This window comes from Micromesistius poutassou (assembly GCF_964030765.1).
Source record: "Micromesistius poutassou genome assembly, chromosome: 5".
NCBI lineage: Eukaryota > Metazoa > Chordata > Actinopteri > Gadiformes > Gadidae > Micromesistius > Micromesistius poutassou.
Window position 1 is genome coordinate 13,847,716 of NC_140275.1, and position 142,670 is coordinate 13,990,385.

The 142,670-nt window shown below is 43.7% G+C and overlaps 13 protein-coding genes across 16 annotated transcripts in view; 9 read left to right on the forward strand and 4 right to left on the reverse strand.

The window, feature by feature from the left end:
• LOC311343299 (cell division cycle protein 20 homolog B-like) overlaps positions 1–1,799 on the forward strand; it is a gene marked incomplete at both ends in the record, with an annotated part of 4,027 nt that extends 2,228 nt beyond the window's left edge. The window contains 4 exons of the mRNA XM_084468173.1: positions 405–642; positions 899–1,024; positions 1,406–1,532; positions 1,699–1,799. Of these exons, the coding sequence (XP_084324299.1) occupies positions 405–642; positions 899–1,024; positions 1,406–1,532; positions 1,699–1,799 (592 nt within the window). The remainder of the gene's footprint in view (positions 1–404; positions 643–898; positions 1,025–1,405; positions 1,533–1,698) is intronic.
• Positions 1,800–7,785: 5,986 nt separating this feature from the next.
• Positions 7,786–9,412, forward strand: LOC311343161 (granzyme K-like). Its single transcript, XM_084468021.1, has 5 exons — positions 7,786–7,849; positions 8,100–8,253; positions 8,570–8,720; positions 8,836–9,117; positions 9,233–9,412. The coding sequence occupies exons 1-5, from the start codon at positions 7,789–7,791 to the stop codon at positions 9,377–9,379; spliced, it is 795 nt and encodes a 264-aa protein (XP_084324147.1). The 5' UTR covers positions 7,786–7,788; the 3' UTR covers positions 9,380–9,412.
• A 2,640-nt stretch (positions 9,413–12,052) lies between these two features.
• LOC311343485 (granzyme K-like) lies at positions 12,053–14,100 on the forward strand (the record flags this gene model as incomplete). Its single annotated transcript, XM_084468347.1, has 5 exons — positions 12,053–12,113; positions 12,321–12,474; positions 12,997–13,138; positions 13,254–13,523; positions 13,835–14,100. The coding sequence occupies 5 exons, from the start codon at positions 12,053–12,055 to the stop codon at positions 13,982–13,984; spliced, it is 777 nt and encodes a 258-aa protein (XP_084324473.1). The 3' UTR covers positions 13,985–14,100.
• A 599-nt stretch (positions 14,101–14,699) lies between these two features.
• LOC311343484 (granzyme A-like) lies at positions 14,700–18,001 on the forward strand. Its single transcript, XM_084468346.1, has 5 exons — positions 14,700–14,809; positions 15,060–15,213; positions 15,781–15,922; positions 16,043–16,309; positions 16,771–18,001. Exons 1-5 carry the CDS (start codon positions 14,749–14,751, stop codon positions 16,927–16,929), a joined length of 783 nt encoding a protein of 260 aa, XP_084324472.1. The 5' UTR covers positions 14,700–14,748; the 3' UTR covers positions 16,930–18,001.
• Positions 18,002–20,419: 2,418 nt separating this feature from the next.
• Positions 20,420–22,537, forward strand: LOC311343483 (granzyme A-like). The gene is made up of 5 exons (XM_084468345.1): positions 20,420–20,602; positions 20,856–21,009; positions 21,577–21,718; positions 21,834–22,115; positions 22,229–22,537. The coding sequence occupies exons 1-5, from the start codon at positions 20,542–20,544 to the stop codon at positions 22,379–22,381; spliced, it is 792 nt and encodes a 263-aa protein (XP_084324471.1). The 5' UTR covers positions 20,420–20,541; the 3' UTR covers positions 22,382–22,537.
• A 601-nt stretch (positions 22,538–23,138) lies between these two features.
• On the forward strand, positions 23,139–25,456 carry LOC311342988 (granzyme K-like). 2 transcript variants are annotated; one of them, XM_084467838.1, is made up of 5 exons: positions 23,139–23,256; positions 23,511–23,664; positions 24,102–24,243; positions 24,374–24,661; positions 25,135–25,456. In XM_084467838.1, the coding sequence occupies exons 1-5, from the start codon at positions 23,196–23,198 to the stop codon at positions 25,294–25,296; spliced, it is 807 nt and encodes a 268-aa protein (XP_084323964.1). In that variant the 5' UTR covers positions 23,139–23,195; the 3' UTR covers positions 25,297–25,456. The 2 variants fall into 2 exon arrangements, with proteins under 2 accessions (XP_084323964.1, XP_084323965.1); XM_084467839.1 differs by having other exon boundaries at positions 24,374–24,604.
• Positions 25,457–29,346: 3,890 nt separating this feature from the next.
• areg (amphiregulin) lies at positions 29,347–33,977 on the reverse strand (the record flags this gene model as incomplete). Its single annotated transcript, XM_084467986.1, has 5 exons — positions 29,347–29,461; positions 30,859–31,023; positions 31,327–31,582; positions 32,886–33,068; positions 33,941–33,977. The coding sequence occupies 5 exons, from the start codon at positions 33,975–33,977 to the stop codon at positions 29,368–29,370; spliced, it is 735 nt and encodes a 244-aa protein (XP_084324112.1). The 3' UTR covers positions 29,347–29,367.
• A 3,404-nt stretch (positions 33,978–37,381) lies between these two features.
• epgn (epithelial mitogen homolog (mouse)) lies at positions 37,382–39,571 on the reverse strand (the record flags this gene model as incomplete). Its single annotated transcript, XM_084467987.1, is given in 6 exon segments — positions 37,382–37,448; positions 37,570–37,716; positions 37,973–38,121; positions 38,125–38,147; positions 38,447–38,527; positions 39,535–39,571. Coding segments are annotated over 6 exon segments (504 nt in total).
• Positions 39,572–43,413: 3,842 nt separating this feature from the next.
• Positions 43,414–53,270, reverse strand: mthfd2l (methylenetetrahydrofolate dehydrogenase (NADP+ dependent) 2 like; the record flags this gene model as incomplete). The annotated part of the gene is made up of 8 exons (XM_084468027.1): positions 43,414–43,529; positions 44,069–44,194; positions 44,940–45,032; positions 47,924–48,031; positions 50,032–50,184; positions 51,322–51,444; positions 51,907–52,091; positions 53,116–53,270. 8 exons carry the CDS (start codon positions 53,268–53,270, stop codon positions 43,414–43,416), a joined length of 1,059 nt encoding a protein of 352 aa, XP_084324153.1.
• A 2,997-nt stretch (positions 53,271–56,267) lies between these two features.
• Positions 56,268–92,779, forward strand: slc20a2 (solute carrier family 20 member 2). 3 transcript variants are annotated; one of them, XM_084468457.1, is made up of 11 exons: positions 56,268–56,560; positions 74,694–75,278; positions 76,321–76,461; positions 76,745–76,830; positions 77,486–77,582; positions 77,945–78,064; positions 79,386–79,616; positions 80,475–81,141; positions 81,471–81,656; positions 84,561–84,645; positions 87,888–92,779. In XM_084468457.1, exons 2-11 carry the CDS (start codon positions 74,990–74,992, stop codon positions 88,050–88,052), a joined length of 2,067 nt encoding a protein of 688 aa, XP_084324583.1. In that variant the 5' UTR covers positions 56,268–56,560; positions 74,694–74,989; the 3' UTR covers positions 88,053–92,779. The 3 variants fall into 3 exon arrangements, with proteins under 3 accessions (XP_084324583.1, XP_084324584.1, XP_084324585.1); XM_084468458.1 differs by lacking the exon at positions 84,561–84,645 and adding an exon at positions 85,350–85,434; XM_084468459.1 differs by lacking the exon at positions 56,268–56,560 and adding an exon at positions 70,871–70,929.
• A 2,568-nt stretch (positions 92,780–95,347) lies between these two features.
• LOC311343010 (E3 ubiquitin-protein ligase KCMF1-like) lies at positions 95,348–101,989 on the reverse strand. Its single transcript, XM_084467861.1, has 7 exons — positions 101,850–101,989; positions 100,446–100,613; positions 99,862–100,001; positions 99,210–99,311; positions 98,063–98,243; positions 96,633–96,948; positions 95,348–95,759 (listed from the first exon to the last, which is right to left on the reverse strand). The coding sequence occupies exons 1-7, from the start codon at positions 101,863–101,865 to the stop codon at positions 95,393–95,395; spliced, it is 1,290 nt and encodes a 429-aa protein (XP_084323987.1). The 5' UTR covers positions 101,866–101,989; the 3' UTR covers positions 95,348–95,392.
• A 6,301-nt stretch (positions 101,990–108,290) lies between these two features.
• Positions 108,291–113,438, forward strand: lipg (lipase, endothelial). The gene is made up of 10 exons (XM_084467857.1): positions 108,291–108,527; positions 109,403–109,593; positions 109,781–109,960; positions 110,731–110,842; positions 110,947–111,165; positions 111,411–111,653; positions 111,771–111,891; positions 112,003–112,218; positions 112,720–112,818; positions 112,948–113,438. The coding sequence occupies exons 1-10, from the start codon at positions 108,452–108,454 to the stop codon at positions 112,958–112,960; spliced, it is 1,470 nt and encodes a 489-aa protein (XP_084323983.1). The 5' UTR covers positions 108,291–108,451; the 3' UTR covers positions 112,961–113,438.
• A 22,731-nt stretch (positions 113,439–136,169) lies between these two features.
• Positions 136,170–141,267, forward strand: LOC311343494 (uncharacterized protein). The gene is made up of 9 exons (XM_084468356.1): positions 136,170–136,513; positions 136,716–136,750; positions 136,845–136,994; positions 137,247–137,367; positions 137,583–137,798; positions 138,471–138,554; positions 139,162–139,303; positions 139,930–140,092; positions 140,500–141,267. Coding segments are annotated over exons 2-9 (1,113 nt in total). The 5' UTR covers positions 136,170–136,513; positions 136,716–136,748; the 3' UTR covers positions 140,735–141,267.
• The last annotated feature ends 1,403 nt before the right edge of the window (positions 141,268–142,670 follow it).

The following is a 142,670-nucleotide window of genomic DNA, read 5'->3' on the forward strand; positions in this document are numbered from 1 at the left end:
TTGAGTATTTGTGTGTATGTGTGTGTGCGTGTGTGTGAGTGTGCGTGTGCGTGTGTGCATGTGTGTGTCTGTGTGCGCGTGTGTGTGTGTGTGTGTGTGTGTGTGTGTGTGTGTCTATGAGCATGAGCGTGTGACCGATTTTCTGTATTGTGTTTTCTTTTAGTCTTTTTTATTTCAACCATATTCCGTCACAGGTATGATACGCCAAATGTTTCAGCTTCAAATTTGATCTGAAACACATTCTGGCACATAGATGCTACACTACAATAGTCATTTTAAGAGACTTCTTTTGCTTATTGTTATTTTTTACACAGTTCCTGACTATGTCACATGGTGAGGTTTCACAATAATGACATCATCACCATTCTCCCCCCCCCCCCCCCCCCCCCCCGACATGGATGAAGTGGCTCCGTTCTGGGACGCATCCACCACCACGACCTTCGGGCTCCCAAAGCCCTGGTCGGCGCAGCGGCTCAGCAGGGCAGCGTGTGCAGCCTGCAGTGGTCCCCCGGAGGGGACCGGCTGGCCAGTGGCTCCAAGGACGGCCATCTCTCCGTCTGGGACGGGGACATAGCCGCAGGCAAGCTGGCGAGGCTTCTGCGACCTCCACTGGTGACAATGAAACAGCCCAGTGCAGTCAAGGTGAGCTCCTGAAGGACAGCCAGTGTGTGGATGTGGATGTGTGTGGCCCAGATCGATGACACATTCTGCAATCATTGATTTGCCAAGCCTTCAAAGGCTTGGCATTTGGGCTTGGGTGGATATTCCTTATCTATGCCCAAGAGTGGATTAGTGTAATGAGCTAGCAGTTGCTAATGATAAATAAAGTATGGAACAAAGATAAATACACCACTTTTTGTTGGGATGTGTGCATCCACTCATCTTTATGTGTGTACAGGCGATGGGATGGTGTCCGTGGCAACGCCATGTGATTGCTACAGGAGGAGGCTGGCGGGACGGAGAGCTGAGAATCTGGGACACCCAATCAGCTTCATGCGTCACCTCTTATGCAACAAACTCCCAGGTAGACACATGAGTCATATGAGGACGATATACTGTAGAACAGAGTTTGTGGATGTTTCTGAGCATTCTCTTGGCACATACATTGGTGTGTATTGGTGTATACAGTATGTATATGGAGATGGGTGAAGAGTTCCAAGAAATACTTTGATTAACTTACTCCTATCCTGAGTATGTATACAACCCAGAGTTGTATACACAACTCTGGGTTGTGTATACTTTCTGCATATTTTTTGTAGTTTTACTGTTCTTAATAATTGTCATTTTGTACTTTTTTATTGTTATTGTCATTTTACTACTTTTTGCACCAGCATTTGCTACGTGGGATCAAAAAAGTAGCATCTTCATCTGATCAACATTCAAATTAATGAGCGCTTCTCTTCAGATCTGTTCCCTGCTGTGGGCGGAGGAGCAGAGGGCTCTGGTGTGTGGTCACGGCCTTCCCCACAACAACATCAGCTGCTGGGCTGCTGACCATCCAACCTCCCTGGGCAGGAGCCATCAGCTGAAAGGTAGGGAGAACCGGGTCCATGTTCAGATCGACAGCCCAGACCCACAAATGGCTTGTCTCAGGGTCCTAGTTGGACATTTGGTGCATGAGACATCCTCTGCGGTAAGATATTCAAGACTCAGTGAGGAATAAAAAAACAACACACTTTTATTTGTTTGTTCTTCCAGGTCACACAGACCGAGTCCTGCACTTGGCCCTGAGTCCAGGCTCTGTTTCCAGGCTTTTCTCTGCCGGAGCAGACCACTGTGTTTACGTCTGGAGCCTGTAGACCTCCACTTGACACACAGCTCTTCCCCTGAGTGGAGGGCTCATTATCGAGGAGGCAGACCTCAAACTGCATGGCACTACTAGGCCTTCTGTGGACGCAGGTACTTCATTATTGGGGCTGACTTAACGACGGCATACCTCCAAGCATTGACTGCAACACTTGAAAGTATATCACATGGATACAAACTAATTTGCGAAGTGCATGCACAAAGTGAAGTGTATGAAGATAAGTGCCCCCCTGCTTTGGAACGCAAGCAGGAGTGCTAAGCTAAGCTAAGCTGTATCATGCTGTGGGAGATGTGGAACCACATGAACCAGATGGGAACATGCAAACTTGGACCAGAAAGAACCTCTCTCGGTGTGGTGTGGGCCTTGCAGAGCTCTTTTATAGTGGAAGGGTTCTGATGCTTGCAGCCACATGTCCTGACAAATGGATGCTGACATGATATTTATTATATGTGCATAAACACAAACACATACATGCAATGTATGTGTTCAAACACACGTGTGCATTAGTGATTAAGCTATTTTGTATTTTTTGTATTTTTTGTATTATTCTGTTAGTCTGTCAAAGTAAACTCTGTACTCTCATACTCTGAATGAAATGTGTGTTTGAAGGGTGCTATACAAATCAACCTGCCTTGCTACAGCTTTGCCTTGTCTTACATAGACCAGGAAATGCCTTTTAGAAAAAACAATACATACGTACATTATGCTGTTGGTGTGAAAACAAAGGTGTGTGTGTGTGTGTGTGTGTGTGTGTGTGTGTGTGTGTGTGTGTGTGTGTGTGTGTGTGTGTGTGTGTTGGTGCACATGTGTGTGTGTGTGTGTGTCTGTCCTAAAGAGCCAGTGAGCCCACTGTTTCTGGTGTGATTCGAGTTTTAGAAACGAGGGGGGCGTGTTATCCCCATGGTAACGACCCATGCCAACTTAATAATAAGCAATGTTGTGTAACACATGCCTGTCAGTTGGCTTTTCAATGCAACTGGGACGCAAAACGTAGAAAAATGTAAGCCCTAGCCCTTGCTCCGGACCTCTAAATTGGGGACTTATTTCAGTAACTGTAACTATTTCAGTAAATGGCATAGAATATTATGTTGACGATATATAAAAGAAATTACCATGTCTAAAACAAAATAGATGTGGTTTTGGGGTCACTGGCTTTTTAACAAACTCTGTTCCAAAGTGCTGCTGTGTTGCATTTACCTGTTGTCCAGGAAAGCGATAAAGCCATGAAGCAATACTTTTTTTTGGTGTAGTGTGTTTTAGATTTTTGTCTGTCAATGTTAAGCACTCTGAATTTAATTTGTGTTCGAAGGGTGCTATATAAATAAACCTGCCTCGCTACAGCTTTGCCTTGCCTTATATCATTGCACATCTTTGTTGGCTTTTCCTGTATGACCAGGAAATGCCTTTTAGAAAGAAACAAACATCAAGCTGTTGGTGTGATATCAAGGGATGTGTTGCTAAATGATACTTGGATAATATCAGGTTATCGTGGTGTCATAACTCTTACTGTGTTGCATGTCGAGTGCAAAATTATACTGAACCTACGTGAGTCGATACACCACATCCCCCCAGCCCCCACCAAGACCAGATCACCCCTGCATATAACTGTGCATGTGGTTAGTTGAGGACATGCAACAGCTGCATTATCTCTCTTATCTCTGGTTTTAGACTCACAGATTTTGGTTGCTTTTCACACTCAACATTTGCCAGGAAATGCTTTGTTAGTTCTCATGCAACTCGGCCCGTCCAGTGAATAAAGGCGTAATTCTTACAATTCTTAATTTGATGCTCAATATTGATGTTGTTGCTATGTTTGCACTCCAAGCTCAACGATTGTTAAAACAAATTATCTGAACAATTCCACCAGTGCATTACAGAAGAGAAGAGAGAACATAACAACTAGAGACTAATGCCGCTTTTCCACCAACAGTACCAGCTCGACTCAACTCGCCCCGCCTTTTTTTGCATTTCCATTGGCAAAAAAAGTACCCGGTACCTAGTACCGGGTACTTTTTTTTAGTACTACCTCTGTCGAGGTTCCAAGCGAGCGGAGTAGGTACTTTTGCGTGACGTAAACAGGCTGCTGGCAACTGATTGGCCAAGATAAGTGCCCCCCTGCTTTGGAACGCAAGCAGGAGTGCTAAAATAAGCTAAGCTGTATCATGCTGTGGTAAGGTGACCAGATTTCTGAGACAAAATCCGGGGACATTTTGGGTTCTGCGGTCCAATACATGTCCAATACATTTTTGCGGGAGCCAATCACCAAGCTGGCTTTTCCCCCTGGTGCGCTGTTGGCTAGTTCAACACAATGATGTCAGGGAAGCGCCGGCAAGCAGCCCATTGAGTACAGAGTCATTTTACGCCTGTTGATCACACCCAGCACCGTCGTATAGGGGGGAAAGGTTATGACAATTATAAGGGCCCACAGCCCGCTAGGGCCCACACACAGCCCCCAGTAGCCTCTATGACAAAATGATTATGCATACACTGAACTAATATATATTCATATGAATGAATCCAAATTAAAACAAGCCACAAATCATACAATATTCTAATTTTAATAATTTCAATAATCCCCTTGGCCCCTTCTTAAAAAATGGTTTGGTCCACACCGCGCAAAAAGGGCAGGGGCTCAAGCACCCCTAGGGCCCTATGTGTGCACGTGCCTGGTTCTTCCCATGGTTCTTCCTCATCGGAAGTGAGTGAGCGATGAGACTTACAGTGAACAAACAAGCCAATTTAAACTTTAATTGAGATTAGATGAGGCTTGTTGTTGTTTTTGATATTTGTTTTACAACAACGTATTCCATGTGCTCTTTGTTTCACTTGCACATTTAAGTTAAATGCTACATATTTACCTGTGTACTATTTTGAGCCAGGACACTTTGTTTTTTGCATATCAGTAACTTGATTGTTAAATACAATAAAATACCCACACCTATTTGTTGAGTGGTTAATTGAAAATGTATTTGCAATCAGAGGTGTAATAACGTGTTGCAAATCAGGGAAATGAGAATAAGACAATTAATAATACATAATTTACATAATAATACTCTGACTTGTTAAGTTGTTAAATGTAAAAAAAGGAAACAAATTGGGTGTATTACACCAGGCACCGTCAAGAACACTGAAAAACAAGAACATTTAAGGTGGCAATGAATGGGGGAGAGGGGCCCACACCGATATTCTTTCAGGGGGCCCATAATTCCTAGCAACTGCCCTGATCACGCCTCTTGTGCTGAAGACAGCAGCCTCCCCAGACCAACGTGCAATCTACGATTGAGCTTGGTCTGGCAATAGCCAGGCTAGTGGCATGGCTCCTTATATCATTTTGTTCTGTTTTGCTGAACGGTCTGTGATATTGGAGCATCACAATTACCTGGTCAAGAGGACACTTTGGTGTTTTGTCAGACACATTATACAGACTTGGTGGTTCTAAGCACCGAAAAACACTACCTTAGACTCCAAGATGCTATCGGTAAGCAGAAAGACACTTTCTGGATAGGTTTGAAATGCTAGACCGTTCGGTACCGTGTAAATTGAAAAGGCCAATGTGGGAGTGGTGAGGTGTTTGTGAGAAAGGACTGGAAGCTACTAGCCTGTTACCACCTGAAGACTCACAACAATGTATGCAATCTCAATTTATAATACTAGTGGGCCTTGCTCACCTATAGCAGACCACTTGATTCAAAATGCTAGCTGGGTGGGGAAAAGGAATATGGCCACTAGGGGAATAAGGCCAAATGTTTGCTTTTAACAACAAATATATGTTTGGATTACATTTGATCACTCTTTCACAGTATATTCAACTTGAGATGAACATATGTCATATTTATGATCATCATTTTAACTTAAATTGTTTTTTGAAAATGTGCCGCTGCTGACATGCCCACCTGTGATGTCAGAAGCGGCACATTTTCGAAACGGCTTGTAACGGCTAATCACACTCACATCTGGTGGTATAATATGTCCCCTTTAAAAACATGCCGTTTCTAGTTGAATTGTATTTTGATAAGGGCCAGGGTAGGCTACTTTGTCATTTGTGTTCTATTGTGTTGAAATATCGACCAAACAATTGTTCTACAGAGAGGAGAGCTTCTGCCGGCCGGTATTCAACACTCACACACAGGACTCATACCAGGGATCACGTCTTTTGTACCCTACACCAAAGACCAGGTTGTTTGGTGCATCACACAACAAATCACACAACAAAAAAACAACACCCTTTTTAACATCTGCGGAGGTACCCGGGCATACACTGGTAGCTGTTATTATGCTGTGTATATTTTTGCACGTTACTCAGGAAGAAGATAAGGTTCTGGTTTCTTTCATGTCTTTCAGTGGGAGGGCAGGATTCTCAAGTAGACTAAGAAGACCTATTTATGAATGTAAACCACGTACAATTCTCTTTGTGATTATTATTATTAGTAGTAGTCTATGAGCCAAACCCACGTTTGGTAGGCTTGCATTCATTATTATTATTCAACTTTATGCTTTTAATTTTGCCCTACAGTGTAGACTAAGGGCTGACACTAAGATTGAAGCCATTAATGCCTGAAGAGTAAGACAGGAAGAATTGTGAAATGATTATAACTTTTGGAAATATTTAGAACAAAAGTAACAGAAATGGGCAATATATATTTACATTCATTTTTTATCACCAATGATGTTTTAATGTTCCCTGACTGTTGCAACTCTATCTTGCTTGGATTGAATAAACTTCAAGCAAGATTAAGAGATTACTCCTTATTTTGGTTAGGTTTGCTGTTTTACTAAAGCACAGTAATGGTATTATTTGTGTGTGTGTGTGTGTGTGTGTGTGTGTGTGTGTGTGTTTGATATTGCCAATATCAAACATACATTCAATATCGCAGGTGCATGCATGTCTACATCCAAGTGTGAGGATTTTTTCAGTTGTCACCACATCCTTTGAAATCGCCGTAAAAGAAACGCATGCAACTTCTGGTGGGTTTCAGTAGGCCTAGCGCCTTTATTCTAGCATCAGAAACGAGCTATGGCGTGTTCATTATTTCATTTATATTAAAGAGGGTTTTAAAATATACTGAGAGGCCGTAGTACTACAGGAAGTGACCTTCTGCCCCATACTTGAAAAACTGTGTTGACATGCCTTTAGGCCCAAATTACCATCTCCATCCCACAGAAAACGGGTAACTAGAAACACCCGCTGTTTTCTATTTCATCTAGTCATGCCCCAATCATTCTAGACTCAAATCATTCTAGGCTCAAGATAATGGTGTTTTTTTACATCTTCGTGTGACCTCTCAGGGAGAGATTACATCACTTCCAGTTGGGCTGGATCTACCAAATTGATAATCTTGTATGCCCTTTAGGCCTTCTTCCATAAGAAAAAAAAACTTGTCTTTAGCTCATTCCCAACTGCACCAGAACCCTAGATCACCCACCAAATATGTCACTTCTGGTTGGGCTATAGCCTCCAAACATTTCATTTTAGTAGAGTTGAATGCCATCAGTCATATAAAAGTGGTAGGGAGTACCCTAGTGAGTGAGTCTGGATGGTGGCTGGTTTAAGCAGCCTCACCTGGCCCGAGCCTTATGGACTCTGGCACTGTGTGAGGCTGCACATGTTTGCATTGAGTAATCAATGTGCACATGTTAGACTAAAATGTGCACATCTCCTCTACAGAGATCTCCTGCATGGCAACATGGAGCACCAGCGCCATGTATCATTATCTGCAAATTATCCAATGAACTGTCTTACAACCCCACAACCTTGTGTTTGAAAGAGCCCAGTAAAAGTCACCTAGGTGGAGTGTAGCATTGACATAGTTATTGTGATTCTGTGTAAAATGATACTTGCAGGCGCATGCATGGGAACATCCAAGTGTGAGTATTTGTTATCTCTTTGTGGTTGACTCACATCCTTCGAACTGGCCATATATGCAACTCATTCTGCATCTTGTGTTTCAGTACCGCCTTTATTCTAGCATCAGAAACAAGCTATGGTGCGTTCATTACTAGCTCTTGCTAAAACCTTGTGTTTGGTCCTCCATATCCAGTCATGTAAGTAGAAAACAACATCTTCTGTATTATATTTTTTGTGTATTACTTTTGGAATGATAAACGATTTACTATTTAGTCACTGAGTTGGAGCATCTTGCTCAAGGATGGCAACAGGCCGGGGTTCAAACCCAAAACCTTTCAGTCGGGTGCTAAGCGTCCCTGTTAAGAAATACAAAACAATCACGGACAAACTTGTATTGTTTTTGTATGGATAAAGGATATCTTTCAGTGGTGCTGTGTTTAACCACAGGTGCTTGCGGCGAGGCTGAGATCATTGGAGGGAAGAAGGTGAAGGCTCATTCTCTGCCCTACATGGTTCTCCTGTATAACAGCACAGGGCAGCCCGTCTGCGGAGGAACCCTCCTCTCTTCCAGATGGGTGCTGACCGCGGCCCACTGTTCTGAGTAGGAATTTCCTCACATCATTCATCCAATAATACACTTCTGCTCATAATCACATGAACAATGTTTGTTGTTGGTTGTAGCTGTAGGAAAGAAGCTGTAGGCTTGTAGGTACGATTTACGAGTTATCATTTGGGTGTATTATGTGAGAATTCCCATAGCCATCCTTCTGCTGTTGATGAGTGAAACACAGAGTATATTTGCTGGTTGACAGGGGGCCTTCCTCAGTATGACACTATTCAGATATTAGGCCGCTCCTGGCTCATTTATGCTCATCAAAATCTTGCCCTCTTCTGCTATTTTCTGCTCTCTTTACAAGTCTCAAATCTCAAAACAGAATAGCTACGGTGCGTCTTGGGGTAGACACCATTAAAAACAGCAAGCCGGATATGTCTGTTCAGGTCCAGGAGCAATACAACCATCCTGACTTTAACAATGACTTTAAACTCCATGATCTCCTGCTTCTTAAGGTCAGATAATCACTGTGTGATTAATAATCATATCACATCCAACACAAGGAATGTGTTTACCATGTGTTGTTGCACTATTGATGGTAAAAGTTACTATGTACTTTCTTTGGTTCAGCTCAGCCAAGAGGTGAAAGAGACCACGAACGTGAAGTATTTGCCATTGGACAAGGAAATCCCAGACCCCCAGGAAGGTACCAAATGCATGGTGGCTGGTTGGGGGTCTGTCAACGTTTTTAACCAAAAAATGTCAGATGATCTGATGTCCGCCAATGTCACTGTTATCAAAAGAGAAACGTGCAACTTGATCAAATATAATAATTCCAAGTATAACATCACTCCTGACATGGTATGTGCCGGAACTGTAGATGAGCATCAGGAAGTTCAGGATACTTGTCGGGTAACTGCTTTGTGATTTTAATGAATCTATCATTTCTATCAATATCTTATATCAGATTCAGTAGGCTAAAAGAGGTTTTGAATACATTCCTGTATTTTCATCTATTTCTCTATAGGGAGACTCTGGAGGACCTCTGATGTGCAACGGTGTGCAAGTAGGAATCACTTCCTTTGGCATCCGTTGTGCCGATAGGACCAAACCAGGAGTGTACACCTTCCTTTCCAAACAACACATTGACTGGATAAAGTCAAACTTCATATAAATGTTTTGATATATGAGATAATGTTGTTTCTTGGATGAAATATGTGCTACACTCATCCCTATTTTGTGTCAAAGCACCACCAGGCTGATCTCATTCAACGTTCCTATGATATCTCTGGGAAGAATGTATTTTGATGTACTTAAATAAATAAAAACAATTGGGTAGTAAAAGTTATGCCATAGCAATATCTATGTATGTAAGTCATAATATTCACGGGTGATTATTAATTTTTACTATGCTGTAAGGTTAACATAGATCGATAAGGAGTGACAGCCAGGCCCCGATATGGTTGCAAATTACAGGGTGGGCTCAGTTGTACTCCTGTTGACCACTTTTATATGAATGATGGCATTCAACTCTACAAATTGAAATGTTTGGAGGCTATAGCCCAACCAGAAGTGACGTATTTGGTGGGTGATCTAGAGTTCTGGTGACCTGACTCTCTCCAGATGAATTTCGTTCCGCCTGGTTCCACTCATCCATCTGGGATCGCTCCCGTTGGGAGGTATTTGGGGACTACCAGAAAATGGTAGAGCCAATCAGGACCGCCGGGCGGGATTTTTATAGATGTGACGTAGCGGAGAAGCGACTGTTTTGATTCAGACAACAATGGCGGCTCGCATCGAGGAAGCAAGCGTCACGGGGTTGGTTTCGATGTGAGTGGTTGAAGTAGCACGTCAATAAAGATGACGGACAAGTGGTTTATCCAATCATATGCAAGGATTTTTGATAAGGCCCAGCCTTCTAAAGCACCTCTCCAATGGAGTGATCCCAGATGGATGAGTGGAGCTAGGCAAAACGGAATTCATCTGGCGAGAGTCTCAGGTTAGGGTTCTGGTGCAGTTGGGAATGAGCAAAAGACATGGGGTATTTTTTCATATGTAAGAAGGCCTAAAGGACATACAAGATTATCAATTTGGTAGTTCCAGCCCAACCGGAAGTGATGTAACCCCTCCCGGAGAGGTCACACGAAGATGTAAAAAAAACACCATTATTTTAAGCCTAGAATGATTTGAGCCTAGAATGATTGGTGCATGACCTCCAACTGTAGATGAAATGGTCCTATAACAGCGGTGTTTCTAGTTACCCGTTTTCCCCTTTTCTATGCTTGTTGGATGGGTAGGGTGTAGGTCTGGGAACAACTTCAGCTCACAATCTTGCAAGCATCACTGGGTGAGGCGCCTCGTGATGGAGCATTTGCTGAGGCGTTGTGAGTCACTTCTTGGAGGGCTGGAGCCCCCAAATTGAGAATTGTTTTTGTCCTTGTTTTTGTCACCTACTCATTGCATCACTTCCTGTAGCACTACGTCCTCTATATCAGTGGTTCTCAACCTTTTTGAGTTGCAACCAATTTAACATGCACTGCTGTCCGCGACCCCCCCCCCCCGCCCCCCCACACACACACACACACATACTAGGGCTGTCAAAATTGCAAAAAAATGACGTTTGAATATTCCCTCAAAAAAAACAAACAGATATTCGAATACTATTCGAATATCTATAGGATATAGGACATATATAGGACAAACTAATACAACGAGACATAACTACTTGTATAGGTAATTTATTTAAGTTTAAACATATTTGACAACATATTACCTACACAAAAACATGTAAATGAACTAATGGCCAAGACCGCAGACCTCGCTCTCGCTCACTCACTCGCTCTCTTTTTCTCTCGCTCCCCCTCACTCTCTCTGCGCATACTGGTTTAAATAAAGAACAACGATGCTGAGTGCTGATCAAGAGTTTTGTGCAAGCAATTTAAGGTCCCGACTCTTGTCGCTTGACTTGTCACTTGACTCTTGTCTCTTGTCTTGTAGTGTTCTGGTCGCCCATTCGCAAAGCAGACAGCCGCACCGCGGCTGCAGCGGGTGTGTGTTTTTCCACATTTGAATATTAATTTTCACCTTTGAATGTCTGTTTTAAAAAACTATTTGAATATATATTCAAATTTAGAATATTCGTTGACAGCCCTAGTGTCTGTAGGCCTATGTGTGAATGAGAAGGGCAGACATGAGACTAGTGGACAAGTTCGTTGTTGTTGTTCTGGTGTAGTTACGGCCGACAGTACCTGGTTTTGAGTAATAAAATGCCTGTTTGAGCCCAACCGCTCATCGTCCGGTTGGATGCTACATTCATTTTGATAAAAATTAAATAAATAAATACTAAATAAATACATTTATATTTTTCCAAAATGATTTGGCGACCCCAATTGTGGTCGGGACCCCAAGGTTGAGAATGGCTGCTCTATATTAATCATTGTAATATTTTTAAGGCCCTCTTTCATATGAATGACACCGCCACCATTGGCGTGTGGCAACAATTCTGGCGCTTTGTGAGACTGCACACCTGTTGCATTGAGTAATCAATGTGCCCAGGTTAGACCAGCCTTCTCCACACACACTCAGGCAGAGATCTCCTGCATGACAACATGGAGCGCCAGAGCCATGTATCATTATCTGCAAACCGTACGATAAACCGTCTTTCAACACCACCACCCTGTGTCCTTGTGTTTGGAGGAGCCCAGTAAAAGTCACCTAAGTGGAGTGTGTTACGTAGCATTGACATTGTTCCATTGTGGTTTGACCACATCCTTTGAACTGGCCATATAAGAAACTCATGCTGCATCTCTTTTCAATTTCGCCTTCATTTGAGCTTCAGATACAAGCTATGGCGCGTTCATTGCTAGCCCTTGTTGAAACATTGTGTTTGGTCCTCCATATCCAGTCATGTAAGTAGAACACTACATGTTCTGTATTTAATTTCTTGCGTAATTATTTTGGATTAGTTTTTTATTCGTAATTATTAAGGATGGCAACAGGCCAGGTTCAAACCCAGAACCTTTCCTGTTAAGATATGGTTAAACAATCATGGACAACCTTGTATTGTTTTTGTATGGATAAAGGATATCTTTCAGCGGTGCTGTGTTTAACCACAGGTGCTTGTGGCGAGGCTGAGATCATTGGAGGGAAGAAGGTGAAGGCTCATTCTCTGCCCTACATGGTTCTCCTGTATAACAGCGCAGGGCAGCCCGTCTGTGGAGGAACCCTCCTCTCTTCCAGATGGGTGCTGACCGCGGCCCACTGTTCTGAGTAGGGATTTCATCACATCATTCATCCTATAATACACTTCTGCTTATTAACAGAAGAACAATGTTTGTTGTTGGTTGTAGCTGTAGGCTAAGGTGCTGTAGGTATGATTTAAGAGCTATCATTTGAGTGGGATTTGTTAGAAATGCCATAGCCATCCCTCAGCTGTAAGGGAAACACGGTTGACTGGGGGCCTTTCTCAGTATGAGACTATTTTGATATTAGACCGCTAACGGCTTATTTCTGACCAATCTGGGCTTCTCTTCCCTGATTGGTTTGAGGAGTTCACCTGCGTGTCCATCATAGGTACATGAATGTGAACGCATCATTCTGAAGGGTGGAAATGTAAGGAGGGGGCAGCATATATATATTTTTATCCTACCCTCTTATTCTGCTCTCTAATCTTAAGTCTCAAATCTTACCATACACTACCATACCACTATCTTTGCTGTGGTCGAGCTTGGCTTTGTCATATTGCATGCTGCTGGTATTTATTAGTAAACCTTTTTTTGTAATATTTTACAGCATAAACATGGTGCAGCTTGGGGTGAACTCTATTAAGAAGAGCCAGAAGAATAAGTCTGTTCAGGTCCAGAAGGTTTTGAAGCCTTACCGCCATCCCAATTATTACTCGCACAAGATGATCAATGATCTCAAGCTTCTAAAGGTCAGCTAATCACTGTGTGATTAATACTCATATCAAATCTAACACAAGGAGTGTATTTTCCATGTGTTGTTGCACCATTGATGGTAAAGGTTATTTTGCGCTTTCTTTGGTTCAGCTCCGCGGGGCAAAGGAGACCAATACTGTGAAGTATTTGCCATTGGCCGATGAAATCCCAGACCCCAAGGACGGTACCAAATGTGTGGTGGCTGGTTGGGGGGCCGTCAGCGTTCAGAACCCAAGCATGTCGGATGTCCTGAGGTCCGCCGATGTCACTGTTATCAAAAGAGAAACGTGCAACTCGCCAAAGTATTACAATTCCCCTGTCGTTACTCCTGACATGGTATGTGCTGGAACACTAGGAAAGAAAAAAGAGGATACCTGGAAGGTAGGCTTAACTATTGTTCTTCATTATCTATATCGTAAACCACACCACCCAGGGTAGTTCAGACTGAGCCACCTGCTCATCTTCCAATATCCACGTCTTCCAAGAGAAATGCCTCACCATTATGAATATTATTGCGCCATTGATTCAACCAAAGAGACTTGAAAGAGTCTTCTTTGCACAGTCGTTGCAAATCTATATGTTGCCTATATAAAATACTGATATTGCTTAAATATATTGCATAGGATTCGGAGGGGCCTAGCCTACTTGCTGATGATTTTCAATATATTCATGTCGTAATTCTTTCTCTATAGGGAGACTCTGGAGGACCTCTGATGTGCAACGGTGTGCAAGTAGGAATCACTTCTTTTGGCACCTACACCAAACCAGGAGTGTATACCTTTCTTTCTAAAAAACACATTGCCTGGATAAAGAATACAATGCGGAAATCTGAGTTCTTCTGAAACATCTGCAACTCAGTGATGTCAAATTGAGCCTCATTTAATGTTTTATTTGGGATAATGATGAGATTTGGATGACGTGTGCTACTCAATATTTTTTGTTGTCTATTAAAACCAAATAAGTGCCACCACTGCAACAACAAAAAAAGATACAAGTTGCTCAGTTCCTAAATTCTTCTGCAAACTTTTAAATGTGTGATAGATCGAACCCCAATTGTATTTTGTGCCTTTTTGAGATAACACTTAGAGTTACTGGTATTGGCAAAAGGCTACTGTGGTTCAACATGAAATCACTTTTGGTCCAACATCTTTTTCGGGAATGGGGACCCATTTGGAGCAACCCAGTACTTCAAATGCACTCCTGTTGCATTGAGTAATCAATGTGCCCAGGTTAGACCAGCCTTCTCCACACACACACTCTCCTGCCTGGCAACATGGAGCGCCAATGTATCATTATCTGCAAACTGTACAATAAACCGTCTTTCAGCACCACCACCCTGTGTCCTTGTGTTTGGAGGAGCACAGTAAAAGTCACCCATAGGTGGAGTGTGTCAGCCACTATAGGCGACATGTAGCATGGACATTGTTACAGTGTGGTTCTTTGTGAAACAATACATGCAGACAGGTGCATTTGAACCTTGAATTTTGAAGTGTGAGTATGTTTGTTCCATTGTGGTTGGACCACATCCTTTGAACTGGCCATATAAGCAACTCACACTGCATCTTGAGTTTCAGTATCGTCTTTAGTCCAGCATCAGATACAAGCTATGGCTCGTTCATGGCTAGCTCTTGTTAAAACATTGTGTTTGGTCCTCCATATCCAGTCATGTAAGTAGAAAACAACATCTTCTGTATTATATTTTTTGTGTATTACTTTTGGAATGATAAACGATTTACTATTTAGTCATTGAGTTGGAGCATCTTGCTCAAGGATGGCAACAGGCCGGGGTTCAAACCCAAAACCTTTCAGTCCGGTGCTAAGCGTCCCTGTTAAGAAATACAAAACAATCACGGACAAACTTGTATTGTTTTTGTATGGATAAAGGATATCTTTCAGCTGTGCTGTGTTTAACCACAGGTGCTTGCGGCGAGGCTGAGATCATTGGAGGGAAGAAGGTGAAGGCTCATTCTCTGCCCTACATGGTTCTCCTGTATAACAGCGCAGGGCAGCCTGTCTGTGGAGGAACCCTCCTCTCTTCCAGATGGGTGCTGACCGCGGCCCACTGTTTAAAGTAGGAATTTCCTCACATCATTCATCCAATAATACACTTCTGATTATAATCACATGAACAATGTTTGTTGTTGGTTGTAGCTGTAGGAAAGAAGCTGTAGGCTAAGGTGCTGTAGGTACGATTTAAGAGATATCATTTGGGTGTGATTTGTGAGATATGCCATAGCCATCCTTGAGCTGTTAGTGAGTGAAACACTGAGAATATATTTTCTGGTTGACTGGGGGCCTTCCTCAGTATGAGGCTTTTTATTTTAGACCGCTCCCGGCTCCTTTCTGACCAATCGGGGCTTCTCTTTCCTGATTGGTTTGACAAAATTATCTTGGCTGTCTATCACAGGTACATGAATGTAAACGCGACATTCTCAATGGCGGAAATGTATGGCGTGAGCAGCATTATCGGGGGGTTATTTTTTCAAAATCTTGCCCTCTTCTGCTCTTTTCTGTTATCTCTCTTTACAAGTCTCAAATCTATACTTTACATTAAGTATGTATGTGGTTGAGCTTTGTGTACTAGTACATGCTGTTGTTTGGTATTCATAAGTAAACCCTATTTTGGATTCTTTAACAGAATAGCTACGGTGCGTCTTGGTGTGGACACCATTAAAAACAGCGAGACGGATAAATCTGTTCAGGTCCGGAAGGTAGCAAAGCCTTACCCCCATCCTACTTATGAACATTTTACGAAAGGCCATGATCTCCAGCTACTAAAGGTGAGCTAATTACTGTGTGATTAATACTCATATCACACCCAACAACAGAATTGTGTGTGTAAACCCATTGTTGTTGCAGCAACGATTGTAAAAGTTACTTTTGTACTTTGTTTGGTTCAGCTCGTCCAAGAGGGGAATGCGACCAAGACCGTAAAGTATTTGCCATTGGCGAATGTAATCCCAGACCCCAAGAAAGGTACCAAATGCATGGTGGCTGGTTGGGGGACCGTCAGTGTTAAGAAGGTCAAAATGTCGGATGTCCTGATGTCCGCCGATGTCACTGTTATCAAAAGAGAAACGTGCAACTCGCCCAAATATTACAATTCCAAACCTGTCATCACTCCTGACATGGTATGTGCTGGAAAGAAAAACAAGGACACCTGTCGGGTAGGCACAACTATTATTCTTCATTATCTATATTGTAAATGATACAACCCAGGGTAGTTCAGACCGAGCAACCTGCTCAACTTCAAATGAGAAATGCCTCACCATCATGAATGTTTTCTCTATTGATTCGACCACAGGGACTTGAAAGAGTATTCTTTGCTCGGTCGTTGCAAAGGCTCCCTATTGGCTCGAGTAGTAAATCACAGTTTATGTTAGGATAGGATAGTAGTGTGTGGACATGAGTCATTTCTGGGTCCGATCCTACGTAATTTGTAGGTCTATCTGATTCCTTCGGAATCAAATCACAAAGGTATTTTGACAGCAAAGTGCCCCACACTATGACTCCATTTGAATCAGACCTTTTAATTTTATTTTGATGGTATTATTATTGCAATATTGCATATAAAAAAATACTGATATTGATTTTCAATATATTCATGTCGTCGTCTATTTCTCTATAGGGAGACTCTGGAGGACCTCTGATGTGCAACGGTGTGCAAGTAGGAATCACTTCTTTTGGCACCTGCGGTGTTAAGACCAAACCAGGAGTGTACACCTTCCTTTCCAAACAACACATTGCCTGGATAAAGAATACAATGCAGAAATCTGAGTTATTCTGAAACATTTGCAACTCAATTATGTCAAATTGAGCCTAATTGTATTGTTTTATTTGGAATAATGATGAGATTTGGATGACATGTGTGCTACACTCAATAGGTTTGTTGTCTATTAAAACCAAATAAGTGCCACCACTGCAAAAAAAAAAAAAAAAAAAAAAAAAATATATATATATATATATATATACAAGTTGCTCAGTTTGGACAGTCCTAAATTATTTGGCAAACTTTTAAATGTGTGATAGATCCAACCCCAACTGTATTGTGTGCCTTTTTGAGATAACACTTACGGAAGTTACCGGTATTGGCAAAAGAGGAATAAAAAACCAACAGTTCTCAAGGTTTTTAATGAGAAAATAACTGACTAAAATAAGATCAAACCTAGTCACTGCCCTTAGGCTTCACACATCTAACTATGACACACACACACACACACACAATGTTCACAATGTTTGGATATATATATATACACACATATATATCTGTGTTGACTTCATTAACTTTATTTTATATTTTAAAACCAGTATTTTGAAGAAATTAAACATTGTAGATGATGGAACGCCAGATCTGAAAGAAAAAAAAATCGTAACTGGGAGTATATTATCTTAGCAGCCTGTTAATATAAGTAGGATAAGCTATTTGATACATCGAGAAGGAGCGTGCATATTTGGTTTGTACTTAAAGGGATGTTGAAGCATTGGCAGTAGGAAAAAAACTGACCAAATGCGATCATTGTTTTTTTTACAATTGACGTGACAAAGGACATTACTAACAAAAGTTAGTCTAAAATGTTATAGTTGTGAGCCCTGCCGGGACAGCAAGGAGACATCATCCAAGACTGAGATGTTTCACTTAGTTGGTACCCTAATTACGGCACAATGCTTTTATTCAATAGACCTCATGACCCCAGGATAGATCAAGGTCAGTTTTGCCGTTTTACGGATGACGGCTGTCGACAGCATTGCTATTTATCTTTAGCCATCTTTACCTTCAGTTCATAATCAATCATGTTTATTGTTTGTGACTATTCTGTATGTAACCCTGCCTTGCTGGGATTTTAATAAACATCAGACATTATTAAGAAAGTAATTTCATTTTTATTTTATATATATATATATATATATATATGTATATATAGATCAATATAAAACACTAATATATATATATATATATATATATATATATATATATATACTGTATATATTAGTGTTTCCTATGGCCTATTCCTCCCTTTATCGTTGACTAACCACACAAGGCTTTAAGTGTGTGTGGATGATGCCTGGTTTAAGCAGCCTCACCTGGCCGAGTCTTATCGGACTCTGGCTCTGTGTGAAGCTGCACTCCACTCCTGTTGCATTGAGTAATCAATGTGCCCAGGTTAGACCAGCCTTCTCCACACACACACTCAGGCTGAGATCTCCTGCCTGGCAACATGGAGCGCCAACGTATCATCTGCAAACTGTACAATAAACCGTCTTTCAGCACCACCACCCTGTGTCCTTGTGTTTGAAGGAGCACAGTAAAAGTCACCCATAGGTGGAGTGTGTCAGCCACTATAGGCAACATGTAGCATGGACATTGTTACAGTGTGGTTCTTTGTGAAACAACACATGCAGATGCATGCATTTGAATTAATGAATCAATGAAAACTTTATTGAACAACAATTAACAAAAAGTCTTCAAAAGGATTAAAAAAAAAAACAATAAAGCCCAAAGGCTTGTTTCCATTGTGGTCCTTTAGATGGAAGGGGAGAAACAACACATGGACTAAAGCATGGAGGACAAACACACAGCACAATGGACTAAAACATTGAGGAAAAAAGGGGAATAAAATAAATAAAACAAGGGATAAGTTCCCAGACACACAAACAGACAGTACAATATTCCTAGTACTTCATGAATCTTTTGATTTGGTTTATGAGTTGGATAACCATTTTTTTTATTGAAGATTTAAAATGAAAGTAGGAGGAGCTCAACAGTTTAAGGTTTAAAGGTAAGCCATTCCACAAGATTGTGTGTGTCACTAATTTTGGAGAAGTGATTTCTTAGGTACTTGGGTGCCAGGTTATTTCTTATTTTGTAGACTAAACACAGTTTAAGTTGGGAAACTCTCTCCTCCACTCTGAGCCACCTAAGACTAGAGAAGTGGTCAGGAAGAAGATGTGTTCTGGGATGGAGTTTGAGTACCACTCTGATCAGTTTATTTTGACAGATCTGTAGCTTGTCTTTTAGGCCTTTAGTAGTGTCAGTGTACCGAGATGTACAGGCATAGTCAAGATGGCATTGAACTTGGGCATTGGCCAGGGTTTTCAAGGTGTTACTATCTAAGAGGCTGGATATTCTTGCCAGGAACTTTGTCTTTTGGCTCACCTTTGAGATGACTCTTTGGGGCATAAATTCCCCTGATAGTTTGTTGTCTAATATACAGCCTAAGTAAGTGACAACTTCCTTGGCTGTAACCTCAACATCAGCTACTACTACCCTAAACCCCAAAGTCTTTCTTAGTTTGTCTCTGGACCCAAAAAGAATCGACTCTGTTTTGCCAAGGTGGAGAGACAGTTTGTCGTCAGCCAAGAACTGAGGTTAAGGGGTTCTACACTGAGCAGCCTTTCTACCTCTGATTTCTCTTTATGAGAGACTAGAATGGCAGAGTCGTCTGCAAATAAAAACTGATTGCAGTCTATGGCTGACGGCATATCATTCACATATAACAAAAAGAAGAGAGGACCTAAATTACTCCCCTGGGGAACTCCACATGTTAATTTAAGTGGTGAGGACAAGGTCCCTTCCACATCCACCACCTGTTCTCTTCCAACCAGGTATGACCTCACCCACTGGAGAGATGTACCAGAAAAACCCAGGACTTTAAGTTTGTTCAAGAGTATATCAGACTGAACTGTGTCAAATGCCTTTTGAAGGTCTATTAACACCATGCCACAAAAGTTCCCCTTGTCCACCTCTTTCCTGATGAAGTCTGTAAGATAAAGCAGACAGGTATCAGTGGAATGGGCTTTTCTAAATCCTGATTGGAAGTCAAATAAGATGTTCTGCTCTGCTAAATAACTGTCTATTTGCTCATAAATTATTCTTTCAATAATTTCTGAAATTGTACACAGGATAGATATGGGGCAGACATTTCCAGGATCAGATTTGAGCCCCTTTTTATATAAAGGTATAACTCTTGCCACCTTACATTTATTGGGGGAAATGGCTATTTTTAATGGATAAATTTATAAGATGGGTTATGACAGGAGTGATTTTTTCAGCAGCATCCCTGAGAAATTTAGCTGGGATGTTGTCAAAACCGGAAGCCTTGGAAGGATTCAGGCCTTTGAGTTTTGTGCACTTTCTGGACTCCCTTTTCTTCATAAAACTTGTGCACCGTCTGTGGATCACTAAAAACACCAGAAGTAGAGGGAAGCTTCTGCACCAGGTTACTTGCAATTGTTGTGAAGAAGCTATTAAAGGTATTTGCCACAATTTTTTTTTAACCTTGAAGTGTGAGAATGTTTGTTCCATTGGGGTTGGACCACATCCTTTGAACTGGCCATATAAGCAACTCACACTGCATCTTGAGTTTCAGTATCGTCTTTATTCTAGCATCAGAAACAAGCTATGGCACATTCATGGCTAGCTCTTGTTAAAACATTGTGTTTGGTCCTCCATATCCAGTCATGTAAGTAGAAAACAACATCTTCTGTATTATATTTTTTGTGTATTTCTTTTGGAATGATAAACGATTTACTATTTAGTCATTGTGTTAGAGCACCTTGCTCAAGGATGGCAACAGGCCGGGGTTCAAACCCAAAACCTTTCAGTCCGGTGCTAAGCGTCCCTGTTAAGAAATACAAAACATCATGGACAAACTTGTATTGTTTTTGTATGGATAAAGGATATCTTTCAGTGGTGCTGTGTTTGTTTAACCACAGGTGCTTGCGGCGAGGCTGAGATCATTGGAGGGAAGAAGGTGAAGGCTCATTCTCTGTGCTACATGGTTCTCCTGTATAACAGCGCAGGGCAGCCCGTCTGCGGAGGAACCCTCCTCTCTTCCAGATGGGTGCTGACCGCGGCCCACTGTTTAAAGTAGGAATTTCCTCACATCATTCATCCAATAATAAACTTCTGCTTATAATCACATGAACAATGTTTGTTGTTGGTTGTAGCTGTAGGAAAGAAGCTGTAGGCTAAGGTGCTGTATGTACTATTTAAGAGCTATCATTTGGGTGTGATTTGTGAGATATGCCATAGCCATCCTTGAGCTGTTAGTGAGTGAAACACTGAGAATATATTTTCTGGTTGACTGGGGGCCTTCCTCAGTATGAGGCTTTTTATTTTAGACCGCTCCCGGCTCCTTTCTGACCAATCAGGGCTTCTCTTTCCTGATTGGTTTGACGAAATTATCTTGGCTGTCTATCACAGGTACATGAATGTAAACGTGACATTCTCAATGGCGGAAATGTATGGAGTGAGCAGCATTATCGGGGGGTTATTTTTTCAAAATCTTGCCCTCTTCTGCTCTTTTCTGTTATCTCTCTTTACAAGTCTCAAATCTATACTTTACCTTAAGTATGTATGTGGTTGAGCTTTGTGTACTAGTACATGCTGTTGTTTGGTATTCATAAGTAAACCCTATTTTGGATTCTTTAACAGAATAGCTACGGTGCGTCTTGGTGTGGACACCATTAAAAACAGCGAGACGGATAAATCTGTTAAGGTCCGGAAGGTTGCAAAGCCTTACCCCCATCCTACTTATGAACATTTTACGAAAGGCCATGATCTCCAGCTACTAAAGGTGAGCTAATTACTGTGTGATTAATACTCATATCACATCCAACATAGGGATTGTGTTTACCATGTGATGTTGCACTATTGATGATACAAATTACTTTGTAATTTCTTTGATGCAGCTCTTCAAAAAGGTGAAGATAACTAAGGCCATAAAGTATGTGCCATTGGCCAAGGTAATCGCAGACCCCCAGGAAGGTACCAAATGCGTGGTGGCTGGTTGGGGGACCGTCAACGCTTCGATCAAAATAATGTCAGATGATCTGATGTCCGCTGATGTCACTGTTATCAAAAGAGAAACATGCAACTCGCCCAAATATTACAATTCCAAACCTGTGATCACTCCTGACATGGTATGTGCCGGAACTGTAGAAGAGAGTCAGAAGGATAAGGATACTTGTCAGGTAACTGCTTTGTGATTTTAATTAATCTATAATTTCTATCAATATCTTGAATCGGATTCGGTAGGTTAAAAGAGGATTTGAATACATTCCTGTTTTCATCTATTTCTCTATAGGGAGACTCTGGAGGACCTCTGATGTGCAACGGTGTGCAAGTAGGAATCACTTCCTTTGGCAGGCGCTGCGGCGATCGGACCAAACCAGGAGTGTATACCTTTCTTTCCAAACAACACATTGATTGGATAAAGAAGACAATGCAGAATCCGTAAAACGTTTGCCGTTTTACGGATGATGGCTGTCAACAGCATTGCTATTTATCTTTAGCCATCTTTACCTTCAGTTCATAATCAATCATGTTTATTGTTTGTGACTATTCTGTATGTAACCCTGCCTTGCTGGGATTTGAATAAACATCAGACATGATTAAGAAAGTAATTTAATTTTTATTTTATATTTATATATATATATATATAGATCAATATAAAACACTAATATATATATATATATATATACTGTATATATTAGTGTTTCCTATGGCCTATTCCTCCCTTTATCGTTGACTAACCACACAAGGCTTTAAGTGTGTGTGGATGATGCCTGGTTTAAGCAACCTCACCTGGCCGAGTCTTATCGGACTCTGGCTCTGTGTGAAGCTGCACTCCACTCCTGTTGCATTGAGTAATCAATGTGCCCAGGTTAGACCAGCCTTCTCCACACACACACTCAGGCGGAGATCTCCTGCCTGGCAACATGGAGCGCTAAAGTATCATTATCTGCAAACCGTACAATAAACCGTCTTTCAGCACCACCACCCTGTGTCCTTGTGTTTGAAGGAGCACAGTAAAAGTCACCCATAGGTGGAGTGTGTCAGCCACTATAGGCGACATGTAGCATGGACATTGTTGCAGTGTGGTTCTTTGTGAAACAATACATGCAGACACGTGCATTTGAACCTTGCATTTTGAAGTGTGAGCACGTTTGTTCCATTGTGGTTGGACCACATCCTTTGAACTGGCCATATAAGCAACTTACGCTGCATCTTGAGTTTCAGTATCGTCTTTAGTCCAGCATCAGAAACAAGCTATGGCGCGTTCATGGCTAGCTCTTGTTAAAACATTGTGTTTGGTCCTCCATATCCAGTCATGTAAGTAGAAAACAACATCTTCTGTATTATATTTTTTGTGTATTACTTTTGGAATGATAAACGATTTACTATTTAGTCACTGAGTTGGAGCATCTTGCTCAAGGATGGCAACAGGCCGGGGTTCAAACCCAAAACCTTTCAGTCGGGTGCTAAGCGTCCCTGTTAAGAAATACAAAACAATCACAGACAAACTTGTATTGTTTTTGTATGGATAAAGGATATCTTTCAGTGGTGCTGTGTTTGTTTAACTACAGGTGCTTGCGGCGAGGCTGAGATCATTGGAGGGAAGAAGGTGAAGGCTCATTCTCTGCCCTACATGGTTCTCCTGTATAACAGCACAGGGGAGCCCATCTGCGGAGGAACCCTCCTCTCTTCCAGATGGGTGCTGACCGCGGCCCACTGTTCTGAGTAGGGATTTTGTCACATCATTCATCCAATAATACACTTCTGCTCATAATCACATGAACAATGTTTGTTGTTGGTTATAGCTGTAGGTAAGGAGCAGTAGGCTGAGGGGCAGTAGGTACTATTTAAAATCATTTGGTAATAATTTGTGAGAAATGCCATAGCCAGCCTTCAGCTGTTAGTGAAACACAGTTGACTGGGGGCCTTTCTCAGTATGAGACGATTAAGATATGTGACCGCACCCGGCTCATTTCTGACCACTCTGGGCTTCTCTTCCCTTAATTGTTTGAGGAAATCATCCTGCCCGTCTATCACAAATTCTGCTCTCTTTACAAATCTCAAATCTTACTACTTACACTACCTCAAATATTGCTGTGTTGGCTTTGTCATATTGCACGCTGTTTGGTATTTATTAGTAAACCTTGTTTTGCATTTTACAGCATAACCATGGTGCAGCTTGGGGTGGACTCTATAAAGAAGAGCCAGAAGGATAAGTCTGTTCAGGTCCAGAAGGTTTTAAAGTCTTATCCCCATCCCAAATTGAACTGGGAAAAAAAGGTCAATGATCTCCAGCTACTAAAGGTGAGCTAATTACTGTGATTGAGTGTGAGTGTGATTAATACTAATATCACATCCAACAACAGAATTGTGTGTGTAAACTCATTGTTGTTGCAGCAACGATTGTAAAAGTTACTTTTGTAATTTGGTTCAGCTCGACCAAGAGGGGAAGCCGACCAAGACCGTAAAGTATTTGCCATTGGCGAATGTAATCCCAGACCCCAAGGAAGGTACCAAATGCATGGTGGCTGGTTGGGGGACCGTCAGCGTTAAGAAGGTCAAAATGTCGGATGTCCTGATGTCCGCCGATGTCACTGTTATCAAAAGAGAAACGTGCAACTCGCCCACATATTACAACTCCGAACCTGTCATCAATCCTGACATGGTATGTGCTGGAACACTAGGAAAGAATTTGTTTAAGAAAAACAAGGACACCTGTGTGGTAGGTACAACTATTATTCTTCATTATCTATATTGTAAATGATACAACCCAGGGTAGTGCAGACCGAGCAACCTGCTCAACTTCAAATGAGAAATGCGTCACCATTATGAATATGTTAGCTATATTGTTTCGACCACAGGGACTTGAAAGAGTCTTCTTTGTTCGGTCGTTGCAAAGGCTCCCCCTATTGGCTCGAGTAGTAAATCACCGTTTATGTTAGGATAGGATAGTAGGCCTAGTGTGCGGACATTTCTGGGTCCGATCCCACGTAATTTGTAGGTCTATCTGATTCCTTCGGAATCAAATCACAAAGGTATTTTGACAGCAAAGTGCCGCACACTATGACTCCATTTTAATCAGACATTTTAATTTTATTTTGGTGGTATTAGGTATTATTGCAATATTTCATTTAGGCCTATAAAAAATACAGATTGATTTTCAATATATTCATGTCGTCGTCTATTTCTCTATAGGGAGACTCTGGAGGACCTCTGATGTGCAACGGTGTGCAAGTAGGAATCACTTCTTTTGGCGAAAGCTGCGGTGTTAAGACCAAACCAGGAGTGTACACCTTCCTTTCCAAACAACACATGACCTGGATAAAGAATACAATGCGGAAATCGGAGTTATTCTAGAACATTTGCAACTCAATGATGTCAAATTGAGCTTAATTGTATTGTTTTATTTGGGATAATGATGCGATTTGGATGACATGTGTGCTACACTCAACAGTTTTGTTGTCTATTAAAACCAAATAAGTGCCACCACTGCAAACAAAATAAAAGATACAAGTTGCTCAGTTTGGACAGTCCTAAATTCTTCTGCAAACTTTTAAATGCGTGAAAGATCCAGCCCCCACTGTAAGTGTCTTTTTGAGATAACAGTAGAGAATGGAATGGGTACCCATTTGGAGTAATCCAGTAATGAGGGAATACACACACACACGCACGCACGCACACACACGCGCACACACACACACACACACACACACACACACACACACACACACACACACACACACACACACACACACAGGCGCACGCGCGCACGCACGTGACGAGTATGCAAGTACTTATCGGGACCACTAGATGGTGCTCTCTGTACGATTGTACTGTCATTTCACATTCTGAACGGCAAAAGCCAACTATCTTTTCGCCATCGTTTCTCACCATAAATTTAACTCATCCAGGAATGAAAAAGAGACTAAACTATATTTGATTAAGTAATCCTTAATCTTATGTTTTATTGTCGAGGGTTTCATAATACACTCAACTCAATACCTTTCCTGAAGCTAAAAATGCTCAGATAAAACAAAAAATTTTTTGCCAAAGAATACCCTACAGGACAAAAACAGGCTACCTTACCCCGACACACCCTTTCCCTGAAATGCCCACACGTGGCCTCTGTTTGAAGAGAAAATAAAACTGACCAACCTGCCACTATGTTGACAGTGTTCCTATGGTGACACAGTGATACACCACCAATAGTTCACGTGTGCCCACTTCAGTAACCTGGATACCGAGGCGCCACACCCAAATTAAGTTTCCACATGAAACTATACATCCAGTCAAGGTTATGTGTGTGTGTGTGTGTGTGTGTGTGTGTGTGTGTGTGTGTGTGTGTGTGTGTGTGTGTGTGTGTGTGTGTGTGTGTGTGTGTGCTTTTCAAGTCAGAAAATGGAGGCTTTTGTAGCGACCATCACCAGATATATGATTCTACATGTCTGTAGACTTTGCCTGTCTAAGATGTTCAGGGAGGCAGTGCTACCTGAACCATGAATCTGATATGAGAAGCTATGGTTTTATCTCACATTCTTTCCTATCTTCCTTTGTGTGCTGTAGTTTATCTCCAGATAGTCTGACTCTTGAGTCTATTACGGTCCATGGGAAAGAACTCCTTTAAAACCTGTGTGTGTGTGTGTGTGTGTGTGTGTGTGTGTGTGTGTGTGTGTGTGTGTGTGCAACGTTGTCCTCCAACGTTACTCGGTTCTCCGAAAAGTCGTTGCCATAGCAACAGAGATTGTCTTAAAATTGGACATGGATTACGTCCCATATACATCATTGCACATCACCGTTATTTGGATGGATAATTCATAATCCTTGGATCATTGTCTGTCATTTAGATTTCTGTATGGGCCCTTTAAATAGGTAAAACACAGGTGTAGCTCATGCCATTCATGGGTCTATTCGGTTTAGGTATGGCTGCTCAGCATAGACACAACCAGCCAAGTATATATACATTGACCATTCTGCCGCGGCTATTGACCTGTGAAAAGGGTCCATTGGCATCCTGACATTTAGGCATGACCTATCGAACATTTTCCGATCCAAATATTCACTTAGTTTTAGAATTTGGGACAATTTATGTAATTGGATATTGATTAATTGATTTTTAAGAACCAATTCCTCAACAAACAATCCCTTATTTGGTATTTTAACGTTAGTATTTTTTTACACATATTTTTACACATTAATATCTCTCAACCTTTCCAGCTCTCTTTTATATTCATATGGTGATATGTTAATGGCCTTTGAACGAAATGAACTGATTGATGATGTGAGGATTCAGGGTCTTCTTGTTCCAAACCAAAGTGCTCCAGCCGTCATCATTCAGTGACTTCCATGATGGTGATGTCACCGCTCCTGCTCCGAGCCGCTGTAGGCCTATACGGGGCTCCGTGTCTGTGTTTGTGTGAGCCGACTGCACAGCTATGTGAGGCGTTCATTGAAGGGAATGTAAACACATCACCCAAACATGGACACACTGTGTGTGTGTGTGTGTGTGTGTGTGTGTGTGTGTGTGTGTGTGTGTGTGTGTGTGTGTGTGTGTGTGTCTGTGTGTCTGTGTGTTATTATGGTTTATGATGAGCAGCTCAGCGTGGTCTCAGTCTTGAGGCAGGCTGTGGCTTTGATGAAGGTCTAGAAGGCCTTCCTTACCAAAGCTGTTAAATATGAACACTATCCTAACTAATGCTCAATTTGTCACTCCATCTCGAGGAGGTCCTGCTATCTGTCCCTGTGATACGTGTTTGTTTGTGTGTTACATACTGCTGAAAAATATTTTCAATTTGTTAGTTATTTGTTGTTATATTTATGTCCTGTTTCATCTTTTGTATGTATGTGGACATAAATACAATAATTAAAAGTGTTTGTGTGTGTGTGGGGGGGGGGGGGGGGGGGTGGGTGTGTCCACATGTGTATTACACAATCAGGCTTTAACTTAACACTTTATTGGAGATCAAATATGTGGAACAAGTATTTGACCTATACAGCAGTGCAATAAATAACACCCAAACTAATACAAAACAGTACGATGAATTCGCAAGACGCGCAGCATCCAGTGGACCATCCATTCACTTTAACATGACAAACTCAAACTTTGAAACAAATATTTTACCAATAAATAGTCAAACGGAAATAAATTACTTTCTACTGAAGGGGTTCGGGGCAGTGTTGGGGTTTTGTAGCGTGTTGGTGGCTAGCACGTTGAGTAGTCCTCCAGCTGTCTTCTCCTCTGATTCCTGAAGGAAGACAAGCCCTCATCAATATGTGCGACCGCCTCATCTTAGAATCAGAAACAATCGATTCACCAGCGGACTCGCCTCAACGCGCTGAGTGTTGTTCAAGTCATGACTCACTTGTGCATTCCTCTCCTTTATCTGGCCAGCGTGTTAAACGCACTAGTGCAAAGGTCTGCGTTCAAGAGCAAACGTTGTTTCTAATATTGTTCTTCACCAAATTTCAAAACGGAATGAGTCACCTATTTCGGAATCGAAAACGGACCGGATATTTGCATAAGGGATTTGTTTAACCTTTATAAAGAGCCTAATCGGTTTATATATTGGTGCTCAGTATGAATATAGCAGTAGTAAACTGATAGAGAGAACCGGAAGCACCTAAGGACACAGAGTGAGCTCCAGGTAGGCGTACAGAATGCTCCCCGCCCACATTGTCTCGCTGAAGGTTAACATTTCTGTGTGAGGGACTGGAAAAAAAACGTGTGTGTGTGTGTGTTGAAAATCTTCAAAATATGTGTCTGCACGCACGCACGTGTGCTGTGCGTAACCACAGCTACCACATGCACTACCCCATGCAAGTGGATGAGCAGGGGGTGTGTGCGCGCGTGAGGCCGCGTGCGCGTGTCAGGTGTTTGCATTGTACAGCCCTGGAGACGGTTCACACCAACATGTGTTATTATGTGTCAGTCTGACCCTAATCCCTCCCTAATCAGCGTCCAACGGAGTTCCGCTCGATGTCACACAACCCGTTCCTTTCCTTAACAAAACAACGCTGACCACAACAGGCTCACGCTGTCCTCTCCCCCCGCTGGGTTCCATTGTGTCACCAGGTGCATGTGAGATCCACGCGGCAAAACAACCTCCTGCCGCAGCCCTTTGCCTGAGGGACCTCGGCACTGAAGAGCTCAAAGCACAAACAAGCACTATGGACACTTGTGTTGTGTAAATCCTGCTTCCATTCAGTTTTCTACTCAAATTGAATGAAGTCGAACTCAACCACAGAGACTGTGAGGCTTACGCTAAATGTTCACTATTGACATACTAAGTATACACTATATGACATCCCCTGTCCGCAGGAACCAATTTGACAGCCTGTGTGTTCTAGATTGACAACATTATCTCAGCATGATAAACCACATATGTTATGAGGAAGCTGAGTGAGTGTCTACCTGGTGGCCACTGATGTTGCTCACACCATAACGTTAGCGATAGGCTTCTGAAGTTTCTCCGCCTCTGCCCCAGATCCAAGGTAGGCAGCCATGAAGTTTCTGTGGGTCCGGTAGCTACAAAAGATGAAAACAACATATTTAAGTTTATGGCATGAGTCATGACTGTAGGCTATTGAACATGATCTGTCTATGCATTCATGCGTTCATCTTTAGTTTAGGCAATAACAAGGGGCTGGTTACTGATAGATGTATGCATATACTTGAACACAGTAATAAATAACAAAAATGGCCACCTCAAAGAGGCCTTTTCCTAAATCCCCAAACCAAATTAGCTAGGGCCCAAAAGCTGGAATCCTATTGTTGCTTTATGTGACCTGCAAGTATGTTGTTCTTGGACTATTAATGTTAATGTAAGGTTAGAATGAAGGCTATATTCAACTACCCTTTAACCAGGATCCAGGAAGTTGATTGAGAACATATTGACATTTGACATGCAATTATAAGGAAGAACATTATGGTTGCTAAAAATAGGAATAGGAATCCCTGGTATGTGCAAGGAATTCCGGTGTAGTTAGATATGAATAAACCACAGTCCTACACATAAAGGGTTCTGGATTAGTGATCACAATTAAAAAGCTTGTTCTCTCTAATTCAATATAAAAAAAGAATTGATAAGCTCCCATACTCCTTGGATGTCAAGTGGATGCCAGACTTTTTCATTATGTTTTCCTTCTTCTAAATGGCATGAGCAACAGGGGTGTGTTTGGGTGTGTTGTTTGCTTTGTGATGTGTAAATGTGTCTGGATGCCAACAGCTTTTAGTTTGAAGGTCTCACGTGTTTAATGTCGTGGTTCCCAGTGGTATAATCTTAGGATTTGTCGGGGCGGGGATGGAAGTCCTGTTGCGATAGCGCAATACAATGTATGCCCTCAAAGTATGTCAACGATTATTTGGGCCTCAGCGATGAGACATGCAACAGCAAAGCCTGCAAGACCTGCTATGCTGCACCGCAGAGTGTGTGAATGAAGTGATGTCACTGAACTAGGAGGAATTCAGGGCGGTTCATTGGTCGGTGCCGCTGAATCACTGGTTAGCCATAACTACCTGAGAACATCCAGAAGGTTATGGCGCTAAATGGCATGTGGGGGCACCACTCAAATGGTTCAATAAGGCACAGAATCAAAGGCACATTTACAGAGATGCACATTTACAGAGGCATGCTTGCAGTCAGGCTGAACAGCTATTCTCACAGAGCATTTCACTCACTAATATCTGACCGATGGCTATGCCATTTCTGTGTGTGTGTGTGCGTGTGTCTGTGTATTTGTGTTTGATTGTGTGTGTGTGTGTGTGTGTGTGTGTGTGTGTGTGTGTGTGTGTGTATGTGTGTGAACGTGTGTGTGTGTGCGCGCGCGTGTGTGTGTGTGTGTGTGTGTGTGTGTGTGTGTGTGTGTGTGTGTGTGTGTGTGTGTGTGTGTGAACATGTGTGCGTGAGTGTGCTCCAGACTCACTGGGCGCAGGTCATTAGCAAGATGGCGGTGCAGCTGATAACGGACAGCACAACGGCGATGATGACCAACACCATCTGCACCACCTCCGTCTCACTCTTGTCCCCGCCCCTTCCTGTCTCCAGTGTCTGGATCCCACAGCGCAGGCCATCGAAGCCCCTCATGCACCTGCAGTGGGGGCAAGCAGGGAACCAATCAGCAAGGAGCTTGTAGTTTCATCAACAAATCAACAATCGGTGTGCCCATGACTGATACTAACATACAGTACATGTGTTGGTAAACACTGTACATTAAAGACACAGAGATTCTTGGCAACTGTGTCAAAAATTGCAATCGAAAAACATTGCATTAGAAAAACTATGGCATCCCTCTATTTAAACTATTTGGTTTTGTTTTCGACCGGTGGACCAACCACAGCCCATTTTTTGATCCTGGATCAGAACTTCAAGAGATTGTGCCGGATGTACTCACACACACACAGGCTCTCTCAGGTCCTCCATGTACTTGCAGTAGCCATGGATGCAGAAGCCCAGGTGGGTGGAGGTGCAGGGGTCCACCGTGGTGGTCAGGCTGTGGGCGGAGGTGTAGCTGCTGGTGTAGGGGCCGCTGGTGTAGGTGCTGTTCCCCGGTCTCAAGGTGGTGGTGGTTCTCTTGCCCTTGTGCTTGTTCTTCCTCCTGTTCCCCTTCTTCTTCCTACTACTCTCCCCGGCTGGCCGCTCTGTAAAGGCTGGGAGGGAGAAGGGGGCGGGAGAGAAGAGTGTCAGTGAAAGGTGAGGGAGAAGCGTGAGAGAGAGAAGGATGAGAGAGAACAAGGAATGGGCGAGAAAGAGGGAGGGAGGAGGGGTGAGAGAAGAGTGTCAGTGAAAGGTGAGGGAGAAGAGTGAGAGAGAAGGGAGGGAGAAATTGGTGAGAGGATGAGAGAGAGGGTAGTCAGAGAAAGAGGGTAGGAGAGAGAGGGTAAGGAAGAGAATGGCAAGAGAGAGATATGGAGTGGTGAGAGAGGAGGGATGAGAGAGAGGAAGGTGAGGGAGAGGAGCCGGTGAGTTTTGCGGCTCGGGAGAATCCGAGGTGAATTCATCGCCGTAGCATAGTCTAATTCCCAGGGTTTAAAAGAGGTCTTGTGGCAGGAGAGACAGGTGGGAACGCACCTGCTCTATGAATCAATCTGACCGCTGGCAAAGATTGCTGAATCTTTGACTTTCACCCCTTTGTCTTATTGAAAGTAAAACTGAAGAAAGGAGGTCATTATGGTTCAAGAGGTTAATATGAGAGATGAAATGTTGTTCTGCAACTACGTTGCCACACATTCCCCGAGATCAGCTAAAAACGGTTTTATCGATAAGATAAAAACTTTTACTGTGCTTCAAACCATAAAAAAACGATGTCTTATCTCGTACATAGCAACCGAGATATTTGGCTATTTTCTTGGTAAAGGCAGGCGCATCAATGTTTTTGGCCCATTCTAACCCTTACTTCCAGTCTCTTATATTTGCATGTCTCAGAATGAACGCATACATCCAGTATGTTTTGTATGTCTGTCCATTGGCTGTCTATTTAATGATTTTATTCAGACTTTTTTTTATGCCACACAGAAAAGTTATGACGCTTGTCATCATAGATATGCTAACGACTCCAAGGTCCGTTTACAAGAGTAGCACGCAGCCACAGCCCGAAACCAGGCGCTGAGGGCAGTGTTTGGCCTAGGAAACGCCAACCATAAATTCCAGACAAACCCATTCAAAGTTGTAGAGTTGAGAGTGATTATGAAATGTCACACACATTATTACAAGGATATGTTTGCAGCACAGACAGACTGTCAAGAAGTGTCACACGCATTGTGTAGAATGATTTATCTACAACACAGCATCAATCACTAGTTTTTTTTGCATATTATTGCCTTACTGCTAGCTGCCTTAGCTAGTTTTCAGACCTCCGTAGCCTCTGTGTATGTAGAGCTAAAGCTCTGTGCGGCGTATGGCATTGAGCACTGATCAGATGTTGGTAGAAGTGTGAGTTGAGGGCAAGCATACCATGCAGCAGCACGTGACCCATAGAGTCTTCACCTCCGGACAGCTCATCGCTGAGCTCCTCTAAGGTGTCATCGTCGTCCACTGGAGCCCCCAGCAGACCCCCCCCGGAGGCGAGGGTCCCTGTCGCCTGCAATCCTGGGGAGAAGGTCACCTCAGATCCCAGGGCCCCTACAACACTGCAGACTACACACACACACACACGCGCGCGTGCGCACACACACACACACACACACACACACACACACACACATGTGCACACACACACACACACACACACACACATGTGCACACACACACACACACACACACACACACCCACGCCAAGAACAACAGAAACACATTAAAATAGATTCGGGTTGATGTCAATTCAATAGACATGTTTGAGGAAATGTTGTCGATAATGAATCTGAGCTTATTACTCAATGAGTCACCTGAGCTTACTGGAGGCTAAACGGACATGTCTGAACGGTAATCTAATATATCTGTGGGAGGGCAGACAACGTAACGACAGTGACATGGCAATAAGCACGACTTTCATGAAGGAAGCATCAACGTAGCGTTGATGTTTTCGATGACTAATTAAAAAAACCAAAAAACATTTGGACCACCTCCAATGATCAACATTAAATCAAACTTACGCAATGCATTAAAAATCTGTATTGTGTTTTTTATTTTGCTAAAAATTGGCGTGGGGATGGAGGAGGTGGTGGGAGGACCGCAGCCCGCCTGCTGCAGGCTGAAGCTACACGACATTCAGCTCTGAGTGACCTGACCTGAACGTCAGAGCGCTCGCACAGGTCCGTCTTGTCTCGCTATCATTTAACCATCTTTCTCCAGCATATTTATTTGTTTAGAACCCCCGCCCCTACACACACACACACACACACACACACACACACACACAAACATCCAAACACACACACTCACTCACACCCAAACACACACACATTCAATCACACACTCCCATTCAAATTCACACACACTCACACCCAAAAGAACATACTCACATCCAAACACATACACTCATGTAAAAAAAAAAAAGTCCAAAGACTTACCAAGATACAGGAGGAAGGCAAGGATGAGAGAGTTCATATCCCAGGAGTGCAAAGTGTTCGTGAGTGTGTGTGTGTGTGTGTGTGTGTGTTTGGGAGTGGTGTGCTGATCACTGCACTTGAGTCCAGTGCTGAGGCTGTGGTGTCTACCTTGGTTTATGTGCTGCTTTTATAGACACAGCTTGAGCCTGCCCTGCCTGCCTTCCGGGAGGGTGTGTATGCATAAGTGTGCGATTGTGTGTGTGTGTGTGTGTGTGTGTGTGTGTGTGTGTGTGTGTGTGTGTGTGTGTGTGTGTGTGTGTGTGATGTTGTTGCCTTAGGCAATGCCTTGGCATCTCATGTTCTGTAGGTAATAGGTAATTGGTCAGAAACACATTTAAACCCCCAAAAACCCACAGATTTATTCCAATTGGTGCCTCATCCCGAAATAACACAGTACACTGATTTTACTGTTATTGCTTCCGGATGTACTATGATGACAGAACTACAGTTCCGTTGGCATGATGCAATGCCAGAGTAGATTTTAGTAAATCAATGATTAACATATAGGTCAATAAATGAATATGTTTGAAACATAAAACTTAAAATCTGTAACCCTCACTCAATGCCCAAATCTTAAGACCCTGTCTCTATTGATCATTATGAAATAATATAAAAGTAGAACCCAAAGAATATATTATTGTGTTGTGAATGTAATTAATTAAAGTAAAGTAAAGATGAGATATTATATTATTTCTTCACCATTTTTCCAGAGTTATGCCATTCATTTTCCACTAGACATAGCCTTCAGGAATTCAATAAAATATCATGAGCCTCATGAGGTAATTTCTTCTAAATAGCAAATGACCCTGTGAATGCTTTGTGTTTGTGTATTTCTCGGAAATTATCTCAAATCAGTACGCATGAGAGAAGCTCAAGGCGGTGATATTGAGCCGGTGTGAGTCCATGTCTGCGTGTCGGCACACCTACACGTGTAGAGAAGGTAGACCCTATAGAGAAGGCATGTGGCGTGAGGCTACTATTTTGTTTTGTCTACGAGTTTAAGGTTAAGGGAATTGAAACCCTGATGGTAAAACCTGCTAGGAATGCCACAAATGTCCTCAGAGTCCCTGAGCACACCGGTCGGACATGTGTTGTTTATAAAGAGGCAGAGATTAAATGTTTACGCAGGGTAAGGCATGGCTGATATGTCCATGGATGCCCTGACTGGAAACTTTGACATGAGTGGGGAAGACTGTGTCTTCTTCCAATGGAATAACACACCAGACCCACCAGTCTGCACATCAGCTAATAGCAGAGCTGTGCGGGGCTTGGTGCTTGTGTGTGTGGGTGTTTGTGTGTGTGTGTGTGTGTGTGTGTGTGTGTGTGTGTGTGTGTGTGGGGGGGGGCACATGTGTTCATGCACATACTGTATGTTATCAAGTCCACTTGATATGTTTGTACACATCTGGGACTGGGTTCAAAAAAGCATTTTAACACAAAACTCTGTAACTGCTGTATTTTGTGAAGATTGAAATTATAGTTGAAGTTTAGAGAAATTGCTCTTCACTAAAAGATATCCTAAGATCGGTCTTATGTTGGTCTTTAATGGTTGCTTATGGGTTATATTAAATGGAATTCTTGAAAACGAAGAACTTACATTTACTCTTGATTTTTACAACCTTGTCCTAAGTTGTTAGACAAGTTATCAGGTTCAGGTTCAGGTTACTTTATTTGTACCCGTAGGTAAACTTGTTTTGCAGTTTAAAAGTTTGCTTCCGTTACTCAGTTTCAGACATCACATACACACAAACACAAATGGGACACATATAGGTAAAACAATTTAAGTGCTCCTAATCCCAATTAGGACACTTAAAACTGACCATCATAATTGATATATGTTATATATATAGGTTATCTCTTGCTTTTAATTGGTAATATTGTTTGTATCTTTGAATTGCTTCTATTCCGAATGTGTTCACATTTTAAGGTTAGCTACTCACTCAGTGATTCAAATTAAGTATATTGTTATAATAATCTAGAAAAAAAATAGGTCTAGTACTAAACACTAAGCTTACTATACAATCACTTCTCAGTATTTTACTTATTAAGATTGCAAGGGATTGGTACATAGTAGCCTTTTAAAAAGTTGAATAATGAAATAAAACAACTTCTAAATACATAAATGTATGAAGTCATTAAGAAAATTTAAGGTTTTCAGGAAAATATTGAGCAATTGCAAACATTCTTAGAAACTATCATTTCCTGTAAGGAAACTTCTCAAAATAAGTATCTTTATTTTTGTGAATCTGTTGAAACCTGTTGAAACTGGAAACTGGAATATGTTGATCATCGGAGAGAGAACAGGAGAAGTCTTAACACACTCAGCATCACTAACGAGGTCACACACACTGAGCAGGGTGCTACTGATTAACCTGTGCGAGGTCCTTGTGACTAACTGTCCATTTAATCGCCACGTTCCTCCTGTATGCCATGAATGGATCAGTGACTCACATCCACCGCGGACCCAGTCTTTTTTTTTCTTACCCAAACAGAACACCATCCACCTCTAACACACACAGAAGCATTCATTTCCTGTAACAATAGAAGCTGGCAGGACGCTAAAATAATATTTTTCCATTCAAACATTTAGACGCTGCAACCTACCCGGTTCCATTGTTGACCCTAGCAACAGTGATGCGGATGATGTGATGGAATTACATAGAAGAATGAAGCCTTGAGATGCCTTTATTTGATAATAATTTGAGAATCGGGGTCTGTGTGTGTGTGTGTGCGCATTTAAAAGTATGCCTGGCTACATTGCTGACATGTTGGCATTGTTGCACCCGATTCATCAAGGACGGAGAGGAATATGGTCGTTGGAGAATATTCTTTCTAATGCGGGTGATGTAAATGGTTGAAGATGTAAACAGTGAAGTTACTGTAAACAATAAGTCACAATGGCTGTGGAGTTCTTCATGGGTCCTTCAGAACGTGATACATTAGAGCGTTGAGTAATAAGGACAGGAAACCATGCTGAGCGCAAAGTATTTATTTAGTGTTATTGTAGTTTATATGTATCATTATTAGCATGAATAATCTAGTATAAAATTCCAAAAGAAAATAAATGCAACATTTTTGAAATCGTAGGAATATAGATAGAAACACTTGAATGCATAAGGACTATCAATCATAAATACAAGTTTATATTACATGTTTATTAAAAAGCTATTGAATACTGTGTAAAACATTTGATATCAAAAATAGAAAAAAACATGTAATATATATTAAAAATACCTGAAAATGAAATGCAAATATATTTTGAGAAGAATTTCAAAATGCTGAAATAAATGATACAAATGTGCAGATAATAAGATTGTTTTGTTCAATACATTCAACATTCAAGCATATGTCACACACACACACACACACACACACACACACACACACACACACACACACACACTAGGCCCTTTCCATTCCCATGCATCCCTGTCTCTTCTTTGGCAGTGGGCATTTGTTTCTCCTGTACCTGTGAATAAAAAATGAAAAAGGAGTCAACTTTATGTATAATATTACATACAACATGAACACAAGTGAAATCCTGATATCAATTGGTGCTTGAATAGTGGGAATCACAGGCATATACTGACCATTTGTAGAAAAAGTAAAACGCTCCACTCAGCCCTATGAGCAGCATCACCACACACACAGCGACAAGCAGCAACTGCTCCTCTCTCATTGGCTGGAAGACCAGTTCCATATGAGCACACCTGGGGCCATAGTAGCCTCTCTCACACCTAGGAGACGCACATGCTCACACACACACACACACACACAGACGCACAGGTTTCCACACACACACACACACACACACACACACACACACCCAGTCGCACACGCACACACACACACACACACACACACGCAGACACATTTTTAATACATGTTTTGAGATTGTGATTTGATGCCGGATGGTCACCAAGTTCATACACACTCACTCTCTCTCTCTCACACACACACACACACACACACACACACACACTGTCCTCTTACTTGCAATGTTGTTGATTCAGGTCCACCAGCAGCATACACTTGCCGTTAAAGCAGTAGTTCTGCTGGTCAGAGCCGCAGCTCTCGATTGGCGACCTCTCCACCCGAGGGCGCTGTTGCCCCAGCTCTGAATGGTAAAACAGTTGGAAATATTAGTAATTTTCCGCATTTCCTTTCGGTGAAATTTGACATGGGATTAATTGTATGTCAAAGATTTCTGTAATGTCGAACTTCTCTCTGCTTCGCAAATTCTTTGAGCAGACCATTTTGTTTTAATGTAGACCGGCCTAGTTATACATGCTGTATGCAGTAGGCCTAGGCATTAGGCCAACAAAATATAAATGGTTTTCAGTTGCATGGAAAGTAACTTTGTCGAATAGTCCTACTCAGTAAAACACAAATAGTGTAGAAGCCTATACTACTTATATTTTTAGCAGAATAAAATGAAAACCAAACCTCCCAGGCACATAGCCCTACCGTTATACGCGGAGACACCGCCCGCCGCGTGTTCTCTGGCTCCAGTGTCAGAGAGAGCCGAGGGCCAGACCAGCATCAGCCCTGATCCACAGCAAAAAAAAAAACATTTCCACAAAATATCAGCCTTGGATTTACTTTAATCAAGTTTGCACCTTTTTTGTCAGCCTGGGGTGGTCGGCATATTTAAGTATGGGGCCATGTATAGGCCTTAGTGTGTAGATCAAAAAAGAAAAAATACAGACGCAGTCAGTGCCAGGCTCTTACATAAACAGCTTGGCGGTGTGGATGTGGAGCGGTTCCCGTTCCCTGGTTCGCGTGTCTGTACCAGTCTGAATGAATGTGTGGCGTGTACAGACAGAACGCCATCACCTCAATGCATGAACCTTGCTTTGCCAATACAATACGCAGACACCAAAATATATAATAGTGTGCCGAGGCAACAATGTCCCAATAACTTGATTTCTTCTCTCTCTCATTTTCTTTCTCTAACTTTAGGTTCGATTTTTTTTAAATGACACAAACTCCCTCGTTGCTGGGTGTTTCTGTCCAGGTTGCTGGGTGTCATCGTCTCAGGATATGAAAAATCTGACTAAGCATGTAGCCTAGCCGCTGTTGCTCAATTCGTCAAATCATTGTTTTATTCGCCATTTATAATGACTGACTCACTTTAATATCCCTGGCCAGCCTACAACAAAAATAAATATTGTCTTGATAGGCGTCTTATCTACAACTCCGTCAGTGGACAGCGATTGCGATCACAGCACTATTTGACCGACCTCTCGAAGGTAGGGCTATAGGTTAATAAAACAAACCTCACACGTGGTGTAAAAAGGTTAGGCGATTAGAAAAAAACGAAAGCAGGCCTACAATGCTACAGAAACCAATCGTAAAGCTAGGCTATACTCACTTGCCTGTTAATCGATGAAAGTGCTAACGTCAGGCCTTCAAAAGCCAACCATTAAAATAAAAACGGTATACATAGAACGGAGGATTAGGCCTACTTCAAAATGAATCACAATTTTACAATAAAAACAAAGTGCGCCAGACAAGCACTTTTACGAGCTTAAGTATCTACATTAAACACTTACCTGAAAGAGAGAGGAGAATGGGGGTTATCGCGTACATGGTTGGAGCGGGACAACGGGGGTGAGTTAGGTGAGTAAGATGAGAGCGGTCTGAGGACGAGGGCTGAGACTGACACGCAGGGTGGAACTTGTGGATTTCAGGAAAGCCCACGAAAGCAAAAAATAAACAAATAGCTAATTTAAAGGAATGGGTGTGGTGGTAGGCCTATGTCTGCTGTCACTTTTTGTAAGAAAGAAAAGTGGTGTTGGCACCCGTAAGTGGTTCTCTCTTAATAAGATCCTTTAAAAGATTATAAAATGGCATTGGCATTGAAGAATGCTAACATTTTGCCTACTCATATTACTTTTTAAAAATAAATAACAAAAAACATTTTATAAACTAACTATTTGGGACTTCAGAATGTATTTTCTATGTGAAATTGTTTTGTTGAACGTCTGTCAAACATTAGGTTACATATACAGGTTTTTTTTAAATTAATCTGCAATTCTGCATTCATATTTGAGTATTGTTCCCAATTATTTATCTTTCAGCTGATCTAGGCGCCCTCAGAAATCACAGAACATAATATTTCCATTCTTATTTTTTTATTAACATACAAAAGGTTAAATTAAAGTTGTAATAAATTAATGTACACATCGTCATAAATATCTGCTAAAATATACACCTTCTCCCTCCCTCCCCCTTCCCTCCCATCCTTCCCATCCCCCCCCCCCCCCCCCTCTCTCTCTCTCTCTCTGTGATGCTGTACTACCCTTATTAATGAGGCACACAATTTGTCACAAATGTCTTGCATGCATTCAGAAATTCATTTTCATTCATCGTTCATTCTGATATGCCCCCAATGTTGGAGATGATGATGGAGCAATGAGTATTACAGTGTATTGACTTATAATGATTGCAAAGATGATGGGGAGGTTGATAATGATGATGATGATGATGTCGAAGATGATCACGAAGGTGATGAAACGAAACCAACGCATCACACAGCAGTCTCAGGTCCACCATATTTTTGGGGGGATTTTTTGATGCATCTGAAAATAAAAATATGTATTTAAGGATATATGAATTCATGAGTGAACATAGCATTCTGTCATTGCAGTAACAAATGGGACCTGAGGCCCTGAGTGGAATCACTCAGAGGCCCACTGATGTGCACTACAACAAACCCACCTCTTATGAATCCACCAAAGGGCCATGATGAGGAAGAGGATGAAGAAGAACACAGCTGCACAGATGCCGACCACCGTCTCGTAATCTGTCACTCTGTAGGCCTTGGTCATGAGGCTCAAGCATCGCGGACCGCCGTAGGAAGCCTTGCAACTGCACACGCCATTACAACGAAAAAGCGGGAATGAAATTAATCAAATCACACTGAGATAATTAATATCAATGTTTCAATTAACATACATGTGTGTGTGTGTGTGTGTGTGTGTGTGCATGTGTGGGTGTCTGCGTGTGTATGTGTGTGTGTGTGTGTGTGTGTTTGTGTGCGTGCAATCTCCTGTGTGTTTATGCTTGCAGATGCGCTGGTGTGTGTATGTGATGAAAGATGAATGTGTATCTTACATGCAACTGGGGTTTTCCATGTCTTGTGGGTACATGCATCTGCCCTCGTTAAAACAGAAGTTTGCATGCTCCTCCCTGCATGGTGCATGCTGCATGCGGAGAACAGAGGGCTCCCCCGTACTGTCTGCTCAGAGAGAGAGAGAGAAAGAGAGCGAGACAAAGACACTTTATTAACTTATTGCAATAACAAATAAATTCAACATTTTGTCCAGGGCTGTTTGCGTGAAAAATTCTTCAAAATAGTAAACATCAACCAAAACCCACTATATATATATAGAAAGGGGAATAAGACCCATTGCACCTTCTTACCGTTTGCGGCTTGCGTGATTAGCATGAGGTCTGATGGAGAGGGGCTGAGGGTGGTGTGTTTGAGGCCATCCGCTAGTCTGATGTTCTGGCCTGCAGTGGCCAGGAAGATCAGCATTCCCACCGTGGATAACATGGCTGGGGATCACACAGAGGCAAAGGCCACTTAGAGGCATGGAAAAGAACCATGATGTTATTCAGCCAATGAGAGACCATCCATCAATCAATCAGGATGACGCGATGGTGGGACCAGTAGATCAACAGGTTATTTCTGCAGGGGAAAGAATGCTACCTGAAGCTCTGGTTTAAGTCTTAAGTTTTAAGACTTTTCTTTTATATATCTACAGACATGACCGCACAGAGTGCGGAGATCAGATTAGAGCTAAATCTAGTCATAATATATACCAGGAATTGAAAAACAGTACAGGTTTGGAATGCATTTGACTACATTCAGATAATCTTTTTTTTAATTAAAACTTTAAATTTGACTTTAAAAGTCAAAATCACCAGAATCTCACCATTTTCTGTGGAGGCTTGTCCTGATGTCCCCATGCTGTTTTCCAGTGTGTGTGTGATGTGGTTGTCGTTGTACAGTAGTCAACCGCCTCCCTAAGGTACTCTCTACTACACTTGGTATGTGGAGTTCAGAATTGTTGAAGGCAGGTCCACGCTTTATATACTGAATGTGAAACTTCGTGACGATAAAAACAGCCAATCATGTTTTGATTATTCCAAAAAAGGTAACGCTTGTCGCTTCCTCCTTTTCATGGAATTTGCATCGGATTCTAAATGGTTCTCCTCCATGCGCGGCGTGCAGCGACACAGTTTGAAGAGTGGAAGTGTGTGGGTGGGGGCAGATGTTTTGGAGCAAAACCTGAACCTTTCCTTTTATTCTGTGTCTGACCTAACCTGCACGGAAGCATTCCTACATTTCACTGGTGCGCGTTGCCCCTGGCACAAAGCATGTTTTGCTGTAGGTTGTGAAATAGGTTTACACAAGATGGTCCTGTGCACTTGACACTAGAACGTTTGGGTGGGGGCAGATGTTTTGGAGCAAAACCTGAACCTTTCCTTTTATTCTGTGTCTGACCTAACCTGCACGGAAGCATTCCTACATTTCACTGGTGCACGTTGCCCCTGGCACAAAGCATGTTTTGCTGTAGGTTGTGAAATAGGTTTACACAAGATGGTCCTGTGCACTTGACACTAGAACGTTATTGATTTGAGAGGGGTACTACACTAGGGGACCTGCACTCTATTGAAGGTTACTATTGAAGACCCATTGTGACGCGTGTACGCACACACACACACAGACACACATACACACACACACACACACCCACACACACACACGTCCCTCACATGTCCCTCCAGGTATCCCTATAAAAGTTCACGTGATTAAAGAACCCTTCAAAGAAACAGAGACTGCCCCATGTTAAATAAATCTGTTTAATCGAAACATCTGAACACGGCCAGTCAATCTGGAATAGTCCAGAAATAGTCACCGGTTTGGTAGAAAAACAATTGAAAACCTCAAAAAGTGATCTTCGTAATAAATAAATAAATAAATAACTCAATAACTAAAGCAATAAATGAATAAAAGAATAAATTATCAATAGAAACAAAGCACATATCAAAGGAGGTAAGAAGGTATTCCCAGGAGGTATGGAGTTGTGGGCTCTTGGGTGTCTTTAAATAAACGTGTGTATTGTGTACTAGCGTGTCCATGCTTTTTTGCGGTTATGTATGCACTTTGTGTGGGTGTGTGTGGGTCTGTGTGTCTGTATAAGTATGTATGCACTGTTTATTCATATGCATCTTCGTAGCTATTCATGCATTTATCTATGTATGTATACATGTGTATATTTATCTACCAGTCTATGCATATATCTGTATATGTAGCTATCTACTGTATGTATGAATACATCTACTATGTCTGTACATATCTATGTGTGTGTGTGTGTGTGTGTGTGTGTGTGGGTGTGTGTGTGTGTTGGCGTGCATGTGCATCAATGTGTGAGTGCGTTGCGTGCCGCCATCACAGTGTTCTTCATCAGCATGGCAACCGTCATGGGCCCCACTCCTCCCGGCACCGGGGTGATGAACGCCGCCTTCTCCTTCACAGCTATCGCCACGGAAACACAGAGTGATTAGTGGCCGAGCGAGCCAAAGGGTCTGTTCCCTGTGCACAGCTGACAACATGTTGTGCTGGAATTTCAGGATCCAGAGAGCAGTTACAGGGAAAAGTAATAGTTATCTAGTAAAATGACATGGTGGCTACGTGCTTATCGTGTATTCCCAACACACTGGTGGGGGTGGAACGACTCAGCCGCCATAGATGAGTGGGACCTAAAATGACTCTTGGTGAGCAGTTTTCAGACAGCCCCGGTGTTAAAACTCGATAGAAATGGTGATGATGAAACATTTCAACATGTTAATTTCTCTCTAGTGATTCTGGAATCAAGTCTAAAAGGAGACTTGATTCTATTGTCTCTGGTGATGCTGGTTTTTCTAGTCATTCAAGGGGTTCTAATGAGTTGAATCATTATATTGATGTCTGTGATTGGTGCGTTTCTAGCGATTCTAATGATTGGAATAATTCTGGTGATTCTAGTGATACTATGGATTTTGGTCAGTGCATCGAAGGATTCTATGATCATTTACCCTCAAAGTCCACGTCGCCAATGAGTCTCATCTTGCCCGTCTTCGGGTCTCGGACGCGGTTTATGCCGACATCGATGACCGTGGCGCCGTCTTTGACCATATCTGCCGTGATGAGGCCAGGGATGCCTAGCGGGAGGAACCATGGGGTACGGGAAGGGAGGGGGTCTTTTTAATCTTATTTGGGAACAACATTTTGTAAGAAGAGCAAAAAATCGAATTGATCTTTCAATGAGTTCTTCAAAATAATCCAGGCAAGGAACGAGTGACTAAAAACATCATAGATATTGCCAAATAACATAGTACATTTGAGCACATGAAGTGCAAATACTAAACTAGGAATTATCCCAGAAAGAAAGCAAGTCTGAACAAAATTCAGACTTCACTTTGATTTAATAGCAATGGATGAATTTACTGACATCCACCTACAACCCAAAGCTGCACCCTATCCATTCAATCAACATCTTATCCTCATCCTAAATACACACACACACACACACACACACACACAAAAATTAGAAACATGTGAGGTGAAGTGATGTCAAACAGCCATGGAATCCCGGAGTGGAACTGGAAAGACCAGGATTCAACTGGGATTAAATCTTAATATAGTGCCTAAATACCACCTAAACACACATAGTTCTATTTTATCAGTAGTTATTATTACATTTAATTTACTGTGAAATATCTGTTCAATTACAAATGTGTATTTTGCCTTTTTACATTTGACATCGATTTGTTTTTTTTAAACAAGCCTGAGGCGAACGCACACGTCAGCGGCGCCTCCACGCTTCCAACACTTCCAACGCTTTGGTTGGCAGGTTTGTGCCGGTTTGTGCCTGTTTGGTTGCTCAGCGTCCTCAGAGTGAATTACCCGCGGCTGCTATGACGATGTCGGCCAAGCCAGTCAGTTCCTTCAGCCGCTCCCTGGGCGTACACCTGTGGGCAATGGTAACCGTGGCGTCACCTGTGTGTGTGTGTGTGGGGGGGGGGGGCATGGTTACTCTGATGTGGATGACTGAAATTACAAAGAAATGAATAACATACGCAACACCCTACTGTTATTTGAATGATACCATCATGGCGACTACCTGCCCAGTGCACTAGTTAGTTGGCACTAGTACCTGTTTTACTTCAGCTTGAATTTCCTTTGTTTATTTGATTGCTTCTTCTTGTATTTAGATTACAATTTTGTGCATAAGTTCTCCACATTTCCGAATTCTCCACATTTCCTTGTACTGCTCTCATACTCAACAAAGACATTGAATTGACTCGACTGTTACGGAGACCAAGAGACAATACGTCACCACCACACCACTGGCACCAGGAAGAGCAAGCCATGATGGGATGAAGAAAAAGAATAAGAGGAAGAAGAAGGAGAAGAAGGGATGAAGAAGAAGAAGAAGAAGAAGAAGAAGAAGAAGAAGAAGAAGAAGAAGAAGAAGGAGAAGAAGAAGAAGAAAAGGAAGGAGAAGAAGAGGGCTGTGTGCAAGGAGAGCAAGTCTCAGCATATGACCTCTCCACATCCCACATTCCTAAAGCCATGAGTATACCTGTGTGTGTGTGTGTGTGTGTGTGTGTGTGTGTGTGTGTGTGTGTGTGTGTGTGTGTGTGTGTGTGTGTGTGTGTCTGTCTGAGAGGGAGAGTGAGAGTGAGAGAGAGAGAGAGAGAGAGAGAGAGAGAGAGAGAGAGAGAGAGAGACATTAAAGGTCATAGGCCCCTATAAGGCCTTCCTGTAGTTCCCGTTGATCTGGGGGCGCCAGAGGATGTGGGCGGTGACGGCATCCTAATGTTTAAGTGAGTCAGATTTCCGGGGTAACCCCTATCTCCATCAACATCGAAGGCCCTGCTACCTGTCCGGCATGTTGTCACTTGTCTGGTTTCTGTTGACCCAGGTCTGAATAGAGGAAGAACCACTCCAACTTGTCACAACGGAAAGGGCAGGGTGATGGTTTCCAGATACTCAAATTGCCATTTGGTACGCAGTGAAGTGAATTTGGATCAAAGATGGAATAATCTTAGTCTATATCATGCTCAGACACCTTTAGCAGGTTCAGGTTTAGAGCTGTCCATTTGGTTTGCACTGAGGCTCCGTGCTTCATAAACACATTCATTATTGTTCAAACGTTCAAGCAGTCTAAACACGCTGACAGAACTAGCCCATTAACACAGGCATGAGGATTCTGTCCTGTGGAAACAAGACAATTTATTTAAGTACCTTCCAATGTGGATGGGAGCTAGTGCACACTTGCTGTGGAATTTGTTTTATACCACATTCTACAGTCTACATTCTACATTCTACTACCTTTGCAATGATAACTGTGGTCACAACTGATGCGCAAAGGTTTCTGTTTTGATTATATTTTACTATATAATCAACTATAGAAAATGCATGGCCCTTAATGTTATTTAATGGGCATATTCAGACATGGTATTCTCGCAGCAGCATAATTGATAAATTGCATTAATTAACAGAAATATAGGTTGTACATAAGTGTATTGCATTCATTTGAGAAACATGTGCCCCTTTTCTCCTCATTAAGGGATACTTATCAACTAATTAAAAACTTTTTACTATTTACCTTTGTATTGGAATTTTTGATAAATGCATACAAACATGCATCCATGAAATACTAACAGATGCTCACCTAAATATAACCATTTTCAACATTATAGCCATAATCAAGCTTGTTTAGATAAGGGGTTAAACGGTCAAAGGAAAATCTCAAAAAATGATGAAACATTGTTTCATCACTTTCTGTTGAAGGGTTTGGTTCAGGAACGCTGGGACGTTTCATGTTATCCTCTTCCTTCCCACTCAACGGATGCTGGGGGACAGCTCTGACGAGGAAACACTGCCATATTCCCCACAATGGTGATACTCACTACACTTTCTTGCATAATCCTTGGTGCGATAAAGAAGAAGAAAGCGGGGAAGAGAATGAGATCCGGTGTGAGTCCTAGCACGCCCCTGAACTAAGGAGGCGTGAAATTTGGCAAAGGTCAGCTGCTTGTTCATTGATTCTGGTTGACTTGCATCTGATTGCAAACAAACCCTCCACACACACACACACACACACACACACACACACACACACACACACACACACACACATAGAACACACACAACACACAAACACGTACACACACACATACACACACACCTTTCTACTCCCTCCAAGGGAAATTCCTGAAACACCTTTCCTAAACCGCTCCCTCTTCCTACAACTAGGCGTGCTGCCATCTAGGATGGTGGTGGTGGTGGTGGTTAGGGATTATAACTCTTCCTACGCACTTCCTATTTCTCACCATCCATAACCCAATCTAGAAGGGCAAACATTGGCCTTCGTCCGCCAAAGAGACATATCGTATCATTTATTTTAGTGTCACTCATTAGCTCAGGAGGTAGAGCAGGTTGGCTGGTAACCGCAAGGTTGCTGGTTAGATCCCCGGCTCCTCCTAGCTGAGTGTCGTGGAGTCCCTGAGAAAGACGCCTCACCCTAATTGCTCCTGATGAGCTGGCTGTCGCCCTGCGTGGTTGACTCCGCCGTCGGTGTGTGAATGTGTGCATGAATGGGTGAATGTCAGTCAACACTGTAAATCGCTTTGGATAAAAGCGCTATATAAATGAGGACCATTTAACATCCTGGTTCAGGTGATTGTCGCCGTGATGGGGCAACATCAAAGCACACACACACACACACACACCCCTGGTGTGGTAACCGGAACATCCATTCAGAGCAAATGACTGGATTTCCTTCATCTTAACTGGAACCATATACCTGTGTCAGGATGCAACACACATACACACCAACACACACTCATGTCCGCAACATATACATACAGATACACTCCTACCTCCTGGACGTTCATGGTTTCGGTCGGTGTGCAGCAACATGGCGATGGGCATGCCGACATTTTTGGAACGCCCGGCAACGACAACATTCTTTCCCGCCGTTTCTATACCTGTTGCGGGCAAAAAGTGTCGTCAAACATTATGATGTGAAAAATGAAGCACAATAACACAATAAAGGCATTTGTAATGCTTTTAATGTAATGTTGTAATGTGTCATTAGAATATAAGTTATTGGAGTAATGTGAAAACTTTTGAAAACTGTGATTTTATCACTGAAATAAGATGGTGTAAAATCCTATGTTTTTCGCCAATTGCGGTGAAACAGTTTGTGAACGTTCCACTCTGCTCCTTACGCAGTTGCCATTATTTCCGTGAAGTGAAATTGCTCTTTAGTGTACTCGTCGATGTCCCGACGAAGGGACATCAGGGGAAAGGAGTGTTGATGTTTGCTTCCAAGATAGGGTTAGGCTTCCTGTACACGCATAGTATAAACCCACGATGTGTGTGGATACCTTGCACTTTGAAAATAAGGGTACGTTAATTAGGTATTCATTGAAAATAGTTAAGACATTAATTAAGCAATAAACAACAGTTAATTAACAATTTCCTAAGGGTATAGTAATCATTTACTAACGGGGTTCATGTTTACTAATGGAGTTCATGTTAACTAAGGTATTCATTTAAACATTATATAATAGGGTCTAGGTTAACCCTAACCCCTATGCTAATGCTATATAATAATGTTGATTATGGTTAATTAAGTACTCTTATAGTGTTACCGATATTTGTTTCTGTTTTTCAAAAAGAAGACCTTGATTGACAGGGGGTTGAATGTCATTCAGTAGCAGAATGAAGGTGGATGGGTACTGCCGTCTTAGTCACAAAGAGCATGGACTGAGTTATGTCTTAATTCGAGGCATGTCAAATTAGGGTTTTTAGACTATGACCTGCAGCAAAGTGCGGCACCACAATGTCTCGCCCCTCCTAATTACTCTCTTCACTGTCGGCTGGATGAAGAGAATTTATGCTCTCTTGATGGGGTGGATTTCTCCAACACTCGTAAATATTAATTGTGAAAGCGTTTTTGGAATTGCTACAATTGAGTGAACGATGAGCAACATGATTCTACATGAATGTAAGACTTGACAATACAGTTTGAATTAAATAAAAGAGTGGCATGTGGGACTCCTTCACTAAAGCCCTACTTCATCCCCTCTCCAGAGAGTCGCCACCTTGTCGTGGTGGAGAGGCTTGTGTGTACCTAAGATCCCAAGAGCAATGCCGTCTGGAGCTGAGCTCCTGGTAGGGTCACCCTTGGCGGTAAGGTCGAGGGGGAGATGCCAGACAAAGCGCGACTCAAGAAAAGACCTCAACAGCAAAGCAGGCGGAGGATGGTGTCTGAGTGGATCACTACAACGGCTGCAAAGGTGGAAGAAGGCTGCAGCAGAGATGCGAGGGATCTCCAGCCGTCATGGAGTCCATGCCGTTGGTTATAGGCCTGCCTCTGTCAAGGATCGTGTCGTGGCTGTCAGTGCACCAGTCTCCCCACGTTAAAAGAATTCACGCACAGGCGTCCTCCTGTAAGGGTTTACTTCATCTAGAGCAGAGCTAGTGAGTGCTGAAAGGTTTATGGTTGAGCCCCATCTAGTGGAAGAGCAATGGTAGGACAGGACATGGTGTCCATTACTGAGCAGTAGAGTCAGTGTCTCCAAGTTTAGGGAGTCAGAAAACTCAGAACCGATTTACCAAATCTTGTGAATATTACAGGATGATGAGAAATTGTCATCTTGCACGTGTGAGCCAACATAACGGGAATTTGATCTCCATATTTCCAGAGGGTAAAGTGCATCAACGAAGGAAAAGGACTAGCTATATTTCGGACCAAAACACTTGTACGTAAACTACATGTGCAATCATACTCTTGCACATAGCTAGAATGAAGCAAAGGTAGCCATGGGCAATGTTGGCACACAAATATGACCACTTATTCATGATAAAAAAATAAGGAAGAAAATGTTGTTTACGATGTGATCAATCACAACGTCAATTGTTGCATGCATGTGTATTGCATGCATGAAAATAACCCATTCGGCCATGTGTGAGCGTTTACCTGCCCTTTTGATGATCTCCCAGACGGCTGCCGGGGTGGCGGGGATCATGGACCGCTGGTCCAGGCACAGCTTGCCGATGTTGACGATGTGGAAGCCGTCCACATCCTTCTCTGGGGCGATGGCGTTGCACACCGCCCGCTCGTTTATGTGGGCTACAGCCAAAGGAAGTGAGGGGGGGGAGGAGGGGGGGCAGGAGACAAAAGGTTAGTGCTGAATCCGATATTTGTCTGTGGTAGATGCTGTATGTGGTCATGTGGTGAACACACTCCACACAGTCACCCAGCCACCCCATGTCAGCTAAATCAGGATCACGGATGTTTACTGTGCTCCAAAAAGTAGTGCACTCCCACCTCCCATAATCTGTTGTATCTAGAAGTCCAGTGGGGAATGGGCACAGAGCTACTCACTTATTGAGGGGAAGAACCAGAAAGCCTGGGTTCTATCTGACACACCTTCACCACAACCACCACCACCACCACCACCGACAGCCCCACCGTGCTTCTCCCAACTGCCCCCTCTGGTTGCCACAACAAACACTACCACTAGAGGGCATCTCCGGAAGGCTACCTTTCCCTCTCCCTCTCCCACTGCCTCCATTCTGAAACTACACCATTTATTCGTTGTTTCTATGAACTACTTGAAATTGGCTGGAGAAAGAGTGACTACATTGTAGTGTGTGTTGTGTTGTCACTAATCTTTGATCCTTACTATAAATAGTAACGTCACGTTCACCCAGATTTGACTGTCTGCTCTCAGACTGCTTATGTCCAACTCTCTGCATTGCCGTACCTTTTTAACTTTGCTTGCAACCTAAAAAGCTTAAACGATAACTTTGTTTACTCGTCTTTGACTCATCCAGGCACAACTTAAAGAAATGTTGATTGTTTAATCGCCAACTAAAAGGCTCCCCGCCCCTGACAGCAGTAGCTCAGGAGGTAGAGCGGGTTGGCTGGTAACCGCAAGGTTGCTAGTTTGATCCCCGGCTAGTCCTAGCTGAGTCTGGAGGTGTGTCCCTGAGCAAGGTGCCTCACCCTAACTGCTCCAGACGAGCTGGCTGTCTGCCTTGCATTGCCGACTCCGCCGTCGGTGTGCGAATGTGTGCATGAATGGGTGAACGTCAGGCAATATTGTGAAGCGCTTTGGATAAAAGCGCTGTATATAAACGCAGTCCATTTACCATTTACTATTCATGGCAGAACAGCTATAGGAAGGTCAGATGAATGTGATGTCATTGTGTGTCTGTCCTGTCATGTGACCCAGCAGGTGAGGCGGTGGGCGGGTGTGTTTACCTGGGAGGGGCAGCTGCACCAGCAGCCCGCTCACCCTCCAGTCGCGGTTCATCTGGTCGATGAGGCCCAGCAGCTCCTTCTGCGACACGTTGCCCGGCCGCACCACCGTGTCACTGGAGATACCTGCAGTACACACACACACACACACACACACACACACACACACACACACGGACGGACGCGCACACAAGCCCACACATACATACGCAGACACACGCATACACACACCGAGGAGGTAGGTGTGTATGTGTGTGCGCGCTCACACACACACAAACACACACGGTCAAGCATGTCACCGTGGGAGCTGAGTTTGTGTTTTTGTGTATGTGTTCGTTCATGTGTGAGGTTTTGAAACGGCTGAAACTGTTTTTTTTTAATCTTTGTGCGAAATCTTGTGCGAAATGGTTCTAAAGGCCAGCTGGGTGGGGGGAACTGAGTGTGGATGTTATATATATATATATATTATTATTTTATATATATATATATATATATATTTCACATTCAGGTCCTCCTAAACAGCGAGCGATTAAAACCAAGATGGCCACTAGGGGAATAATAGGTGCAGTTGTTGCGTTTAACACTGACCCAGTATACTGGCGGCCCGGGTCTTGTTCTTCACATAGGTTCGACTGGCAGGGTCATCCCCCACCAGGATGACCCCCAGGTGGGGCCTCATGTTGCCCTGGGTGACCAGCTCCTCCACGTCGCGCTGGATCTCCCTGTGAAGTTGGCGAGCCATCTCCGTCCCTGAAATCACCACAGCCGCATGTCTGCATGGAGAAACACACACACACACACACACACACACACACACACACACACACACACACACACACACAGGATTGTTACTAAACAAACCATTATCAAAATACACATTTGAATAAACACATTTTTGTAATTTGGGTTAAAATGTGAACATGTTTATTTCACGTTTAGTACTTAATGTAATTATTGTTTATGTGTTTGGTATGAACAGACAATTGAAACAATGACCAATTAACACACGTGTAACGTTTAAAGCAAAAACCTAACACACAGCGGTGTCCGTGACGTTAGGCTACACATCGAGGACATGCCTGTCATCCTCCACCCCTTCACCTTGACAGATTCACACGCTGTCCTCAGCAAATGCTGTATATGGTCTTCACATATATGATTTTTCCACAGCCTCGACAACGTGTATGTATAGTACATTGAACCTGCAGTTGGTTACGCAATGTGAAGAGCTTTGTTGACACAACTGTCAAATGTGTGATCGGGCTGAGAAGCGAAGCTTATCTTTCTGCTGAACCTGCGCCTGCTCGGGGATGTGGTGCAACTATCTGTCACTAACCTGGTTCCCAGGCTTTTCATCTCAACACGGCATCCTGGAACGGGATGCTCCAAATGAGCGTTATTTGGAAGAGAGAGGGCGGGACTATCAGTTGCATCAGTGGCGAGGGGGATGTACTTTTAATAGAGGGGATATCCGATGCATATTTCAGATATGGCTTTATCAAACTAGTTGTTAAAACTTCATAATTATTCTCCGTGTTATGTTGTTGTTGTTGTTCTTCTTCTTCTTATATTAACATTATTGTCATGTTCTTTTTTTTCTTCGTTACCTGCCGTATAGGAAGTAAGAGACCGGACATTGCGACGCGGTTGCCCGGGATAACGCTAGAAATCAGTATCCTCTCTCAGCCTAATCTGTCACTTCCATCCCTTCTAACACGTGACGCTGGCTCGTACACCGGCACAAAATCGCATCTCGTCAAGCGAAAAATCTATCGGGAATCATTTATTATATCCTACCTTGTAACGGTTTGGTGTAAATGCCTTCTCTGATTTTCGTATTTTCTGTGAACCCGTAGTTTGCCTCGGCAGCAGTGATGGTGTAACACGAAACCGTTACAAATCCTGAAGGAGGAGCGTAGCGGTGAAACAGAGGCCGCCATGTTTGTGTGCATCGTACAGTATATAGCGTCGCTGTGCCAGTGAGTATGCACGCGGCGTGCGTGTGTGTGCGCGTGTGTGTTTGGGCCACACACAAGAGAGTGGCTCCTATTGAAACACTAAAGCATTATTTAGGCTACTATAAGCCTACATTTTATATATATTTTAATATATCTATTTGTTGATCATAACAATAAACCATCATCTGACCCATGTGTAGGCCTACTGCAGGGCAACCTTTCTAAAAATAAAACATTGCCCAAATAAGTTTATTTTAATTTCTGAGCCGCACCAATATAGGGGTTCTATCTCAAATGAGTGATTGTTTTACGAATTTAGTCATGGACTGAGTCCATGCTGAAAATCTGAAGGGAATTCTCACTCCCCACCCTATACATCCTCCCTCAAAAAAATTGTTTTGTTGTTAAAGCTTCCCTTGCATGTGCAAAAAGCCGTTCAAATAGAGTCCAGCATGTTGTATGCATATGTATATGTATGTAATACGAGATGGAGAATGAATGGACTCAAAGATGATTGTTAGTGCTGGGTTTTCACATTTTAACGCACTCCTGTTTGACAGGTAATATGTTTTCCAAACCTCAACCTCATCTCACAATCTTGACAAATATACTCAACAAAGGTGGGTGGAAAAAGCTAAACTAAACCATGGCACTTTACAAGTCTCATCATACGTTTGAATATCTATTCACATGATAGAAACTTGATCAAATTCAGCTTCCTTTCAGCACAAAGTTCCTTAGGTCCCACTGGAGAAGATTTTTTTTACGGTGGTTGAACAGATACATTTTGCATAATCGACAAGGTAACTGTTATGAAACTATACATTATTATTATAATTATGCAGAGTTTGTGTGTGTGTGTGTGCGTTTGCAAGCTTATAGGTTGCTCTACACTACAGTCTGGTCGGAAATGACATCAGCATAAAAGACGAGCAGTTCTTTGACATGGTGAGGGACACACACACACACACACACACACACACACACACACACACACACACACACACACACACACACACATCATGTGATGTACTGAGGCAGATAAGGAAACCTGCTTCACCACAGAGCTGAGGCTGCCTCGTTGACATCATTCCATCCCATAATAATCAGAATATCATTACATGTAACTGTGCAGTCAACTAGTAAGCAACTAGTTGTGATGACTGAATGTGAATGACAATCTAAATAATTCCCTTGCTGAAGAGATACCAACAATAAACACATAACCATATCAAGCCAACATAACACATAACAAAATACATTTATTAAATAAACAAAATAAATAGGCCTACATAGTCTGTCCGGCTGCTTCTGACTCTTATAACCTAAGTAGCCATCACAAATGATCAGTTATTTTATTGGGAAATTATCATCTTCATTTCATTAAAATTGGGTTACCATACTAAGATCAAAGAGAGACAAGCATTGCTTCTAGATTGTTATTAAGTTATTTAGGCACGTGACAAATTCGAGGGATCATTTTGCCATTCTGAAACCAAGAATTTGGATAACTTATGTTTCAACAGAGATGTCGCTATCCCTTTGATATTTTTATTTGTAAGTCACATTTCTCGACAACTTTATTAGGCAAGTCCCTCCCCCTGCCAACAGGGGGGGGTCATACCATAATCAAGGACAGTAGACTACATTCACTATAAAGCAAAAATATCACTACAATAATACAACAACAATGCAACACTAAGTGGCATTGTAAATTGATGTGAGAGGCTGCTGATACAGCCCATTCCAAATCACATTCAAGCTGTACTAAAACTCTTCATATGTTCTCTTATATGATCTATATCAATGCCAGTTTTTGATTCAGCGAAACTCGTTATCTGCTTCCTTCCCTTGTGGGTGTGTTGCAAAACAATTGAAAACCAGATATACGATGTAATAAGTCAAATATTATTAAGATGGCTCGTTGTAGTTGTCCCTTTGTGGAGGAGAATTTGTCTGTGTGTGCGTTTGTGTGTGTGTGTGTGTGTGTGTGTGTGTGTGTGTGTGTGTGTGTGTGTGTGTGTGTGTTTTTTTGTGTCTATGGTTGGGCCATCTCTCGACCTAAATTTCCCTACTTCTAACATGCTTCAACAATTCTTCAACAACAAAATGAAGAACGAAGAGATACGAGATTTACAAACAACAAACTAAAGCTAGTCGAAACCAGTCCACACACATTACAAACTGTTGCATTCTGCGCACTTTAGCGAAAGGGGGCGTGTCTATCTGCCGATGGGTCAGCCGCGGTTCAAACAAACAAAGACTTTCTTTTTTGGTGTGTTCAATTATAAGTCAGACAAAGAGTACGCATTTGAGCACACAAAGATGTTCATGTTCTAACAAGTTGACGAATTTCCAGCCAATCCGAGATTGCTGTCATTCGCCGGTCAGCGACACTGAGTCTACATGTACGCGCCCCTCTTCCACTCACTCATAACCGCCCCTGTCTAGGGCTGCTCTCTTCAACGCACCGCTTAACCGACTGACTGTCGTTACGTAACACCGTTCTGCCCTCGCATGTGGCCATATACAAACAGGGAGACAGTTAAAAAGATATTGCCTTATTATCAAGTCGAACATCATGAAAGGGGTACGGTTTTAAGATATAGCCTACCTATAACGTCCTAATACAGCCATTAGGCTACGTTTCATTACGAGTAAGTGCATAAGCTCCAGCAACCTGTGTTAATAATAACTGAATCGCAAAATAAGGGACATATGTAATTCCGAATCCCAACAAGATTATCTAAAGTATGTGATCACTGCCGCAATATCTGGAATAAATTAACATTACAGGGCTTCTTGGATTTTTGGGAATAAATGCTTTATTAAGGAGTGTGTGTGTGTGTGTGTGTGTGTGTGTGTGTGTGTGTGTGTGTGTGTGTGTGTGTGTGTGTGTGTGTGTGTGTGTGTGTGTGTGTGTGTGTGTGTGTGTGTGTGTGTGTGTCCTAATCGTCATGTCAACATCATAACGCCCAGGGATGATTGACCACCACACTCGTTTCTTACCCACGCGCTTGCTTCTCGTTCTCATTCAAAGCCTGCCTCGCTGATTCCTAAGCGCCCGGATGATGAATGCGAGCAAATAGCAGGACAACATGTTTAGTAGCTAGAATCGAGTCGAGGGGGAGCTTTCTGGGCGGGGAGTGTAGGAATCTTGATATTTTCTACATACTCACTATACCCAGAAGGCAGGCAGAAGGCAACAACCTCCTTCTTAAGGGAGGTAAAAAAAAACGTGGGGAGGAAGGAACAGCACGTTGCCTGGCTGTGCTATCTTGTTGGTAAGTACTGTTGATTCCCGTAGTCTAATCTTATCATTGCTTGTCTGTCTACGGAATTCACGTTAAAACAAAGGTATACTACGGAAATAGTGAGTATAGAAGCGCTTACACATTTAGGCGAGCAGGCCTTAAAAAACACATAACTAAAAGGTATTGTAACTGGCACATGGATACTGAATAGCGGGGGCTTGCTTATGGCGATATTATGCATTGCGTGGCATCGCCTACTAACTAAATAATACATCTGGATAAATGACGTATAGACGTCATTATGGGCACTGTGTATGTTGAGACGCTTTTTTGGAAGTGGCCATGCAACAATGTTGCCGCGAGAGCCATATGTGGCAGAGAAGAGCTGCACGTGCGTTACTCTGGTAGGAAAACTAGCTTTGTCCTTTAGAGCTCGTCCACCATTCTCATCGACCCGCCGGGGGGACCGAGGGCCACAAAGGGCCAAAAGAAGATGCCTTACAATTGGTCACGCATGGTGTAAGGCTGAAATCTCAGTTGTCTTCTTTTTTGTTTGTTTTGTTCTCATTCGGTCGAGAGACATTTTCTTGTGCGACAGTGTTGACTAGCAGGAGGTGGCTATAACCGAGGCAGCTGGGCGTGCGCAGAAGCAGTTACTGTACACGAGTGCCACACCAAATGTGGTGAAACGATGATGTGCCACTGCTCGGTGGAGTCCATGCGAACAGGGCTCAAGTACATGTAGGCTATATACATATAGCCTAGATGTCACGACATGCACTCTAGACCATGTGTTGCAAACGAGTATACAGGGGACAAGTAACCCCGTTCACGTCTGGCAAATTCAGGCAATTCAGTCAATATTGTAGCGTGGACTTTGTTGCATGATGAAGGATGACTTTCTTTCGTCGCCATTCACTGCAGGCAGCATTTAAAATGTATCAAGAACAACACTTGTAATGTCGGTTTCTACTGTACTTAAGTGTAATACAGCTCCTGACTCTTTGGGGTGAATCTCATTCAATGGCCTTAGTAACAGACAAGGGAGCAGTGGACTGTATTGGGTTAATGGTTAATTTTATTTTTGCAATAAGATGCAGTAATATGGGAGGTAAGCGCCTTCATTATTTACAATAATGCTAGTACATTCATTATGTTACTACGCTGTTACTACTGAAGAGTAAACATGTACAGAGGTCAGACGATACTAGACGTTAATTTCATTATCTCTCCCTATCTAGTCATAAAGATTAGTATATTATAAAGACAGATATGACAAGTATACTAAATTATGATAAGATTGGCAGATTTAATACTTCCTATTTTACTTATTTTTTTATTTTTTATTACTTTTTACGACTAGTCCTATATTTTCCAAACATTTAACATTACACAATACCATAGAATAGCTACTTTATGGCACGTAATCTTAAGGTTTTAACTGCTGTAATATGTGACTCGTGAGAGGACTCTCTTAACAGTTACTTAGACTGCAAAACCTTCGCCCAAGCTATAGGCTTTAGAAATAACGAATACAGAAAAGGCACTGGTGTGTGTGTGTCAGGGCAGGCCTTAGATACAACTTTATTAACCCCCCCCCCCCCCTGGACCACTCATGACACAGACTTGGGCCCTGTCCACACGAAGCCGTTTTTTTCGAATCCGGATAAATACTTTATCGGATTGGCCTCGCGTCCACACGGATCCGGCGTTTTCAGGGGGTGAAAACGGTATTTTTTGAAAACGGGTCCCAGAGTGGGAAAATTTGAAAACGCCGCCCCAGCGCATCCGTCTGGACGGCCAAAACGGGTTTTTTCTGAAACGATGACGTCATAGCCCCGCCTCTCTAACCTTTAACCTCAGACGCCGCAACGAGACGCATCATAATAACAACAACAACAGCAATGGCGGACTACATGCTTGTGCTCGTACTACAGAAACTACTCAGTCTATTAGGGCTGTTACAGCAAAACCTTCAGCTTCTATATTACTGCGACGAGCAACAAAAGGCCATGGAGAACAACATACGCCACACGCTCTTGGATCCACCTCGCAGAGTAACCAGAAGGGCCACCAGGAGAAAGTTTTGGACAAGACCTGGATGAACTAGCAGCTGGTGGGACAACTTTGTTGCTGGTATGGTTGTGGATAATGAGTGGAGGGAGAATTTCCGCATGTCCAGGGCTTCTCTCGTCGCCCTGACCGAAGAACTCCGTCCGTATATCGAAGCTCAAACAACGAACATGAGGGTATCGATTGAGCCGCTGAAAAAAAAATCAAAAGGTTTGACTATATTTGGATTAATGTACAACAATGCAGTGTTGCATGCTCCTGCAAGTTGTGAATGGTGTCTTGTGAAAAATAAACAAAAAGAACCATGACAAAGTCTTGTGTGTGCTTCATGACTTGTGTTGCTAGTTCTATGCATATATACATTGGTTCAAATACTATTCACTCTGGTCCAGCTCTCACAGAAGATGTTATTTCCCTCCACACACACCGTTTGGGTCTGAACATATCGTTTTCACTGGGTGCGTGTGGACGCAGATATTTCTGAAAACGATGCCGTGTTTACGGAGATTTTTTTGAAAACGATTAAGAAAAAGATCGGATTCGGTGAAGCCGCGTATTCGTGTGGACAGGGCCTTGGTCTCGGAACAAAATAAGCAACCACGGGAGGCCTATAGAGTGCATGTAAACGTGTCAACTGGTTCTTTGTTCTCTTGTACCTCTGTGTTTTTATGTTCATGTTTTTTAAGATTTTGTTCCTACTCTTGAGAGACCTCCATGTCAAGGGGAGTTCAACCAAACCTTTATTTTTGAAGACTTGTGTTTTTTTTTTATGTGATTTTTTGCGCAGTGTTGTTGTATGGTCGCAAAATATTGTATGAGGCTGAGGCTGATTCAACTCTAGGGTTTGTCCGGTCTTTGACCTTACTGTCCATTGTGTAATACCCCAAAAAATAAAACAAAATAAACAAACCAAATGATTCACATTGAATTGCGGTTTCTGCAGTGCCGGGACGTAATCAGTGTAACACCTTAAAGACTGGCGTTTCAGAGAGAGATGTGGTGGTCCACTGTATGTATCTGTGTCTTGCTTTCATGTTAAACAAGATGCTGAGAAAGCCTAGACAGGTGTTTCCTAAGTGTGTGTGTGTGTGTGTGTGTGTGTGTGTGTGTGTGTGTGTGTGTCTGTGTCTGTGTTAAGTACACGTCATTGATCTGCTATAGTTCCTCCACAGTAGTGAGGGCCTGACCAACCTCTAGCGTCACCGCTTGTTTCAGACCACCAGTTAGTTTACCTGAGACCACACTGCACAAAGAAGGATCTTCTCTATTAGAATTTTCTCCATGTGTATGTGTGTCCATAGACAGTGTTGTGCATGAACTAGTTAATTGAAAAAGTTCATTTTTCTATGAACTTTGAACTGAACTTAACATATTTCTAACTAAAGAACTTGAACTTGAACTAGTTCAGATTTTGTGACATTCTGAATGGATGCTTAGGTCCAGATGACATGTTTATTAAATATAGTTACTGCCTTAGTTGTGATTAATGAAAAAGGTGTACAAATAATATCCACAACAATTTGAGATGGTAGTGATGGACAGCTGATAATGGAGAGGATTCATTTTAAAAGATAAGCACAGAAATACTCACTCCCACAGTTTTTCATTGGGTTCTAAAATAACTGTTAATGAACTGAACATGAACTAGTTCAAAACTGAATTGATGAACTATGAACATGAATTTATTCATTTTCTTTTGTATGAACTGAACTTTGAACTTGTTCATGTGAAGTGTGAACTTGCAACACTGTCTATAGGATACATACATGAATCTTTTTCAAAGACAGAAAAAAATGTAGTAACCTATTAAGTACCAAAATGTAATGTATGTATGTATGTACATTATCAGTTTATCACTTATCAGTGTCTCTCAAACAGAACAAAAAAACCCTTTCCCTATGCCCTTGCCACTGTGATAGTGGGAAAATAAGACTGTATGGAAAACACCCTTACTGGAACACCCCACTGCTTTCCTGGATGATGGGGGCCCTGTTGAGTTTACTAGTGTGGGTGTGTCTTTGTCTCTGTGGTATGGATGGCAGTTGGTACTGGGCCTGGCAGTGCCGCAGTCCGAGAACAGTCCCCTTCTCTCTGATCGGCCCACCTCGCCCTTGGAACACAATCACACTGTTATGTCTCGGATCCTCTTTGCCATGGCAACGTCACATGATTGGCCATGGACAAGATATTGAGAGTCCTTTGTATGCGTGTCTCTGTGTTTTGGCACGTGAACTACAAGTGCACACTGTAAAAATGTTTGTTTTACTTGTTTGCCTCTTGTTCCAGAGCGTCTCAAGCAACGTTATTGCCTGAAATGAACTGAAGCATGTTTAATGACACTCCACCATGTGTAGTCATTCACAAGACTGGAGCTGAGAAAACAAGCTGGGTTTTCTGAGCTTGTGAGAACTTGACATGGGAACATCCAAACTGGTTTCCTTAATACCTGCAGTAATTACACTGGTATATTGAGTATTGGGGTGGATTTATTTCTAAGTTGACAATGAACATTAACTAATAGAAATGCTGTTAATAACAATATTGATTAGTACCTTGGACGTATGTCTGCATTAAGATGAGTCTGCAAATGAGTCTCTTTCTGCTGCTTTAAACAAATCACAAATCAAATCACTACTTGCCAAACTGAACAATAACACTATAATACTAAGTTCAACAAATATTATACCTTAAGTCATTCCTAAAAGAAATGGCTAGAGCTGTGCTTGCTTATTAGCATAACCCGTGTCTATTTTATACCAACTGCTCATTAGAGCAGTATAAAAGCGTTTCCCTTTTTTTCTTCTATGAGTCGGTTTGTTGCTAGTTTCTTTAAAGATGTGTTGCCACTAAATTTAAGAAGCAACATTGATTTTTGAGATGCTTACTGGATGTTTTCCCTTCTATAAGGCTGAGGTTGAGAGGACAGCTAGGCTTACCTTTAGATGCTAAAGGTCAATTCACACCAAAAGTGAAGCGAATTTCTACTCATGTTACTTGGGTGAGGTTGCCCACGCGAAACCGTGTGATTCAGCATCAAATTAAATTTGTGGGAAACTTAAAATATTTCAACTTAAGCCGTTATTGTAACTGCCTTGACCTTGTGTCATAGAGGAAAATGTTGTTGATTGCTTATAGCATGGTGGTGGGTTGGAGAAGGGCATCGGAAGTAGAACAAAGTTTTAAAGTTGCATAAGCAAATTACATGTTTTTATTTTAACCGACATTTAATTGACATGCTTATTCACTATTAAATGGTAGCCTTCTGGTTTTACAAAGTCGTATTGTTTATATTGTGCGTAGAATGCCGTGTGCTCGTGACCAAGATAATTCGGCTTGGCAGTTAAAGTCACACACGGCCAGAGAGGGAAACCACAATTACGGTAGTTTCCCTTAAGCTTGTGAATTTAAATGTTCAAACAGGTGTTTGTGTTGGCACACACAAAGCTACAGCTCTTTCAAGGTGTGTCAAAATGGAAGGTGTGTCTCTTAAGTTGTATAAACCGATCTACAACAATCTGTCTGGCTCCATAGGCATGTTTGTGCTGGGCAAAATGAACACAATTAAATTTATTGTCATGTGTTTGGCAAGGTATTATGTAATGGTGACTTAAAATGGCAGATGTATTACTGGACAAGGTTATGTGGCGTGGCTATTTCTAGCTCAATCATTTCCCCCTCCACTGCGTTCAGCAACAGAGGGCCAGCTCTGGATATGTGACACTTTGAAAGCTGAGGGGTTAGGGGTGGTGAGCATATAGAGGGTGAGGACTAGCAGGACTGTAAGACCAGGGAGAGGCCCACACACTGACAAGTGTACAGGTGGCTCAACACGCCAAAAGCACAAGTTAAGGATGTATGAATTTGCGAAACCTGGCTTATGTTTGCTTTCAACCTGTGGTGTGGTGTGTTCAAGCCAAACAATGGTGTGTTCAAGCCATAATAGTGCTGTGGAGGCAGCTGGAGCAATTTCAACCAGTTTGTTTCAATACAAAATTACAGAGTGTTTACAGTTTTGTTTAGTCATTTTTCATATTTTGTTTTTTAAACACAGTGTTGTCCAGGGTTTGCAAGGAAGAACATAGTTGTTTTTGTGAACACATGCTTTTGGCAACTGGATTGGTTCCTTCATAGAGCAGACCGATGATGGTAAAATTCTATCTTACAGTCTCCGGTTGTGAGACAATTTGGCTAGTATGAACAATCACAAAGTACAGACTTTCCTAATTTAATCAGTGAATCTTGTTCATATTAATGTGTTGATTCAGATTTCTTTAGTAGGTCATTATTTGTCTCATATTTTGTTTCATTCCTTTAGAAAAGCGAGCAAATGCATTGAAAAGTGACCTTTTGTATTTAACATCGTAAAAGACGGATATGACCATGTCCAAAAAACACTTGCAACATAAGGTAAATAAGAAAATGCTGCTGAGCCAGACAAGGGAACCGGTTTCCAAAATGAGAGCAAAGGTGTTTCTCTAAGCGCATGTCTGCGGTGTGAACCAACGGAGGTTATTATGGGTTGCCTCTTTAAAAAAACCCATGGTGCCATTTGCTGACCAGGTGATGACATCTTCATAGAATTTCACACATTCCACCACCCCCCCCCCCCCAACCCGTGTCCATTCTGGCTACACGTGTGTGTTTGCTCGCCAACCCCCCTGAAAGCAAACTGCCACGATGGGCAGTACATGTGGTTTAGTCAACATCAACATGTTGATACATGTTGATATGACCCTCGAACTTTATAGAAGAACAGGCTTAGTTTCCACAATACTTGCGCTGATCTCACAAATCTGTCCATTATTAACACCCTGGGGAGGGTGTAATTTGTCATTTTTAATTTGTAACCACATTTTAGTTGGTCATGATGCAGTGGCTGTACTTAGAATGTGGTACTTTATATGAGATCTATTTTTAAGTTTAGAATAACAAGAATTTAAGATATTCAATCAGATGTGTACAGCCTTCTACCCAGAAGGCGACTTTAAAGTCGGGCCCGACTTCATCAGTGCACATCACACGACTGGTCTTGAACAGTCTTGCCTTGTCGATCGGTCGGTGGTCTACACTAGAACACTGGGAACATTTGGTTATGCAGATTCCCAGTGCAGATTCTTCACGTTTTCTCTGAAAACTCGTCAAATCCCGCGGGAACACGTCCACTTCTGTAGATGGGTGTTTCATTATAAGTTCCTTTCACCTGGGATACATGATACTCTGTTCCGTCATACATTCACTGTAGCAGCACTTCTGTAGGGATGTGGTATTCCAGAGACGGCAGGTCTATAATTCTAAAGCCACAGTAAAAACAGAAATAGAAGAAACTAACAACGGAATATGGATTTATTGACTCCCTCCCCAATGCACGTCGCACTCATTCCCACATGAAGCTAACATTTCAAGCGCCATGTCAAGCCTGCGTTATTGCAGGTTTATACAAAAGGACTTGTTGCTCCCTTAGTTAAGCAGCAGCTTTTGGCCATTTATATTACAAAGGTCAAAAATAATGTGTGATTTGTAAACAATGCGGGTATTGAGGATCTGGCTGTTTGTATCTTTCTGTAGCTGTTGCCACCGTAATCACAGATTTCAGTATCGTTCCACCTCCCCACACAACGTGAGCCGTGCCCCATAACACCAAACGGATTTGAAAGATTGTCGCCCTCCTGACTCCACGGGGGGGTGGCATTATCAGGTGTCTTGAGACCCCCCCCCACACTACACAGTCAGAGCTGACCTCAGCCAGGATCCTTCCCTCTATCGGCCCAGTCATTATTGGCGGGTTGGTCACCGTTTGGTAGAAGGAGCTTTAAGTATGTCAACGGCTGTCCTGTTATAATGTAATAAGTCATAAAATACTGTTATAATTATTATTGTTATAATAACTATTATTATATTTACCTATTTGCACAAGCATTAAGCCAGTCCAGTCGTGTTGTCAGCAAGGCTTGTCAAATCCATTAACAATCATCTCTGAACCATTCATTTGTGTGTGACAGGATAAGGAAAAAAATCAAGTTTTAATTGTACCCCATACGGTTGCAGAATTCTGCTTTCATTTGATCTGAAGGTTAGGGGGAAAATCTGTTGGAATTAATTAGGCCCCACAGGATTAAAGATGACCCAAGCATTTCTCCCCCCCCCCCCCTCCCCCCCACCATAGAGTCCGGAACACTCCAGGACCACCTGTCACAGACAGTCTCCCTCACAGGTCAACCTGCTGCGACAGACCTAGAACACAAACAAAAGTACAGCAGCCCACATCGCTCTGATGCCCCGCTATCTTTATGAATGTCTTTTGAGACAATGTTTACTTTAATTAGTATATTCTGAGGAATTTCATTTTATTTTGAAGATCATTTTTGACCTTGAAGAGAATGTTTTGTATTAAATTATAGCCAAAGCTATTAATAGTCTCATATGGTACTTTCCACATACATATTAAAAATGTCTCACTAAAATGCATCTTTGTGGCGTCATTAATCAGGGACTATGGTCAATTGACCACAATGAGTGGTCAACACTATTTAAGTTCCGGGTAGTTAAGGTGATGATTAAAAAGGTTAACGTTGCTCTTACGGTTAAACTCTTAGGTTTTGCTTTCCTCTTCCGGATAATTCATAAAAATGTAGAGCAGTGTCCCCTCTGCACGTGCCCCTGATGCGATTAGCAGCCAACCAGTCACATTGTCCACTCGCCTGCTGCTGCTGCTGCTGCTGCTGCTGCTGCTGCTCTAGTTGTCATGTGAAATTCCCTTCCTTATTGAGACTGCTCCAAACGGCATTCTTCCGACAGCTTTAATTCTACGGCAACTAGAGCTGGACATGTTTTTGAGTATTAATCTTATTTTCGTTTTTCTTGTAATTTCCTTTACCTCGAATAACCATTTGGCGGTAATCCACTGATTCGCCGGCCTAATCTCTCTGGCCCTAAGTGTGTGTGTGTGGGTGTGTGGGTGTGTGTAGGCATTCCTGCAAAGTGGCGGTGGTCCTCAGAGAATCCCGCGTTACTTGTGCACACAGCAGCAGGCCTAATCAAAGGCGCTGCATAATGCTGTTAGCTGGGTCATGTGCCGGGGGCTGGGATTAAGAGCAGGAGGGCACAGGCCACTCGATCCAGATTAGGGGAACACATTCTCGCTCTCGTTCTCCCTCCCGTTTACTGACTTTTATTTACATGTCATGAGCTATATTTTTCTCAAGGCATGGCCCATGTGTCACAATTAATCATTGTTGTTGCACGTTTATCTTATTGTAACATGATAAAGGGATACATCATGTGTACGTGACAAAAGGTATGTCCGTCTAATGACAAATTATAAAAAGAACACTGTATTGTATTCGGCTACTGTCCTCATCTTACAAATGAGGCTTTTATTAGGCTGGATCTAACAATCACTAATACAAGCACAGTCCATGCCCCAGTAATGCATAATAGAGTCGGTCCTGCCAAACCAAACAGATTACTGCCTTCAACAACAGTGAGGGATGGAGGCAGGGCCCCGCTAAGACTGCTGGTTAAAACACAAATGTGAGCAAGTTGAAGCATTGGAAAAACAAATCACTGCATTCAAGAAGATGAGATACAAAGGAGGGACAAATTGGTCACACTGATTGTAAGGACCAAAACAGACTGTGCTTACTCATGCGGACAGTATTATGAAGCAGCGTCATGCCACCACTATGCCACCGACTATGTTATTCTTTTCTTTGAACTTGTTGGAAGCTTAGTTTAGATTCAATCTGGATACCCTTTGGGTGTTTGGTCTTTTCTGTGGTGTGACTTATAGTTTAAACCACCACTATTTAAAATATGTTGGTTTTTTTGGTGACTGTTATATTGGATTTTGTGGTTTGTGTTCTGTAGTGTAGGTCTTTAGATAGAAAATAATTTTGTCTATCGGATGAGGTTTCCAGGGCATACTTGATATCATGCCATTTGCTTAAGATAATTACTACTGTTTAACATGTTCTCAGGTTCATTTCTATAGATAATCCCTTACATGTGTAATAAACCTGTGGATTTCTTTCATAATCCCATTTCACCACATGCCTAAACTGTTACAACTGTGGATCACAACTTGCCAACATGTGACCTTTTTTGTTTCTGCTATTTCTGGTTATCGTTCCTAACAAATCTGTATGTTTGTCCCATGTTGTTGTGTTCGTTACAATACAAACATCACTCAGCCCAGATAAAACATTTGGGAAGAGACGCTATTTAGGGGATTCATGGTAGAGTGAAGCTTTTCTTGGCCCCCTCCTGAAATCAGAGCTGGGTTGACCTTTAACAGAGTAGTGGAAGATCATGAGGCTAGCCTGATACCAAAAACCCAACAGGGGACGCTAGATTGTTTGTTGTCATAACGCAGACTGCTTTCTAATGACGGGGATAATAAAAGCAGCATTGTGCAGATCAGTTTGCAAGAATGCATTCCTGAAAACTTACTGAGTAACTAAACCTCGATCACATTTGTCGGTTTAAAACTGTTCTGTTTTGGTCAATGATGACTGACTGAGTAGCCCAAGTTGCCAGATATGAAACTATTTGGCATGCAAACATAGTGAGCTGCACCCATAGAGGCAAGCAAACAAATTGCATCAACTCACTGAGATAGTATAAGATTCTCCATGACTTAAAAAGCCTCCTCCTCTTTCGAAAAAAAGCTCTATGACCTGAGCCGGTAATAGGAATGGAAACTGAACACTTGCGGATGTGAATTTGGATTGCAGTACCCATTTTAAATGTGCAGTGTCAAGGTTACATATTCTACCTTTTTATCAATACAAGAAAATCTTAAGAGCATAATTTTGGTGAATAGAGAAACTGAATAATTGTGGATTTGAATTTTGATTGCAGTACCCACTTTAAAAGTGTGTTGTCGAGGTTACATATTTTACCTTTTTATCAATACAAGAAATCATATAGAAAATGTGTGTTGTGGACATAACGTGGAATAAAAGAGGCAGGAATGCCATTCGAAATAATGTTTCCTGCTTCCACGATGCTGTGTGCTATGTGGGAACTGCAATTGGGGTTCAGCGCTTTACAATGGCAATAAAGAGAACGAAGGGCACTTACAGCATATGAATCCTATCATTGGTATCATAGCAAACGTCGGCCTCTCATAGTTCACCATTAAATCTGGATCATAATCTTTCGGGTGTCGGTCGAAGAATGATGGTGCTCCACGGGGGACAACTCTTTGGAGTATGTTTCTATTTTAAAACTCCCAGTGCCGGTCGGAAGCCCATTGCGTTTTGGTTGGGAGCCAACTTCTATAGAGCAACCTATCAATAAAAGCTCCCGATAGCCTCACATTACGTCAAAGGACCTTTTGAGTGATCAGTAAAGCAGTAAATATTAATCCATAGTCAAGTTTGCCAACACTTGGAGACCACTTAATTTTTTTTTATATATTGAGCTGAATAGTGCCCAAGGGGCTCATTGGTGGTGCACAATGTAGTTGCCTTGGCCAACTGTTTGGCTTCATCCGGCATCATTTGAATTGCTTCATTCAATTGTTTGACTTCAAGCACGATTCACTGTACACCACAAGGGGTATTGATTGGCCCAATAGGGTGCTTTAATTTTTAAGTATAAGAGTTGCAGTTTTTTCTTCTGATGTTGTTTTAGAGGCTGAGATCTAAAGCTAACCTTGTGGTGCAATGCAGAACTTTGGTGTGTGTTTGTGTGTGTGTGTGTGTGTGTGTATGTATATTTGTATGTGTATGTGGATATGTACTGTATGTATGAAGGTGTGTGTGTGTGCATGTGTGTGTGTATGTATGTATGTATTTATGTATGTATGTATGTATGTATGTATGTATGTTTGTGTGTGAGTGTGTGCGTGTGTGTGTGGTGCTAGGCTAGCTGCATAGAGGTCGTAGGTCGGAGGTCTTCAAAGACGCCTTGGAGAGAGCTAGGGGCGCTCTTTGCTGGAGTGTGTGCTGTTGTGGTTCTCCGGGGACCTCCCCCTTGTTCCTCATGTGGTGACAGACCGGTGGTGTGTGTGTGTGTGTGTGTGTGTCGGGGTTATAGGAGACAGCGCCTCCCTGCTGCAGGGCAGGGTCTAGAGGCAGCAGGTGCAGCTGACGCAGAAAGAACGTGCTTTCTTTCTTTTTTTTTCTTTTTTTTATCAGTGACTGGATGGTCACAAGATCAGGGCTTCTGTACTGTACTGTACGCTACAGTTTTATCACACACACTCTTTGAGTACCCTTCCAGCAAACACCATGTGCCAGAGGAGGAGAGGAGCTCATGGCCTGCACTGCAACAGGAACGGCTTGAGTTCCATGGTGGACGTGAGTAATCATCGGTGTGTGTGTGTGTGTGTGTGTGTGTGTGTGTGTGGGGGTTTTTGAAAGTTGCCAGGGACGCAAGAGTGAAACAGCGTGTGATGATCAGATTACTTTGACGAGGCGACAATGTTCCCTCTTCTCTGTGTCACACGCCTCACAATGACGGCCCGGATTTGTTCAGTAAGACAGACACCACCTAGGCATGACTTTTGTCGCCACTCAGATATCTGACTTGGCATCTGTGTTATTAACGGTCCAGACCCTATCCTTGTTATGGAAACAGAGCGGCAGGAAAGGCAAAGACGAGGGTAGCACGCAACAGTGTGAGTATCCGCTGCAGGGCTGGTTGATTTTCAATTGGTCAGGTTGTAGTCTTGCTGTTCTATTGAAACTGCCACCTAATAAAATGAAGGCATTCATTTGGGCTTCCTCCTGCTCGGCAGCGAGAGAACACTGTATAGAAACCAAGTTGGCTGAAAGCCACTAAAGGATGTGTGGACATTTTGAATATGTGATTGGATGAGCTGTTACAATACTTTTGCTCACACTTAACAAATGGATACTAAATTCTGTGTGGCAACGCTAAATCACATTGGATTATGCAATGGCTGAGGAGTGCTTCGTTATTCCACCCTGTGGCTGGTTCAAAAAGCGGGTGTCAAAGTTGAAAGAAACTGGTTTTGAGAGACGTGGCACTTACAAAATGTTTAATTTGCAGGACTTTTCAAGTGTAAGGCCAGTTGTTATAGCTGACAGTAATGGAACATTTACAATCAACCTGATTATTACTTCAGCTCTTTTCCATTGAGGCTCAACTCAAAATGGCAACTATTGAAGAATAGTGAGAAAAAGAGGTGTGCTTTGTAGTGTCTTTTGTAATAGCTTTATCCTTGCCCTTACAAATCTTTTCGTCAAAAATACTGCCTTTTACAATACTGCCTTTCACAATTTTTGTATTAATCTCTCTTCAGTTTGTGGTACATTATTTATTCATGCATTTGATTTGTTTTGAGGAAAGTGAACAGTGGTGAGAGACAAACAGAATTTCGCTCGGATGGACAAATGATTAGAAAATAGGATAATCATAATAAGCACATCCAAATAGTGCCATCAATATATAAGAAATGCCCAAATCACATTGACATTGGCAGTTAAATTGCTATGCACATATTGTGCTGCTGTACACGTACTAGCCATGCTAATGTTCAAGTAAATGTCCCTGTTCGTAACAATGTATAGCTTTGACTGGAGCAATGGCAAAAAAAACAGCTTTGAATGTCATTTGCATGCATACTTTCCTCTTAGTATGTGGAATGTACACAATGCACACGATACACCTCTTATCCTTCTTCCTCTGCCTCCTCGACAACCGTTGGCTAGCCCTCCATTCGTCCGTCCTCTCTGCTCTCCAGGCAGCCAATTAAGTCGCCTGCTGGCTCCTCCGATGCTTTTCATTGGCTGAAGGTCGCTGTGATGCAGATGCGGATGGTTTTCTTCTAAGAGCCAGTCTAGACTAGCTGTGCTCATGCTCTCTCCACCTCTCTCTCACGCCGCCTCTCTCTCTCTCTCTCTCTCTCTCTCACTGCCTCTCCTTGTCTCTCTCTCTCTGCATCTCTCTCTCTCTTATTGCCTCTTTCTACCTCTCTCTGCCTCTCTCTCTGCCTCTCTCTCTCTTTTTCCCCTCTCTCCCTTGCCTCTCTCTCCCTCTTGTCTGCAACACCGCCACAACCTGCTGATTCCTCTTTGCCGTGGCAGAGCGTCGCTCCGTTCTCCCTCACCGTCTCGCTCTACCACCAGCCTCTTGCTCTCTCTCCTTCTCATCCCCTTTGGCGTCTCCTTTCCTGTCAGTCACATGGTCATCCCCATTTTATACCCGCTTCCATCCTCCTCCTCCTCCTGAATCTCGCATTCCTCTGCCCTGTTCCCTTTTTCCTTTCCCTTCAGCCCTGTCAGTCTGTCTCTGGCGTTGAGGCTCCGCCACCTTCACACTCTCTAATGATGTGGCGAGGCATGCATGGCATAAAGGTGAGTGTGGTTCACCTCAAAAGAATCTCGATCGCGGCGGACGGCTGATTGTATGTCTGCATGCATGTCCATCTTGTTGTTCTTTCACTGAGCAACCCATTTGCAGATGTGTGTGTGTGTGTGTGTGTGTGTGTGTGTGTGTGTGTGTGCACTTCGATGTCCTTGGAAGTATAGAGGCGTGTTAGATGTTCGCCTGTGTCCGTGTGTACCTGTCGGTATGCGAACGCGTCAGGTCATCAACACTTGCGATTCGTTATCTTGTGGCGCGCATGTATAGGCTGGCCTGGTTTGTTGTATGTGCTTAGCGTGCCCTGGGATGGGTTGGATGTGTTCTGGAGAAGGAAGGGCTGGGAGGACAGGAGGGAAAGTTTGAAGGCAGGGGGGAGGACTGTGAGGCATCGGGTTGTGGAGCTGCGTGTCAATGCAGACTGTTGATCGTGACAAGGCAGTGTGCACCAGCTGAGGCAGTGGTGCAGTGGCATCTCTGCTACATTAATTAACGGTTACGGTAAAAGGGTGTCTGCCTCCAGGGATGTGGGAGGAGGTCATTGTTGAATATCCCATTTTCCAAAATGCTAATTGTCATTCATAGCATGAACTATATGCTTGTTTTTTGTGTTTCCTCAAATCTGTATAAAAATGAGCTGAGCTGAATTGGTCTTTCAGTTGAATTGAATCGAATTAATCTGACCTATTGCATAAATAGCTAATTATGGCAACAACATCACAGTGAAATGCTCTGGTAAAAGCCTTTTGTTTGCCCAGGTGGTTGCACAGGGTTTATTTCTAACCTTGGACACCCAGCATCCTCATCATCGCACATTTCCACGCACAGAATAATAACACGTCCCGACTGCAAGCCAAGTTATGTCACAACTACGACATAAGTCGTTCACTTGGAACCAAATCAACCCACACACATTAAACACAAACACGTAAGCCGGCAGGGGGAGGAAAAAAAACATTTCAGGAACAGTGTGAATGGAACAAAGTGATGGCATGCGAGCGAACCTGCGTGTGTCATCGTAGCACTGGCTGGCTGCGTTCGGGCCACAGCTGTCATGTCAGGTTTCCCTTTATAGAAGATTACTGCAATGATCAAGGTCTTGGACTGCTCCAGCCGCCCCAACCCACACACACACTTTCCCCACTGCCATCCATGTCCACCTTTTCAACGCTCTACGCAGTATGACCTTGCTGTCATGGTGTATTTTAACAGCCAGGGCTTTAGCGGCAAAGTGATTTTCACAGTGTCATTCTGTGTTTAGGCAGTAGGGGAGCCAAAATCAGATGCTTGAGTGTTTTATTTATACGGCTAGTATTTCCCACATAAAGGATTTTTGCAGTTGCTTTTAAGCGGACATGGTGAAATCATCACCTTGTGCTGTCAATTTATAACCTTCATCGGTATTGACAGCCTTCTGAAGAGACACGACATCCTACCGTTGTAAGTGAACCTTCTATCTGCAATGTTTTCCAGACACAACCGGAGTTCTGTCAAAATGGCTATAAAAGTCTATTAGTAGTCTATACATGAAAATATAGCATCCCTGGAATACACATGAATAATTGCCCTCTTGACACCGACTGAATTAAATCCTGCCCTGGCTGGTGTGTGTGTGTTTGTGTTTGTGTGTGTGTGTGTGTGTGTGTGTGTGTGTGTGTGTGTGTGTGTGTGTGTGTGTGTGTGTGTGTTGCGTGCGTGCGTACGTGTGTGTGTGTTTTGTGCGTGCGTGCGTGCGTGCGTGTGTGCGCGTGCGTACGCGTGCGTGCGCGTGCATGCGGTGCTTGGCCAAAGGCTAGCTGCATAGAGGTCAGGTCTGTGCGACCTCAGCTGTTCCAGATGGATCTCATGTCGTACAGAGGAGGGAGCTGGAACTGGCCCGAAGCTGTTTAGAAAGGGAACAGTCCGGACCTCACGTGCTGGGAGAGAAGGCAGGAGCACGGCATCAGTTAATGCCCCGAGAATGTTGCAGTCTGGCCTCAAAGCTGTTCACCGTTAATACCTCCCCCTCATGAGCAACAGCACGCTAACTCTACCAAGGGAAAATAACTCTAATATAAATATGGTGGCTTTTGATCACCTGGAACAGGTTAAAGAGGAGGAGCCCTAGAACTGTTCCAGGTCAAGCTAGTGGATCTTGGGATGAGGGTTTCGGGTGTGTGCTGTCGATCCCACTTGACCTTTTTCATGTGAAACAGGGTTTGTGTTTAACCCTGATGCTAATCCTGGTCCATTCACAGGCTCTTTTAATTAATGTTACATGTATGTGTTAAGTCACAGTGGAGCAACCAAATGGACGCAAAACAAATTTCAGACCTGTCTGACAAATATGTATATTATCTATTATCTATTATCTATCTATCTATCTATCTCTTGGATATAACTTAATCAAGTAGTTTATTACTTTAAACTTTAGACTCTTCTTGCTAAGTTGGAGGGAACCATGAAAGTAATTTCCTTTTTGTAATAAAATTGGCTTGTTGACTGGATATTATTGGTTGATTAGTCATTTTGAACAGTTCATTGTGGTTATTTTGCCCCATTTGTAATTGTTATGATAGGGTTATGATTATTATCTGCTGATGTTTTCCAAATGAAATGGTAACATAAAGATGACATTAGGCACTATTAAGGTTTTAATAGAACCTGTGTTGTGCTACTGCTATTCCTCCTTCCTCCTTCCTCCTTCCTCATCACACTCCGGAAGAGAGAAGCTGTTTTCAGAGATTACATTATTTCTTACTCTTAGTCATTTGTTTTTGTAATAATAACATAAATGGCTCTAACTTGATGTCACACACTTATTATAAACAAATAATATACACTTGGTTGCTTGGTAATTCCAGAATTTTCAGGGTAAGAAGTGCATAGGCAGGCTTGAAGTAGGTTTGAAGAAAAGGGACAGCAGGAATGGCTTGTCTTCTTATATAGTGAACCAGGCAGCCTGTTTCAGGGGGGGTTATCTGGATGTCTGACACACCTGAGAAAGGGGCCGGTGGCCCCAGCCCACCTCACCTCTGCTCCATGATGGTGCTGAAGGGGGCGGGAAGGTGTTAACAGTCTGCTCAAATTCCGTGGGCTTCACCCACATGAACTCTGTTCACAGTGGTCTTTTTATAGCCCCAGTAAGCCTTTCCGAAAGGCCTGATCTGATTCCTGTGAAGTGCAGTGTGTACTATGATTTTCTATTGTGGCTATCTTCACTCTTGCGCTACAGATTTGATTCTCTCTGCCTGTCTCTGATCAAAACTATCTCGTTATCTCTCTGAAGTCACCCAGAGGTTTTGTGGGCAATTATTATTTTTATCCTATCGCACCACTTGATCACAGTGTCGCTGTCTCAGTGGCTCATTGAAATGGTTAAAACGGCTACCACACACATTTACATTAATATCCAACCATTTTAGATGGGTTTTATTAAGTGTATGTAAAAGCATTAAGCTATAATTGACTGCTTCCTCATACATGAACAGCTCTGTGTGCATCCACGCGTTGGCGTCTGTGCTACATTTGATAGCACAGATACAGCTGCTCTCCCCCATAGCCAACCATCTAACATATGGTCTAATGATCTGTTTATCGCAAAGGTTTTAAGAGTGTGTAGCATCCCCATCTATTCAGATCCTTACACAAACAGCGACGTATTGGGCATCAAGGGAGTCTGAATGGGGCTCGTGCATGGTGAATGTTTAAGGTCCTGCAAAGGCAAGTGATTGATCATTGATCATCAAACTAACTTTGCACGTTTTGTCCCTGGCAGGTGAAGGAACGCGCAGACTGTCTGTCCCAGCAATAAGCTATGGAATGCTCCTCGCAGCCAACGTCACTAGTCTCCACTCACTGGACTGAGCTCCAGACGCTCAGTTAGCAACTGTGCTTCTCCCCTTCGACTCTTCACACACACAGGGGACGAACACAAATAGCGAGTGTCTGAGCGCTCCGCCTCCTCGGCAGGAAAAGTCAAGCGCACGAAGCACCTCGGTTTACCACTAAACAGAGCCTCGACTTATTTTTAATTGAGTGTGTGGAGTGAGAAAAAAAAAAAACGCAGTCAAGATGGATATGGAACCGTACCTGTGGATGGTCATCCTCGGATTCGTCATAGCCTTCATCCTGGCGTTCTCCGTGGGGGCCAACGACGTGGCCAACTCGTTCGGCACGGCGGTGGGCTCCGGCGTGGTGACGCTGAAGCAGGCCTGCATCCTGGCGTCCATCTTCGAGACGCTGGGCTCCATGCTGCTGGGGGCCAAGGTGGGCGAGACCATACGGAAGGGCATCATCGACGTGAACCTGTACAACGAGACGGTGCCCGTGCTGATGGCGGGGGAGGTCAGCGCCATGGTCGGTAAGTTTGGAACTCGCCCCCTGCCCTCTTAACGCGGCTGCACTTTGGCTCTGCCTCCTCCCCCCCTCGAGAGGAATGGTGTTGAAGTGTCTGCGCTGGTTTTTACACTCTTAGTAGCTCACGGACACTGAAAGTATCTGTTTGGTGACTCAGTGGAGGGGAGTCATTTATTTAAGTTGACATAACTTCATAAAGTGGACATAACTGACAAGAATGACTCGTCCGACGGAATTTAAGGGTTTCCTTTAACACATCAACGCTTTTCAACCATTTTGATTTGGGGATTTGGTGTTTTACCAAGTTGTTGTTGTGGGTGTTTTTTTGTTGACGCTGATGTTTCGGAGCTCGTTCTGGATAGCTGTTGATTTCGATGTTCGCGCCCAAGCTAGTCAGCTATTCCAATGTTTACCCTAGGACCCCAACGTTTAGCCCACAGAGTATTTCTTTCGATATCTCTGATGTAGTAAACTTAATTTAAGGGCCGCCCTCTCTCCCGGTCAGGTCAACAACTACCCAAAACATGTCCTCAGGCATACAATGAAATTACCTTGACTTCGTGTTCTGAGCCTCCATGCAAAACAGTGATGCACTTTCCTGTGTGACCAGTGGAGGCTGCGCAGCAATCGGCCGCCTTCGGACCCAAGTTCCACCAACCACCATAGTTTGTAACATGACCTCTATCGTCGCTGATTAATCAGCCAATTAATCGGTGGACCTCCGGTATATTTAGTTGCTGCATTGTACATGCGCGGCATTGGGACCCTCCTCCTGCACTTCCCTTTCCTCCATTGTTTGTCATCACCCGGGTGTGAGTGTCTGGACCTCCGTAGGGTGAGGGCCTCGGCAGGGTTCAACTTCCACCACGACGTGTGACATCCAAGAGATGCATGCCGTTTTAATGTAGAGCGGACCTGCTCCTCTCACGTTCCTGCGTCCTCCATTGTTTGTCAACAGCAGAGTGAGCCCACTCTGCTGGTTGCGCTTTTGGAGGACTCAAGCCAGATCCAAGCTGTGGATGAATGCCTCTGTTGTGTGTCCACAGGCTCAGCCGCCTGGCAGCTCATCGCCTCCTTCCTCAAACTGCCCATCTCGGGGACCCATTGCATTGTTGGCTCCACCATCGGCTTCTCCATGGTCGCCATAGGAGCCAAGGGCGTACAGTGGATGCAGCTTGTTTACATTGGTAATGTAGTGTGTTTATGTGTGTGTGTGTGTGTGTGTGTGTGTGTGTGTGTGTGTATGTGTGTGTGTGCGTGTGAAAAACGTGCGTGAGTTTGTGCACTTCTAATAGTCCCATGCTTATATTAACATGCATGATTTATATTGCATGTGTGTATCTGAAAAATAATTTGCAATGTTTCTCCTTAACCTGACCTAGTTGTTTGTGGTTGTGTGTGTGTGTGTGTGTGTGTGTGTGTGTATGTATGTATGTGTGTTCTCATCAAGCCATGTTTCCTCTATTCTAGTGTCCTCTTGGTTCATCTCTCCCCTCCTCTCTGGGCTGATGTCCGGACTCCTCTTCCTCCTCATCAGACACTTCATTCTGAACAAGGTGGGCTGACTTACAGTGTGACCAATTTGTGAACATATTGCAATGAGCTTATATCAGCATCTGCACCTGGGAGGTGCCTGGTGTCATTTTTAAGCCATGTAATTATTATGCAATGTCACTGTAATTTAGTTGACAAATCTGGAAATCGTTTTTTAATCAAAACATTCACTCTTTTCATTTGTGTGATGTCGAAGACTCCTACACTGCATAGCATTGGTTATCTGGCACAAATTCACACTACGCTTCAGACATTTATTTCCTGACATAGACAGATTATCCAAAGGCTTTACAGCCACAGATAAAATTCAATTTTGATTTGGCAACACCAGTAGATGTGGTTATGTAACGGGGAAAGGCCCTCTAAATGATCCGGAAGAGAGGAGTGTTGCAGATCATCTTGAGGTTGGGTTTTATTTGCTACTTTATGTGCATGACAGAATTGGCTTTATAGCCAGGTCAAAGTCAGGTCAGGGTCACCCCATACATAGTAGTATGCTATTAAGAAATGTTTCCTTGTTGCCTCTCACAGGATAATGCAGATTAACCATTAATAATGCACAGCCTTCCAAAGAAGTGGCATGCATGCCAGGGGGTTAGCTGGGGCTAGCTTGGCTTAAGGGGACTTTAACCCTGGGTGTGTATGCTCTGTCCCCAGGTTGACTCTGTCCCCAATGGCCTGCGGGCGCTGCCCCTCTTCTACGCCACTACAATCGGGATAAACACCTTCTCCATCATGTACACCGGAGCTCCTCGTAAGCAACGCTCTCTCTCTCTCTCTCCATCCGTCTCTGTGTATGTCTCCGTCCCTTGTGAGGTACACACTGCTTTGCAAAAGGAGTTGTGGGCCGGTTATTCGGTGGCACTCCTAAGCCACCCCTTCTAAATGAGTCTGCGCATGCCACTGATCAAAGTGTATGTGTGCATAGATGGAGAGATAGATGGAGATATTCCTCAAAGAGGAAATTAAGTTCACCACTGGTGTGCACTTTCAAACATAGTACATATACACAGTACACAATACTTAATTATACAACAAAAGACTCATGTGTAAAAAACAAATAAATAAATAAATATATATATATATATATAACCATTCTGTGTTTGTTTGTTCCAGTGCTAGGGCTGGAGCTGTTACCGGTCTGGGCCATATTTCTAATCACCCTGGCCGGGTCGGTGGTCTGCGCTGGGGTGGTGTGGTTCTTCGTCTGTCCCTGGATGAGGAGAAAGATAGCAGGTATGTCTGTGAAATGTCAAGTATGTGTACCTTTGGGTAGGGCTCATTGGCGGGCCCCGTCTTCGACCACAAGGTTCCCAGGGCTCGGCCCTGTGAGTCGACGACACCCCTCCCCTCAAGACTCCCAGCCTCGGCACACCCTGTCCTCTCTGCTTTGTACTCTCCGAGATGGCGGGGGATGTGTGGACACTCCTTTTCCCACTCACAAGCATTTCAATAGAACTTGAAAGGAGTGGAATTTTCCGTCGGGAATAGCGTGTGTGGAGGAAGACATGTGAGACATTGCAAACACAAGACAACAAACAAAGAGATGCAGGGTCTAGTACAAATGTTGTCTTTTTACCTGCTATAGTGGAAAGACATTTTGCTCATGAGTGTATGTGTCTAGGTTCTCATAGTCTAGGTTCTGCACTAAGCAGCTTCATCACGCATGTTTTTATGAACACAGAAGTTTAAACGTGTCCTGTTGGAGTCAAGAAGTCAAGAGACTTTTAGAGCATGGCTCATTAGTTGAACTGCTCAGTCAATAGAGGGGTAATAAGCATTCAGCATGTCGTGAGCTGAACCTGACTGCTCCCATAATACTAGCCCGTTGTGTTTAGTGTGACATGGCAAAACTGGTTATGTGTATACTGTTTGGAAGATGATAAAACTTTACACAATTTAAATTTTTTATAAACTTTTGCCTGTACTTGGATGAATGCTTCCTTCAGATTGTATTTTCTGGCTGATTCAAATAAAAATAACTTGGAGAACAGTCATAGTTTAGATGCTGACTTGTTATATTTTTAGATGGATGAGTATTCATTGGTGCAGTACTCTGAAGTCATGCGGTAAATCTGATTTATCCAGGTGTATGAGTTACATCGTTTACAAGCAAAGTGCTATCTAAGATCTATCTAATCCAATCACATGTTGGAGAGGGGAGGGGTGGTTTTCATTATTCAGCTTCACAAAGGCAATTGACCTGCAGCGATTTCTCAACCATAAAAACCTGAGTCAAAGGTGTATGTCAAAGGTGTCTCCATTGTTAGTAGGTAGTGGTCGGCTGGATCTGTCAATGCTGGAATTTTATCACTTGAGTTCAGCTGATAAACTTCCTCCCTTTCAGGCTTTGTTTACTTACTACACTCCTTGCTCATCGTAAAAAAAAAACAACAACGCAAGTTTGCCATGTAAAGAATGTAGATCCTAAACCTAAAGGAGATCAATGTTGTGGGAAAAAATGTTTTCTGGATCGGTAGTGGTTACCCACACGCTTATTCGGTTGCTTTTGAGGAGGGTCTGCCCACCAGCTAACCCCTCCGAGCGCGCCCCGCAGGTCGTCTGAAGAAGGAGCAGGCCCTCTCCCGCATCTCGGACGAGAGTCTGGACAAGATCCCCGAGGAGGAGGAGGAGAGTCCCGTGTTCAAGGAGCTGCCGGGGGCGAAGGGCACGGACGAGGCGGTGGTGCCGCTCACTGCAGGCAGCGAGAGAGGCACCCGTGACTCCACCGGGGAGCTGAACAGCCTGGCCAACGGGGGCACCGTGCTGCCCAACGGCAGGGTGTACGGTAAGCGCTGCTCAGAGGGCTCTGTTTCTTTAAGGTAGGCCTGGGAAGCGCTGCCTTATATTCACTTCGGTACGGAGGACTCGAGGTCCCCGTCCACACTGAAAAACAAGCTGTAATTCTCGAGGGCAAACGCTAGCCTCAACTCACCCCTTTCTCTCATGAAGGGTGTTGTCAGTCTTTGTGCAGCGATTTTTTATTTATTTTTTTTCCCCGACAAAGAGCCGGTTTGTGTCTCTCCCTGTGGAGCAGCTGTAGCGGTGAGGTGCCGCCGTGCTGATGGCCCCGCAACACAGCATTTCAAATAGAGGGAAAAACGCTTGAAAAGAGTTGGAGCTGTTGTCTGACTTGTTCTTTGTGGCTGAAGGTTGAGGATGTAGGCGTATGGCTTTTTCTTTCTTGAAAGTATAGCAGGAATCTAAGGGTTGGCGCCAGTGTACAGTTTTCAAAACCGCTTTGAAATTTAGTCAAATAACAAATTGTACCGGTGTTTTAATGTTTCACCCCAAATAGCAAAGATTCCATGACGCAGCTGCACACAATAAAACATAACATGTTATATGGCCTGGGGCACATTAAGCGATGTTTAATAAAGCGTGAGAGACAACACATCTATCAATAGATAAAGAAAAATTTAACCCTTTTGGTCTTTTAGTATGGGGAAGGCAACGATTTTGCCAATACAGCACACCACCCATCATTCTTAATACTCAAAAGTGTATCTCAGGCAAATAAATAATATCTTTAATATCTTTGCCTCTGTCTCTCTGCCTCTGTCTCTCTGCCTCTGTCTCTCTGCCTCTGTCTCTCTGCCTCTGTCTCTCTGCCTCTCTCTCTCCGTGTCCGTCTCCCCTCGCGCAGGCCGGACCCACTCCATGACCAACGGCTGCCTCAAGTCGCCCATCTCCAACGGCGCCTTCAGCTTCGACAGCGGCCACATGCGCAGCGACGGCCAGGTGTACCACACGGTGCACAAGGACTCGGGCCTGTACAAGGACCTGCTGCACAAGATCCACCTGGGGCGCCTGGACGACGGCGAGCGCGCCGGCGCCGCGCCCGCCGACAACAACTACCGCCTGCTGCGCCGCAACAACAGCTACACCTGCTACACGGCGGCCATCTGCGGCATGCCCGTGCAGCCCACGCCGCGCTCCGAGTCCCGCGAGGACAACGAGAAGCTGGTGGGCGAGGGCGGCAGCAACGGGGGTGGCGGGCGCAGCAACAGCGTGTCGTACTCCAAGAAGCGCGTGCGCTACGACAGCTACTCGTCGTACTGCAACGCGGTGGCGGAGGCGGAGATCGAGGCGGAGGAGGGCGGCGTGGAGATGAAGCTGGCCACGGAGCTGGAGGGCGGCCCGGAGGAGGCCGGCGGCGGCGGCGGCGGCGGCCCGCCGGGGCCGGTGCCCCTGGACGACGTGGAGGAGGAGCCCGACGAGAAGGACAAGGCCGAGGTGTTCCTGCTCTTCCACTTCCTGCAGATCCTCACCGCCTGCTTCGGCTCCTTCGCGCACGGCGGCAACGACGTCAGGTGCGCCCCCCCCCCCCCCCCCGCCGGCGGCGACGAGGAGCCCCGGTGTCTCAGCCGTCTCAGCCGGCCGTTGATGCGTCTCAAGCCGGTGACGTGATGCTTCACGTCACCGCAGTGCAGTCGGAGACGTTTTAAGAGATATTCTGAGATATTCTGCCTCCGCAAATGACTCCCATAGTCTGATTGTAACTAGAGGGTTTATTATGTTTAATATTATGAACCACAATATGTCTATGTACAATAGAGCTGCTCCATAGAGCAGACAAATGGATAGAGCAGTGAAATCATATCAAGTGTCCCCCACCCCCACCCCCATCTCCTCTCCGCAGTAACGCCATCGGGCCACTGGTGGCACTGTGGATGATCTACGACCAGGGTGGCGTGATGCAGGACGCCGCAACCCCCATATGGCTGCTCTTCTACGGGGGCCTGGGCATCTGTGCTGGCCTGTGGGTGTGGGGGCGCCGCGTGATCCAGACCATGGGGAAAGACCTGACCCCCATCACTCCCTCAAGGTAAAGCTGCTGTGTGTGTGTGTGTGTGTGTCTAACATGAGAACATTGCCTGCTAGTTCACACGCTCCCCGTATAGCCCCTATAGAAGCAGCTACCTGTGCATGTTTCTACATGTAAGAGGATTCTGCACAGTTGGTGAATCCCTTGAGCATTGTAAATAATGGCATGGTCCTGTTTTGTAATGTCACATAGTGTGAAGTAAGATCCTACATACATTAAAGACCAAAACCCATCCTTAGGAATATATATATATATTTTTAATATATATATTTTTATTGCCATCTATCAATGCAAACCTGGTGTTCGTAAAAACTATATACAAAAACTATGTTTGTAAAAATTATATAAATCAGGAATAATCACAGAAATGTGATTAATACACATGCTCTTGCTTTTTATAGAACAACCCCTTCATAAATAGCCCAATAGCTGTTTGGTCTCATCCAGACAATGGCCCCTAGGGATGGCTCTTCCGCCCTACGTAGTTAGCTGACACTAAACTCAATTTACCACACGTCCGCTCACACATGCTGAACCACTCGGTCCCAAGGCCTCTTATCGATCCCTGGCCATCTCAGTTTCTACCCTGTCATGGTATTGCCCCACACACGCCAGCAGGGGAGGTGATGCACCAACACACACACACGTATGCACAAGTGCGTGTCTTCTTCAGTGTTGATCGCATACAGCATGAAGCCGTCTTGTGTGTGTGTGTGTGTGTGTGTGTGTGTGTTTGATGTGTGTGTTGTGCTGTTGGGTGGATGGGTTTGCGGGCCAGAAAGACAGAACCCTGTGGCTTGACAGGAACAGATCACAGTGGGAGTGTGGAAGTTGTTTGGCAGGGAGAGCACGAGCCCTGGCCTCTTGTCCCCGACCACAGGGAAGAACGCCAACAGCATCTCCTCGCTCTCACTCCCTTCTTCCCTTGTTTTTTCTTTTATTTCTCCACCCAACCACACTCGCTTCTTATTTTCTCCTTTTCATTCACCGTTCTCGACTAATTCCCTCACCCACCGGCATGTTTGCTTTTTCCCCCTGATCCGAGCGGTTTGGTTTCCCTCCCCTCAATGCCCCTTCCTTTTTCTCTCCGTCTTGTAGGCGTGTTGCCACTAAATCGTACCCTCCTTTATCCCTCTCTGCCCGGCTGTCTTTCTCACGCTCCACACCATCACTTTCCTTTTCTCTCCTCCACTCTTCCTTCCTCGGCTGCTCTTTATTTTGCCATTACGACCGGTTCCTTCCCCCTGTCCTCCCTGGCTTCCTTCCTTTCTTGTGGCTTCACGCTCTCCATCACCCTCTCAGCCTGTTTCCAGGACACAAAGAGGAATCCGCTGTGCCCCGCAAACTCCCCCTCCTCAACTGTCCACTTGCATTTTTCATCCTGACGCTGTAGTTCTCCTCTTTCTCCCTCTCCCTCTGTCGGCCCCTCTATGACTCGGTTGTTCTCTCTGTCTCGCTCTCTCTCTCTCTGTCTGCCTCTCCTCGCTCTCTGTCTCTCTATCACTTCCCCTCTTTCTCTCTCTCTACCTGCCTGTCTGTCTCTGCGTCTCTCTCTCTGTTGCCCTTTCTTTCTCTGTCTCTGTCGCTCTCTGTGTCTGGGCCTGGAGGAAAAACAGGGTGCATAACAGAACTGTGGGATAGCTTGTGTCTGGTGTTAAATACACGTTGTTAAATACCAAACCCCCTGTTGACATGGTTCACTGGCAGGACCATGAGATAAGATGGATAATCATCTTCAAACACCTGTTTGTTTTCTCATTATTGATTGGCCAACACAGCGACAGATCGCTGTGGTTGACTTGCCAGACTTGGCTTTGCTTGATGAACATCACCTGCTTGCTTGGGTCGAGGGGGAGTTTCTAAGGTGTAAGGCCTGATAACCAACACAAAATCAATGGCGAGCAAAAGTGAGGTGGTTTGCCAAATAGGAGTCAAACTTCCATAGGATGCTCCAAAGAAACAAGTGCAAAAGCTAGAATAGCTATAATACCATGGTCAATGTCCACCAACACTTAGATCACGTTTTTGATCTATGAAGCTTTTTGCAAGAGTTCCGGTTTTGAGAAAGGACAGAGTTGTTGGGGAATGGAATCGATTGTTGTGGGATGTGCTGTGTTGGCAAAATCGTTACCATCCACATACATTAACATCCAAAAACATTACATTTATCTTCATCTCATGTCAGCAGCTCTGTTCTGGACACGTGCGCGCCATCTGGTGGTAAGGATTGATATACCGCTATGGATCTGTGTGGGTAGCGGTTTGACAAATTGTACACCACCCAAACCCCAATAAGGTGCTGTATGCTGTGATTTGGGGAGGGGGGGTATTATCGATAATAGAAAATGCGCCTGATCATTTTTTTTCTCGTGTTTTTTTCTTCCGCCCCCCCCTGTAATGCAGCTTCGCCCGTGAAGAAAAGCAGAATCAATTTGTGGCGCTCATTGTTGAATCTGTGGCGCTGCGCCACACATTGGTCTATGTATGGGAAACACTGAATGTGGTCGTTATGGATACAGACTAGAACTATGTATAGCGTGTATAGCGTCGGTTTGTTCAAGAGATGTGTGTGCTAACGTGTGTGTGTGTTTGTGTCACATGCTTTTGTGTGTTTTTGCATGTTGTGCGTACACACCGCAGACTGTGTCTGTGTGCCTGAGTGTGTGTGTGTGTGTGTGTGTGTGTGTGTGTGTGTTTGCACACAGGCTGACGTCAGCCTCTTCAGTACATGGTAAGTGATGCACGCTGTGAGGCGATGGTTGGAGCTCGGCGTCCAAACGAGTCAATCTCAAACCTTCTTATAAACGAAGAATGTCTCTCTCTCTCTCTCTCTCTCTCTTTCTCTCTCTCTCTCCCTCTCTCTCCCTGTCTCTCTGTCTCTCTCACTCCTACCTTCCTCCACAGCGGGTTTACTATTGAGCTGGCTTCTGCACTCACTGTCGTGTTGGCTTCCAATATCGGAATCCCTGTCAGTACGACGCACTGCAAGGTATGACTGTGAGGAGAGACCACCCCACTGGTCCTCTCGGGCCCCCCGCCCCACAGCTGGCGTATCCAGGGGTCAGGGTATGCACACTGCCCCGCCACCCCCAGGGCACACAGGCTGAAGTCAGTCTACATCGATGGCACGATTTGGGCCATCGATTTTGGGACCACAGTGACCAGCAAGACAAAGCTATCCAGCCTCTGATCGACGTTATGAGGACAATATCAGACTGAAGCCGTGTCCCTAGGGGGAAGGGCAGCAGTGTGCGATCCCTCTCCCCTGAACTTTACAGGAGCAACAGAACCCCGATCGGGACAAGTCGTGGACCCCCCCCCACCCCCCCCCCCCCCCTCACTGTCGGCTTGTCCCGACCCAACCCCATCAACCTGTCGTGTTTTCCTCTTGTTTAATCTCCTCCAAGCTCTGTTGTGTATTCCATACCCCCCCACCCCTCTCAGAACGACGGCATGGTCTGGTGTGTGGCCCCCCACCACCGCCCCCCCCCCCCCCCCCACTGTGTTTGGCTGCAAGTCCTTCCCTACGACCAACCCCTCCATCTCTCTCGGCTCACTACTTTTTGTTTCTCGCACTGTTTTACCCCACACCTCTGTTTTTCTCTCTCTCTCTCTCTCTCTCTCTCTCTCTCTCTCTTTCTCCCTCCTTCCCCTCTGTCTCTCCCTCCCCCTCCTCCCCATCTGTGTTCACAGCGGATTTTGCATTGAAGTAATGAGTGCGCTAACAGTGCTTGTTGCATCAAATGTGGGCTGCCCCATAAGCTCCACCCATTGCAAGGTATCAGTGTCGTGGTAGCAGAGCCTTTTAGAGAGCCCTCTCCATGCTCTATTACATCCTCGCTCTTCCTGTTTTAATCATTTGAATTTTATTGTTTTAACAGTCCAACAAAACTGAGCCAATCACAATAACTCCCCGGTCTCACAGTTTTGACCTCTCGTGCACTTTTTCTGTCAGAGGCCCCTCTCCTCCTGTCAGGGTCCCCCTGCAATCAGAGATTAGGGAGGTTAAAAGGGAAACCTGCCCACGCAGAGCAAACATCAGCAAATGTTGAACCAAATAATACTACCACCACTAGTGCCTGTGGAGAATGTCTGAAGTTCAGCATGTCCTGTTCAGAAACGTCCTCCAAGCTGAGTAGCCACTTGAATGTGCCTGTAAAATACTTTAAATAACTCTGTAAGCAGCCTCGTTCAGAATGACTAAACAATGTAAATAATAAGATAAGATAAGATAGTGCTTTATTAATCCCCCTTAGGAGAAATTTGCAAGTGACTAGCAGTACAGTGGGACAAGAGAGTGCGAAACAAGATTATATATATACAAATAAAATTTACCAATTTGAAAATAAAATATAATAAAAAACTTTTAGAATAAAGATAAACATACTATATATATATACTATATACTATATACAATATACTATATATAATGTTTTATACAAATGCGAGTTTCGCACACGTCCTTCAAACAGTCTGCCAGTCTTTGAAGACATGACTTATTAGTATAAAGTATTGCCTGTTTTATTGGTGCAGAGCATATAGAAATAAACAACACTATTTTTAAAACACAATATTTTGAGTGAAGTGTACATTTTGGTTTTGGTTATTGAATTAAGGGGTTAGGGTTATGCTGCCCTGAGTAAAAGCTGCACGAGAACCAAAACGGACATATGATTTGAATCAAATCTTTTATTTTAGATTTTTTTGTTTTATTTCACCCTTCCCTTCTTTCCTGCCCAAAACTCTTCCTCTAAAACTCAATAATCATAAGTTATGCCTATATGCTAAATCTGCTGATTAATCACTTATGGTGGTGATTGTGACTTGGAGAGCGCAGAGGTTGTCCGACACACAAGGCTGATTTAAGAAATCGTAATTTTAAAACATTTAAGTCGACAACCTCTGTTTTACCCCAGGTGTGTGGTTGTTAACAAGTGCACATACATTCAGTTTCCAGCCCGTTCAGCTGAAAATGACCGTTCAAACCCAGCATTCCGGTTTGGTTCATTTCAGTGGAGTGGAAACTGAATGGATGTCCAGACATGGTGATGCGTGTATGGGGTGTGGTGATGAACAGTGACTGGTTGTTTATGAGGGATATTGAATAACTTACGGTTAAAGGCCACAGCAAATTCAATCACTAAGATGCATGCCCAGAATGCCACACATTTTTTCATTCGCAGAGTTCAATTACAAAAGATTACATTCTATTACCATGAGATTGAGGGTTGGTAACACAACAATATGTAAAATTGGCTATTTCAGAGTATCTATTTAGAAGCCCTATTGAAGTGGCCCCACACTATCTGAGAGCAGAACATGCAGACCTCTGGCGTTGGCCAACAGCCAATAAATACCTCTGTTTTAATGAAGAGCTGTATTTTGTTATTCCAGGACCCGATTTAGCTTTGGGCTCGAGGAAGAGTAGGGCTCTGGCGGCCGTGAACAGGCCGTCTCGACCAGTGCGTCCAGAATTAGCCGCGTCGAGACACAAGGCGTGTTCGGTTACCCTGGCCTTATAAGAACAAACAGATGGTCCCAGAGACCCCCACCTCCCCCGTGCTATAACCAGTCACTGCTCATGCTGGTCACATGACGTTGGAGCTGCCACTCCAACACACTTGGGTCCGCAAAGGACAAGAGTATTTCATTCTGGTATGATTTCCTAATGCATGATTTATTTGATGTACAATTCTGAAATAAGGTGAGTGGTGATAAATGCAATGTGGTCTGACTTCTGTAGTTTTCAGATGTTTTGTCTACATTTTTGGTAAAAGTTCTGTTCACTTTCATGACAGTTAAAACTGAAACACTCATCGTCAGACCTCAGACCTCATCGTATTAACATTAGACACTGACATAGGCTGTGATTGACCTAACCAAGAAGTGGTTAGAAGTGGCATTAAGAGTCAATGAGATCTTCAGGCTTTGTCCCCCATAATAATTCCCATCGGTGTGACCCCATCTCCCTGACTATTAGATACTATACTAATAATATTTATTATTGACTATACTATTTAAATCGATACTAGATTTAAATATTAAGCTCAATAATTTGCTAGTTCTTCTATGATCATCATTTGGAGTTCAAAAATGAAAAAAACAAAACGAAACTAAATAAAAAAAAGGGTCAAAGCCGGGACAACTCATCGCTCAGAGTCTCGGGGTAAGGTGTGGCGCCCCTGTTTTGTGCTGCCCTGCGTGACCGTCCTCTCTCTCTCCTGACGCCAGGTGGGCTCGGTGGTGGCGGTGGGCTGGATCCGCTCCAAGAAGGCGGTGGACTGGCGGCTGTTCAGGAACATCTTCCTGGCTTGGTTCGTCACGGTGCCCGTGGCGGGCCTGTTCAGCGCCGCCGTCATGGCAGTGTTCGTCTACGGGATCCTGCCCTACGTCTGAGGGGTGGAGGGGGGGGGGGGGGGGGGAGCCGGGTAGAGCGAGGTAGAGAGAAAGAGAGAGAGAGAGGCGCAGAAGAGAACCACAGTGCCGCTGTCTCGGTGGAATATGGGTGAAAAGATGATTACAAAATAGGACATGATGGTTAGCTGCGGTAAACTAAAAACAAAATGGGGGCATCCTTGAGGTAGATGAATGAATGGTGCGACGCTAGTGGTTTGGGTATAGGACTTTGTCTGATTGATGATTATGAGGGTGATGAGGAGGAGGAGGAGGAGGAGGGTTAGTGAAGGGTTGGTTCACATGCTGCCTGGCTCAGTAGTCCAGAAATCTGACTCGTTTTGAGTTTCCAATTTGATTTCTTTTGTTTTTTTTATATATATATTTATTATTTTTTGCGTCAGCACGCGGGTAACCAATACTTTCACCTGAGCAATCAAACTGCTGTACATAAGAAAATACGTAGGAGTTTTCCCGACTTCTGCCACGCACCGTGGAGGAGCCTATAAGACCTAACACACGGCGAATTATAAGATATTACCAAACACACGCATACACACACATGATAGAAACAACAGTTTGGTTTTGCACATTTGTGTGGCACACACACACACACACACACACACACACACACTAGCTCCTGCAGGCTCTGCGCCTGTCACCACTGCCTGCTTACCTAATGCAGTCGGGGTCCAAAATAAATCTACTCTTTAAATACCAGCAACCGCGAAAAGAGGGAACGACAGCGAGGGAGGGGGAAAAAAGCGAAACAAAACCTGTAAATATTGTAATATTGGGATTATTTTGAGTGTGAATCGTTGTACTGCGGCTTGCTTTACGGTGAAAACGCAATAACCTACTGGCGTGTGGTCAGCCCATCCCTCATCTCACCTCGGCGTGCTAGCCAGGAAGCTATCGCTATCTGAACCCAGTACAGAGAATGCCCCAGGTAGGATGAAAACGAAATATTTTCTACGCAATACCAGAGCAGTTTTACTTTGCATCTAAGTCATTTTTAACAAGAGCCCCTGTATGTTTTTGAAAGATGGATATCATATTTTTTAATGATGTATTATACTGTAATTTGTACTGTAAATACTGTCTTCACCAGTTCTGGGGATTATGTTTATTTTTTTCGTTTGTTCTCATGGGAGGGCCTCTTTATCATGTCATATACATGGCTCGTGGCCCTTGGCAGACAAAGATTAGGTCAAAAGCGCAGACTGACCACAATTTGAACATGGTTTACTGGTGATTTGGATCACAGCTGTCATGTCTCGCCAAGAACATCTGATCTGAAAGCAACTCTGATAGTGAAATTTTATAGGATCTGCCTTTCGATGAATAAGAGTCAACAAACCGTCTTTTGTAGCCAATCTTGGAGCTCTTCTCTATTTCAATTATTATCAAGGAGTTAAATAGTATTAGGGGACTAAACCATATCTACCTGCTCAAGAAAGGATTCTGTTGCGGTGAGCCACACAATGCCAAAGTGTACCGCAATACCTGTCAATATATATACAGTTTATCAAAATGCCAATCCTCATGTTGAGTTGAATAGTTACAACAGTAGCCAAAACACTCACACTACAGGCAGACTAACACACACACACACATAGTGATCTTGGTCTTTAAAATGACATATATTTGGACCTGTATCAACGTATGCCTTTTGTACTCGAGAAACGAGAACACGAAATGGTAAAGCGATGGATGCCAATTCATACCGTCTAGTGTGTAAAAGGTGACTGGTTGAGACGGCCCTCTGTGATCTCCTGAACTGTGTTGTGCCCTGAGGTTTCCTCTAGTCCTGACTTAGCCGTACAGCTTGAACAGGATGCTCCTCTCAACGAGAGCGCTTTAGGCCACATTCTATCAAGACGCCTGGATCCCGTTTTCCCACAGACACCTAAACAGGGTTGACCCGAAGTTGGGGTTAAATGCTGAGCCCAAGTTCACGGGTGTAGTCACCGGTGATTACGCTAGCGATACCTGGAGCATATGAACGTATAGAAGAGGTTAACGTATTTTCATGTGAATCTAACAATCCCTTTGGGTTAGCGTAACACGGCGCCTGTGTCGATGTACATGACTAGACGTAGCCCAGGACGACACTAAGGTCCAAGGAGTTAGCATTAATCAGCACCAGTGCGCCCAGAGGTATGTGACCTGTAGCTGAAGGAAGTCAAAAGCTTTTTCTGTTCTCGGTTTGTCATGCTTGTGGTGTGTTTATTCATTCTTTTTTTTGTTTGTTGTTATTTTCCATCTTCCAGATGAACAAATCCATGCTTGAGTGGCCACTTGCCTTGTAACATTGTGTTTTACTGTGTGAAAAAACAACAACTGGTAAATGACTAAGTGCTGTGGTGTTTACATCGTAACCATATCGTAAAGTATCTGGGGGAGGGTGGTGGGGGGGGTAAATAAATAATTGCCTAATGAAGCCAATGAAAGAAACTATTAAACATTAATTACCAAGTACAAGACAAAATAACCGAAGTGTCTAGAGAAAGAGTGTATGTATGTGTAGTGACACATGCTTTTTCTTTTGGGGTTTCTTACTTTTCTTTGGCTTGTTTTTCTTTTGTTTGTAGTAGTAGTGCTAATCATGGTACCAGTCACTTTGCACTGCTACTATACCATGTTAACACGTTTGTGTGGGTGCAATTCAATAATGAAGAGAATAGAGAAAATTTCATCAAAACTATATATATTTTTCTACCATATCTGAGTTTTAACCTGGGCGAGCTTTCGGAGGACACGCGGTACAGCTCTCTTGCAGACTGTGAATGTCACCACAACACTAGGAAAACAACCAAACTGTGTGGGCAAGATTGTGGGCGACCGTGGCAACCGTTGCTGCGGCGGCGGCAGCGCTTAACCCAGCGGGCTCTATTAACCTGTAGACTGTGCTCACGTGTCTGTTGCCAATAGATCAGAATTTTGAAATTACCATTTTTATTTTTTGAACTTTTAGATGAAAACACTTTGTAATTTTGTTTCCCTATACTGCTTTGGTTATGAGCAGTGAGACTGGGGCGGCATGCCTTCCTAGAGTGGGACTTAATCATCATCTGGGCCTTCTTATTGTTTTCCAAGATAAAAGAATGCTCATTACGAGGCCTTGTCACCAGCATCCGTTTCCCCGCCCATCAGCATAGTTCCCCCCCCCCCCCCCCCCCCCCCCCATCTTTCCGAAGGGCCGACCTCAGTCTTAAAGCTCATACCTTTTTTCTTCTTCTTTTTCAAGAGCAAGTGTGTTATCCAGTGGAGGATGCATTGACTCTGTGTTAGAGATCCATCTTTACACGTTAAACTCACGACTTTTCTGTAAGGGTCACCGGGTAGAGGGTCAGTTATGCAACGGAGGAGCTGAAGGTATTGAGGGTTTCCATCGCTGTAAAACACAGCCGGCTGACGTCCCTGGTGACCTAACTAACCCAGAGAGACACAGGCCCTAAAGTGAAGCAGCCAGCCTGCCAATTTAGTCTCGCTACGAAACCTGCATGCTGTTGGGGCCCATGATGAAAACTCATGATTGACTCAACTTTGCGGTCGATTAAACATAGCCTTTGCGAATTAAATTCATGCCATATAACTGTTGCCATATAACCTCATCGACGAGTGCTAGTTCAGGTTCACTGTACCACCACCATCTTACAATGGTGAAAACAAAACCAGGTATGCATCGATTGGAATATATTCTGCATGGGTTTCCGTGGCAGACATGTCAGGGTAAAGTAGTGATTCAATTCGGCCCCCCTCCACTCCCTAGACACTCGCCCACCAGACGGGTTATCTCTAAACCATACCATGGTCAGGGTCATGCATCCATCACTGTGCTCTGCAGACGCCCCCCTTGCTAACATGCTCTTGTCATTCTTCCCATGCATTCTCAGTGCTGATAGGCCAAAATGGATCGAGTACGAGGGACAGCATCTCAGACCAATAATCCAACTCATAAAGTGTAAATCAGTATATACGTGGTTGGTTGGATCTGCCGGTAAAGGAGGTGGCATGCTTCTGTTGCCCTGTAGCCGTACTCTGTTTTAGTTCACTGTATAGGAGCAGAACACGCCATTGCTTCCTTGATTTTAATTCCCTCTTCCTGAAGGTGCAACAAAAGCATTTTTTCTTGTGAAGGTGCAATGCCACTTCCATCTCTTTGAGGTTGTGTCCACTTTAAACGCGGTAGTGTCTCCATTACGCGTGGCTAGATCACCACAGTGGTCAATGTAGTGGAGGAGCGTCCATTTTGACCTTCATGTAAAAGGTAGCAACACCTAGCAGGGTTGTTGTGTGCTGTCTCTAGCTAGTATTCTGGTATGTTTTGTTCTAGAATGTGCTCCTTGGCTGGTCTGCAGGCTTTACAGCTCTGTGTTGTCTCTTTACTGTTCGCTATTAACCTGTTCAGTCCTCAGATTTAAACAACAAAAAAAAGTACAAAAATAAAAAGTCGAAAAAATTGCCTGGGCTTCAGCAAGATCTTGAAGCTCGTCTGATTTGCATATATCGTACTGTAATGTTTTATTTAAATTTTAGTGATGAAATGTCTGCATTTAAACTAATTAAATTATGGGAATTAAAATTACAAAGAATACTTTATTGCTGTAGAGTCATTTATTGTGTCCTTGTGGTTCCCTTTGATTGTGTGGCTTTTTATGACTTTTTTTTTTAACCTAAAAAGGTTAGCCTATATAAAAATGCTTCAGGTTATTTTCATTCGGGTCCCTTATCATCTACCCTTCAATTCAGTCTCATTAAGTGGAGGACAGGTGTGTCGCATCTCACCTTAATTAGCAGGTCGACCGGGCAACCACCAAAGTTATGCTTGCAATAGCCCGTGTTGGAGTCACCTAATGCAAACCAATTAACTTGTAAGTGATGTAGGGAGTTGATTCTCCCGAAAGAAGCTGTCAATCACCAACTCGCATAATTGGATTGACAGGTAACCTCAAAAATAATTGTAAATGACTTCAATATAAAATAAACAATAAAAAATATTTGACAGTGAAGCCCTGAATGTTATTCATTAATTTCTTCATATAGGCTCATACTGTGTCTGATTGCCTTTTAGAGATAAATGTCAATAGGGCTTTTACATCGTGTCGTCACATCGCAATGACTGCCTCCATTTCCGAAGTATAGGAGCATTAATAATTAAGAATGTCAATGGCAGTGTTTCTAACGCAAGACGTGGCAAAACAGAGTTTTGATTAGGATACGCTATATGAGTTTATTTTGGATTTTACATAAATATAGCTCTCTTGACCACTCTCAAAAAGGCAACAAAATCGCCAACAAAAAAAATCCCACGATGGATTCTGATGGATGGATCTGCTGATGCCAGCAACCAGCTGGAACCAACTGAGGATTTCATGACGTCGAGGTCTGACTCTGACTCTGCTAAATGTGCACGTAGGGTGCACGTGCACCCTACGTTACTGTCGCAGGCCTACATTATGACGCACCAATACCAACTGCATATGTATATTTGCATAAATTCACACTTTCGTTAGCTTCTGTTTAATATATATTCAAGTATCGCTTCCAGATGTATAAAGATCTAGCTTATTGATCTTATCCGTTATGGTTGTTCTGTCAATTTTTGTACTAAGCATTTTAGTTTGGCATAACATTTAATTTGTATTCGCTTTCCAATAACTTTTGAGAGCTTTGATTACAGATACAGAACATTAAATCATCAACCCTTGAATTTATGGTAAAGAATACAGAAATATTATTTCAGTTTGTGTAGGGATTTTCTTCAAATAGTTTTTTGTGGGGCATAAAGCCTTTTATAATCAAAAACGACTCAATACAATCTGGATTGTTCGTTAATTTCCATCCAAAACGTTTTTATTGTCCTCCAACTTGAAAGGTTTACCCTGTCATTTGGCTTGTGTCCCAGGCCAAAAACATTGCATTTCTTAAGGTAGCAGTGGAGGCGTACAAAGGTCTTTTTTTTAAACTCAGAAATTAATGGAAAGAGCATACAGGGTTCTCTCCATTAAGTCACATGTTTCATTATCTTTGCATTCATGAGCAATGGAGAGAGAGGGTTAATTTCAGATCACAGGAAGCTGGAGACTAGCATCTGGTCTTAAGAAAGAAAAACAAAACAAAAATGAACAGAAAAAAACAACTACTGTATCACAACCAGGTTGTTGCTCCTCCATATTATAAAAGGCCTGAAAACAGTCACACCGAAGGAGGTTTATGTTAACGCACTACGGATCTCTCCTCTGCCTTGGGTGTATAGTTGCCTTTTTTTCCTAAGCGTTTGTAGTGTATACAGGATGAACACGTGAGTGAATATGCAATTCAAAAAGGTGCCCAACGGCTGATACAAAGCAAGGTCGCCTGACCAAATACATACGTCACAGGGCAGGGACTTTGGGATCGGGACTTGATATGACTGGAACCAAACTCGACCAAGAGTCCGAGCATGTGTGTGTGTGTGTTTGTGCGGCAGAATGGTCACTGATGTGGCTTTCAACACCCTTTTTAAAGATTTGCTTGGGGAGGTAACGAGTGGAGCGAGACCTCTCCTGTCTGGTGACTGTGCGGTTAAGAATGGGCACATGGGTGATTTAAGCACATGCTGACGTTTTGGTAAACCAACCAACCAAGCATTTACTTTATTAATAACTATAAATACACAGCAGCGTCTGTTTTTTTTTTTTTTTAGGTGGGAGAGGTTGTGTGTGTGTGTGTGTGTGTGTGTGTGTGTGTGTGTGTGTGTGTGTGTGTGTGTGTGTGTGTGTGTGTGTGTGTGTGTGTGTGTGTGTGTGTGTGTGTGTGTGTGTGTGTGTCGTCGCCATGACTTTGCTCGCTCATCTGCTGGAGGAAACATGGGTTACGTGGAATTGATTATCAACGGTTCATATAGATTTTCTATAATATATTCATATATAGTTTAAATTTTCTCCCCCCCACCCACCCCCTTCGCTCGCTCTCACCTGCCTCGCTTACACACTTTTAACACATTCTCGCGTCTCGCTACTTTTGTAAGTCAATGTACACAAACGTAATAAAAGTGAGGGGGGGGGGGGGGGGGGATGGGGGGGTGAACCGGGAGCGACAGCTGAAATGACAATCACTGAGAAAAAAAAAAAAAAGCCGTAAAGAGCCGCAGTCTTTTTTTTTTAATATATATATATATATCATCCATTGGCAGTTGGTCAAACACGTCGGCCGGCCAGTTACAATGGTCGTTTTGGGGGGGGGGGGGCGTGGGGGTGTTTGGGGGGGGGGGGAGAGGGGGGGCGAGGTCGGGGTCAGGTGCGTTCCGGGGGGGGGGGGGGGGAGGGGGAGGAGAGACTTTTCCGGCGGCCATGTCATCAAAGCGGCGGGGCGGGGGGCTCTTTCTTGGTGGCCGTGGCCTTCGTCGTGCTTTTCGACGTCTTGGTGGCGGCGGCGGGCGCCGTCTCCTTCAGGTTGAGGTTCTCCAGCGCCACGTCCAGGGTCATGACCTCCACGCAGCCCATGGCCTGGAAGTCGCTGAAGTTCCGCAAGGGCCCGGCGTGGCGCTGGTGGCGGTGGTGGCGGCCGTCGTCGTCCTCGTCGTCCTCCTCCGAGGAGGAGGCCGAGGCGTCCTGGTCCGCCAGCAGCGTGGACAGCAGCAGCTCCGTCACAAACAGGCTCCGGTCCGCCCACTGCGCCTCGCACGCCTGCCGCTCCGCCTCCGAGAGCCGCGGTTCGCTCAGCCTGGCCGCCGCCGGGGGGGGGGAGGAGGAGGAGGAGGGGGGGACGGGATTACAATAAAATACAACAACTTTATTAATCCCACTAGGGGCAATTAGTTTGAGCAGCTTGTTATACATACAAACATACAAACAACAAATACACAACTATTGAGCATTTAGTAGTCGAATTGCGACTTCTGGGATAAACGACTTTGAGTGGCGGTTCGTTTTGCAAGCAGGTAGAGCATAACGACGCCCTGATGGCAACAGACAAAATTCACTTCTAAGAACATGACCAGAAGAAGCCAAAATGCCTGCTGCTTTTTGAAGGATTTGCCGATTGCAAAAGGAACTCAAGTCCCTTTGTTTCACTCCTGTGATCCTGGAACAGATGGTAACGATGCTGTTCAGGCTGCTGTCTTTTACTGTAAGGCTGTGCAGCCAGCAGATAAAAGAAAAGCTCAGGAGACTCTCAATAAAAGATTGATAAAAAAAAAAATCTATCTTTAAAAGATATATATCTTTAAAAAGGTGACATATTATACCACCAGGTGTGAGTGTGATTAGCCGTTACAAGCCGTTAGAAAATCTGCTGATCTTCTGACATCATGAGTGGGCGTGTTCACCCAGATGTGTGCTGGATAGACCGGCCAGTGGACTGTAGCAAAAGTTGCTCATCCATCCGTCATACATCTATGGGGACACAACCACTTGGTGATGTGGGCATGGTATAATATCTCACCTTTAACAAATATCCAATTTATTTGCTATGTGGCACAGTAAAAATGGAGTGGAATTCAAGCATTTCACGGCCAGGACTGACTCCTCATTAATTACTCTCAATGCGACGGATAACCTTGAACACGTCGGCCAGGTCGCAGCAGAGGGCACCCACCTGCTGAGTAGGAACTGGGAGCTGTGTGTGGTGTGCTGCACGCTGGGCTCCGGGGGCCCCGGGTTGGGGCTGGGGTTGGGGTTGTGGTTGGCGCTGTTGCCCGGGTTGGCGGCGGAGTTGGTGTTGAGGATGGCGTTGGTGCGGCCGCTGCCCCGCGTGGCGTTGCGGGCCGTCTCCAGCTGCTGGCGCGCGGCCTGGGCCTGCTGGCGCTCCAGCTGCAACTGCATCTGGAGCTGCTGCAGCTGGGAGGCCGAGGGGCCCGAGCTCAGCTGGCCGCCCGCCGAGCGACGCACCCCGGACAGCTGGGACAGGAGCTCTGGGGAGACGGGAGGGGAGAGGTGAGCGAGGATGGAAGACACTCTGCGAGGCTGGTAATGAGACACATAGTGCCGCATGGCGTATGACACCTATTTGGACTTGGACAGCATGAAGACCTGTGCTCGGAATGGTAACGCTGAGTTTTAACAAGAAGGTAATTCCATCTGGACGGAGGAACCGTGAATAGACACCGGTCAGGCAACTTGCCGGCCCAGCATCGCACCATCTTTATTTACTTCCACTTAACATCTGTGGGGTCGCATACAATATCTATAGCTGAGCAACCAGCCGAAACTGCCGGTCTCTGGGCATTGTTTTTAAATGGTCCTTGGGAGTCCTTTTGGGATCTCCCCACCTAATATTCAGGTCAATCCAAGCTGCCATTAGTGGTTCAGGGGGGGCATTGGCTGGTGTCTTGTTTGTTGGACAGGACTGGAATAGAGCAACTTGTAGAACACAGCTGGAGTTGACATCGGGACTGAAGGCCACTGAACCGCTTTATAATTGGGAACAGAATAAACAAGGGATTGCCATAGCAGCATCGCTACGCACACATTGATTCATAGTTAACAACAAAAACACGTATTGGGAATGAAGGCATATTAAGCATGTCGAACATTTAAAAACACACAGCCAGTATTCATAATCCTCCCGGTTAAACAAACCTTAATGTACGCTCCAGGTGTGTGAAACTGTATCGTTAAAAAAACTTTAAAAAAAAAAAGGTTGACGTTTTAGAATGGCAGTCGCGCAGTTGACAAAGCTCATTTCCATTATTTCTGAGCATTTGCATTTTTTATGAGCCACCGAGGGTTGTGTCGTCCGCAGCCATAAGAGGCCTACAGTGTAAAGGAATCATCACAAGAGAAGTGATGCGGTACAACAGCCCAGTGTATCGGCACTCATCCACCTCTGCAACCCGTCTTTTTCAGCCACGTGATGAGTATGTTTTATATCATGTGATCAGAACACATCGTGTGTGTGTGTGTGTGTGTGTGTGTGTGTGTGTGTGTGTGTGTGTGTGTGTGTGTGTGTGTGTGTGTGTGTGTGTGTGTGTGTGTGTGTGTGTGTGTGTGTGTACGTTTTATATCCTCTTGTGTGAGTGTGCTGACCTGCTATGGGATCCATGGCCTCTCTGCTGTAGTTGGAGCTCTGCGTGGAGCTCTGGTTGCTGGACAGCCCCCCTGTGGTGCTGCTGGTGAAGTGCATGTTGGAGCGTCGGCCCCGGGGCCCGCCCAGACCGCGACCCGGGTGGAACATCCTCCTCACGTGCCGCACCCCACTCGACTCGTCGTGAGGCGTGCGGTTAAGGAAAACAAAAACTTCATCTCCCAGGGTGCAACAGAATTATGGCTAGCGAAGCCAATCGTTCTTGGCCTAAATAACCTGCAGGATGTCTTTACATGGCTGTGTCAGAGTTACAAAAGCAATGCAGTAAGTGCAATAGTAAGCAGACTTCACTTCCGTGTCTACCACTTAGCCCTTGATTATCTGCCCAAAGAAGTCATTTTTTTACAGACCTTCAGATTTTGTTGACAGTAACCTGCACGTGGAAAGAAAAACGATGTTGCAAGCTTTCCGTTGAGGAAAGAAAACACCTATCCCGCACTTTGACCCTGAGAGATACCCTGTACTCTTTCTCTGGTTGACTTTGGAAATCCATTACAGGAGCGTGGTCCTGTAATGGATTTGTTACCTTGACTGAATAGAGACAAAATACTCATGGGCAGCAAGAGCTTATAAGCAGACACAGGCCCAGACATATAAAATGTAATTATTTCATTTTGTGCATAGGGAAAAATGTTTAATACTACGCAAGCAGGAACTGATTAATCTAAAGCTTAGATTCTCCAACAGATTTTATCCCAATTAACCCAACCCCCCACACTTATTCTTACAGCTGCTGGAATAAAGCAAGAGTTTCCTTATTTGTCATGTCCCGGTTTATAATTCAGATAATCCTGTGGTTCTCCTATTGTTACCACCATCAAAGCTACCTGGACTCGCAGTTTACCCGGGTCAATTTTGAACCAGTTCAGCAACCTATGAGATAGTCCAGTCAATAATATTAGCAAATACCAGAAGCAGCACATTTGCTGGCATTGTATTGAATATTGCAATATCAACCACATCATTGAAGAGGCAAAATAAATTAAACAGTTAAGATGTAGTTAATGTAGTCAGCGATGCCAATACAAAATAACATGTGTAATGCTTGTGTAATGCTTGTGCAATGCAGAAAAACATTAGAAAGGATATCAGGTCCCTTGGTGCTCTGTGTTCCAGTGTGAGATGAGCTGCAAAGTCGTCTGTCACATGATTAGGGTCCCCGCCCGGCAGGGCTGCACATATGGGACAGATCTGGAAAGCAGGGGGAGACCGAAGCATGGAAACATCAACACCCCACTTCCATGGAAAACGGCAGGGAACGGACACCGATACCATGCATTGCATTGTATGGAGCATAGGAAACTAAACGGGTGTGTCCAGAGCATCTCTCACTCAAAAAAAAACAGACTCTAAAGTAATAGATGGTCTATAGATAGTGATTGATCGTTTACTGTTGTTGTTGTCCATCAACTTTTTAAAGTATTTGTTCATTACTGGGCTATTGATTATCTTTAATTGCCATTTTGTGTTTCTGTGTCATTTTACCACTAAGAATCAGACTTAAACACTTGCCATGCATTCGGTGATACAGAAAATGCACAGACATCGCTTCTCGTTATATTTTTACTTAGTTTGACTAGTTTTACATCCAATCGACCAAATCCCTGTGTCCCCAACCTTTGGAAATTCCGCTCTTGCGCAGGAACTTCCCCAGGTTTCTTACTCAGCTTGGCGAGGCTACATTTTGAGGGGAGTCTGACAGACCGCCTTTGACCGGACGCAGAGCAGAGGACGGACCCACCACTTCTGTGGACGTTTCCGTGTGTTCGGCGGCCACGTGCTCCTGCAGCGAGATCTCTGTGTAGCCCATCCTGCCACAGTAGGGGCACGTGAAGGCCTGCGGCTGCTCTACTGAGAAGGCCTCTCCACCATAGTACAAATCTGCAGAGGGGGGAGCACACGGGGACGTTCAGTCGGGGTCAGGGGCGAGGCCTTAGGACGAGGTTCAGGGTGACTTTTTGCCAACCGTTATTCTTTGTGGAAGCAGACACATTCTATAATTTTTTGATTAAAATAATACTTAACCAATATTCCAGGGTAAATCATTTTTAGGCTTTGTTTAATTTGAACAGGTAAAATTAACATTACATGTTGTCAATGCCATAATAGAGGTTGGTTTGCATACATTCCAGTGTTAAAGGCACCGCATTACATTTAGTTAGTCAAGAGAAAGCTAAAAAAAATTTAATGGAGGAGAAAGCACATATTGTTAATTGTTAGGGAAATGCATCTGCATGATTTGGATTGGGAATCGTACACTCATTCTCAATGGCTATACAGCCGCAGAATGCTGCTGTGTACCAAGAGCATATGGTTCCAACATACCAAAGTCAACCCGGGTCAAAATACACTGCATGGGATGCTCCGTAGTGTGTCTCGTTGTCGTGGCTCCACTCTCATAGCATGATGCACACAGGTCGTAGTCATAGCAAATTAAGCATTTGTATCGCCGTCCTCTAAAGTTGCCTTTTAAACACGCATCACAGCTCACTCCTGTAGAGAGAGAGAGAGACACACACACACATGAATATATTTGTTTACTTTGCTTATACATTTCATAAATATATATATGTCATACATTTTCAAGTCAAACTACATCCATTCATCTTATGAATGCATGTATGTTTTAGTTGGACTGATAAGCCAAGAGGAGAAATAAAGTACCCGCTCTTATACAGACTACACAAGAGGAAGCAAAATCATATGACATTTAGTTGTCGTTCTACGTTTGACTTCCTTATATGCACTGTAAAAATGTGTCGATATGCCTCAGTCATAGACAATAGTAATTTTTTTTCTTACGAATTATCCAACTCACTGTCAACACTAATGCCTCAAAGTAAAAAATAAATACACATGTCCGCACATCGTGAACAAAACAACATCGAACATCATGTATACATGTATACAAGTTTAACTCCTGAAGAAAGAGGGAAACAAATTAAAGCTATTCCGTGTCCAGCATGTAATAAAGCCAGTTCACGATTCCAACCCATTATGGTGAGACTGTCCACCTGACCACTAGTAGTAGAGAGCCGTGGCAGCGGTGTCACTAGAGGTGACCAACCCTGCCTACTGCAGCACACACTAGCCGGGTTAACTTATGCTGACAGTACGGTCGACCATAACACGGACGTGGGGAAACAGGCCGCATGGGCCTAACCCCTGTCACCGAAACATTGGCTCAAATGCTAGCCACTTACCAACTTAGCCGTCTGAGCTAATAAGCGTCTACTCCACCCTGACAGCTTGTAACTCGCTCAACGCACGCTTTTAAACTTTATAGGTTTAGCGTTTTACAGCAGTGTTGGCCACTCAGTGTGTCACCAACCACGGACTTAATGGTCAACAAGGTTGGGTCACAAGGACGAGGTTAACGATGTTAAAACTGGCTAAATGTTAGCTCGAGTGGCTGGCTACACAGCAGCCGCAGGCCGACTATTACTACTATCGGTTGTCCCGCCCCCCCACGGAGCATATAAGACTATTCTTGATCGTTATTGTGATCTGCAAGGACCGCTGGTTTACAAACACATTGCTATGGCCACCATACTGTGGCCACAGTAATGGATTGCAATAGACACCCAGCCCTTAGCAGCTAACGCTATCGCCAGCTACACGGTAGCTAAAAAACCAAATGCTCCACTAGCGACGTTAGCTTCCGTCTAACAAACGTTACTGCGCACCTTGACTTGCTTGAACTCATTTCGTTGCTAAACGTGCGCTTACCTTCATGACGGGACATCCTACGAGCACTATCACAGGCCCTTGTTCGGGCTTCTTGGCTTGCAAAACAGTGTAATAATTATGTTTGCTAAGGAAAAGAGAAGCCGGGGATGGCTGGTTGTCCCTGGCTCCTTCCCTCATGAAGGATCCGGTCTGGCACACTGCCCCCTCCGCCTCCTGCTGTGTCACTGTCCACAGCACTGACACGCTCTGAACACTAGAGGGAGTAGTCGCCCGCTTTTTAGGATGTACGTACGTCATTCCAGCCAGAGCCTATTTGCACGTTGTTAGTTGCGCTGCTTCAACATTGTTCCCACCGTTCTCAAGAGTACAGAACAAATATGTATACCACACTATTGTTATGTCGTTTGTCATTTGTAAAGAATTGTACATATATCGGTACAGTGCCCCATTACTACGATTTTTAGAATTTGGTCGCTCCCCGTTTTTTTTTTTAATCTGGAACTTCTATAAGGCTATATTCTATCGCCTTATTTGACTATTTTAATATTTTTGCCTCAAGGACCCATAATGTCCGCCTGGAAAGTTTTTTTCTGTAGGCTACCTTAGTAGTAGTTTTGGAAAACCTTGAAAATATTGTGAAAACCGACCCGCAAACCCAAAAGTTGGTCCACATACCCCTTAATATTGCCCAACCTTATGGTATTATTTTGGTTTTGATTATGTCATAAATGGCCGAGTTATGGCCGATTAATGAGAAAATAAACTTGTGCAAATGAGCTCCAGTTATTCAACCAATCCGAAGTCTGTTTCAGAGAAACCCAGAGGCCTCACATTTGGTGTGCCCATCAAGGACCTCAGGTACTGTGGAAAGTTTTGTTTTGATAGCTAACAAAATGACGTCACAGGGTCCATTTCAAATGACCACTGTAGCAGGTGCTCAGCAAGCAATTTTTTTAAATAATAAAGCCAATGGGGATAAAACACTGACTTCGACCATTCCGAAGGAGAGTAACTTGTCAAAGTTGGTGTACGCATAGAAACTCCGCTTAGGCAGATCTCAGAAACAAACGATCAGGCCCATTATTCAACCAATCAAAAGTCTGCTTCAGATGGGCCAGGCACATGAAACTTGGCGTGCTCGTTCATTAGCCTAGCTAGCATGTCGGCCTGCTCACAGAATATTGCTCACACGGGGCACCCTGGTGGTGCACTGGGCTAAGCCACATACCATATAGGCACAGTCCTAATCGCAGAGACCCAGGATGGAATTCGGCATGGGTCATTTACTGCATGTCCTCCCCTCTGGCTTCCACACTTTCCTCTCTATATCTCTCTATAATAAAACTGCAAAAATAAATCTTAAAAAAAAAAGAATATTGCACACGACGAGTTGGCTGACGCAACCCCAAGCTTTTTCTTCAGGAAATGCACAGGCGGCGACAAGTATAGTTTGAACATGCAAATTTGACACAGACGTGGAGCATTTTACTCCATAGTAATATTGATTTAATCCAAAGGACATGCGCTGAACTGCATTGAGAGCGTGAGAAGACTGGAGTCTTTCTCTCTCTTCTAAATCTACTGTGCTCATTAGGTTGTCCAGATAGGCCCACATGATTGTTTCAGTATTTAACAGTGCCTCATTGTTGGGTCTGCCAAGCAAGCCTGAACAGACAAAATCAGGAGAAGTCTGCATTCTGTAGACGTAAATGCAGAGTAAGCCACCTGACTAAATGTCTTACAGTCCAAACTGAAACCAAGTGGCCATTTTTTTTGTCAGTCAGTCTTTCTTTCACTCTGACCTACAGGTGTAGAATGTGTTAGAATGTGTTATGTGTAGAATTCAGTGGTATTTAGTGGTACAGACTTGGCAGAAATTCAGTTACTTCCTCATACAGCAGGCCAGATAAACATACGTACTTCCCCTTAATACAAAGGATATGAGAATAGTTCAGTCAGCTTTAGCGGTCAAATAACTAACATCTCTTAGCTATTTTAATGTTCTGAGGATGTTCCGCTGCAGGGGCTGAGAAATGTACATTTTAGAGGCAGATAAGTATACAACACACACAAAATATAGAAAATGAATATGGATATTGACACACAAAATATAGACTATATATACGTATATATATATATATATATATATATATATATATATATATATATACATCAGTGTTGTGCAAGTTCACACTTCACATGAACAAGTTCAAAGTTCAGTTCATACAAAAGAAAATGAATAAATTCATGTTCATAGTTCATCAATTCAGTTTTGAACTAGTTCATGTTAAGTTCATTAACAGTTATTTTAGAAGCCGATGAAAAACTGTGGGAGTGAGTATTTCTGTGCTTATCTTTTAAAATGAATCCTCTCCATTATCAGCTGCCATTATCACTACCATCTCAAATTGTTGTAGATATTATTTGTACACCTTTGTCATTCATCACAACTAAGGCAGTAACTATATTTAATAAACATGTCATCTGGACCTAAGCATCAATTCAGAATGTCACAAAATCTGAACTAGTTCAAGTTCAAGTTCTTTAGTTAGAAATATGTTAAGTTCAGTTCAAAGTTCATAGAAAAATGAACTTGTTCAATTAACTAGTTATTTCGAACTAGTTCATGCACAACACTGATATACATATACAGTGTATATATATTTATAGTCTATATTTTGTGTGTTGTGTACTTATTTGCCTCTAAAATTTACATTTCTCAACAGAGAGTTATGAAATGCAATGGGTGACATAATGTATTGAATATTATGACACGCATGCAAAAAGTTAGTCATCCTTTGTTGAATATTATTTTTCATCAGTGTTACATGAATAAGGCACAATGATTAAAAGAATGCATGTCTACAAATGTTAATACATGCTAAATTATGCATCTACTCTTTCTCTCAAACTTCAAAAGGACTCGAAACACACCTTAACAAGTTTAAACATGACTACTTGCATGGTTGTAGTGTGCAGTCAAATAAATAGGCTCTGTCATTCTGATTCATGAAAGGACACCCACTTTATTTTCTCTTTAAGTCTCTTTGAGGTTGTGCACCGCTTTTACAAGAAATACCTGATAGGAGCACAGACATACAAGCACAACCACTACTGAAGTTTAAGTGCTTTTAGTGTTTAAAGATGCCATTTCACAAAGTTTAAATTAAACTAAGCAAAATGTTAAATTATCACAACAATAAGGCTCCAATTGTCTATGTAATCTCTGCCTTCCACAATACATATCCGTCAGTCTCTTCCGTTTCCATGGGGACATAAGAATGGAAGAATGGAGTCTGTTTTGTTGTATTTCAGCCTCTGATCTCGGGTACGCCGGTAGGATGCAAAACGATGCACCTTCTGTTCTGTTCTCACACACACACACACAAACACACACACACACACACACACACACACACACACACACACATGCACGCATGCACACACACTCACACATATATATACATACATATATACATATATATATATATATATATATATGTGTATATCTGCTGTAAATGCATGGTTGCTTGATCATGTGCTAATAATAGAACATCGTAACCCTTTTAGCTTTTTTTCAACACATTACACGCTAGACTTGATTAGAAAACTATCATTTCCAGTTCAGTGCATATACACACAGTTGCCTATGACCACGTGCCCTATAATGAAGAATCCATTATACTCTCATTATCATCATGTGAGTGATACATTCTGTGGTACATTGCTAAAATATATAGTTTTAAATATATTAGTCAATAAGGGGTTGAATGCTACCAACAATAAAACCTAATAAATATGCAAATGTGTGATTGGTAAGCAAAGTTGTTTACCAATGTTGTTATATATGTATATTTGTCATTACTGCTTTTACTGTTAAAAATGTGGGTCATTTTCCAATCTTTTAATGGCATCTCCTGTCCTGCTTTTGCTTCGATGTGTTTTGTGTGTTGATGAAAATTAGCCTCTTGCATATTCTGGAATTTGTCATATCATGTGGATTTATTAATTTGCACTGTCCATTATCCCAAATAAAGAAACCTAAACAAACCTTTTTTTCTATATAGTGTATGAAAGAACACCCACTTAGAACACCAAAACCCTTAGGCAGCAACACTCTAAGGCAACAACTTATGGTTCATTTATACAACTTATGCACACATTAGCCTCCGGGGAAACTCATTTTATCATGTTAGGCTACTGTCCTACATGCCAGTTAAACCCACCACATCCAGGCAAAACACACAAACAAATACAAAATTGTAGCAATAAAAACATGTAACTCAGTAGAGAAAGTATAGGGAGAACACGTATTTTGAAATGATACTGTTGTTTAGGCTAAACAGTACAATTGATAAATTAAGTGAAGAATATGGAGGAGTGAGGTAGGTGACACTTCCTGTGGCGTGAGTAGTGTTCCTGTCCGTGTGTTGTGTGTGTGTGTGTGTGTGTGTGTGTGTGTGTGTGTGTGTGTGTGTGTGTGTGTGTGTGTGTGTGTGTACACAAACAGTGGTGTTATTGTAGCTGTCGAGATCCTGCGTGAGCGAACCTATTCTTTCCCTCATCAATTGAAATGGGTCCTAGAGAACATAAGCCCTTGGCTTGGCAGAGTGCCAGGGCGAGGGGACAGTGCTTTCTGACGCAGTGTTTGGAGTGAGGTAACCTTCCCCCCATACACACACACACACACAGGCGCAGCTTGTGAACAGGCAAGGCAGGCAACTGCTTGGGGCCCCGGGCCGCCAGGGGGCCCCCAAGAAAAAAAGTTATAGAATTATATAAAGAATTATAATTTTTTTGTTGTTTTAAGTATCATCCCTATGGGATTTACCACTTGTTTGACGCAAATTATCTGCCAGACTTTGACAAATGGTTCAAGACTTCGCTTTAGTCGAGCCAATTGCTACATTTATGTGCTAAAAAAATGTATTTGGCAGCACTGTTTCACCTGAACACGTCTGCAGTGGAAGATGAGATTTTGACAGTACAAGCTGATATTGAGCTTAAGTTCAGGGCTAATGGACGATTTGGGAACTTGCTCACAAAGGAAAAGTATCCAAACATGAGGAAATGTGCTACCTCCTTTACCACATTATTTGGCTCTACTTCTTTATGCCAGTCAGCCTTTTCCCACATGATAATTAGTAAGTCCAAATACTGTTCCACCATCACTGATGGTCATTTGGAAGCCTGCTTGAGACTAGCTTCCAACAGCCACTCTCTGGGCTATGAAACCCTGGTTGACTCCATTCAGTGGAAGTCATCAGAGTATGTACTCAGTTTATATAAATAAATATATGTCTAGCATTTTTTCATCTAGGTAGATCATTTTGACCTGGTCATTTTGAAAGTAGCTTGCAGGCCGAAAAAGTGTGGGCACCCCTGAGCTAGGGCAAGCATTTGCCCAAGCAAAGGCCAGTAAACAGCATTTGTAGTTTGTTTTCTGTTATATTAATGTTCAGAATATCATATGTAGCACCTTTAAGGGGGTTGATGAGCACTGGAATTGTAATGTGGGTTTAATTACCACATTATTAAGAAAACTATTCACAAGTACTCAATTGCTGTAACTAATTTGAGATAATTAATACTATGTCACTTCACACCTGTTAGGTGTGCATTTATACTATGTTTATATCTATTTATTTTAGTTTAATTGTTCTACATTTGTATTAATATCGTGCTATCCAATTAATGTGAACACTGACTCTTTTTCAGTGGAGTGCAATATTCAATGTCTTTTGTAATGTGAGTACATAGCATTTGCACTACCATGGCATGTAAAACAGCATTTGCAAAATAAATGCTTTATGCATGGATGAACACTGGCCTTATACTGTTTTGGTCAGTATTAATATAGCATAATGCTGATGAACGTTGGTTGGAGGGGCCCCCTAGGAATTTTGCCTAGGGCCCCAACAGACTCTCAAATCGCCACTGCACAAACACACACGGGCTCGGAGCCTTTTAAATATTCTCATGAAAGCGAGGAGGCGTAGGCCTACATGTTTCCCACTTATGACAATGGACAAGTGCACATTATTATTTTACTGCGCTGTAAAACGCAGGTTTCCCGAAAAATGTGCTAATCGGAAAAGTGTAAATATAAAAGACGTTTTTTCGGCATAAACAAGACATTGAAGAGAAGAACAATTGAATAGGGAAAATAGATATGGATCACATCACCTAGAGTTTACTGTTGTAAATATATAAGTAGGCTAATATTAAGCATATACATTAGTTGATTGATATTCTTCAAATGATTCATTTGAAGAATATACTTCAGCACATAAAGATACCGAGCGAGCACACCCAGTCTAAACAGTCTTTGAGGTGACGCCTTTACTACGAATTCATTCAAGGTTTGCCCCGCCCTGAACGTAAACAAATGGGGGTTTGACCAATGGCAGTCAAGAAACATCAGCCGATGATCAGATGACTGCAAGGAGTAACTATTTAAAACTCTAATGAGCCACTCTCATACAAACGAGTAGCACTGAAGCGCCCACCAAACACTCAACCGGCAAACGGTTTCCGGCTGCGGATCTCAGCCACCTTCCGACACATTTTGAAAGTCCAAGTCATTATCTTACGGAACTCCTTTTTCCATACCCATTGGTGTTGAAGAAACGAGTTACATTATGCTTTCATTTTGGATTTTTATCAATTGTCTAACGTTAGTTGCGTGTGGACATGGAGAAAATGCAGTTATTAAAGGTAAGAAAACACTAATCTTTCTTCTGCATTGGATGGATTTCAAATCAAGGGACAGAATGACTTGCGTTGCTCACACTTTGAATGAAAATGTATTGTATACCCGGCTAGCATGGGTGGTGAATTCTCTTTATATATGCCGCTGCTACTGGATTGCTATACAGCACATGTGAACGCTTGTAGATGAATGATCGAAAGTTAAAAGAGGCGTCTTTATACCGATTACGTGTCATTGAAATGCCAGCCGACCCGCCAAGACGCATGGACACAACGCCACGTCTATGTTCCATTTAGATCCGCTGAATCCGCGGTTACCGCTCACATGCTGCACTACCCGGCCGGCACAATGAATCAGGACTCTCTGGGACTCGTTTAGGAAGATATACGTGTATACTATCAGGCCTATATACTGTATTATAGCCTATTTATATGTGGTTTTATAATTTGGTGTGGCCATGGTGGTTTTTAATGTTTGGCCAACGAAACGTCCACCAGGCGCAATGGTGTTTTGTAGACCAGTGTGACACCTGAAGTGACATTTCAATGTGTAATTTATAGCGCTGGCTTCAGCTGTGAAAATGATCTCAGGAGGGGTCGTCGTGACAGCTTTTTCCGTGCACTTGCGGATACGGAAGGTTACGTTACATTGGCAGTAGTAGCACTGAGGCGCTCACGCAGGGAAGCTGTTTGTTTAAATGTTTGAAAAAGGTAATTTGTTTATCTTTCAAACATGCAAATTGGGGTGTGTATATAAAGTGCAAGGCAAATATTTGCATTAATTACCGATGTGGGTGAAGGCGCTGATGAGTTGAGGGTAGCAGGTGCATTGTTCAGCCCGATTGTCAAATAACCCAACCCCACTATGTGCGCTGTTTCAGATGGGGAAGACGCATTTGGGGAAATGTCAACGTCAAACGTATCCCTCCATTACCTCATAAAGTACAACATGCGCAATAGTTTGGATCTGGACATGGACGGTTGCTACCTGCAGGTCGGCAGCAAGGAATCTCTCCAGGAGTGTGGCTTCAACGCCACAGCCAAAACCATCTTCATCATTCATGGCTGGACGGTAAATACAAAAAAATGAATCGAGCAACATGACCATCTTTTCCCATTTTTGTGTCCTGCGCTATACATATTGTTGCTTGTATCTATGGAAAGCAGTAAATGTCTGTAAGATATGATTAATTTAGTGGTCGGACAGGTTTGTGTGAACGGATCCTTGAATGTTTTTTTTTTTTTTTTTATGTTCCCAGATGAGCGGACTGTTTGAGAGCTGGATGACCGAACTGGTCTCTGCTGTGATTCAGCGAGAGACAGAAGCGAACGTGATCATCGTGGACTGGATCTCGTTTGCTCACCAGCTGTACCCAGACGCTGTTAACCACACCCAACGCGTGGGCCTCAGCATCGCACACATGCTCAACTGGCTTCAGGTACCCCCCCCCCCCCCCCTCCCCTTTTTGCTAGTGTCAGAACACTCTGGTTCACCTGCATCTGTCTGTTAAAACATGTTGCGTGACACACTTGGTTATTGGCAGAAAATTGCAAAGCCGTGTTCTGCCAGCCCTTAGCACAGAAGCCTGAAGGGGCCCTTCTTTGGTGTTAATTCCATCTCAAGGTGCTCAAAAGGTAGTGTGTAGGTGGTATAACTGGTTATTAGTAGAGCCTCAGCCATCATTTGCAGTGTAGTCATTGGTGATGGTCAACACTCGTACTGTACAAGGTGTTCATTTACACCACAAGCGTCTTGCGTGGATTATTTTAGGGTGAACACGACAAACCTGCATCTGTTGTCACACCTCTTACCCTACATTTATCCACGAATCAGGCCCTGGTTGGGGAAGTAGGCTACTTAGCAGTACTGGGTTCAGGCCAACGGCTCCATTCAGTAGCCACGGAAATGGGCCAGGGCACCAATGTTAGTGAAGGGTGATTTGGGCATGTTGCCACCCAGTTGTAAGCATAAACAAAGAATGTGTTTCATGGCCACAAACTGACAGATGGTGGAGGTGCTGTTGCACGGAAGGAAGAGCGAATAGATATTCGGCTCACATAATTACCCAGACTGAGATTGGCTCGGCTTTCGGTCACGGACCGCTCCCAATTGGCTACCGTCCGGCACTATCTCTGTCAGGGTTGGCACTCACGGTGACGGCTGCTGATTGGGACCGGGCGGATCACTAATTGTTATGTTTTCTGATAGGATGAGCACCAGCTGCCCTTGAGCAACGTGCATCTGATTGGCTACAGCCTGGGAGCACATGTGGCCGGCTACGCGGGGACAAATGTACGGGGCACCCTCGGCCGGATCACAGGTAAGAGATGGACAAAGGTGACAAGAATTAGTATGTTTCGAATAATAATTATTGCCATTGTTGTGGTCAAATATGTAACGCTGATGTGTGTTGACCCGCTCCAGGGCTCGACCCGGCAGGACCTATGTTTGAGGGGGTCGGGGAAGGGAACCGGCTCTCTCCGGACGACGCAGACTTCGTGGACGTCCTGCACACGTACACCCGGGAGGCGTTGGGCGTGAGCATCGGGATCCAGCAGCCAATCGGCGACATCGATATCTACCCGAACGGCGGGGACGTGCAGCCCGGCTGCAGCCTCGGTGACGTGCTGGCGGTGGCAGGAAGTGAGTGCTGCGGACCGTTGGCAGATACTAGTATCCGCCCGTTGTATTGTTACGGGAGAATCGTTTAAGCCCGAACCAGCCCTCGGTTTGGTTTGAGTGACGTGGTCATGTTTGTCTGTTGCTTGTCAACGGCAGGTATAACTTCACTGCCCTGTTCAATGCATGGTTTTAACGGCGCTCCTGTTGCTCGGCCGGTTAAACCGACTTTAACCCTCCTCCCTTGTTTTTTGTTTTTGAACGTACAGATTTCATGGCGGTGATGAAGTGTGAGCACGAGCGCGCCGTGCACCTGTTCGTGGACTCCCTGATGAACAAGGACCACATGAGCTTTGCCTTCCAGTGCACCGGGCCCGACCGCTTCAAGAAGGGCATCTGCCTCAGCTGCCGCAAGAACCGCTGCAACAACATTGGCTACAACGCCAAGAAGATGCGCAAGAGGCGCAACAGCAAGATGTACCTGAAGACCCGCGCCGACACGCCGTTCGGAGGTGAGCCGGTACCAGCCGAGGGGGGCCGCTTTTGATTCGCTCGTACTGGGATGCGCTTGCTTTCCCTTGTTTATTTTTACGTGGCTAACACTAACTAATATCGTTTATACTCTTAAGGTTACCACTACCAGATGAAGATGCACATTTTCAACAGGAACCATTCGGACAGCGCTGACCCCACATTCCACGTCAAGTTGTACGGGGCTCACACCGACACAGAAAAACTCTATGTTGACGTGTGAGTATCTAGGCTCTTCTCCCAGCCCATTGCGGCCTTCCTTGTTTTGGTTGTCTGCTGTCCGTATTTGTTCTGCAGGTCTGACTTTGCCGGTTCTTTTCCTCCAACCAGCCCTAATGGTGTGGGTCTGAACCTGACCAACACCTTCCTGGTGTTCACTGAGGAGGAGATCGGAGACCTGCTGAACATCACTTTGAGCTGGGAAGCACCGTCTGACTCCTGGAACTCTTTCTGGAAGTCCCTCAAACAGTCCTTTTCGAATAAGACCGCCACGCCCGTTCTTGAAGTACGACGGATCCGTGTGAAAGCTGGAGAAACTCAGAAAATGTAAGCCTGGCGTGGACGCTATAAAACATTACATTAGGGAATTGGGTCCTCTTTTGTCTTACTTTGAAACCTTACCAAGACTTGGCATTCGATGTGAAGCAATCGTCATGTGTGTGGGATTGATCCCCTCATTTAATAGGCAGGAGACTCTCATAATTTAATAAACTCAATTTAATAATCTCTAACTGTTTTCTGGCCTCTGACTGGCTGTGTGACGCAAAGGAGCGTAGCTCTGCTGGCTGGGGGAGTGAGTGGGAAGGGTTTTGGGAGCGTCACTAGTACAATTATTGTAAGAAAAAATTAGGTACGTGCTGGCCAGCATTTATTCGTAGAATTTATTACGAATAATTATATTAGTGATGTTATTGATGCAGTCATTGAAATCGATGTTGATCAGCGCTGACTATGTCAATGTTATTTTGAGCTAGTTGAGATGTTGCACTATACAGATTTTATATTATTGGGTATTGTATGTTTAATTGAAATCTTTGTTTGTCATAGGTTCACCTTCTGTGCCCACGACAAGACGGAAATATCCCCGGGGGAATCGGTGAGCTTCGGAAAATGTCGTGATGGCTGGGAAGTGAAACCGAAGAAAAGGTGCAGCTTGGTTTATTTATTTTTTACGGTTATCCCAGATGTTGCATTGGTTACACTTCTAGCCTATTCTACTTGCCTATTTTGGCTGACTGACTCAAACTGTTTTTCCTTTTTTGTTCCTTTTGATAGGCTGGTTGTGTAAAGAACTCTGCTCTTCCAATAAGCACTGCAGCGTCATAAGGGGACCCAACATGGAACAGCAAGGAGGACTTCCGTCTCTTTATTTGAGCACTTCCGTCTCTTTATTTGAGCACTTTCGGAGGAGGAGGAGGAGGAGGAGGATCAGCAAACTGTGGCAGGGGCCGTACTGGCTCCTGGACTGTGAACACGCCTGGATAGTTTCCATTGGTTGCTGGTCATAACAACTCGGGGCTTTTTTCCAGCGTTGCAGCCAGACAACAGCAGTTAATGCAGGCCAAACGGGTTTGGTTTGGCCTGGAAGGGGCTTTCAAGATCTTTCCTTTTTAAATGAACTAGTGTCAACTTCGCATCGGGGAAGTAGTACAGATCAGTGTCAAGAGGACATTCACCGGAAATGTAGTCGCTTTACTGTGTAATCTTTTTAATATTTATTTATGCAGGTTGAAAACTGCAAGACCAAGTATTTATCAAATGCACACGTGTGTGTGTGTGTGTGTGTGTGTGTGTGTGTGTGTGTGTGTGTGTGTGTGTGTGTGTGTGTGTGTGTGTGTGTGTGTGTGTGTGTGTGTGTGTGTGTGTGTGTGTGTGTGTGTGTGTGTGTGTGTGTGTGTGTGTGTGTGTGTGTTTTCTGCTGAGCGAGATTATCGATACACTGTAAATGATGTGAATTGTGTGTGATGTTATGTGTATTAGGGGATGTGTATATTCAATTTTCATAAATTAAACTTATTTGTACTAACTCTTGCTGTAATGACTTTACTTTCAAAGGGCTTTTATATAATCTGAACATAGATTTAGCATTATGCTCTTCAGTTGTTTTGGGAGGGGGAGCACTTGACATGGTAATACAAGTATTGTAGTATTTCCTCTTAGGTAGCTGGTTTTGTTAGTGCAGTGGCCAATCTCGTACTCAAACTGTATTATGCGGAAGTAGTTGGGAGTAATTTTGAGTGTTTATATATAAACTGGCCGTAGCTCAATTTGTTTAGTTTTTTTGCAGTTGCAGAAGTTCATGCATTTCAACTTTGAGTTTATGTATTTTCTAAATGTTCAAATTTAATATAGGAAAGCTCACGTAAGCCGAGGGTTGTACGCCCTGCTCAGAAAGCAACCACAGTGAGTCAGAGAAAAGGCTCGTTCAAACTAGCAATGTCTCTGTGAAGCTCAACCTGTAATAAAGTGGCATAAGCGGTGAATACAGCTTGTCAAAAGCAGTGCATTTTTTGTTTTATAATTATGACCAACGTGTGTCTACCGAGCCCTGCTAGCCCTCTCTGAAGGAGCTCATGTTGATGTCAGGCACGGTGCACCATGGATGAGTGCGGTATCGGTTGACTGAAATGCTACAGGGGAACCAATAAAAAAAATTAAAAGCTGAAGGCGTCAATTTTGGCAACCGACGTAACCTACTTGGGCTAATCGGTTGAGACAGGTCTATTGCAACGACCTTCCATCTGTTGGTTGGAAATGATATGAAAATTAAAGGACAAAGTGAAACCGTTATATTAGCAACCAGACATTGGTAAACTTGGCATTACTGTTGGCACAAAGCCAAGAAATTGCAGAAGTAGTGCTAATGAAAGGAGCTTCGCCCACAGGTGGAATCAGTGCTGGGATAACATTTAAAAGGGTCATGCTGAATGTTCTATAACGCTCCATGCATTCACATAGAAAAAGGGGATTCAACAGCATTGACAATCACACACTCGAGTGCAGCATACGTTAGTTGTGTAGCATGACACACCGGCCCACTGTAATTATCTGTGTGCTAGAACAGGAAGCACCAGAAACCGCTCCTGGTGTAATAAAGTCAGGCAGTGTAGAGTAAGTGTGTGTAAGTGTAGTGTAAGTCTTGACGCTCACTACATAACTCTGGAGGTTATTTACAATCAAATACGCAATACAATGCAAAACAGTTTTGATTAATAAGATGAATAAGTCTTAAAAACGGATTCATTTTTGGATCCTGAATTAAGCTAGGAAAACATTCAGGCCATGGTTCCGAAATGTCAAATTACAATCCCCTTGAAATGACTCAACAAGCATTGAGGGTCTGTGGCTGATCAATAGGGTCAGCCGGTCTCCCAGTTTTAAGCACTTTAGCTCCCTATTTGCAGGTCCTGGTGTTACAACATCAACCCTGCGTCACTGCCTCCACCACAAACACACAGGTTGTGTACTTGGAAAGCCTGTAGGTCCACGTGCCTCACTGATTATAAACTGTATACACACAATACCACATGTAAGACGTTGGCTGATGAAACCACCAATGCCCTCCGGTGTAGGAGAGGGGTGTGTGTGTGTGTGTGTTTCTGTGTGAGAGATCACCTGATCCCTAATCCCAAACAACTGCTCATGTAACTCATGCTGCGCCCACCAAAGAAGAAGAAGAGAGAGGATTGCAGCCCTGCCAGCAATGCACTGAGCAACAAGTCCCAATAGGCTGGATGACATCGGTGGTCACAGTGGAAACTGTTCCAACATTTTCCTTTTACTGTAGCCTTGTGATGCCAAACGAGGCTGGTGTGGAATACCACGCTCAGTCTGGCATCTGGGATCAAAGCTCGGGAGTCACATGCGCTCTGTGTGTTTCCAAGAAGAGACACACAAGGTGTTCAGGGACGGATTCGGACTCACGTCAGACCCATGATGCGTCCGTCTGTATGACGCAGTGTTTTGGGCAGATAATGTTCTGTGCAGGACAGTGGTCAGGTGTATTTGTTTGCTGATTCAGCTGGAGAGAGACAACAAATGGTTGGTAGTGAATGCACTTGTAGTTAATCCCCCAGCAGATATGATACTTTGATTAAAGTTTGTAACACCAACAAAATACTCAAATAATAATAATGGTAATAACTTTATATAGCGCCTTTCTTAGTACAGAAGGTCTATGAAACCATTGTATTAGAAACCAGACATTGGTAAACTAAACTAAAGCATTGCTGTTGGCAAAAAGCCAGCATAACAAAAAGTGGAAGGGCTTTATCGATCAGGGTAAGGCCAAGTTAGGGGTCAAAGGACTTGGTGAAAATTTAACATGGGGAGGGGTGGGGCAGAGAGGATGTGGAGTGGTAGGCTGTTCCTGAGTGTGGGAGCATTGGAAGAGAATGCCCTGACACCAAAGGTCTACAATCTGGTGCAGGGGATGGCCAGCAGGTCCTTGTCAGAGGACCGCAGGGAGCGTGACTCAGTGTAGGGGTGGAGTAGACTGGGCATCCCCAGCCCGTTCTGCCGGCGATTTGAATTTGCCCTGCAGAAGGGTCTGGGGAAGAGCAATATATTTCTTTCTGCTTCCGATACGTTTTGGCAGGAGCCAATCACCAAACTGGCTTTTCCCCCTGGCACGCTATTGGCTGGTTTAACACAATGACGACAGGGACGAAATAACCGGGACGACAGCCTCACCAGACCAACGTGCAATCTATGATTAAGCTTGGTTTGGCAATAGCCAGGGTAGGGGTGGAGGAGATCTGTGAGATATTGGGGTGAGAGTCCATGGAGAGATTTGTAGGTGAATTAAAGAATTAAAATAAAGTGTAAATCGAGCCTTTAGGATGGTAACTTCTAGTAGGCCTTCAAAGCTTAGAGTCTGTGTGTGCGTGTGCGTGTGCGTGTGTGTGTGTGTGTGTGTGTGTGTGTGTGCGTGTGTGTGTGTGTGTGTGTGTGTGTGAGGTTGGGTGTGGAGAGCAGGTGAAGTGACGAAATAACCGATCACAGCCACTTTACCTCCAACTCCTGCAGGGTTGGCTCATCTAAGGATGAGGGCCGAATAAAGGTTAGTAGCAGTGTGTGTGTGTGTGTGTGTGTGTGTGTGTGTGTGTGTGTGTGTGTGTGTGTGTGTGTGTGTGTGTGGTCTGTGTGTCAGTTTGTCTCTGTCTGGAAGAACCTTATTGCTTTTTCCAGAGAATTAATTTGTTGTGATGCAACACAGCCTTGAACTACGCACTTTAAAAAACACAAAGGGAAGTGCTTTTCTATTTTTTATACTTGACACCTTCGGTCATTCTCTAGGCACTGCATTTCCTCTTGGGTTCAAAAGTCAAGACAACTAGCAGGTGTTAGATCCCTGACCTCGTCCATCTACTCAGGTTACTCAGTTGTTATGGCCTGTGTTTTAGTGGTTGTTACAGACACGCCTCCAAAGGTATCCTGTGTGTATATAATATAAGTTGTGGCAACCCGGCCCGGTCCCAATCAACATGATGCAGAGCACCTGAGGAAGCCTGCTTAAAAGGCAAGCTTCCACACCCATTCGTGGGTCTCTCGTGGCTGGGGTGGACGGAGAGTCCAGCCGTTGTGGCTGCGCCACGCGATCATCTCTTAGTTCTTTTATAAAAGAGACTTTATGTTTGATTAAACAAGCCTTTGTGGCGTAACACCCAATCGATTTGCGTGCTGATTCAAGCAAGGTGGTTCACTCCCCGAGGCGGGTTGCCACAAAGTGTAAGTAAAACTGTGAACTTTCTATCACTTTCATCAGCTGTTGCCACACATGGTGTGACACAAACCCACGCCTAATGAGGTGTGTCAGATGAGGAGAAAAACCAAACCAAAATAACAACAACAGGCCAACTAATGCGCAACGTGCGGCTGTTACAGACACGCCTCCAAAGGTATCCTGTGTGTAAGTGTAAGTAAAACTGATCTTTCTATCACAGTTGTTGCCACACATGGTGTGACACAAACCCACACCTAATGAGGTGTGTCAGATGAGGAGAAAAACCAAACCAAAATAACAACAACAACAACAACAGGCCAACTAATGCGCAACGTGCGGCCAATTATAGGTGTGCTTCCTGACCTTTGGAGTTTTTAGGATGCACAGCATTGGATGGATATTGCCCCTCCCCCCCAGCTTTGCTTACAATGCAGTGCGGATGGAGGGCCGTCGTGTTGCGGCGTGGTGGTGGTGTGTTGTTGCATGAGGCCCTACACCCTCAGCACCCCTGCGTTTCAAAATGCCCCACAGACCCCCAAAGGGCGCGTTCCCACAACAGTAACACAGGACCTCTCTGTTAACGGAACAATAACGGATTCAAACGCGTCCCTCCGTCCCTCCCTCTCCCTCCCCTCCTGCACCTTATAAACCTCCCCATTCCCGCCAAACAGAGGTTGCATTTTTTGACCGGCGTATTGTTTGTGGTTGCTTCCCTTCCGCCGATCTCCGAGGCGTGGGCCGCGGCTTTCTCGTGGGAAAGGGTCAAAGAATTAGGAGGAATTCAGAGGAAGAAATGCTCTTGTAGGCTGAAAGAGATGGAAAAGAAGGAGGGGTGCATAATCTGCTGAGAAATGGATTTATGTAAGTCTGCAAATATAATTAAAGGATACAGTAAACGCCACATCACAGCCGGGCTGTTGATTTAAAGCAGAGGCTTCTTTAGTAGGTGGGCTGAGAGGGAAGGAAATATTTGCCACCATCCCAGAAATGAAATGTCTTTGCTGTTGGGTCTGTCCCAAAAGTAAAATACAATTAACAGTAATGGTAGGGAGTAACAATCACACTGCACACCGATTAAATAACAGTGTTGAGAATGTCCATCGTCTGGTGGAATATCAAGGCAAAGGCTATCAAAAGTTTTGGTTTTAAAACAGTGGAACTGACAGTGTAATAATCTAAGAATGGAGCATTCAAGGAACATCATTGAGGTGAACTCGTGAACACGTTTTACTGACCAACTCGGTCCTTGAGGAAGGAAAATAACAAGCCCCCTTATTCCCTAGGTCATGTGTTTAGCTAATAAGAACCACAGAGAGAGAGAGAGAGAGGGAGAGAGAGAGAAACAGAGAGAGAGAGAGAGAACTAACCATTTATTTGCTTGATCCTAACCCATGCAGTATGTGTTTGTATTAGTAGACCAGGAACTGCTTATAGAAGGATCTCATGTTTGAGGTTGAATCGCTGGCCTTCATGTTTCTCTCTGGCGCTGCCTGTTCTTGAACGTGCTGCAGAGAACAGTGAGTCTTCCTGTCACATGCTTTGGCCGATGGGGTTTATGTGCTCTGCCATGTTTATTTTCGTGTCGCTGTTTAAAACTAAGCGCTTACACGTCACGATTACCACATAGCGGAAGTAGATAAAAACATTATTCTCAGGTGGATTTACAAACCATTGATAAAATTGCACGTTTTTATGGGCCTTCTCAGAAGCAATAACAAAGGGTAATAATTAATGAAGGCATGCTAAACTCTCTACAAACATCTGAACACAGCGATAGCCAGCAGTTTATTTGCACAAAGCAGTTTATTATTAGCAGAAAGTAACACCTCCCTAATCTATAACCCCCAGATATTTCGGGCCCTCGTCGAGTTAGGTTCATAATACTTGATCATTAAAATTAAATCAACAATACAACCGACCCTTTATTGTGGTTCAAACACCTTAGCTAACATAAAATTGTATTGGGAAATTGGGAAATTTGGGGAAATACAAATAATTCCTGGTGTGTTATATGACAAAAAAAAACTGCCTATGCCACCATTAAGTATGAGGTATTAAGCTTTGGAGTCACATGTTTTTTTTTCTTCTTTTTTCTCTTACGATTTGAAGATTATGTCGTGTCTGAGTGGATCAAAAAACCATAGAAGCTCTCTCCCTGAACCTCCGGCCCCTCGGCCTGCATGTCACACCGACCTCACCTCAAAGGAAGCCTTCGCATTTCATCAGGACCACGGCCGTCCTCGTGGAATGTGGATTTACTGTTAATCTCTTTATACCCCCGCAAAAATTTCCAAAAGAAATACAGTTTATATACCATGGGCAATATGGAGCTAGAGGGCATTGATCTCCCCTGACACGAAGAGATGAGAGAGGTCGGTGGAGGCCGATGCTTTGGGCATAAATCCCCTTGAAGACACATCAACTTGACTTAATGATAAATATACTGTATGAATTATTTGGTGGTGTGGTAGTCAGCTCCGGAGGTCACCTTGAGACCAGACCAGAGTGTTGGCAGGTGGCCTAATCACCCTTACAAAAAATATTGTATAATACCAACGTGTCCTAGCTAACAGTTAGATAAAGGTTACAAAATCCTTGAGCCCCGAAGCCCATCACGCCATCCAACCCGACGGCAGCCTCTCCTGCCGTCTATTTCAGTGGGCGTTCGTGTTTACTTCGTAAAACAAGCAGAAATAATTTGCTTAAGCTCATAAACTACTGGAAAAAGGATTAACAGACTGCCGGTAGAGGCGTTTTTACGCTGCTTGTTTTTCACGCTAAGCTTGTTTTGTGTGTCACTTATTCCTTTTTCTAATTTAGGGTTGTTTCCTTGTATTATGGTCACAAAGAGAGGGAACCTACATCTAACGTGCCTGGTTCTAACACCCTTTGGAGAACACTAGCTTGCTGACGTAGTTATAGTCTGTGGTCATATGAACTACTTTAGATTTACATATCAATATGTACAGTATTTATAATACATACACAGGTACCTATCTATGTACGCAGATACCAGGGTTTTGGACACAGATACCACTGCATCTACACAGATACCAGGGTTTTGGACACAGATACCACTGTATTTACACAAGTACCTTTGTTCATATGGCTAGTCATAACTAGTCTCCTCTCAGAGGGTAGTTAATCTCACGGAAACATCGTCATCAATGCATCATCTTTGGAATGGAATGTGCTTTTTTTCCCTTTTCCCTGACATCAACGATCACCGCGCTTCCGGTGCGCATACCAGGTGGGAATCTCCGAGGGAAGGAGCAGACAGGACGAGCTCTGTCTTGCCGTGCAAATATTATGCAACTCCTTGGGGGCAAATCGCCGTCCTTCCCCTTAAATAACACGCTGAGCGAGGCACGAACGCACACATCACAACACATACCAACCCGGGTTCAGCCGCACACATATCTTTCACAACATGCAAACAAGTGTGATGGAAGCCCACAGGCGACACACGAATGTTGGGGGTTGTAGTATTTATTGAATCATTTACTGCCTTTACGATAACGGGGCCTCCCTCCCCGGGGTCTCCCCGGGGAGAACAAACGGAAAGAATGCACAAACGGAAAGAATACCAAAACAATTGTTTTTCAATCTTGATAACGGGGCCCCAAACGGAAAGAATGCAATACCAAAACGGAAAGAATACCAAAACAATTATTTTGCAATCTTGAAATGTTTATCTTGCAAACAAGTGTGATGGAAGCCCACAGGCAACACACGAATGTTGGGGGTTGTAGTATTTATTGAATCATTTACTGCCTTTACGATAACGGGGCCTCCCCGTTATCGTAAAACGGAAAGAATACCAAAACGGAAAGAAAACCAAAATAATTGTTTTGCAATCTTGAAATGTTTATCTTTCAGTGGAGGTAGTTCCTCAGACTAACTAGATTCCATGACACTCAGTGAGTGACGGACTGAAGGAAGTGACGGATACACAGCCGTATGGCAGCCTAAACAGATGAGATAGAGTGTGGTGGATAACAGCCAGCACTGGCATAGACTGCAGGAGTCACAAAGCCACGTCTGCGTCTGGAGTGGTTGGTTACTCACATAGTATTTCAGAAGCCACAGAGGATTGTGGGAAAGAAGAGACAGGATGGAGGGGGAGAGGGGGCGTGGGGGGGAGAGAAGAATACAAACGTGTTGATTGGTCCAGGCACACTGCCTGATTCTAGGCAGCCCATTGTGATTGGCTGAATGGTATGGTGTCACCTTAAAATAGGGTTACTCCAGTTCAATGACATTCATTGAGTTTTCTGTGTGTTTTGCATGTGTTGCGGTGGCTCAGGGCTCATTGTCATAGTGTGCATGTGGGTTGTGCCGCTCACAGATACGCATGCGCCGGCTATCTTTGTTCCCCCGTGTGAGCGATTTAATGATCTAGTTGGGGGCGGGGGGGTAGGGTGGGGGGGTAGAGGAGGTGGGGGGGGGGGGGGGGGGGATCTCTTGGGCTTCTGAACTGCACTACATTTTTCACTGTTGCAAAAACCTCAATCACATGGCATAGCACCCATTGTAAAAAACACTACCAGCCAGACTTGCATTAAACCAAGGTGCAATCGGTGCCACATGCAAGACTCGTGGTGTGGTACTTAACAGTCGCCTACTGGAGCAACGCCTTTTTATGTTATTAGAGTGGACTTGTGTGTATTAGCGTTTTCCATTTTTCACATGAATAGCTTCTGCATTTTGAGAGCCATTGTAACCTAAGCGGTGGCATTCCAAACAACATGCTAAGCATAATCAGCATTCTAAATGGCATTCTCATTTGAATAAGATGTACTATATAATGCTGATTCAATGTTACCTAGAATATTCCTACTTGAATCAGCATTCTTAGGTATTCCAGATGATTCAGGATTCTAAATAACGTTCTAACTAAAATGTGCATTTTAAAGGGAACCTATTCTACCCCCAGGAGTGTGATTAGCCACTGCATCTGTTCTTTTGTGATTCACGCTTTATTTTTGGATCGACAGCCAAGGAGCACGTCTGGAGACTGCTCCTCACCCACCTACACTATAGACTATTCCACCTGTGTCTGTATGACATCCTGCTGCATGACATCCTCTAATAAACCATATATTCTACCCTCTGAACCAACCTAAGCTGCCTTGATTTCCACTTCAATAATTACTATTACGAAGAAACTACTCATTGCAATGTCTATACGAACAGCTTAGAAATACGTTGAAATCTAACACCTGTGATATAGTGACATCACAACTGGGTGTGTCCACCTAGCCTAGCAGTTGGTACAGTCCACTGGGTAGGCTGGTAGACTGATCCATCCATCATCCATCTAGTAGAATCTGCATTCAGAACAGAATTCAAGCCACTTACGATGAAGTACAAACACACACACACACTGCTACTAGCCTTTATAAGGCCCTCATCCTTAGACTGTGAGCCAACACTGCAGGAGTTGGAGGTAAAATGGCTGTGATGGGTTATTTCCTCACCTCACCTGCTCTCGACCCCCGACCTCAGGTGACGTGCAGCCGTACACCTTTAAGAAGAAGTCACGTTACAGATCAGAATGAATGTAATTGTTCTGTAGGTAATCATAGAATAAAGGCAGGCATTCAAGTAGTTAGATTAGCTTTAGATCTAAAATGGATGCAGCAACTTCTCTGGAGAGGATGCAGAGTCGGAATGCTGAGCGATGGACCAGGGACTAATGTCACATGGGGTTCACAGAGTTCTCCTCTCATAACTCCCTGAGCACCGAGTCAACCTTGTCTGACAGAGTGCAGATGAGACAAACCTTATTGCCCTGACAAGAAAACTACTTTTTCCCACTTTGTCTGCCATATTCAACATTTTATTCAGCACAATAAACACCAGACCCAACGAAACAATTAGTCAATTAGTGAATCAATACTAAAAGGGTCAGTGACGGCACGATAAAGGAAGCCTTTGTTCTGATAGGTTACCTCTAAATATCACCTGCCTATACATATAAATGGAGCCCGGAATAACATGTTTGAGTTGGAGATTATGGTGCAGACTCCATGTTGCCAACATACACGCACACACAACACATACACACACAACACACACATACACAACACAAACACAAACACACGTACAAAGAACCTGATACACTCAGTCACCGCGCTGAGCTCAACATTTCGAGTCTAAAGACACAAACCTGATCCAAAGTCAGCATCTCTGGGGCAGAGGTGAGCAGAACCCAAAGGCATGGGGGTCACATCAGGAGTGCGGCTTCAACGTACTCTACGGCGTGGGCCGGTCTGAACAGCTGGGGTCCGGGCCTACACACACTGAACATCTGTGCTCCGCTAACCATTCCCACTGACTACAAGCACTCCCTTATCAATTGTGTATTGATCTTGGTGATCTTGTGTTTTCTCGACAACGGATGGGGGTTCAGGTTCTGTTTATCCACCGTTAATTACATAACGTTTCGCTCTCTCTCCCTTATTAAAACTGCTGTCTCATTGTTTTTTCCGCCACATCAATAGAAAGGATGACATCAGCCTTGGGTCTTTGAGTCCTTGAGTCGCTCGGCGGGTCGTTCAGGTTCACGATGTGGAGCTGAGTGAGGACGTATGAAGAGGTCGGACGGTTTGAGAGACAGGTGTGACCAGCTTTAGTCACGTCCGACATCGCGCTGTGTCGTACACCCTACACACTCCCACCGGAGGGACGGGACTGCTGCCTGTTTGGGGGTGTATGATGATGAACTGTGATTTCAATGGTGTGATCCGCACTCAGGAGGAGGAGGAGGAGGAGGAGGAGGAGGAGGAAGAGATGGAGGAAGAGGATGAGGAGGACGAGGACTAGCTTGAGGTGGAGACGGCTGAGGAAGAGGATGAGGAGGAAGGGTAGGAGCAGCTGGAGAAGGAAGAGGAAGAGGAGGAGAAGGAAGAGGAAGAGAAGGAGGAGGAGGAGGAGGAGGAGGAGGAGGAGGAGTATGTCTGTATCTACAGTGTGGTGTCCAGATGTAAACCCCACATTTGGCATATGGTTATGTGTATGCTCATTTCCCACACGCACATACACACACACCCACACACACATGCACATGGGTATTGAATTGCATTCCAACCACTAGAGCACACACCCTATTTCTCACGCTTACACGCCCCATGACATGAAACGGATGATACTAAAGCAAATATAACAAAAGCGTTGGATCCTTCATTCCAGGAATCCTATGGACCAAAGCGAGTCACAGCAGCGTGTGGTACTTGGGTTACCTGAGCACTGCAGTGTATTTTCCAGCCCTGAGCCCCACTATCAGCACAGTGGTTCGCAATGCCTCACCACCAACGTATAACCTACTGATTACACATGTTATAGCCACTCAACACCTCCATTTGGATATAAACAACCAGTCCTATGCTGCCTTTTACTGCGGCTGATCGATTACGTGCCCTGTCTCCACTGCAAGCAACGAGCCGTCAACTTTTTCGGTTCACACCCCGAAAAAAGTAAGCACAGCTGCATTCATGAATAATTCCTCACACACTTAAAGATCTGACATGCTGTGACACATTGTCTCTGTCGGAAAACTGCTAGTAGAACAGCTCTCGTCTTAACATTGAAGGTAGCTAAAGCCGCACGGTTCATGCACTCCTAATCCTTGAAGTAAGTCATATTAACACCGGAGAATAAATCGTTTTTTTTGTTTGTTGGATCCATACTCAACTTTGGTTTTTATTGTGTCCACCAGAATATAGTACTCCAAAAACCACATCTGCTGATACAGATAGGTTTAAGTAGGTAGAAGGCTTTTGGTTGTCTAATTGGCTAAGATTGTGTTAACGAGGTCTTACGCATTGACTGGATTATTGGTTGTTATTCAGGCATTGCAATTCTTCATTCCATCATCATTCTCTTGTAACTCCGTGCATTAAGTGTTAATAACAGGTTAGAAACAAACAATGGTGAGGTTATACCTAAATCTTAAATATATGCAGCTTAATTAAACTATAATTAAAGTTACACAAAGTGTTCTAAACACAGTCCTAAACCTATTAGAGTAATGCCTTTCACTGCTTGATTATTTTTGAAAAGAGGCATAGCATTATTTCATGAGGAAAAGCTAACTGATTTAGTCAAATCTAATAGAAATGTCACATAGATGCATGTTTCTGAACAAACCAAGAAATAAACCCCACAAGATTGAAAACCATAAAAAGTGACCCATAGAAGTTCATGCTTCATGCTAAAATAATGTTAATTATAGCAACGAATAGCTGTGAATGTCAACAAACACCTACACGTGTATGGCATGAGTAGAGACGGGAGAATGTAGCCTATTGACATTTTCCATGGCATGTCTGTGCTTACATAACCTGCATTAAGTACAGAAAGGAATGCAAACTGTTGAGATACTTTGAACATGAGAGACGTTGCCGAGGCACATTTTAGTGTGTGTGTCTGAGAAATATAGGATTATTCCGGAAATTAAAATGGATGAAAAATTCTGGGAAAGGGAAGAGAAAAAGTACGAGTTGGGGACACGTGGAGGATAGGAGGTATTACAGTACGCAGGCCTGGCCATCTGGAGGACGGACAGAATATCACGCCACACTGGTCCGCCTATCTGGTAACAGCTCTCCCTCCCTCTCTCTCTCGTTCTCTCCACACACACACACACACACACACACACACACATACACACACTATACACACACACACACACACACACACACATACATACTGTACATACACACCCACACACACACACACACACACACACACACACACAGAACACACAATACACACACTATATGCACACACACACACACACACACACACAGAACACACAATACACACACACACTATATGCACACACACACACACACACACACACTATACTCCCACACCCATACACTATACACCCAGACCCACACACACATACACAATACACACACACACACACACACACACACACACACGTGCACACACACACACACACACACACACACACACACACACACACACACACACACACACAACACCACAATACACACACACTTACACATACGCAAACACGAACACACACACACACACACACGTGTGTGGGCATGTGTTTTCTTGTGTCTTTGTGTCTGTATTCATCAAACAGATGTCTCATCTCTCGGCCCCTCTTATGAACGACTGGATGCTTCTCATGCCTCAGGAACAACAGCGCACACAGTTTGACCTTAAGTATTGTCCTCAGTCCAGAAAGCCGTATTGTTCTATCTATCTGTCTTCATTTTCCCATTCAGAGTTTCCAAGGAGTCCTTGTTGTCATAGACAACAAGCAGGTAATGTATCCTAGATGTTGAGATGTTGGCAGAGCGGCGGGGAGAAATTCCAAGGAGAAGTCCACAGAGAACCGGCTGCACGTGAAACTACCTGGGGATGGATCGGCACATGTGCCACGCAGTGCCTAAGGGTGAACTAATGAACTAGTGACCAAATGAAATGTGAATGTAGTTGAATGAAGGGGCTTGATGATAGTGGAGTGGCTGGGTGGTTCGACTCCCAATGGAAAGGGACGAGCCGCCATCCACAATGTCCACAACAAACCTGGAAGCATCTTAAGGCGGAGGCCTAAGTTCTGCTTCTTTATGGGACTTGTGAAATAGCCTTGATGTCCTGATTGTCCTGATTGGCCACTAATGGCGCATTTCCACTGCCGGGTACGCTTCGGACCCAGCACGCCTCAGCCCAGCAGTGAGGGTGCGGTATAGCCCAGCTCAGTTACGGCTCGCGTTTCCACCGCCACCAGTACCCTTATGGTAGGGCGGGGTTTAAGCCGGACGGCGACAGCCGCGGCAGCTACGTAAGCATTGTGATCTCATAGCAGCGTGACACAGTGTAGCCTGCTAATAAATCCAAGGAAAAAGAAGAACGCACACATTGAACAAAGAGCAAGCAACAATGTAGGACGTCCAAGAAGGACGGCAAACTTTTGTGTGTCATTTTCTTCAATAAACTAAGCTTTCGCCGTTGTCCAGAAATACCTTGCGGCTACCGTGTTTGTTTGTTATCCCCCTGTCGCATGGAAGGGACAATTCTGTCGACCAATCAACGAGCGGCGTGTGCAGCTCAAACTTGCCGGGACCCTTTCAGGCATTTCAGTACCTCAACGGAGTAGTACTGTGAGACGAGTATGGCTCAGTCTGGGTCACGCCCACTTTTTGCGGTGGAAACGCGACCTGTGCCACATCTTTACAGACTGAACCGACCCGCACCCTCCGGTGGAAATGTGCCATAACATTCCAAAGGTGCGAATTGGTTTTCAGTAACGGGACGGGAGATATCTGCCTTTTAACAGTTCCGAATCAATGTGCTACAAATCCAACATTAACAAACATCTTCTGACCACAGGTTTCCTAGACAATGCAAAATGAACAACTCTGTGGTTTCCCGTCATTGGAAGATAATGTATGAAGTAACAAAGATCAAATCATCAAATCATTCAATTGACGCCACATATATCATAACTATTAAAATATCGATCTTCTGGGTGGTTAGGGTGGCTCAGCTCACTGGTACGCTCACCTCCAGGCGATACACCTCGATACACCACAGTTTGACCTTAAGTATTGTCCTCAGTCCAGAAAGCCGTATTGTTTTTTTTTATCTATCTGTCTTCTTTTTCCCATTCAGAGTTTCCAAGGAGTCCTTGTTGTCATAGACAACAAGCAGGTAATGTATCCTAGATGTTGAGATGTTGGCAGAGCGGCGGGGAGAGATTCCAAGGAGAAGTCCAGAGAACCGGCTGCACGTGAAACTACCTGGGGATGGATCGGCACATGTGCCACGCAGTGCCTAGGGTGAACTAATGAACTAGTGACCAAATGAAATGTGAATGTAGTTGAATGAAAGGGCTTGATGATAGTGGAGTGGCTGGGTGGTTCGACTCCCAATGGAAAGGGACGAGCCGCCATCCACAATGTCCACAACAAATCTGGAAGCATCTTAAGGCAGAGGCCTAAGTTCTGCTTCTTTATGGGACTTGTGAAATAGCCTTGATGTCCTGATAGTCCTGATTGGCCACTAATGGCGCATTTCCACTGCCGGGTACGCTTCGGACCCAGCACGCCTCAGCCCAGCAGTGAGGGTGTGGTATAGCCCAGCTCAGTTACGGCTCACGTTTCCACCGCCACCAGTACCCTTATGGTAGGGCGGGGTTTAAGCCGGACGGCGACAGCCGCGGCAGCTACGTAAGCATTGTGATCTCATAGCAGTGTGACACAGTGTAGCCTGCTAATAAATCCAAGGAAAAAGAAGAACGCGCACATTGAACAAAGATCAAGCAACAATGTAGGATGTCCAAGAAGGACGGCAAACTTTTGTGCGTCATTTTCTTCAATAAACTAAGCTTTCGCCGTTGTCCAGAAATACCTTGCGGCTACCGTGTTTGTTTGTTATCCCCCTGTTGCACGGAAGGGACAATTCTGTCGACCAATCAACGGGCGGCGTGTGTAGCTCAAACTTGCCGGGACCCTTTCAGGCATTTCAGTACCTCAACGGAGTAGTACTGTGAGACGAGTATGGCTCAGTCTGGGTCACGCCCACTTTTTGCGGTGGAAACGCGACCTGTGCCGCACCTTTACAGACTGAACTGACCCGCATCCTCCGGTGGAAATGTGCCATAACATTCCAAAGGTGCGAATTGGTTTTCAGTCACGGGACGGGAGATATCTGCCTTTTAACAGTTCCGAATCAATGTGCTACAAATCCAACATTAACAAACATCTTCTGACCACAGGTTTCCTAGACAATGCAAAATGAACAACTCTGCGGTTTCCTGTCATTGGAAGATAATGTATGAAGTAACAAAGATCAAATCATCACATCATTCAATTGACGCCACATATATCATAACTATTAAAATATCGATCTTCTGGGTGGTTAGGGTGGCTCAGCTCACTGGTACGCTCACCTCCAGGCGATACACCTCCAACCTATGGGTTTCCCAGGGTTAAAGGTTTGAATCTGACCTGCGCCCCTGTGCCACATCTCACTTACAGTCCAACATGTGTTCTCCTTGCACATCCTGACTCAGAGTAACCCTGACGAAGGCATGGGGTCACCCTCGTTACCATATCCCCCCTCCCCTTTCACCGTCTACTGCCCCTGGTTGGGACTTTTTTTTTTCCCAAGAGGTTATAATAAGACACGCAGCCGTCTCTATCTTTACCACTGCTTGACACCCATGAGGAGCACCTTGTGCGTACATGATATTCTCTCTGAGCGGCATTTGGGTCACCTGACACCCGGAACAGCATGCCCACTCACTGGTCGTTCTCTCTCATCTGAGCTGCTCATCTGCGTTGTATCATGCGAAGGGGAAATAGTTAATTTATGGTTGTGTAAGACATTTAGTCAGAGGGGACAGGGTGAGCTCTTGTGGTCTCTGGGGAAGTCATTAGTACACACGACAGACTTCCACCAAATATAAGCAATTTTTGTGTGCATGTGTGCGAGTGCTTCATCTGTGTGTGTGTCTGTGTGTGTGTGTGTGTGTGTCTGTGTCTGTGTCTGTGTGCATGCGTGTACGTGTGTGTGGGTTTGTGTTTGTTTGCACATGCATGTGTTAGCGCGTGCCTGTGTGTGTGGTCATGTAAGTCTGATTGCTTAAATACATAGCAATGGCTTCGGTGGATTAACATAGAAACAAAAAAAATAGAAAAACACACAAGAACCAAAATAGAAAATGAAATTTTCACAGTGTGCGTGATGGAGTTGCATGTGTGGAGTTACCATTTAAAAGATAATCAGAAATCACAAACATGCATTGTTTAGTTTTGTGTTTGCGTTCACGTATAATATTGTAGTGTGCTGAGAAATCTCCTGAACATGTGCTATTGGGCTTTCGCAAAAGTCTTATGGTGGTTCTGTAAGCCCTCTAAGTACATTCCCCTCCCCAAATGACAACAACAACACGCAGAGCACCTTTCCATTCCGTGATACTTTCTCTTCGTATGAGCATAAGGTCATGAGGCCATGAGGTCACCAAGGTCCGGACCTTAGTAATTCTTTTTAAACAACCCTAATCAACACAATTCCGTAACATAGCTTTTATTGTCTTTGTCCATCAGTAGATGGAGGTGAGCTAGAGTGTGTGTGCACGTCATAGACGTCGACATGTGGATCTGCCCCTGTTGAACGTGAATCAGCATTCACTGTGGAGGGAATATCAAAATGAATCAATTTCACTTTCATCATTTCCACATTTGTTGGACAGTGATAAATCCTTATTCATGGGGGATTTGCAGATTCATACTCAAAACTGGCAGACCCATCTCCCACGTCGTGGGATTTGTCCACCGGCCAGTCCTCCTCTGGTCTCGTGGTGGGAGAGCAGACCCATTTAGTCGCTGTGGGAAAACCTCTAATTTGAGCAAGTGCTTCATAACAGGTTGTTTCAGTCAGAACAAGACAGAAGGCTTTGGTCCGCTGATAATAGTTGTATTATCACTCTTATTCCGACACAAATGTAGGCATGTGGTTTCTACAAACAGGAACTAAAAACTACTAAATTTTGTAAGCATTCTTGTTAAATAAAAGTAGGCTATTTACATGGTCCACAGCACACACAACCACAAAGAGGCTTCCAATTGAGAGAATCAGCAGCAAAGCGGTAAAGAGGGGTGGAAAACGTGAGGAAAAACCAGCGGTTGAAAAATTCTGTGAGATGAGTGCCTGATTCAGTTTAGACACTACCTCCCCCTGTAGTGTCTGCTCCCCAATGTCTGTAGGTTTTATTTGCATTTTGCATTTTGTGACAGCCTATTTGAAAAGGTGCTACATAAATAAAGCTTATAATTATTCTTTTTTTATTAATACTTACTACTTTCAACCAATTTTCAACTTCTCAAAATGTTAAAAGGGGACTTAATACCTGAATTGGTAATAGGCTACTATGTAATTCCTGTAAAGTGAAAATGTTAATAGACAAAGGTTAAAACATTTTTTCACATCAAAATATGAAATAGTGAGGTAATGAGGTAAAAGCACTGTTACTTTTTATATTATATCTTGCGTACCTCAACACCTCAATGTGGAATGTTCAATTGAGAACTCCTATTTTCTCACCAAAGTACACCAAAGCGACACATCCCCGCTGCACCCCGACCATTAGAGATATGTAAGTGTTCCTTGACCATCCATGCAGAGGTACATCTCTTCACATTCCCATCCCCGGTCCCAGGAGCATCGCTAAGGCGTCTGGCCTGTCTCCTGCTGTTAGGTGCCAGTGTGCATTCCACTGAGAAGGAGATAGATCAAAGACAGAAAGTCCTGGATTCATTAGTTCCTGTCTCCTTGGTGCTGTGTAAAAGAATCCATCTGCTTACAGAGTCACCCTGTCTGGTCCATTTCAGTGTCTTTATTGTAACAGGATTGTGCAGAGTTTTCTCTTTACAGTTACATTCTTACCAGGCATTCACCTCATCATCTGCTGAGCACCTCAACTCATGGCAGGATCAAAATCTGTTATGTGGTAGCGTCTTTTTTGTGGCCTAGAGAAAGTTAGATTTTAAACCTGCACTGTAAGTTGTCCCATAAGTAGCCTCTAGTGGCTTTAGTTTTCACTACCGTTATAGCTAAATCATTTACAGAGGTCAGTAACTGGTCAACAGTTACAAAACGTCCAAATGCTAGCAGAACAGAATAAAAACATTCATATTTCATTCAAAACATTCAAACATTCAAGATTGCCTGGATGGATTGACTCATCCAGAAAATGTGTGAGGAACTTGAGGAACTTTCGAACCTGGGTCGTTACAAGGCGTAGCCTATTGCCTACGCAGTGTACACACTAGAAGGCTGACTAATCCAACCACTGCTTGCTTGCCAATTATTGTCAGGTTATGACTCAACTGAATGTTGCATTCCACCCATCCGAGCTGTGCCTGTACATATCACTGTACAAACTGTACACACTGACTTGTGTGTGGTATTTCACATCCCCTTGGAGATTTCCACCTGTTTGATTCCTCCTGTCTTCTCCTCATGAAGATGTCCCTGCTGCTATATAACAATGTTTTCTTATCACGCGATAGGCGATGTGTTTGCATTTGTTAAGCTCTCTGCGGCACTGGAAAGAAGGGTGACGCACTTAAATTGGACTCTCCTGACGCTGTCAGTCTGAACTCTGTCAGAGAGGAGACTAAAAAAAGCAAAAGACCTGTTGAGATGGCAGATACCTCTGAGAGACCCCGTCTCCCCTCTCCCCTCCCCCCCAACCCGTTCCCCCCTCTACCCTCTCCTCTCACCTGGCACACACACACACACACACACAAAAACACAGACACTCACCTCTCCTGGCACACACAAACTTCTCTCTAAACTACACACACACATGCACCCCCTTCTTTCAAACACACACTTCACTCTCTCACTCTCACACACCCTCGTCTCATTGAGGGTATTGATCTTGGTAAATACCCGACCATCCCTCTAGCTCCTTGTTGTCCGTGCCAAGCATTCCATGTCCGATGCGTCCCCCCCAGACCTCTTAGTATTCCTCCCAAGATTCAACCCGGTGACCAGAATGGCCGCTCTATTTTGCACCGATCAAGCAGAAGATCCATCCAGTTTCCTGCTCCCCCACCACACCCACCACCATGCCCTCCCCCACCCCCCCTGAAGTACCCACATGGCACTCGGAACACCATCGCCATCTCCTCTGTCTCCACAACTCCTCTGGCGTCCGGGAGGCTCTCGGGCCTGCCATTCTAGAGTTCCCGGGTACCTAGAAACTAAACCTCCTGATCCCCCCCAACCCACCCACCCACCCCGTTTCCATGGCTGCCTCCAGTCAAAAGGAGGTCCTTTCTGGCCCGGTGTGTTTGAGAAGTGCCTGTGAAAAGATGCCTCTGTGTCCTGACAGCCAGAGCCAAGGGAAATGCTGAATTCCACCGTTGGCGTCTGTGTTGGGGCTGTGTTAAGACTGTGTTGGGACTGTGTCGGGGCTGTGTTGGGGCTGTGTTGGGGCTGTGTTGGGGCTGTGTTGGGGCTGTGCTGGAACTGTGTTGAGTCTGTGTTGGGGCTGTGTTGGGGCTGTGTTGGGGCTGTGTTGGGGCTGTGTTGGGGCTGTGTTAGGGCTGTGATAAGACTGTACCGGGGCTGTGTTAGGGCTGTGTTGGGGCTGTGATAAGACTGTACCGGGGCTGTGTTAGGCAAGTAAACAGAATGTTTCAATGAATGAAACACAAACAAACTTTGTGCATTGTTAATGCTGTTGACATATACCCGGAAAACACTGATGAAGGTATTTCCGGCCCCCACCCACACACCCACCACTTTAACCACAGTTGAAATGACACAGTGGAAAGGATTGTGGGAGTGGCATTGAACCTAGTATGGTAAAGGAGACAATAAGCCTACAGAACAGGTAGGTTAGGTGTGCAATCCAGAAAGATAACAATGGGACTTACGCCTTAATTTGGAAAGTTGGACTCTCTACAGAGGTATGCGACTAGACAATATGTTATTGTATGTTCATATCAGTTAATCATGTGGCCAATATCCCATTGGTTCTTCATCAATATATTCCAATGTTCATCTTGATGTCCAGTAGAGGTAGAAGATTACACCGGCCGAACATCTCAGACAAGACCCAAAGATAACTGGGTGGACTGGAAACCACTAGAACCGACATACCTTCAGAAATGGGGATATCCCACCATGTGTGACTGAAAAGATGAGCAGCCGACCATGGGCCATCTCTTGCTTTGGTTTCGTCAGAGAAAAGGTTGGCGGTTCCCCAAAGCTACCAAACCCTGGTTGTGTTTTGGAATGCCACTTTGAAGGCAAAATGATTCCTGACTATCTTATTAGAAAGCACCATATTTGATACAATGGTACATACTGGCCTTTGTGTAGCCTTAAAAGGCTCATTAAATGCACATGTTCTTGTTAAAGTTAGGCTGTGATCTTTGTTAAGCAGGTGTTTCATCCGGTGTTTCAGTGTTCTAAAAAAAAAAAATCCTGGCAGTGACTGTGAGTCAAATAGCAGCACATCAGAACCTCAATACATCTGTTCTCCTGAGACTAAATCCACGTCCACGTAAATCCAAGCATTTTTCCCGGTAAGAAGACCACAACTTTTCCAGAAACCTATATTCACAAAGATCCCTCTGTATGTATGTGCCCGTCAGCCTTTCTTATGTTAATACCACTGTGCATACAGTCCTTCCCTGGTGTGTGGTATCATTCTTGAAAATGAAACAGTGAAAAGCTGTGAATTTTTACCACACTATTGGAAACTACGACTGCTGACTGTGCACGAATCGCCGGCTACGCGCCTGACTCTGCACGACGTGGAGGGAGAACCGTTTCCACTCAAACTCAAACTCCTTTCACGGAACACCTGGGACTCCCCACATCGCTGCAGCTGAGGCAGCAACCACACACACACACACACACACACACATACACACGCACATGCACACACGCCCACACATATGTACGCAAGCACACACACACACACACACACACACACACACACACACGCACGTACAGTACGTCCACACATACACACACACACATGCAAGCATGCCCACACATATGTACTCAGGCACACACACACACACACACACACACACACACACACACACACACACACACACACACACACAGTATGCACATTCACAGACACACACACACACACACACACACACACACACACACACACACACACACACACACACACACACACACACACACACAGCCAGGACCTGGTAGGCCCAGTCCGGGCTATGGTGAGCCAATCATAACAATAACCAAGGCACTGGTCAGGTATCATATACAACCCATACTGTTCTATTGTCTCTTGTTCCATTGCCTGTAGAAATTCTGTCAAAACTGTGATACATTCTGCATATTTTACAGGAACTTCAATGTATTTAATATAGAAGGTAATAATGGTTAATAACAACATATACATATGAAAACACAAGGCAATATGCAAATGAAATATTTATTTATTTATTTATAACAAACAATTATTTATATATACACAGCGAACACACACACACACACACACACACACACACACACACACACACACACACACACACACACACACACACACACACACACACACACACACACACACACACACACACACACACACACAGAATCACCACTTACAGTGCATACAAAGTGGATTAGTGACGTTTGGTGCGGCATAATTGGATGCCTCTAGTCACAGAATGCTATCACCCTCTGCTGGACAAACTCGGTCTTTACCGAAGACAAGTTAATGTAATATAATATTGTGCCTCACAACTTTCCCCCTATCTGTTCGATTGAAGTAACAAGCAACTTTCATTGCATACACATGTAAAGTAACGAAATTCCGTTGGCCCTACAGTTGTACTTATGGGTATTGTCCATTTAATGTATAATGTATGAAACCATGTCCATACAATGCTGATTTAAATAATTTAATTAAAGCCTAAATAAGTAAATTTAAAGCCCTATTTTAACCGGATGTCATAATCATAAACATGCTTTGCCCGATTGTACATGACGTAGCCTGAGATAGGTTGACGCAAGCGCATTTGTATAATTGTGCGCAATTCTTTTTTCTTATTTTTTTTATACCGAAATTGTACTAACCTTTCTCTTTGCCACGACTAGCATGTCGCTCAAGTATTGATAAAAAAAACGAATAAAACCCCAATTGTGTATTTCCGGGGTAGCGTCTACTCCATTTCCGTTAGGGGATGAAAACATTCGTCATATTGTCGGCATGTACAGTGCTGAGGATTATGTAATAGCGTACTCATTCAATCGCCATGAAATACCAATAGATAAGAGTATATGTTTCCAGCAGTATAGCGACGACCCTGATGCCTTCAGGATAAATCCTAAGCCGTTTAAAACACAAGGATGCGCTGCAATTAACCACCGAAAAACCGCATAGACGGTCGGGAGGAGGCGGGCCTGATACACACTATCTGATACACGATATCATTGTGTGTCAAGTCGACTGCTATTCAGAGCAGAGGTGGTCGTGTGTTACGAGAGTGGTCCACAGTGCTGACGTGTGTACTATTATAATACATCCATGGCTGTACTCTATTGAGTATTCATTACGCAGAGGAATAAGTAAGTGCGCCTACTAGGATATTCATTAATGCATAACAAAGAGCGGACTGAGGACGTTGAATACACATCCGATTATCTAACGTTTTTTTGTTTTTATATGTCCACGCTATTCCAAAATGTTTTGCGTATTTTGATGTACAGTATAGGCCCTATGTCACATTACCTTGTTGTTTAAGTTGTCCATTTGTCTTGTACACTACAGAATCACGAGTGAACTCTTCAAATACTGCGAAACATGTAAGAGGCTTTAATACATATTGCTTTTTACCACCGACCTAATATTGTTTGTAATTGAGCACGAGTTGACGTTGTGAACTTTTAATTTGCAAAGGGCATCTCTCAAACATCGCATTTCAATGCCTGTGGCAGCTGGCGTCCTACTGGTCGGTGTACCCTATTCAATCTCCTTAGCGGCCCAGTGGCTGTACGGTTGGCCAAATAAGCCCGGCTGTAGAAAATACATAGAGGCTCTGAGACCAAGGTAATCAAGCATTAAATAAATATTAGCAGACAAATACAAAATCAACTAGAATAAGCCTCTTCCCATCTGATTGTATATGCCTGTCTCATATAAACCTCTGTGTTCATTGTGAATGTATGGTTGTTATTTAGCATAATGAATACCTAAAGGACTATATATATATATATATATATATATATATATATGATTTGTTAGAAGAATGATGCATTCATGCTTAGTCGAGGACATTCAATATCTTTGTTTCATTCCTAGGCGAATCTACTGTCTGGCCAGAGCTGTGCTCGAAACACTAAAATACCTACAGTACGGAAAACTGTACTTCCAGTGGAAGTTATGGTACAAGAACGATGAGAACCGGAAGCATTACGAGAAGGTAAGTAGCAATCAGAGGTTGAAAATTACTCATAAAGGACAAAAGAGAATCCACAACGTTAATCATAATAACTGTAGGCTATATTTGAAATATATAACTATACTCTAATTATTACGCCTTTGGGTTTTCTACCAGAGAAAATACTGAGAAAATGGTCTGTGCCTTTAGAAATTCTGTGATGTTTACATGTACGTCTGTTTTTTTTCTCCCTAAAGGGCATCACCTTCGGCCGCCGAAGCAACAAGATGGACCTGTACTACTGTCCCATAGGGGGCAGGGGGGCCGGGGACAAGCCTGTTCCCCTGGTGGTGTTCATCTATGGCGGGGCGTGGGGCTCTGGAGACCGGTCCATATACTGTCTGCTGGCCAGGCGGATGGCTGAGGAGCTGGGTGCCACCGTGGTCTGCCCCGACTACGTCACCTACCCCAAAGTAAGGCCAGTCAGGGCCACTGAGTCCTTCCATTACATTGAATGAGCCTCAAAACAAGAGGAGGCCGAGGGAGCCTGTCAGAGACCGAATATGGGTCAGATGTTGGAGCAGGGATTGAAACAGCTGAATGCAAAGGTCTTTCCTCACCTCTGCCAGATTCAATGGGTTGATTATTTATTTCCTCTGTGGTGTTGTATGAGACTTACTTTATATTTGAGTGTTTTATATTGTATTCTGCTGCTATCTTGGCCAGGAGACACTTGTAAATTAATTGTTTGATCTCAATGATGGAGGCTAAACTGGTTAAAGAGGAAAAAGTAGATACCTGGTTTCCTTTGCAAATAGCTAGAGGTCACAATATGTAAATATTGTTAGGTGAACTAGAGCAAATTAACATTTCTTCTGTACACAATGCTTATTCATTTGGAAACACTACAATATGCTTCTAGCATGTCATGGTATTGGAGATACAGTCATTAAATGGTAAATGGTCCTCATTTATATAGCACTTTTATCCAAAGTGCTTTACAGTGTTTGACTGACATTCACCCATTCATGCACACATTCACACACCGACGGTGGAGTCAACCACGCAGGGCGATAGCCCTGCGTGCAGCCTGCAGGATTTACTCTATATTCAATTTATATGTTATGTTTTGGGCTGAATTTCAGGGGAATGTTTTGTGCATGGTACAAGATATTACGGACTGTCTAGTTTGGGCACGAGAGAACGACAAAAAGTACAACTTTGACAAGGTAAGTGACCTTAATATAAAAACATACATCATGACTTTCAAACATGAATCATATCATCCCCAAGTCATTCTACATTTTTCCAAGTAATTTTGGCAAAAACATCCTGTATGTGTTATTATTGTGGGAAAATCCACATCTTACTTTCATATTGTACAATCTACTATCATATAAATTGAACGTGTCACCACACGTTTTTACTTACAAGCTACAAGCTACTCAATGTTGCATAATGTAACATAAAAGCAATCTATCCACGGCTCGATCGGCCCAGGGAATCATGCTCTCTTATTCAATTTGGTCTGTGGCGTCCGATCAAAGGGAATTACAATGACAGGACGTGACGTCTGAATTTTTTTTTTTTTTTTAAAGTGGAAAACCGACCTTTTGATTTTATTACTAACATTACAAATCAGACCTCACTATCAGCCGGCTTGAATACACAGTTCTTGCTACTTTCTTGATTGTTGTTTTATCATTTTTCATGTCAACAACGTCACTGTTGTGCCCAGGAGCCATCGCTCGCTGGTGCTAGCTCCGGCCATGACAGTAGTCGTACTTCTGATTCCTGGTCTCTGATTGGCTGCGTCCTCTTGTCTGGCCTCTCCAGGACAACATAGTGTTGGTGGGTCACTCTGCGGGCGCCCATCTGTCGGCCCTGGCCATCCTGTTCCTCATCGACTGCAGAGACGAGCTCTTCATCGAGGCGGGCATGCAGCGGTACATCGCCAAGGCGATAAAAGGACTCATTGGTGAGTCTTGTGGCACTTGCTAAAATGTCAGCGAGGATAGGGTGGTTTTTAAATGGAATAGCCCTCCGGCTCCGTGCGTTACAGCGAATACAATCTTTCACTCTATGGTTCATTTTGCGTGCTTGTTGTTGTGTACACACTGTATATGTGTGTTTGCATGGCCTTCTCTGTGACCGGATAGCAAACTCTCCTTTTCAATTCTTGATGACAGCCTGACATTTGTCACCAGGCTTTTTTTGTCCTTATCTTGAAACCTCTTCAAATTCATTTTCAAACAAGGTCTCTTGTATTCTAAATGTCAAATCTTTATTTACTTATTGAAAATAATATTTTTAGCACATAGTCATGAATTTTCATGTTTAAATGTTCAAAAGGATTGTGCGTGTGTGCAGTATTTCCCACATTGTTGGTAAAAGACAGCAATAATCATTACACTTAATCTGAAATGTTTATATTCCAAATCCACAAACAATATTTTACTGGAGAAAGCTGAAAAGTATAGTTTGACAGTTGTGTTTAATCATCAGTGTATGTGGACAGTATCTGCACAGTGCCCCAGAGCTAAGCTTTAACATTTTAAAATCCTTGCATATTTTAACTTCACTAACTTCTCATGTGTTGTGCAGGTCTGAGCGGCGTCTACAACATTGTGGATCACTATGAGCATGAGCAAATGCGAGCGGTGGAGTACGTGTCCACCATGCATAAAGCTATGAATGGAGTCCACAACTTCCCTTACTACTCGCCAGAGCACATCCTCAACACATTCAGCCAAGACAAGCTGGAGAGGTGGGACCCTCACAGACTTTGATCCTGTTCATGAAATTGGTGTTGTGTAATTGTTTTAGTTTTTGACAGTCCAAGTGCACAGTCCATTCCTTATTTACTAGATTTGTTTCTCGTCACTCAGCCCGGTGTGAAGTGAAATGGAATGAAATGGGTGTAGACAGGCGAATACTAAAAAAAATACTGCATTTCATTCATAACTCGTTGACTCACTGAAGTGTAAGCATCAGACATGCACACATCACACTTTCTTATAGACTTTTGAAAATATAATTGTCCATAACTGGGTCAAAATAGCATTTAAGACATGCTTAAAAGCAACCATTACAACGGTCCAAAACTGTGATAACCTGCCTTCAATGCGTAACATCTTAACCTTAAATAAAACGGTCGTCTCTTAACTCTGCCAGAATTCCGCCAATCAGCCTGATCCACGGGACCAATGACATCATAGTTCCTGCAGAATCGTCCGTCAAGTTCTCCCAGCTCCTGACATCCCTGTGTGTGAAGACGTCCCTCTACCTGCTGCCAAACATCGACCACACCGAGATCGTCACCGACCTCATGGTGCCTGACCGGCACTTCTACCACGCCGTCTACAGCTGCATTAAACAGGAGTACAACAAACTCATTGGTGTTTGCTGAGGGCCTCTGACCAGGGGCCCAGTCGGACGGCTTTCTCCCGGTCATCTTTGTTCTATTTGCCTCATCTGTAGCCTTGCCTACTACATACCTCATTTATGTTAAGGTCATAACGATTCCAGAGTGGCTTTTCCACTGCAACACACCATATTTTGTTGGGTCATATTGTGTCTGAATTGAATCAAGTGCTATGTGGTCTTATGACATTTGTGTTATATTATGACATTCATAAGGTGGTTTTCTTGTAAGAATTTCAGGACGGATGTTTTTACTACGAGCCTTACTGAGTTAATGGATTAATGAATTGTGTAAAGAAAGTTGTTTTAATATATAAAAAGTCACTCGTATTAATGCAGGTAGTATTGACATTGATATTTGATATTATTAACCTCACTGGATTTGTCATGTGATCACTTTAAGCACATAACTCATGCCTTATGCTGGTCCATATATTGAATGAAATGGGTTGTGTTATCGTAATGTCTCCTTCCATCTCACCTATTAATTTATTTTGTAAATTAAATGTTTAAAGGCAATATGTGTCAAATTTACTGTCCTAAACCATAAACTGACCATGATTTGTCACTAGACATTAAGGAAACATGCTGAGTTAAAATACTGGCTTCTCCGACAGAAATGCTACAGCCAGTGCATTCTTCTTTGAAGTGTCCGTTCTGGGCTGGAATGTAGTTTGTTGTTTGGGCCTGTGTGTTATGATTTCCTTCTCTGAGTACCCTGGGTTGCCAGTTGAGAAAAAAATGGGGACAAAAATACAGTGTCCTTCAGCCATGGAAGCAAGCCAACAAGCTGGATCAACTGGGATTGTAGTAGATTCTACCTGACCTTTCAAATAAGCCCCATGACCAGAGCTGTGCTAAAACATGGTTAAATCTTTGAGTTGCATTTGAAAGATGCAGACGGCTTAGAGCCCAGAAGGATTTCAAGAATGATGCCGCAGGAGCTGGTATATCATTTGAAAACAAATACATTGCAAACATATACATCAGCTGATCAACTTACCGTGTAGGACTGGTCATTGCATGTCATTGTAGAAATACAATAATTTCAAGTCTGGGTAGGAGGAGGTGGGTGGAGACTGCTCTCTAATATTGTGAATTGGGGCTGCAGTAACCATTTTAAACGCTTGGTGTCAACGTAAAATATTGTACCTTTACACCCACCAAACAATTTTGGTCATCAGTTTAACCTCCTAAAATGTGACTAAAGCTTGGACTTCAATACATTACCAAGTATGTGTCTGTTGAACATTTTCTGGTGGCCCGCAGCTTACACATTAAACACGGTCTGTATTCAAATCCTCAAGCAAACTAAACCTGCCATTATGATTCCCTGCACATTTACCAGCTGTTCCCACACCTTAAACCTTTGAAACGAAAGATATGTTCATCATCTCCAACAGTGTCTTTGTGCTTTATCTAGGAATAAGGTCAAACACACAGTGACATGCATTTAAAACAAAGGCTTATCTGCGAGCACTCCTTTGGTTTTCCTGTGCTTGAACTATACGGCCACCCACTGATTCTCATTATCATACTAAGTATTAAATGCTAGGTTCCTTGTCGTCGTGGCCTATAAAACTGATTTATTTTTTACAATGATGTAGGAAGGAAGCCCTGAGGGGGAGCCTGGTGAGCTCCCAAGCTCCCATGCTCTTCAAAACATTTCTCTCATGCTCTTCAAACGTTTAAAACGCACATCATCCAACTTTCGCATCACATTCCCCTTCAGTCTGGATTACACTTCTTTCTTATGGTTGGCAACAGGGAATCTTGGCTGAATATGTGATATGCTTCTTTTGGTTAGCTATGCGTTGTTCATAAAGAACTGTTCTGTTGCTTTGCTTGAATATTTGCACCATTAAACTTTGCTTCAGGCTGGTATGCAGGCAGGTCTTTTAGGCTATGGATGCTTTGATTTA

Excerpts from the sequence above, each read along its gene's own strand:
- LOC311343161 (XM_084468021.1), top strand. The coding sequence starts at position 7,789 with ATGGTGCGTTCATTACTAGCTCTTGCTAAAACCTTGTGTTTGGTCCTC. Across the intron at positions 8,721-8,835 it reads ATGATCTCCTGCTTCTTAAG|CTCAGCCAAGAGGTGAAAGA; the intron begins GTCAGATAATCA and ends TCTTTGGTTCAG. Across the intron at positions 9,118-9,232 it reads AAGTTCAGGATACTTGTCGG|GGAGACTCTGGAGGACCTCT; the intron begins GTAACTGCTTTG and ends ATTTCTCTATAG.
- LOC311343484 (XM_084468346.1), top strand. The coding sequence starts at position 14,749 with ATGGCTCGTTCATGGCTAGCTCTTGTTAAAACATTGTGTTTGGTCCTC. Across the intron at positions 15,923-16,042 it reads ATGATCTCCAGCTACTAAAG|CTCGTCCAAGAGGGGAATGC; the intron begins GTGAGCTAATTA and ends TGTTTGGTTCAG. Across the intron at positions 16,310-16,770 it reads AAAACAAGGACACCTGTCGG|GGAGACTCTGGAGGACCTCT; the intron begins GTAGGCACAACT and ends ATTTCTCTATAG.
- LOC311343483 (XM_084468345.1), top strand. The coding sequence starts at position 20,542 with ATGGCACATTCATGGCTAGCTCTTGTTAAAACATTGTGTTTGGTCCTC. Across the intron at positions 20,603-20,855 it reads GGTCCTCCATATCCAGTCAT|GTGCTTGCGGCGAGGCTGAG; the intron begins GTAAGTAGAAAA and ends GTTTAACCACAG. Across the intron at positions 22,116-22,228 it reads AGGATAAGGATACTTGTCAG|GGAGACTCTGGAGGACCTCT; the intron begins GTAACTGCTTTG and ends ATTTCTCTATAG.
- LOC311342988 (XM_084467838.1), top strand. The coding sequence starts at position 23,196 with ATGGCGCGTTCATGGCTAGCTCTTGTTAAAACATTGTGTTTGGTCCTC. Across the intron at positions 23,665-24,101 it reads ACCGCGGCCCACTGTTCTGA|CATAACCATGGTGCAGCTTG; the intron begins GTAGGGATTTTG and ends TGCATTTTACAG. Across the intron at positions 24,662-25,134 it reads AAAACAAGGACACCTGTGTG|GGAGACTCTGGAGGACCTCT; the intron begins GTAGGTACAACT and ends ATTTCTCTATAG.
- slc20a2 (XM_084468457.1), top strand. The coding sequence starts at position 74,990 with ATGGATATGGAACCGTACCTGTGGATGGTCATCCTCGGATTCGTCATA. Across the intron at positions 78,065-79,385 it reads GATGAGGAGAAAGATAGCAG|GTCGTCTGAAGAAGGAGCAG; the intron begins GTATGTCTGTGA and ends CGCGCCCCGCAG. Across the intron at positions 79,617-80,474 it reads GCCCAACGGCAGGGTGTACG|GCCGGACCCACTCCATGACC; the intron begins GTAAGCGCTGCT and ends CCCCTCGCGCAG.
- LOC311343010 (XM_084467861.1), bottom strand. Across the intron at positions 100,002-100,445 it reads TTTGACCCGGGTTGACTTTG|ATTTGTACTATGGTGGAGAG; the intron begins GTATGTTGGAAC and ends CCCCCTCTGCAG. Across the intron at positions 99,312-99,861 it reads CGGAAACGTCCACAGAAGTG|ATCTGTCCCATATGTGCAGC; the intron begins GTGGGTCCGTCC and ends CCTGCTTTCCAG.
- lipg (XM_084467857.1), top strand. The coding sequence starts at position 108,452 with ATGCTTTCATTTTGGATTTTTATCAATTGTCTAACGTTAGTTGCGTGT. Across the intron at positions 111,654-111,770 it reads CGCCGACACGCCGTTCGGAG|GTTACCACTACCAGATGAAG; the intron begins GTGAGCCGGTAC and ends TATACTCTTAAG. Across the intron at positions 111,892-112,002 it reads GAAAAACTCTATGTTGACGT|CCCTAATGGTGTGGGTCTGA; the intron begins GTGAGTATCTAG and ends TCCTCCAACCAG.
- LOC311343494 (XM_084468356.1), top strand. Across the intron at positions 138,555-139,161 it reads AAAAGTACAACTTTGACAAG|GACAACATAGTGTTGGTGGG; the intron begins GTAAGTGACCTT and ends TGGCCTCTCCAG. Across the intron at positions 140,093-140,499 it reads AGCCAAGACAAGCTGGAGAG|AATTCCGCCAATCAGCCTGA; the intron begins GTGGGACCCTCA and ends TAACTCTGCCAG.